This window comes from Ovis aries, chromosome 14 (assembly GCF_016772045.2).
Source record: "Ovis aries strain OAR_USU_Benz2616 breed Rambouillet chromosome 14, ARS-UI_Ramb_v3.0, whole genome shotgun sequence".
NCBI lineage: Eukaryota > Metazoa > Chordata > Mammalia > Artiodactyla > Bovidae > Ovis > Ovis aries.
In genome coordinates this window covers 65,248,809-65,391,480 of record NC_056067.1, presented here as the reverse complement: position 1 = coordinate 65,391,480, position 142,672 = coordinate 65,248,809, and the positions used below count along the sequence as shown (strand labels likewise).

Below are 142,672 nucleotides of genomic sequence, written 5' to 3'. Positions count from 1 at the left end.
GGATTAGTGTGTTTAAAAGTTCACATATTTGTGCAACTAATCTCCAGAATTAGTTTCAACTTGCATAAATGGAACTCTATATGCATTAAACAGCCTCTAAGACATCAGTGTAGCTGTATTTGAAAAGTAACAAGATAGCTGATAGCTAAGAGCGTAGGCAGACTGTCATGCTATGTTGTAACCATTGGGGTGTGTAGTGCTGGGACCTTGCTGTGTTCCACAGAGGCTGAAATAACAGGAATGGAATGTGTGTGTGCTCAGCTGTGTTCAAATCTGTGCTACCCCATGGATTATAGCCCACAATGCTCTTCTGGCCAAAGGATTCTCCAGGCAAGAATACTGAAGTGGGTTGCCATTTTCTCCTCCAAGGGATCTTCCCAGCCCAGCGATCAAACTTGTGTCTCCTCTGTCTCCTGCATTGGCAGGTGGATCCTTTACCACTGCGCCACCTGGGAGTGACAGAAATAACAGAGCCCTAAGCAGAAGATGCTAGTAGTGAAGAACCTGCCTGTCAGTGCAGGAGACATAAAAGACATGGGTCTGATCCCTGGGTCAGCAGGATCCCCTGGAGAAGAGAATGGAAACCAATCCCAGTATTCTTGCCTGGAGAATCCCATGGACGGAGGAGTGTGGTGCACTACAGTTCATAGCGTCACAAAGAGTTGGACATGACTGAGGTGACTTAGCATGCAACCTTTTGCAGCTTTTCCAAGTGTGTGCGTATATGCTAAGTTGCTTAAGTCATGTCCAACTCTTTGCGACCCTACGGATTGGGGGCCACCAGGCTCCTCTAGACTACCAGGCTCCTCTGTCCATGGGATTCTCCAGGCGAGAATAATTTTCCCGACCCAGGGATCAAACCCAGATCTCTTCTGTCTCTCTTACATTGACAGACTGGTTCTTTACCACTTGTGCCACCTGGGAGTTCAGTTCAGTCACTCAGTCATGTCAGACTCTTTGCGGCCCCATGGACTGCAGCACGCCAGCCCTCCATGTCCATCACCAACTCGCGGAGTTGCTCAAACTCATGTCCATCAAATCGGTGATACCATCCAACCGTCTCATTGTCTGTCCCATTCTCCTCCTGCCTTCAATCTTCCCCCAGCATCAGGGTCTTTCCCAATGAGTCCATTCTTCGCATCAGGTGGCCTAAGTATTGTAGCTTCAGCTTCAGCATCAGTTCTTCCAATGAATATTCAGGACTGATTTCCTTTAGGATGGACTGGTTGGATCTCCTTGCTCTCCAAGGGACTCTCAAGAGTCTTCTCCAACACCACAGTTCAAAAGCATTGATTCTTCAGTGCTCAACTGTCTTTATGTTCCAACTCTCACATCCATACATGACCACTGGAAAAACCATAGCCTTGACTAGATGGACCTTTGTTGGCAAAGTAATGTCTCTGCTTTTTAATATGCTGTCTAGATTGGTCATTACTTTTCTTCCAAGGAGCAAGCGTCTTAATTTTATGGCTGCAGTCACCATCTGCAGTGATTTTGGAGCCCAAGAAAATACTCTGTCACTGTTCCCACAGTTTCCCCATCTCTTTGCCATGAAGTGATGGGACCAGAGGCCATGATCCTTGTTTTTTGAATGTTGAGTTTTAAGCCAGCTTTTTCAATCTCCTATTTCAGCTTCATGTAGAGGCTGTTTAGTTCCTCTTTGCTTTCTGCCATAAGGGTGGTGTCATTTGCATATCTGAGGTTATTGATATTTCTTCTGGCAATCTTGATTTCAGTTTGTGCTTCATCCAGCCTGGCATTTCTCATGATGGACTCTGTATATAAGCTAAATAAACAGGGTGATAATATACAGCCTTGATGTTCTCCTTTTCACATTTTGAAACAGTCTGTTGGTCCATGTCTGGTTCTAACTGTTGCTTCTTGACCTGTATACAGATTTCTCAGGAGGCAGGTAAGGTGGTCTGGTATTCCCATCTTTTAAGAATTTTCCATAGTCTGTTGTGATCCACACCAAGGCTTTAGTGCAGTCAATGAATCAGAAGTAAATGTTTTCCCATAATTATCTTGCTTTTTCTATGATCCAACAGATGTTGGCCATTTGATCTCTGGCTCCTCTGCTTTTTCTAAATCCAGCTTGAACATCTGGAAGTTTACAGTTCATGTACTGCTGAAGCCTAGCATGGAGAATTTTGAGCATTACTTTGCTAGCATGTGAAATGAGTGCAGTTGGGATAGTTGAGCATTCTTTGGTGCTGCCCTTCTTTGTGATTGGAATGAAAACTGACCTTTTCCAGTCCTGTGGCCACTGTTGAGTTTTCCATATTTGCTGACACATTGAGTACAGCACTTTAACAGTATCCTCTTAGGATTATAAATAGTTCAGCTGGAATTCCATCACTTCCACCAGCTTTCTTCTAGTGATGCTTCCTAAGCCCCACTTGACTTCACCCTCCAAGATGTCTGGCTCTAGGTGAAAGATCACACCACTATGGTTATCTAGGTCATTAAGATCCTATCATCTGAGGTCAGGGATGGCAGCCGAGAGGAGCTACCCCACGTCTGAGGTCAGGGGCGGTGGCCGAGAGTGCCAGGCTGAGACAGTGCAGGACCAGCTGAGAGGAGCTACTCCACATCCGAAGTCAGGGGCGGCGGCTGGGAGGAGCTACACCACGTCCAAGGAGCAGTGGCTGCATGGGCGCAGGAGGGCCTAGAGGAGTTCAAGGTCAGGAGGGGCGGAAGTGAGGAGATACCCCTCATCCAAGGTAAGGAACAGCTTCTGCTCTTTGCTGGAGCAGCTGTGAAGAGATACCCCACATCCAAGGTAAGAGAAATCCAAGTTAAAGGATAAAAGTTGCAAGAGGGCATCAGAGGGCAGACACACTGAAACCATAATCACAGAAAACTAGTCAATCTAATCACACTAGGACCTCAGCCTTGTCTAACTCAATGAAACTAAGCCATGGCCTGTGGGGCCACCCAAGACAGGCGGGTCATGGTGGAGAGGCCTGACAGATGTGGTCCACTGGAGAAGGGAATGGCAAACCACTTCAGTATTCTTGCCTTGAGAAACCTATGAACAGTATGAAAAGGCAAAATGATAGGATACTGAAAGAGGAACTCCCCAGGTCATTAGGTGCCCAATATGCTACTGGAGATCAGTGGAGAAATAACTCCAGAAAGAATGAAGGGATGGAGCCAAAGCAAAAACAATACCCAGTTGTGGTTGTGACCAGTGAGAGAAATAAGGTACGATGCTGTTAAGAGCAATATTGCATAGGAACCTGGAATGTTAGGTCCAGGAATCAAGGCAAATTGGAAGTGGTCAAACAGGAGATGGCGAGAGTGAACGTCGACATTCTAGGAATCAGTGAACTAAAATGGACTGGAATGGGTGAATTTAACTCAGATGACCATTATATCTACTACTGTGGGCAGGAATCCCTTAGAAGAAATGGAGTAGCCATCATAGTCAACAAAAGAGTCCGAAATGCAGTACTTGGATGCAATCTCAAAAAAGACAGAATGATCTCTGTTCATCTCCAAGGCAAATCATTCAATATCACAGTAATCCAAGTCTATGCCCCAACCAGTAATGCTGAAGAAGCTGAAGTTGAACGGTTCTATGAAGACCTACAAGACATTTTAGAACTAACACCCAAAAAGATGTCCTTTTCATTCTAGGGGACTGGAATGCAAAAGTAGGAAGTCAAGAAACACCTGGAGTAACAGGCAAATTTGGTCTTGGAATGCGGAATGAAGCAGGGCAAAGGCTAATAGACTTTTGCCAAGAGAACACACTGGTCATAGCAAACACCCTCTTCCAACAACCCAAGAGAAGACTCTACACATGGACATCATCAGATGGTCAACACTGAAATTAGATTGATTATATTCTTTGCAGCCAAACATGGAGAAGCTCTATACAGTCAACAAAAACAAGACCAGGAGCGGACTGTGGCTCAGATCAAGAACTCCTTATTGCCAAATTCAGACTTAAATTGAAGAAAATGGGGAAAACCACTATACGGTAATTCAGGTATGACCTAAAACAAATCCTTTATGATTATACAGTGGAAGTGAGAAATAGATTTAAGGGACTAAATCTGATAGATAGAGTGCCTGATGAACTATGAACGGAGGTTCGTGACATTGTACAGAAGACAGGGATCAAGACTATCCCCATGGAAAAGACATGCAAAAAAGCAAAATGGCTGTCTGCGGAGGTCTTACAAATAGCTGTGAAAAGAAGAGAGGAGAAAAGGAAAGATATAAGCATCTGAATGCAGAGTTCCAAAGAATAGCAAGAAGAGATAAGAAAGCTTTCCTCAGCAATCAATGCAAAGAAATAGAGGAAAACAACAGAATGGGAAAGACTAGAGATCTCTTCAAGAAAATTAGAGATACCAAGGGAATATTTCATGCAAAGATGGGCTTGATACAGGATAGAAATGGTATGGACCCAACAGAAGTAGAAGATATTAAGAAGAGGTGGCATGAATACACAGAAGAACTGTACAAAAAGATCTTCAAGACCAAGGTAATCACGATGGTGTGATCACTCACCTAGAGCCAGACATCCTGGAATGTGAAGTGAAGTGGGCCTTAGAAAGCATCACTACAAACAAAGCTAGTGGAGGTGATGGAATTCCAGTTGAGCTATTTCAAATCCTGAAAGATGATGCTGTGTAAGTGCTGCACTCAATATGCCAGCAAATTTGGAAAACTCAGCAGTGGCCACAGGACTGGAAACATCAGTTTTCATTCCAGTCCCAAAGAAAGGCAATGCCAAAGAATGCTTATGCTACCGCACAATTGCACTCATCTCACACGCTAGTAAAGTAATGCTCAAAATTCTCCAAGCCAGGATTCAGCAGTACGTGAACCATGAAGTTCCAGATGTTCAAGCTGGTTTTAGAAAAGGCAGAGGAACCAGAGATCAAATTGCCAACATCTGCTGGATCATGGAAAAAGCAAGAGAGTCCAGAAAAACATCTATTTCTGCTTTATGGACTATGCCAACGCCTTTGACTGTGTGGATCACAATAAACTGTGAAAATTTCTGAAAGAGATGGGAATACCAGACCACCTGACCTGCCTCTTGAGAAATCTGTATGCAGGTCAGGAAGCAACAGTCAGAACTGGCCATGGAACAACAGGCTGGTTCCAAATAGGAAAAGGAGTACGTCAAGGCTGTATATTGTCACCCTGCTTATTTAACTTCTATGCAGAGTACATCATGAGAAACGCTGGGCTGGAAGAAGCACAAGCTGGAATCAAGATTGCTGGGAGAAATATCAATCACCTCAGATATGCAGATGATACCACCCTTATGGCAGAAAGTAAAGAGGAACTAAAAACCTCTTGATGAAAGTGAAAGAGGAGAGTGAAAAAGTTGGCTTAAAGCTCAACATTCAGAAAACGAAGATCATGGCATCCGGTCCCATCGCTTCATGGGAAATAGATGGGGAAACAGTGTCAGACTATTTTTTTGGGCTCCAAAATCACCGCAGATGGTGACTGCAGCTATGAAATTAAAAGACGCTTACTCCTTGGAAGAAAGGTTATGACCACCCTAGATAACATATTCAAAAGTAGAGACATTACTTTGCCAACAAAGGTCCATCTAGTCAAGGCTATGGTTTTCCAGTGGTCATGTATGGATGTGAGAGTTGGACTGTGAAGAAAGCTGAGCGCCAAAGAATTGATGCTTTTGAACTGTGGTGTTGGAGAAGACTCTTGAGAGTCCCTTGGACTGCAAGGAGATCCAACCAGTCCATTCTAAAGGAGATCAGCCCTGGGATTTCTTTGGAAGGAATGATGCTAAAGCTGAAGCTCCAGTACTTTGGCCACCTCATGCGAAGAGTTGACTCATTGGGAAAGACTCTGATGCTGGAAGGGATTGGGGGCAGGAGGAGAAGGGGACAACTGAGGATGAGATGGCTGGATGGCATCACGGACTCGATGGATGTGAGTCTGAGTGAACTCCGGAAGATGGTGATGGACAGGGAGGCCTGGCATGCTGCGATTCACGGGGTCACAAAGAGTTGGACACGACTGAGCGACTGAACTGAACTGAACTGAAGATCTCCTTTCTACAGTTCCTCTGTGTATTCGTGCCACCTCCTCTTTACATCTTAAGAGACTGGCAACTCCGTTTCCCAGCGCGCCAGAGGGACTCTAGGCAACTCTTGAGAGTTGATAGGCGTTGCGCCAGCGGAAACTACATTACCCAGAAATCTCTACAATGCTAGGCGGTGTAGGCTGAGCCAGAAAAAGCTGAAGAGAGCATCGCCTGGGGGGGCGGGACTTCCGGCGTTTGCCTTTCGTCTTTGAGCTGCTGTCCAGCTGCTCACTTGTTCAGGGGTTTTCAGTCGCATGGTGGGCACCGAAGAGACGGAGCGGAAAGCGACAGGAGGTGCGTTGGCCCCGCTGCCCAGTGGCGGCTGTGAGTCCCCCTGAGCCCGTAGTTGACGGCAGTGCCCTCGGTCCGTCCTCGCTCTTCCCACGACCGGCGACAGAGGCCGCGGCGATGACGCCGGCTCAGGTGGGTTCTGCGTCTCCCGGCCCCCACCCGGCCTGACTCCAGCTTCCGAGTCCCAGATCCGGACGGAGTGGCCCTGTCAGCCATGGAGTCCAGAACTGAGGGCAGCCTTGTGAGGGGTCGCCCTTCAGCCAGTGGAGAGGGGTAGGGAGAGAGTTCCCTCGGGGGCGACGGTGCACGGCTTGCAGATGCTCACGAGTCCGGAGCACTGGGAAAACTTGGGGTCACTTTTTTTCCGGGGACAGAGGGGAACGAGCTGTCTCACCTGAAACGACATCCTAAGCGGATGGGAATCGTGGAAGGTTGGAAAGGGAATGAGGAAGACAGGACCTGTGATATTGTGATTTAGAAGCAATATAGATGTGTTCATTCGGATGATCATAATGTATTTCCCTTGTGTATTTGGTCTTGACCCACAGTTGTAGACTCACAACTGCCAGGACACTTGGAATTTCCTAAGTGTTGAGAGTGATTGTGTCTTGTAATGTGAGTGAGCTGACTTGTGGAAGCACCTCAAGATGGTAGCTGATTACCAGGAGAACCAATTTTAGAATTTGAGGGCTGCCTGTTTCAGTCCCACCTCACGCCCGTTCAAGGAGAGGAGAGGGTCTGGACGTTGAATCTGGCTCCCATAGCCACTTATTATTATTATTTAAAAAATAGTTTTATATATTTTTGGCAGTTTGGGGTCTTCCTTGCTGCCCACTGGGCTTTCTCTAGTTGCGGCGGGGGCAGGGGTGGGAACTACTGTTACGTGCACAGGTTTCTCAACTGCAGTAGCTTCTCATATTGGGGAGCATGGGCTCTAGGTCTGTGCAGTACTTGCCACACGTGGGCTCAGTAGTTGTGGTTCCCAGGCTCTAGAGTGCAGGCTCAGTACTTGTACCACACGGCCTTAGTTCCTCTGAGGCCTGTGGGATCTTCCCGGATCAGGGATGGAACCCGCGTTTCCCGGCATTGGCAGGCAGATTTATTACCATTGACCCACCAGGGAAGCCCCCAAAGACAATTATTGAATCAGTCTTGCCTGTATAATGGAGCCATTAAAAAACCCCAAAAGACCAGGGTTCGGAGAGCTTCCGGTTTGGGAAGATAAGGAGGTGCTGTTGAGGTGAAGTTCCAGAGAATGTGGAAGCTCTCTTCCGCCTGTCTGTTCTTGAGCTGTGCGCTTTTATAATCAACCAGTAGTCTAGTAAGTAAAGTGTTCTTTTCATTTCTGGGACCTGTACTAGCAGTTTATTCAAACCCAAGAAAGGGGTCTTGGGAATGTGTGATTTATACCCTGTGAGTCAGAAGCTCAAGTGAGGGCCTGAGACTAGAGGTGAGGGCACAGATGGGTGTAGGAGGGAGCAGCCCTGCTATAGGATGGATTCTGGTCTGTGTGTAGAAGGATCCATTCAGGTGGACTCAGGAGCTGACCTGGGAAGGAGGTTGAGTGGTGAGTTGGTATAGATTCTCCCCACTGCACGGTTTCGCAGGCCCTCAAAACCACTCCCTATAGAACACGGCAGAGGTCACCTGAGCTACTGGAGCAGCCGGTCCCAGACCAGGGCATTGCCTCATCTCCTCAAGCCCTCAGAGCAAGAGGGGTGGTGCGCTGTCCAGCCCAGGGCTCCCTGCAGCTCCCTCCAGGCTACTGTGTAACAGGCAGGCTCAAAAGGCCTAGTAGCTGATTCGCTTGCTCAGTGCCTTCCTGCACCTCATTAACTTAAGAGTACATGACACAGTTACTGATTTAAACACTAATGAACCGATATCCCTCTAAATATACACATGTAGGTAGGCCATTAGAAATGAACATATTGAATTAGTTAAATTTATCCAGACACTTAATCATTGGTTTGCATGATAATATACATTTACGTATTTGCTTACAATGTGAAATTTTACTTCTCACATCTTAAAACCTTAAAAAGTAGGAAAAATACACACCCAACTTTTGAAACTGTACCAATTCATTTCCACTGAAAGTGCACACAAAACCCTTGGTTGTGTGGATGGTACCACTGACACATAGTGTGTACTTCTTATGTTTGATATCAGTCTCAGCCCTCTGAATTGAAACCATCCTTATTCCCATTTTACAGATGGAGACACCGAGTCCCTTGTGCCTTCTAAAATACTGACTTGGTTTGTGAGAGTTCGATAAGGAGGTGGTTCAGACCACAGAGGGGTTCCCAGGTGGCTCAGTGTAAAAGAATCCACCTGCCAATGCAGGAGACGCAAGAGACACGGGTTCAATACCAGGGGTGGGAAAATCCCCTGGAGGTGGGCAGGGCAACCACTCTAGTATTCCTGCCTTGAGAATTCCAAGGGCAGAGGAGCCTGGCAGACTGCAGTCCATGGGGTCGCAAAGAGTAGGACACAACTACTGAGTGACTGAGTGCTCATACATGTCAGACCACAGACTCCAAATGGCAGGGGAGATATAAACACATTTGGTGGTTAGTTTGGCCCTGGAATTGGTGGATGAAGAGTAGACCAATACAAAATTGAAGGAAATACTGCACGTGCAGCTGCTTACGGGGTGAACTATCTTAATTTTATTACAGGGCCTTGTGGTCTTTGAGGACGTGGCCATATATTTCTCCCAGGAGGAGTGGGGACTTCTTGATGAGGCTCAGAGACTCCTGTACTATCAAGTGATGGTGCAGAACGTTGCACTTCTGTCCTCCGTAGGTAAGGCCCCCCTGCCCACCACAGCATCCTGGGCTGGGCTTTGCTCTTCGTCACTTTCTAGGGGTGCCTCTGACCTTCCCACAGTTGGTTCTCATTCTGTAGGTTGTTTTCTCGTTTCATTTATGGTTTCCTCTGTTGTGCAAAAGCTTGTAAATTTGAATAGGTCCCATTTCTTGATTTTTGTTTTTATTTCTGTCACATTGGGAGACTGACCTAAGAAAATACTGGTCTGATTTATGTCAGAGAATGTTTTGCCTATGTTTTCTTCTAGGAGTTTTATGGTGTCATGACTTATGTTTAAGTCTATAACCCATTTTGAGTTCATTTCGTGTCTGGTGAGAGGGAGTGTTCTACTTCATTGATCTACCACTGGAATGTTTAGACCCTCCTTTGTCCTCGTATTGATCATTTCAGAGTATGGGATTTTATACAGTGGGCCCCATCCCTCTCCCAGTCTTTCCTCTTTGAGTGGTCTCTTCAGGCCCAGGTGGTTGCTTACCCTGAGCAATAGGAGGGCCCTGAGTGCCTGACAGGGTGGACATTATTTCCGTAAGGTCAGGAGAGGCTCAAGAGCGCATAGCCCTGGTACGTGGGGGTGAGGAAATGGTGAGACATCAGAGCTGGGGTCCTGTCACACGGGGCATGTGTCCTATATCCAGTAGTGTGTGGTGCCAGAGTCCACACCTCACTTCCTCCTTTTCTTCCCAATTGATCTTTTGACTCTTCACTTTTGGCCCTGGCTCTCATCCATTCCTTTCCACTGCTCCTTTTGCAGTGTTCTCAACATAAGCTCCATTTGAAGTGGTGGAACATATGCATGCATCCTTAAATACTCCTTGTAGTCCAACTGCCATGTTGCATTTAGACATTTGGGGTCTGGACAGAGCCTTCTACACATTGCTCTCCAGTTACCAGTAGTCAGGCCTTGTTGAAGTGAGCTGTAGACCTTCCTCCCCTCCATGCACCATACCCCTTCCTCCTGCCCTGGCCGGTCAGTTGTCTGGGCTCTGCCCTCAGATGAGCCTCCCAATCTCCACTCTGCACCCCAGGCCTTCCTCACATGGGTTCTAGCCCCAGGCCTCTGCAATCCCACAGACTTATCACTGGGCCGGTCTGAGACACACTGATGGGACTGCCTTTGTTGGCATCTCTCCTTCCAGGTTGTCAGCATACCACCCAGGATGAGGTGGCCCTTTCAGAGCAGCATGATGTGGCTGCATGGTCACAGGTCAAGACTCCACAGCCAGGCCTATGCATCCAGAAGCCTCACCCCTGTAAGATGTGTGGCCCACTCTTGAAAGACACTTTGTTCCTGGCTGGGCACGGTGGGACACAGCCTGAGCAGGAGGTGTCTGCATGTGGGGAGAGTCCTTCCCAGCATCCAAAGGAGCCATGTCAAAGGAGACCCCTTGGATGGGGTGAGGGGAAGACTTTCTGTGTGAAGAACGACAGTGTTCACGTGACAGATCAGACCTGTCCATGTCGGGTGAGAGGGCAGGAGTTCCTAGCCCAATCCAGCATTCTCCAGCACCAGGCCCTTCACATGGAAGGGAAACCACACAGTGACATGGAGGGCAGGGCAGCCTCTGAAAGTGGACAGAATGATGACAAGTGCAGTGAATGTGGGAAGACCTTTAGCCAAGAACACACAATTGTTGAGCACCAGAAAAACCTTTGCTGTGAAAGCCGGAAGACCTTCATCAGAAAGTTCCACCTGGTTCAGCAGCAGAAAACCAATACTGAGACAAGACTCTCTGAGCAACTTGGATGTGGAAGGTTCTCTGCACAAAAGTCTGGCTTTGCTGCACACCATAGAGTTCACACTAGGTCAGTGCCTTATGAGTGCAGCCAGTGTGGGAAGTGCGTTAAGGACAGCTTCACACTCACTGTTCATCAGAGAGTTCACACAGGAGAAAAGCCATATAAATGCAGCGAATGTGGGAAATTCTTTAGGTACAGCTTCACGCTCAAAAGACATCAGGGAGTTCACATTGGAGAAAAACCATATGAGTGCAGTGTGTGCAAGAAATTTTTTGTAGACAGCTCCAGGCTCATTATTCATCAGAGAGTTCACACTCGGGGAAGGCGTTTTGAATGCAGCAAATGTGGGAAATTCTTTAGGTACCGCTTCACACTTGAGAGGCATCAGAAAGTGCACATTGGAGAAAGGCCTTATGAGTGCAGCTTATGTGGGAAACTCTTTAGGCATAACTCAAATCACATCAGGCATCGGAGAAATCACACTGGAGAAAGACCTTATGAGTGCAGTGTATGTGGTAGACTCTTCAGTCAAAACTCCCACCTCATTCGGCACCAAAACGTCCACACCAGAGAAAAATCTTATGAATGTAGCAAATGCGGGAAATTCTTTATGGACAGCTCCACCCTCATTATTCATCAGAGAGTCCACACTGGAGAAAAGCCTTATGAGTGCAGAGAATGTGGGAAAGTCTTTAGGTACAACTCCAGCCTCATTAAACATCGGAGAGTTCATACTGGGGAAAGGCCTTATGAATGTGCCAGCTGTGGGAGAGGCTTTAGCCAAAACTCCCACCTCCTTCGACACCAAGAAGTTCACACTAAAGAGTATTGCAAACAGGGGAAGACTTCAAAGCAAAGTCTGGTCTGATTTAGCGCTGGGATGGACTGCTATATAGGTGTTTAAAATTTTTCTAATTGTGAAGTACATGTAACATAGATTTACAGTCAACCATATTTAAGTGTAAGTTCAGTAGTAATAAAACATTCACATTGTGCACAAATATTCAAAAGTCTTTTCATCTGATAAAACTAAACCCATCAGACAGCAATTCTTCGTCCCCCCTCTTATTGACTGACAACAACTATTCTGCTTTCCGTGTATGAATTGTTCTCCCTGGGTAACTTATATAAGAGTCATCAGGTTATTCTTCTTTTGTGGCTGGCATATTTAACTGAGCATAATGTTCTTAGGGTTCCTCCATGTTCTAGCATGTGTCAGAATTTCATTCCTATTTTGAGTAATGCTCCATCTTCTGTACATCGTACTTTTTCTGTTTCCTTTCATCATTGGGCACTTGAGTTGCTTTCCCTATTTGGCTGTTGTATGTAATGCTGTTATAAATATGATGGCATAAATATTTCTTTGAGGCCCTGCTTTCAATCCTTTTAAGGTATATTCCCAGACAGAGATTTTGGATCATATAGTAATTCAATATTTATTTCTTTTGAGGAACTGAGGGGCTGTTTTCCGTGGTAGTTGGACTGTTTTACATTGACACAGCTCGAGGTTTCCAATTTCTCTACACTCTCAGCAATATTTTTATTTTCTCCTTGTTTTATTTTTTGTAACACTATCCTATGATGCTGTGAAAGTGCTGCACTCAATATGCCAGCAACTTTCGAAAACTCAACAGTGGCCACAGGACTGGAAAGGGTCAGTTTTCATTCCAATTCCAAAGAAAGGCAATGCCAAAGAATGTTCAAACTACTGCACAATTGCACTCATCTCACATGCTAGTAAAGTAATGCTCAAAATTCTCCAAGCCAGGATTCAGCAATATGTGAACTCCCTGACGTTCAAGCTGGTTTTAGAAAAGGCAGAGGAACCAGAGATCAAATTGCCAACATCCGCTGGATCATGGAAAAAGCAAGAGAGTTCCAGAAAAATATCTATTTCTGCTTTATTGACTATGCCAAAGCCTTTGACTGTGTGGATCACAATAAACTGTGGAAAATTCTGAGAGAGATGGGAATACCAGACCACCTGACCTGCCTCTGGAGAAATCTGTATGCAGGTCAGGAAGCAACAGTTAGAACTGGACATGGAACAACAGACTGGTTCCAAATAGGAAAAGGAGTATGTCAAGGCTGTATATTGTCACCCTGCTTATTTAACTTCTATGCAGAGTACATCATGAGAAACGCTGGGCTGGAAGAAACACAAGCTGGAATCAAGATTGCTGGGAGAAATATCAGTAACCTCAGATATGCAGATGACACCACGCTTATGGCAGAAAGTGAAGAGGAACTAAAAAGCCTCTTGATGAAAGTGAAAGAGGAGAGCGAAAAAGTTGGCCTAAAGCTCAACATTCAGAAAACGAAGCTCATGGCATCTGGTCCCATCACTTCATGGGAAGTAGATGTGGAAACAGTGTCAGACTTTATTTTTTTGGGCTCCAGAATCACTGCAGATGGTGACTGCAGCCATGAAATTAAGACACTTACTCCTTGGAAGGAAAGTTATGACCAACCTAGATAGTATATTCAAAAGCAGAGACATTACTTTGCCGACTAAGGTCCGTCTAGTCAAGGCTATGGGTTTTCCTGTGATCATGTATGGATGTGAGAGTTGGACTGTGAAGAAAGCTGAGCGCCGAAGAATTGATGCTTTTGAACTGTGGTGTTAGAGAAGACTCTTGAGAGTCCCTTGGACTTCAAGGAGATCCAACCAGTCCATTCTGAAAGAGATCAGCCCTGGGATTTCTTTGGAAGGAATGATGCTAAAGCTGAAACTCCAGTACTTTGGCCACCTCATGGGAAGAGTTGACTCATTGGAAAAGACTCTGATGCTGGGAGGGATTGGAGGCGGGAGGAGAGGGGGTCGACCGAGGATGAGATGTCTGGATGGCATCACCGACTCGATGGACATGAGTTTGAGTGAACTCCGGGAGATGGTGATGGACAGGGAGGCCTGGCGTGCTGCGATTCATGGGATCACAAAGAGTCGGACACGACTGAGCGACTCAACTGAACTGAAGGGACATGAGGTGATATTTCATTGTGATTTTGATTTGCATTTAATGATGTTGAGCAGTTTTTCATCTCCTTGTTGGCTGTTTGTATTAGTCCTTTGAGAAAATGTCTCTTCTGATCCATTGCCCATTTTTTAATGTTATTATGGTCATTGTTATTGTTATTTAGATATTTGAGTTCTTATATATTCTGTGTATTAACTTATTAAATAGTTTGCAAATATTTTCTTCCACTCTGAGGGTTGTCTTTTCACTGTGTCTACTTAGTAATTTTTTTTTTTTTTTTTTTTACACAAAAATACTCCAGTATTCTGGCCTGGAGTCCATGGGGTCACAGAGAGTTGGACACAACTGAGTGACTTTCACTTTCACTTGCTTTATCTGGAGTATCGCCAGCCATTTGAGCCCTTTGGTAAGAATTCATGCCCCACCCCCTTAGTTGGTTATGGTGTGGACATCACCTAGCTTTGCCAGAGGACTGGATCTGGTTTTGCTGGCAGTTTTCAGAGGTTTCCCTTGTTCAGGGTCATTAGTGATTGTCTCCTGATAGTCTTGACAGATTTTTCCAGCCTCCATTTTATCCGCTCCTCAAACTCCAGGCTAACCTTCCTGGTTCTTGCAATAAAGTTCTTTTTTTTTTTAATTGAAGTATAGTTCATTTACAATGTTGGATTAATTACTGCTACCCAGCAAAGTGACCAATTATACATATATATTCTTTTTAAAAAATATCCTTTTCAAGTATGGTTTATAATAGGGTATTAAATAGAGTTCCCTGTGCTTTACAGTAGGATCTTGTTGTTTATCCATTCCATGTATAAGAGTTTACATCTGCTAATCCTAACTTCCTATTCCATTCCTCCCCTCAGTCGTATTGTTTAAGCTATCTTTACTATTTAACTTTTTATGCCCTAAAGGAAATAGCAGGAGGACAACGAACGGCTCTCAATGTAAATCTGGCCTACTTGTATTGCTTCCTGAGACTTCCTAGGAAAATCTGAAGGGCCCCTGCACCAGGATCTCATGCCCTAGATGTGAAAATTATTTGTGGATCCACAGTCACTTGGGGCAGATGGTTTGCAAACAGCGGTATTTGGCAGTAGCCTGAGTTGGGGCCCTTAAATTTAGTGAATGTCCCATGGCAAAATTGAGAAAGAGCTGTCTTCTGAGATCCACCGTAGGAGCTGTGTGTCCCTGAAGAAAAAAAACTCATGTAGGTATATGTCCATGGACTTAAGATCTCAGAAGGCCTAGGGGTGGGAACCATATTGTGTACAGAAACAGTGACTGGGTTAATAGGGACTGGGGGAGATTGCAGCAATGTAGAATTGATAAAGTGAAGTCGCTCAGTCGTGTCCAACTCTTTGAGACCCCATGGAGTGCAGTCTACCAGGCTCCTCCGTCCATGGAATTTTCCAGGCAAGAGTACTGGTGTGGGTTGCCACTTCCTTCTTCAGGGGCTCTTTCCGACCCAGGGATCGAACCCGGGTCTCCTGCATTGCAGGCAGATGCTTTACCATCTGAACCACCAGGGAAGCCCTTTAGAATGGATAAGCCCCTTCCAAACGGGCATGTGTTCCAGTAACTGGCTAAGTGGGAAGAGAGTGGACAGAATGAAGGACCTACAGTCCAGTCCATGGAAATCTAAGTGCATCCCCTTTAAGAAATCTGAAACCCACAAGGCTTCCCGTGTAGCTCAGACAGTAAAGACTCTGCCTGCAATGGAGGAGATCTGGGTTTGATTACTGGGTTGGGAAGATCCCCCAGAGAAGGAAATGGCAACCCACTCCAGTATTCTTGCCTGGAGAATCTCCATGGACAGAGGAGCCTGGCGGGCTACAGTCCACAAGGTCACAAGAGTCAGACACGACTTAGAGACTAAACCACTACCACCACCACAGTCCAGTCCATGGAAATCTAGGTGCATCACATCCCCTTTAAGAAACCTGAAACCCCGCCTGCGCCTCAGAGCCTAAGGATCCTCCTCTCCAGCAACACTTCCGTGGTGTGGGGGAACCTTTTCCGGATCTGGGGAGCACCTCCCCTTATCTGGACCTGGGACCCAGTGAACTACTTTACCCAGAAGGCACTGCACCACACCTGTCACACGATCACTGAAGATTCAGGCACTTCGTTCTGGAGGATGATGTCTGGGCGGGTCTGTTGGTGTGCACCGTGGGTGACATTTTGTAAATACGGATGTGTTTACTTGGTGGGGAGCTTGGAAACGCTGGACCAGCCCGAGATCTGGGAGGTGGGAAGTCTGCCCTTTCTGCTTCTCTTGAGGCAGGCAGGAGGCAATCTCACTCCACATGCCCATTCAGCAGCAGTAAAGATTCAACTGCAGAATGGTATTATTAATATAGAGACTTGTTTGGAGGCCGTTTTTCTCCATTCCCCAACTGATCAAAAGGCCAGGCACTGTTACAATAGAATTTAAGTCTCTTCTTTTTTAACCCTTCGATTTTGAAGAATTTCCAATTCTTAGGGATACACTCCAATGTCTCTGCTTTTGAATATACTATCTAGGTTGGTCATAACTTTTCTTCCAAGGAGTAAGCGTCTTTTAATTTTATGGCTTCAATCCCCATCTGCAGTGATTTTGGAGCCCCAAAAAATAAAGTCTGACACTGTTCCCACTGTTTCCCCATCTATTTCCCATGAAGTGATGGGACCCAGATGCCCTGATCTTCGCTTTCTGAATGTTGAGCTTTAAGCCAACTTTTTCGCTCTCCTCTTTCACTTTCATCAAGAGGCTTTTAGCTCCTCTTCACTTTCTGCCATAAGGGTTCTGTCATCTGCATATCTGAGGTTGTTGGAAGCAGAGACATTACTTTGCCAACAAAGGTCTGTCTAGTCAAGGCTATGGTTTTCCCAGTGGTCTGTATGGATGTGAGAGTTGCACTGTGAAGAAAGCTGAGCGCCAAAGAATTGATGCTTTTGAACTGTGGTATTGGAGAAGACTCTTGAGAGTCCCTTGGACTACAAGGTGATCCAACCAGTCCATTCTAAAGGAGATCAGCCCTGGGATTTCTTTGGAAGGAATGATGCTAAAGCTGAAACTCCAGTACTTTGGCCACCTCATGCCAAGAGTTGACTCATTGGAAAACACTCTGATGCTGGGAGGGAGTCGGGGCAGGAGGAGAAGGGGACGACCGAGGATGAGATGGCTGGATGGCATCACCGACTTGATGGACGTGAGTCTGAGTGAACTCCGGGAGATGGTGATGGACAGGGAGGCCTGGCGTGCTGCGATTCATGGGGTCGCAAAGAGTCGGACACGACTGAGCGACTGAACTGAACTGAAGGATACACTCCAAAGGCGCTTCTTCTGGCTTAGAAGGGGATCCGCCCATGTTGAATAACCTACGGCTGAGAACTGAGGGTCACAGTGTTGTCACAGGTCACCATGGAAATAGGGGCGCGTTGCCTTTACCAGGAGGTCTGGCGCTTCAGAACATAGTTTCTCCCTGACCTTTCCGCCTCCATCCGCCTCTGCAACTATCAGGGAGAACCCGAAACCTGCCCTTTGCCTGGGTGGACTGGGTGCACAAACTCCTTTACCCAGAGGTCTCTGCCCAGCGCATGCGCGCTGTGCCAGTGGCCGCCCAGAAGATGGGCGCTTCCAGAGGCCCTTGCAAGCAGAGGTGGGATTTCTGGCCTCACGGTTGTGATGTCTTTTGCTGGTGCCCGGGATTTTGGAGTGCCTGTGTAGGCTGGGAGTCCTCACTGGGGTCCGCTTTTGGGGAGGCCCTGGAGAGGCCAACAGAGGACAGAAAAAAAGGTGGGACTTCTATCCGCTTGGTTATTACGAAACATGGTTGCTGGCGTGGGACGGGCCGCCTATCGTGAAGCTGTCGCCTGAGGCTGCGCTCCTTCGGAGGCCTTCGCAACCACCCTCTGTCCTCGTCCGCTTCCGGAGGCAGCATCCTAAGCTTCTGCGCCTTTTGACCAGAAGGAGATTGGGGCTCAGAACTCGACCGTCCTCTCGGGCTCACCGCACCCAGGGGAGGGCGCGGGTTCCACCGCCTTTTCAGCCCGGTTCTGCTCATAGGACCCCATGGCGGCTGCCGCGCTTATGGACCCGGCTCAGGTGAGTGGAAAGTCCTCAAGCCTTCCCGACTGAGGTGTGGGGAATGTTGTGTTCTCAGGCTTTCCGAACTTGGTCTTGGTCGCTGCCTTCTCTTGAGTATGAAGGCGGTGAAGGGCGGTGAGTGACGGTGAACATGTGGCAAGGAACCCCTTCCCAGTGTTGATGGGATGAGGTGCGAAATGGTTTGCAGGGCTTAGGAGCCCCAGGTACAAACACTTGGAGGTGAGGATGAATTAGGCACTTTCTGGAAACGGCAGGTCTCTGCGGTTATGTGTGCTGAGAACAGAGAGCAGGCAGTCAGCAGTCTGAACTGGTATGGCAGGCTGGGGAGCTGGACCTCTGTTCTGACGGTGATGGGAACCACAGAAGGTTTATAACAGAGAAGGGAGGTGATCTGACGTCTGTGTTGACAGGCTGCCTCTAAGTTGAGTGGAAAGATTGGGGAAGCCTGAGGGTGGCAGGGAGACCAGGCGGAATTGACTGCAGTTGCCCAGGTGTGTTGATGGTGGGTCCGAAAGTGGACGTTACAGAGTGTATGGATTTTGTATGTTTTTAAACTAGGGCCGGTGGAGATTTTGTGATGAGAAGTAGTGATGCTCTGGGACTCTTCACCTGTCCCTCCCCCTGTGCTTGAGCCTGGGGGCCTTAGAGTAGGAGTCCTGTTCTAGCCCAGCACCCTGAATATAAGCCAAGAGTTATATGAAGAGGTTCCTGCTTTGAGCAGCCTGTAGGAGGAGGAGTGGAAGGGTGTATTACACTCAGGAACCACTTGCACAAGTGCTTAAGGGGTTAAGATTGAGTTGGGCATCATCAAGAAACCACAGGCCTTAATTCTGTCTGTTGAGAAAAAGGCCAGAAGTTGGGCAAAAACAGCAGGCTGAGGAGCTGGGCTTCTGTTTTGAAGGTGATGAAAGACATGAGCTTCCGGGATGCCTCAGTGGTAAAGATTCCGTCTGCAGTGTAGAAGATGCAAGAGACATAGGTTTGATCCCTGGGTGAGGAAGGTCCCCTGGAGGAGGGAATGGCACCCCATTCCCGTAGTCTTGCCTGGGAAATACCATAGAGAAACGAGGTGGGCTGCAGTCCTTGGGGTCCCAAACAGGCAGACATGACTAAGTGAATATGTGGCATGCACAAAAGACATGGTCAATTTGGAAGAGAAGAGAGATGCTCTGAATCAAAACAGGCTCCCTCTGGCTGCTGTCTGGTTAAGAATGGAGTGTGGGCATGAGGGAGGAGGCTACTACAGTGGTCCACAGAAGTGTTGATGGTGGCAAATAAAGTCCCAACTGGGCACTGAGGACTGGGTGTCTTGCTCAGGCACCGGAGTGGCAGTAGAGCCTGTCATAAACACAAAAGAGTTCTTCCTGGCCACTGTGCAGAGTGGTTTCAGGGGTGGGGTGTGCCTTGGAAGTGTGGACTGGAAAGTTTTTAGTCTTAATGGAGGGGGACCCCAGATATGAGGAAGGTGTGGTTCAGAGTGATGTACATGGTGGGAGGAGCCTGGACTGATGGCCTTAAAGTTGTTTCTGAGAGGCATGGTCAGGAGGATGCCAGCGGGAGAGTGTTTGGTGCCCTTCTTGCTGGACCCATGGCTTACATAGTCTCTGTCTGCCCGCCTGCCTGATTTTGCTCTGGGCTTCACACAGTGATCAGAGGGACAGGAGAGGGTGGCCAGGAGCGGTGTCACGGCCGAGTATCACCTCCAAGTTGGGAGGCTGGGGAGCAGAGGAGACAGGGTGGGAGGTGAGTGCGGGGCCTGGAGAGTCCTGTTGTCTGTGGGCTCAGCTGTCTGCATTGTGGCAGGGTGGTGTGACCTTCAAGGATGTGTTTGTGTACTTCTCCCGGGAGGAGTGGGAGCTGCTGGAAGAAGCTAGAGACTCCTGTACTGTGATGTGATGATGGAGAACTTCAGACATGTGGCTGCCTTGGGTAAGTCCCTGTTTCAGTTACCTATTGGTACATGTCAAACTACTCCAAAAGTGAGTGACATAAAACAATTAGAAGGCCTTATGTAAGTTTCAGTGTGTCAGGAACTCGTCACACCTCACCTGGTGCTTTTGGCTCAGGGTCTGTCATGAGGCTTCTATCAAGCTCCCAGCCGAACTGTTCTCATCTGAAGGCCATTCTCGGGAGGATCTCACTCACAAACTGACTCATGTTTTATGTTTCCAAGAGGTCATTTCTTGTGGCTTGTTGGACTGTAAGGCTGTTGGTCAGAGGCCTCCTGGCTTCCTTGTCACCGTAGCCTTTCTGTAGTGCATCTCACAGCAGTGAAGGAACCTTCTCTCTGAGCAGAGAGAATGTCCAGGATGATAGCTTGTCTTTTTCTAATCCAACCTGGAAACAGTGATCCCATCATTTTTCCCTGTTGGAAAAATGTTCTGTTCTGTGTTCTGTTCTTAGAAATGGGTTAGTCAATGCAGCCTCTGTTCAAGGGAAGTGGCTCATGCAAGGGCAAGAACACTGGGCAACAGGTCTTCCTGGTGCCATTGGAAAGGCTGCCTGCCACAGGCCCACACAACTGCTGCAGTGTCCTTGGGTTCGGTTTTTCCCTGGTGCCCTGTGGGCAGCTCTTCCTGTCCTGCCAAATCAGGGGCTCTTCCTCCTCCCATCTTGGTTCCAAGGGTAGGGGCTGTGGATGCCCAAGGCTGTGTGTAGTGTCCCCTCGCTGAGCAGTCCTGACATCTGCTGCCCAAAGCCTTTCTGGATAAGGTTAAGAGTTCAGGGCTCTTGAGTTGGCTTCACAGATTCTCCCTGGCTTGGGCACTTCCAGATCCATGATGCATCTATGTCTATGTTCTGCCCCCATCCTCTGGCTGACAGTTCTCAGGGACTGACTTTGCCAGAAATTGTAGCTATTGACATGTGATTGCTTGTGGAGGGCATAGGGGTGTTCTGCCAAATCTTCCTATGTGGTTTTTTGTCTTTTTAATTTTAACCTTTTCTTCTCTCTGAGATGGGTCTATCTGGGCCACTCATGTAGTTGCCCAGTGGCAAAAAGGCAGAAAGTCCCGAGTGCCTGTGAGTGGACCTGTCTCCAGCCACACTGACAGCCCAGAGCAGGGAGCTGAGAGAGCCATCTGAGGGCTCACATTGTACCGTCAGCCTACTTTGTGTTCACCAGTGTTTTCTTGCCGAGGCCCATAAAGTACCTCGCTTCTCCCTTTCCTCGCCCTTCTTGGCACGTGACACTTCTCTTCGTCTTCCTTGCCTTGGCTGTTTGCCCACTGCTCTGGCCTCCGTGTCTGTCGCTCATTCTCCTCTGCTCACCCCGTGATGCTCTGCACCATTGGCTGCGTTAATGTGTCATGAGTTGTGTGCATATCCGTATGTAGTCCTGAAGAGCCAGCTACTCACTTGCAATCAGATTTTCCTGGGCCTGGAGAGAGCCTTCTGACAGATGAGCCAAGCTCACCTGACACCAATAGCTGAGCCCCTGTTTAAACCCTTCTTAGAGGAGTGAGTGGGAGACCTCGCCTCTGCTTCCAGTATTGTCCACCATCATCGTGTCTTTACCCATCATTGGAAGTCCTCCATGCCTTCCAAGGCCCAGGACTGACAGTGGGCTCTTCCTCACTGATGCTGGCCCCTCATGCTGCCAAAGGCCCATGGACTCACTGGTATGTCGCACTTGCTGCTTCTTACTGAAGTCAGCATGCCCTTCACTAGCAGCTCTTTGTTTTCAGGTTATTGGTGTGAAGAAGTCAGTGAGGAGGCCCCTTCTGAGCAGAGTGTTTTTATAGAATTAGTGTCAGAGTTCAGGACTCTTGGGTCCTGTCCACTTATCCAGAAGGCTCACCCATGTGAGACAGATGACCTGCTCTTGAAAGGCATTTTAACACCTGGATGAACTCCAGGGGTCATGCCCTGCACTGAATCTGGATACATGTGACCCCTATGGATGAGGATTCCTGTTGAGTGAAAACTTTCATCAGCACCAGAAACCACATAGTGGTAAGAATCCTGTCAGTAAAGATGATAATGTGGCCTCACATATGAAGAGCTGTCCATGAGTTATGGAGACCTTTTACTTGCCGGGGGCAGTGATGGATGTGCCGGATAACTCTGGCCTCTTCCAACACCAAAGCACTCACAGAGAAAGCTGAGTTCATGGAATCTTTTCACAGAAGTCTAGTCTTGGGCAACACCAGGGAAAGAGTAATGAACTGATACTTTTCAATTGCACTGACAATGAGGAAGCCTTCCTGAACGCTTTCACTCTCCTCGACAACCTGATAAATCAGGCTGAAGTGTGAACCTTTAGGTGCCTACTGTGTGGAAATTTGTCCAAGGAGAAATCCACTCTTATTCATCACAAAAAACTTCGTGGTGGGGAAACATCACATGTGTGTAAGGAGTGTGGAGAGGCCTTCATTCACTTGTCTCACCTAAAAACCCACCAGAAATTTCACACTGGCAAAAGACAGTATATGTTCAGTGAATGTGGAGAAGCTTACAACAGAAGCGTGCACCTTGTTCAGAACCAGAGAACTCACACCGGAGAAAGACCTTAGGAGTGCAGTGAATGCAGAAAAGCCTTTAGTCGTCAAAGCACACTTGTTCAGCACCAGAGTGTTCACACTGGTGAAAGGTCTTATGACTGCACTGAATGTGGAAAAGCCTACAGCAGAAGCTCCCACCGTGTGCAGCACCAGAGAATTCACACTGGGGCGAGGCCTTATGGTGCATTGAATGTGGAAATTTCTTCAGCCGTAACTCCAGCCCCATTAAACGTAGGAGAGTCCACACAGGAGCAAAGTCTTATATGTGGGGCAAATGTGGGAAGGCTTTTGGCTACCAAGACACACTTGAGGAGCACCAGATAATGCACACTGGAGCACGGCCTTAGGAGTGCAGTGAGTGTGCGAGGGCCTGCAGCAGTAAACACATGCTTGTGCAGCACTGGAAAATCCACACTGGAGAAAGGCCTTATGAGTGCAATGACTGTGGAAAACTCTTTGGCCATAGCTCCAACCTCATTGTGCACCAGAGAATTCACACTGGAGCAAAGCCTTATGAATGCAGTGAATGTGGGAAATGCTTTAGCCACAACTCCATCCTCATTCTACAAAAGACACGTCACAGTAGAACAAGGCCTTATGTGCGTAGTGAATGAAGAAAAGCTTACATTAGTAGCCCCCACCTTGTTCAACACAAGAAAGTTCACACTGGAGCAAGACCTCATGAGTGCAATGAATGCAGGAAATTCTTTAGCCGCAACTCTAGCCTCATTCTACACCAGAGAGTTCACACTGGAGAAAAAGCCTTACATGTGCAGTGAATGTGGGAAGGCCTATAGCGGAAGCTCCCATCTTGAACAGCACCAGAAAGCTCACCCTAGAGAAGGACCTCATGAATGCAACAGTTTTGGTGACCCTTTAGCTGCGTCTCTTAAACTTGTTTAATGCCCAGAAACTTCACCTGGAGAAGGGCCTTATGAATGGAGTCAATGCACTGTGTCCCTTTTGAAGATTATAGAACTCACACCAGCAAAGGTGGGAATCATCATTGGTACAGAGACACTGAGATAATGGAGTGGGGATGACTGAGGCTCATGAGAGGATGGGTATCTGTTCTTAAGGCAGCATCTCTATATGTCCCTGCGATTTTGGCTCTGTGGCATGAAAGTATACAGAAATTCTCAGGACCTTCACACTTCTGAGTCTCCTGTGGCCACCACACTGTCTCAGTAAATAAAGGTCTGTGGATTCCTGTACCTCCCTAGGCTGTTTACATTCTGGCCATCACTGCACAGGCAGGAGCCCCAGCAGTGACAGAAGAGAGATCAGGGCTCGGGCTTCTCTGACCAGCCAGTGTTCCTCGTGACTGAGGTGGACATGGCCTTCATTACTCTGCAGTTTTTGCTGACCCTGAGGCAGAGCTTATGCTCCTAAGTCATGTGGAGAGGGATATGGTAGAACCAGAACAGTTGGCAGATGGGGCTTCCCAAGAAGAATGGTAAATATGGATATTTATGGGGAATATTTAGCTCTTAACATCTTTATTGAGGTATGGTAACATGAAATACATATATGTAAAATATAAAATGTGCTATGTTTCAGCATGTGTATATACTGATGAGACCAGACATTGAGATAATGGAGATATCCAGCACAGCCAAGAGATTCCTTGTGTCTCTTTATAATGTTTCTTGCCCAGTCCTTTCTAAGCCCCTTTCCCACAATTCACAAGTAGTAGCAAGCATTTTATAGTATTTTATAGAAACAAAATCATTTGACATATATTTTCTGGGGAGTGGGAACTCTGACTTTTTTCACCAGCCATAACTATTTTGAGATTGATCCATTTGCCTCATGTATCAATTATTCATTTGTATTGCTGAGTATTCATCCACTGTATGGATATACCACAATTGTCTTTTATCCATTTGCCTGTTAGTGGATATTTGGGTTGTTTCCAGTTTTGTGCTGTCACAGATAAAACTGCTGTGACGATTTGTGTATAAATTATTACTGAATCACCTTCCATTGTATGGTTGTACCACAGTTTATCCATTCACTGAGGGGTATCTTGGTTGCTTCCGAGTTTTGGCACTATGACTAAACCTGCACTATGCAGTGTTTTGTGTGGGTGTACTGCCGGAGTCCAGCTCCAGCAGCCGGGAATCAGCCTGAAGGGATGAGCGGCGTCAGCGGAAAATGATGTAGCCTCTGACTCGAGGTACGGGACTACATGTGTATTTCAAGCATCCGGTCTTCTTTTATACTTTTTCAAAAGCTTTAGGTCAGAGGTTTTACATTTTCACCTCCCCCTCACCTAGATTTATTATCTCCTTGTTGTCCTTCAAACAGAGTTCCTGCTTCAGCGATTCTCTTAGAATCGTGTTTACTTATGATTACATTGTAAATCATGCTTATGTCTGGGCCGCATATCACATTCCTCAGTCTATTTCTTATCTTTTTAAATCCCGCTTGCCCCTAGTATCCTAAGCTCACTATCTCCTAAAAAGGCTTCTAACTATTCTTAATTATTCCTAAACTCAGCAAACTTCTTTTGCCATAAACATTTCCCTCACAAACAGGTCTCAGATAACAATCTTTCCCATGGCCTCAAGCTGTGACCTACGTGCTCATCCTGGGACATTCTTTGCAAAAATCCTTGAAAAAATGCCAATGGTTACTTTATAGATTATTTTCTGGGCACAACTGCAGAAGGCTTTGTGCTTTCTCATGCTTCTCTCAAGAACAATAATCACTTTAACATTCCTTCCAGCCAACTCAACCGAAGAAAGGAAAGAACAAGTCAGGATCACAAAACTTAACTTCTTCATCCCGGCACCGTGCCTGCGGAATGAGGAGAGGGGGCTGGTGCCGTGCCTCCATTTTGTCAGTAATGCCTAACGTGGCTCCCGACAGTATACATTTTCACTTCATTTGAGCTCAAGCCTCAGAGCATGATTTGCTGGGTCACATAGTAAGAGAATATTTAGTTTTATAAAAAAAAAAAAAACTGCCTTAAAAAAAAAAAACTGCCTTCTAAAGTGGCTGTATCATATTGCATTCCCACCAACAGTAGGTGAGAGTTCCTGTTGCTCCATGTTCTTGTCAGTATTTGATGTTGTCAATGTTTTGGTTTTTGCCATTCAAGTAGGTATGTAGTAACTGTATATTGTTTCTCTCATTTGCAGTTCTCTAGTGACATGTGATGAATAACTTCATATTCTTTTAATAGTGTCTTTTGCTGAACAGAAATTTTACACTTTAGTCAAGTCCAAATTACTCAGTGTTTCTTTCATGGATTGTATTTTTGGTGTTGTGTCTAACACATCATTGCCTAACCCAAGGTCTGTGCCCCCTGTATTATCGTCTATGTGTTTTACTGTTTTGTATTTAGGCTCATTATCCATTTTGAGAAAATATTTGTGAAAAGTGTCAGGTCTGTGTCTGGATCACTTTTTTTTTTTTTTTCCGTGCTCTGCAGCTTGTAGGATGTTAGTTCCCAAACCAGAGATTTTAACCCACATCCCTGCAGTGGAAACAGAGAGTCCTAACCACTGGATCATGTTTTTAAGCCCCATTTGTTGAAAAGACTATCCTTTCTCCATTCCTTTGCCTTTGCTCCCTTTTCAAAGATCAGTTTACTGTATTAGTGTGGATCTATTTCTGTGGTTTCTGTTCCAGTTTTTTCCACTTAGTGAGATAATCATCACATGGCTGTGGTTTTTTAAAATATTTTCCTTGTTGTCTTTTTAAATGGTGCATGCGTGCTAAGTCGCTTCAGTCATGTCTGACTCTGTGCAACCTGTGGACTGTAGCCTGCCAGACTCCTCTGTCCATGGGAGCTAATCTTGCATTACCTGCAAGAAATCCCACATGATCATCTTGTATAATCCATTGTATATATTTTGCTGAGTCAGTTTTCTGATACTTTGTTAATGTATTGTATAGATAGATGAGTAGTAGTGGGTTTATAGATCTGTTTTTCTCCGACTTTGGTATCAGAGTAATTCTGATGCCAAAGAATAATTGTTTCCTCCTCTATTTTCTGGAGGAGTTTTGAAGAATGAGTGAAACTTCTTTTTTAAATGCTTGCTGGAATTCCTTAGTGAAGGCACCTAAGCCTGGAATTTTCTTGGGGGAAGACTTTCAATAAAAATACAGTCAAGTAATTTTTTCTATTTTGTTCTCTTGAACGGCTTTCAGTTCAGTTCAATTCAGTCGCTCAGTCGTGTCCGACTCTTTGTGACCCCGTGAATCGCAGCATGCCAGGCCTGCCTGTCCATCACCATCTCCCGGAGTTCACTCAGACTCACGTCCATTGAGTCGGTGATGCCATCCAGCCATCTCATCCTCTGTCGTCCCCTTCTCCTCCTGCCCGCAATCCCTCCCAGCATCAGAGTCTTTTCCAATGAGTCAACTCTTCACATGAGGTAGCCAAAGTACTGGAGTTTCAGCTTTAGCATCATTCCTTCCAAAGAAATCCCAGGGTTGATCTCCTTCAGAATGGACTGGTTGGATCTCCTTGCAGTCCAAGGGACTCTCAAGAGTCTTCTCCAACACCACAGTTCAAAAGCATCAATTCTTTGGTGCTCAGCCTTCTTCACAGTCCAACTCTCACATCCATACATGACTACTGGAAAACCATAGCCTTGACTAGACGGACCTTAGTTGGCAAAGTAATGTCTCTGCTTTTGAATATGGTGTCTAGGTTGGTCATAACTTCTTCCAAGGAGTAAGCGTCTTTTAATTTCATGGCTGCAATCACCATCTGCAGTGATTTTTGGAGCCCCCCAAAATAAAGTCTGACACTGTTTCCACTGTTTCCCCATCTATTTCCCATGAAGGGATGGGACCGGATACCATGAGCTTCGTTTTCTGAATGTTGAGCTTTAAGCCAACTTTTTCGCTCTCCTCTTTCACTTTCATTAAGACGCTTTTTAGCTCCTCTTCACCTTCTGCCATTAGGGTGGTGTCATCTGCATATCTGAGGTTACTGATATTTCTCCCAGCAATCTTGATTCCAGCTTGTTTCTTCCAGTCCAGCGTTTCTCATGATGTACTCTACATATAAGTTAAATAAGCAGGGTGACAATATACAGCCTTGACGTACTCCTTTTCCTATTTGGAACCAGTCTGTTGTTCCTTGGAGTATAGTTATGTTTCAGGTGGACAGCAGAGTGATTTAGTTATACATATACATGTATGTATTCTTTTTCAAATTCTTTTTCCATCTAGGTTATTTCAGTGTTTTGAACAGAGTTCCCTGTGCTATATATAGTAGGTCCTTGTAGGTTGTCTATTTTAAATACAGCACTGTTTACATGTCAATCAACTCAATAATCTCTCGAATCCCCCCACCACCCCCCCAAGTTTGTTAAGTTTGTGCATCTGTTTCTGTTTTGTAAATGTTTGTGTGTGTGTTTTTTTTAATCATTCCCTTATGATACCTTCAGTTTCTTTAGTCAGTAGTGTCTTCATTCTTGGTTTTGTTGTCTTTTCAGTCAACCTAGTTTTGTCAATTTTGAAAGAACCAACATTTTTCTTGATTGATTTTTTAAAAGTTTCAATATTTTGTTCTAATTTTATCATCTCCTTTTCTTTGCTTTAGGGTTTGGTCTTATTTTCCTGGTTTCTCAACAAGGAAGGTTAGGTTATTGACATTATTCTTCTGTAATAAACTGTAAATAATGCTATACATTTCCTTTAAATTTTTCCCTTGTAATTAGGATATTGGGCAATGTATAGTTTAATAAGTCTCTTCCTATTAAATTTGCAGGGATGGTACCAGAGTGGGAAGAATGCTTATGATTTTTCAGTGCAAGTATTTACAGCTGAAATGGGGGGAATCAGGGTTATCTGAAATACCTTCCACTGTCAGGAAGAGATTGAGCTAAGCTGTTGGTGATTAATGTAGCATTAGCCTCCATGTCTACCAGAATTTGATGAGGATGACCATGTACAGTCAACTCATCTTGAGTACTAAAGGGTATGGCAGGCTATTGGGCACTTTTCCCTTCCTCAGGGCACCCTGTTTTGATTTGAGGCATATTCTTTGTGTCAGTTTTTCTTCATAAGATAGGAAAATCTTTTTCCAGTGTTCATTCTATTTATTTGCAAGTGTCAATAGGCAGTTGGTTGGTATGTGGGCCCCTTAGCCTCTGCTCATCATCTGCAGGGACATGTTTCTTTGGATCCTATCTTATAAATATGGTAGTCTGTCCTGAAAATCTACAGCTTAAACATATTTTTGTTTCGCTGATTAAATTGCAATCAGTTTTTCTTTTTAATACTTCAGGTCTGGATTTTTGTAGCCTTAGACTTCCTTTCCTGACCTTTCTATGATCCTCAGGGTTTTTGTGGAAAGAGAACTCCCTGTTGATCCCTTCCTGATCAGTTTCCAACCAGCCTTTGTCGCCTTATCACATAAGCTTAGCATCTTACGTTCCAACCAACATGTATACAAGTTGTATTAAGTTAGATGACCTTAGTTAGATGTACCCTAAAGAATTCTAAATTTTTAAATAACTACTTGCTGGTCTTACTTGGGTTGAAGAGAATCTTTAGTTACGTGTTTTAATTCAGCTCAGGTCCAAGGTTTAAATTCTACAATTTTCTGCATGTGACTCACAGCTGCGGTTGATCTTCAGAGGTAACTAGCATTTGGAGTTTTAAGAAAATTGTTGGGAAAAGGTAGTGAAACTGTGTGTGCATGCTAAGTTGCTTCAGTAGTGTCTGACCTTATGGACTGTAGCCCACTAGGCTCCTCTGTCCATGGGAATTCCCCAGGGAAGAATACTGGAGCGGGTTGCCATGCCCGCCTCTAGGGAATCTTCCCAACCCAGCGATCAAACCCATGTCTCTCATATAAGTCTCCTGCATTGGCAGGCGGGTTCTTTACCACTAGCGCCACCTCAGAAACTCAGTTCCCCTTTTGAGTTTATGATTAACCTCCCTATCCAAAAACCTATTCCTTTTCTTTTCTCCTCTTACCTAAATCCTGTGCTAAACTCAACATTAATAATACTTGAATATTACACAAAGTCATTAACAATGATTATGTAGTTACTCAATGAAATTGGGGAAAATATATAGTTCTAGAGAAACTTATTTGTTACAGGGGAAATAAAAAGTTAAAGTTAAGATCTCAGTGGCTACAGTTTATTACAGTGAAAAGGATACAAATGAAGAGTAGCAAAGGAAGATGGCATAATGTGACAGACTCCAAGAGGAGCCATGTTGGCAAGTTCCAGCTACCCCCTCGCTTAAGTCTTGGTGTCTCAGTTTCTGGCTTGTGCACCTCTGGAAATGTTACCTGGTTTGGTAACAACCTCATATTCACAGCTTGAAATTGCCACAGTTTGGAGTATTTGTACCAGGGAAATTGGCAAACACTACAATCAGGGGTCGATTCGCTGTTCTATAAATTTTTGAGACTTTAGAAAGTGGTGCAGAGTGAGTTAATAATGAGGACTATACATGGGGAATACCACAAACATTCATTCCACCCAGCCAAGTTGAACTGAAGAAAAGTCAAGTTCTAACACATTTCTTTTATTGTCTTCTTAGTTATTCATAAAAAAGGAAATAGCCAAAATTCACTGCTGCTAAGTTGCTTCAGTCGTGTCCAACTCTGTGCGACCCCATAGACGGCAGCCCACCAGGCTTCTCTGTCCCTGGAATTCTCCAGGCAAGAACACTGGAGTGGGGTTGCCATTTCCTTCTCCAATGCATGAAAGTGGAAAGTGAAAGTGAAGTTGCTCAGTCATGTCCGGCTCTTTGTGACCCCATGGACTGCAGCCTATAAGGTTCCTCCATCCATGGGATTTTTCCAGGCAAGAGTACTGGAGTGGGGTGCCATCACCACCTCCAAAATTCACTACCAGATGGTAAATAACTATTATAAATATTTTATCAAAGACATGCACTTGGCAAGTGAACACATTAAAAATGTTCAACCAGATAGACCATCAGGCAATAGTGAGGTAACTACACACTTTGAAAACAGGTTAATATTTAATATGCTGACCATACCAAACAAGTACAGGTGAGGAATATAGGGGAGTTGGAATGCTCCCAGTACTGTTGATGGGAATCCAAAAGGGTAGTCATTCACTTTAGAATATGAAACCGTATATTCATTTAAGAAAATTTATGTACATGTTCACAGTAAACTTTCTGTGATAGCCAAGCTGGAAACAAAACGCAAAATCCCATTCATCCATTAACAGATAAATGGATAAACAGTCAACGGGTTAATATATCCAAACAGTGTATTTTTCAGGAATTAAAAAAATTAACTATCAGGGAATTCCCCAGTGGTTTCTGTGCTTTCATCACTGAGGGCCTGGGTTCAATCCCTGCTTGGGGAACTAAGATCCCAAAACCTTGTGGCATGGCAAAAACAAACAAAAACACAACCATTCATATCTGCAATATGGATAATTCTCAAGGTAATTATGTACCATGAATGAAAAAGGCAAATACAAAAGTAAACACATTAACATTCCAATGACATTAAAATTCTAGAAAACTAATAGAATGTGAAATAAAGTAAATTGAATTCCAGTTGCCTGGGAGCCCAGGGAGATTTCGGAAGGGAGATGTGGGAATGATGGATGTTTGTTATTACGGTGGTTCTGTGATTTTACACATAGTAAAAGTTACCAAGCTATACATTTTAAGTATATTCAGTCTACTGCATACCAACTATACAGCTCAATTAAGTTTAAATAAAAATTGGCTTTACATAAAAATCTGAATCTCCTTTTTAGAAAAGTAGAACTCTGGAAACCAACACAATAATTACATCACCTCTCCATGTCTCATGCAAGGGCTTGGGTCCCAGTAGCAATGAAGACAGAGGAGCAATGGAAGGTGTTTCCACTTGAGTTCTCCAGGAACTCTGCCTGGGTCCTAAAAAAATCACATGCCTGGACTACAGGATTTCCACTCTCCCTCTTTTTTTCCTCCACAACTGTGTAGCAATGGCCTTGAGAGAAACAACCTGCAGATACTATGAGGATCCTAAAACCTTTACATTATTCAGTCTGACTCTGACTGGAGGCTCAGGAGGAAGTAGCTCTGTAGATCTGGAGAATTTCTTTAAAAAACCTCCTAAACCACCAGTCACATTTGTGGATGAAACTTTAGAGAAGGCCCATTCCTTCTTCTTTGCTAGTCTCTCAGGACCTATTAATTCCCTGAGTGTCTTCTGTACCAAGTATGGTTCCTGCTCGATGTCTGTAATCTAACATTCGGCAACATCAGCCTGCCATGTTGTGGACATTATGGTACGTGGCTCTGTCCCAGCTGGACCTAGAGCATTTCTTCCCTTGAACAGCACTGGGGGGGATGATGTGACATCCCCTGTGAAAACAGAACATTCATGCTGTTCCAAAAATCACTGGTGGTTCTCATGGCTGCCCTCATCTCAGGGTGACCTCTGAAACCAAAAATTATGACATTCAGGTCACAACAAAGCCCTGTAGTCTACCCCAGGAGGCCTTGAAAAAACAAATTAGACCAAAACTGCAATGAAAACTACTCTCTGCCATGATACTATCCTCACTGAGGAATACAGTGTTCCCAAACAGGTGACATACAGCTGGAAAAACCCATTCTGAGCATGACATGAAATGATGCCACTGAAGAGAGTAAACAAGCCACCAGCATAACACAGACTGGGTCACCTTGGTCAAAGCTAGTTAAGCCAATGTTCTAGTCAGTTAGACGTAACAGAATAACATCCAAGTGCTCAGGTTACTCAAGCTTTCCTCCACAGAATGCATGAGCACAAAAGTCTACCAAACTTTGTTCACACTGAGATGACCACCAGTTGGTAGAAATAAGATGATTTTTACCACAGAAACTCACAGTGACATGAAGTCTGGGAAGGGCCATGGGCAGATCAGAAAGTACAGCATAGCTCCTTAAAAGCTTCCAACGAATCGGGTACCCACAGGTAATCTCCACACTAGGACTGTGCAGATGGGTGGCATTCAACTTCCAGTTGATGAGTCCCTCACAGAGCCTGTTCAGTAAGATATATTAGCTAAGGAGACAGTTCATTATTTGCTTCTCTGCTCATCTCATTTGAAGGTCTTTGTCCCGTATGAACTTTCTGGTGACGAAGAAGGTTAGATCTTCGGCTGAAAGCTTTCTTACACTCACTGCACTCATAGGGTCTATCTGGGCTGTGATGTTCCTGGTGCTCAATCAGAGTAGACCTTTGACTAAAGACTTTTCCATATCTGCTGCACTCGAGAGGCCCTGCTCTGGTGTGAGTTTTTCGGTGTTGAGTAAGCTGGGTGCTTTGGCTAAAGAATTCTCCACATTCAGTGCACTTGTATGGTCTTTCTCCAGTATGAATTCTCTGGTGTTGAGTGAGGCCAAAGCTTTGGCTAAAAAGTTTTCCACATTCAGTGCATTTATAAGGCCTTGCTCCAGTGTGAACTCTCTGGTGCTTGATGAGAGTAGAGCTTTGGCTAAAAACTTTTCCACACTCACTACATTCATATGGCCTTTCCCAGTGTGGATCCTCTGATGTTTAATGAGGCTGGGACTTTGGTTAAAAATTTCCCACATTCACTGCACTCATAAGGCCTTGTGCCTGTATGAACCCGCCTGTGTTTAATTAGATTGGAGTTGGATGTAAAGAATTTTCCACATTCATTGCATTCATAAGGCCGTGCTCCAGTGTGAATTCTCTGATGTTCACTAAGGCTGGAGCTTTGGCTAAAGAATTTCCCACATTCACTACACTCATAAGGCTTTTCTCCAGTGTGAATTCGCAGGTGCCTAACAAGTGTGGGTTTGTTGCTAAAAGCCTTCCCACATTCCCTGCACTCATAAGGCCTTTCTCCAGTGTGGACTCTCCGGTGCTGAACAAGTATGTGTTTATAGCTGAAGGTTTTTCCACATTCACTACATTCATACGGCCTCTCTCCAGTGTGGACTCTCTGGTGCTGAGCAAGCCTGTACTTGCGGCAGAAGGTTTTCCCACATTCACTGCACTTATAGTGCCTCAGTCCATTGTGAGAGGCCTCCACACACTTGGTGTCCTCTTGTGGAGTGACCTGGTACTGGAGAAGATCAAAGCTAACAGGGAAATCCTTCCCAGGTTCCTGGCATGGGAAAAACTTCTTGGTTGTATGAACAGTACGAGTCTTCATAAAGGCCTTACCCATGTCTCTTCTAAACAGTTTCTCTCCACTGTGCTGCTGAAATTTCATACCTGCCCTACACAGTGTCTGGACAGGGTTTACTCCCAGGTCCTCAGCGAGACGCAGACCACCTTCTACATCCAGGTTACCCATCTCCCAGGGATAGGCCTTCTGGATGGACGGGTCTGTCTTTGAAGTAATTATCTGTGGCACTTCTACGGAAGCATTCTGCTCAGAACTTTTCTCCTTCACCTCTGCTCTCTGCCAACAACCTGAAAGCAAAGAAACGGGGGTGAATTTCATGTAGATCTTGGTAGAAGTAGGGAGCCCCATCACAATACATGTCTGACATAGAATAAATCCATGGGACTATTTTCAGGACAAGGGAGGTGGGAGCAGGTTAGGAAAGGGCTGCTGTGTGGACAGGGCCTTTACACATCACAAAACATGGACGACTCACCAGGCAAAAGACACAAGGATGGGGTGCAGAACACGGGGAACCAGGGGTCCACAACTCACTCCTCCAGGAACAGTTTTCACCAGGGCCTTGGCTGCTGGGGACACGTGTGTGCTGTGTGCAAAGCTGTATTCAGACCCAGGAAAATCCAACTGTCACCGAATAGCTAGTGTTCAAGGACCGTTTAGAGGATAAGTGCAGGCCTCATGACATGTTAGGTGTAGGCCAATACTGAAAAGCAGAGAAGTGAGGATGGAGAGGACCACCGAGGAGTGGAAGGCAGAGAGGTGAGGGACAATCCTGGGCGCAAAGTCAGAGCAGGTATGACAGAAAGAGCAAAGTGTCAGCAATGGGGAGGAGAGAGAGTAATGAGGTTCACAGTCACTGGCCTTGGCACCAAAATAGTGTTGGGCACAGGACACGTTCCTGATACGGTCTGAATCCAGCCATGACATCACTTCCTCCCCCTGATGCCAATCACCAAGGCCAGGCCCACTCTGAGCCCCTCTTGCTGTGCCTGGAGTCATGTCCACTCTGTCCTGTACCCAGGGTTCTCCTCCCAGCTCCAGCGGGACAACAACATGGGACCTAGAAGATGCAAGTCCTAAGGGAAAGATAGGACAGGTGAGTGGTCAGTACTGGCCCATGGGGGCAATCAATTCCAAAATAATCTCAGGAAACAGACACTATCACATAAAAAAATCTTTGTGGGGGGAATCATAGAAATAGCCAGGTGAACCCCAGAAATAGTGACTATGTTGGGTCCCAACAATTGCTGGTACAGTGAGGGCCAAGGAAATGTCAGCTGGAAGGGGGGAAGAGCCTGGAGCACAAATGTGCAGGGGTCTACAGAGTCATCTCAGCAGGGAGATGACAGAACTCATTCCAAGTCTTTTGGCTCAGAAAACTTTCACTAAGAAAACTTCAGAGCCGCTGGCACTGGGGCTACCTGTGAAAGGAGTTGGTCCACACACTCACTCAGCCTTGGCACCCACAGCACAGAGGACAGGGAAGCAGTAATAGAGAGGTGCCTACTGTCCAGCTGTGAGAACAATCAACTTGCCTTGGAGAAAAGTGGAAAGTCAGAGACCTGCCCAGGATGCTGGGACAGGGGTGAGGGCCTTACCCAAGGACGCAACCAGTGCAAAGGTCTCCAGCATGACATAGCAGTATAGGTGTCTCTGGGTCTCATCAAGGATCCTCCATTCCTCCTGGGAAAAGTACACAGCCACATCCTCAAAGGTCACAGGCCCCTGTGATGATGGGAACAGAGTGTGCGTAAGCAGCCCATCTCCCCAGGACCCCATAAGTACCCCCAACCTAGTCCAAACTCACTCTGGGGTTATCATCCTCCCCAGCAACCCAACTCAAGAGGGCAGTGGTACCCAAAACTCTTCATGTTTTCTTGAGCACTAGCTCCAACCCCGGTAACAACAAGCACATCTGCAGACAGATGCCTTCTACGCTGTGGGCCTGGGATGTAGGGCCTACTCCCTCTCATGCAAGACAACAGCCTGACAGTTCCCAGGGTGATGCACCCCAGATGCCAGCAACTTGGGCTCATACTCCTCTCTCAGCCTTCTGGAATGAGGGCACTGGGACTATCTCTTCGCACACCTTCCCCACATCTGTGTCACCCACTGGACCACCTCATACATCTGACCCCCAACACTAGCACCTGGACCACAAAACTGTCATGTCTCCTATCTCCTCATATATCTTTCTGCACATGACACCTGAAAATCTGTTCAACGCCAACAGAATCCCACCAAACCCCAACTCTCCACTGGCAGCTCACCAGCCCTGTTCTGAAGGCTTCCCCACCAGGCCTTGGTCCTAGTTCAAACCTCAGTCAAAACATGCAGACCTAAAAACCCCTGGTCAGGGTCCACTTCTAGACTGCACATTATGTCTCCTTACCAATTCCAATCTTTGTCCGTGTAACAGCCATTCAAAATCCACACCTATTTGACACACCTACAAAAATTCACATGACATTCTGTCACAAACTCCCCAAGTTCCACCACAAAAGCCTGGTAACTGCACAGAAAGAGAAGCAAACACCAGCCTGACTTTGCTATCACTTCATCTCCATTTCTGCTTTCCCTCTGCATCAATTTCATGGCCACTCTTCCATGAAAACCTGGGCCACCTGCTGAGCCCCCACATACACACCTTCCCGCTGATGACCTTTGTAACAGCTCCCCTGTTCCCTTGTCCCATAATTGCACCCTGAAGCCTCCCTGGCCCTCTAGAGCTGCATGTTCAGCCACTCATTTGTCTCCTATACTTGAATCATTAAAACCCAATTCCTAATATTCTCAGTGAAAACGACTGCTATCACTGACTTCCCTGTATCAATTAATGCAACTTCCAGCCTTCCAGATGCAAAGGGAATAAACTCTGGTGTTATGTATGACCCCTCCATTTTAGAAAATCTGGTCAGCCCTTCTTGTAAAAATCCTGAAGCCTGGTATTTCTCCTACCTCCATATCCACCCCTCTGTCTAGTCACAACCAGTGCTCATCTGGATGACTGCAATAGCCTCCTTGATTATCTCATCTTTCCTTCCCCCAGTCTGTTCTGCAATCTCCACTTAAGAGGGAGCCTCTTAAAGCCTAAGTCAGATCACTCTTCTCCTCTATTTCAAATACTCCATGGCTGCCGTCACTCTTAACAGACTTCTGAGAGCACAGCTTCTCAGCAGAGTATTATACTAGGCCTGACTCTGGCCCTCTTGCTCTCTGTCCTCACCAGACATTAACAGAGACTTACAAGTCCTAAAACACACCCATCTCAGTTGCATCCTCAAGCATTTGTGTGGATTTCCCCCAGTACCTAAGACAAGCTTGTACGTTTAGGCCACTGGCTGCCAAAAATGTGAATCTCCTCATGGAACCTCTGGCTTGGACTTGGAAACCTGGGTTGAGGGTTGCTCTAGGGTCTCCAGACATCAAGTCCAGGAAGAGTAGCAGCAAAAGACGTCCAGGACACCAGACACTCACCAGTGAAGAGTCCATACATGGTTCTTCTGAATGTGGAACCTGTGGGAAGAGAAGGGCCATGTAACTTTAATTCCCATCAGCAGCAGACAAAAGATTAATGAGTGAATCATTTAATATTTCAGGCAGACACATAAGGGTAAACTAAAGCCATGTAAAAGAGGACAGAAAATGTTATGCAGTTGTGCCATAAAGTCACGAGGATAACTTGAGAAAAGGTTTTTCAACAGTGGTATAAACAAGTGCAAAGCCTCCCTGTCAGAGTCATGTCTGGTGTGTCTGAATAGCACCCTCGAGGCTAGTGTGATTGCAACCCAATGAGCCAGAAGAATATGGGATTGTATTGGTGAGGAAACGCTTGTGGCAGGTCACATAGCACTATTATAACACTGAGCTACAAATATCAAAATTTACTCCATTTTATGTTAGATCTGTTTCTGACACTCCCATTTGAGTCCCCTGCCAATAATACATTTTTCTCTTCCTATCGCTTACGTTTGGCTCTAACAGGTGACCAGGAGTTCTTACATGTCCTTTTCAAATTTTTCTCTGGTTATATTAAAAGTTATTGTTGTATATAAAATTCCAGTTTATATAATCCAGATTAAATTCTGGTTTGAAATTACTATAACATTATATAGTATAATTCAAGAACATGTACTTTTCCTATTTATCCATATTCTTTGATGTTAAAACTTTTCCATAAATATTCAGACAGAGTATCTGTAATTTCTTATGTAGGGAACTAGGTTTAAAGAAGGTTGAGAAGTGCTTGCAAACGAGACTCTCAACCAGGGCTGGACATTCTTGCAAACGAGATGTTCTGCCCAGTGTAGGGAACTAGATTTAAGGAAGGTTGAGAAGTGCTTGCAAACGAGACTCTCAACCAGGGCTGGACATTCTTGCAAACGAGATGTTCTGCCCAGTGTAGGGAACTAGATTTAAGGAAGGTTGAGAAGTGCTTGCAAACGAGACTCTCAACCAGGGCTGGACATTCTTGCAAACGAGATGTTCTGCCCAGTGTAGGGAACTAGGTTTAAGGAAGATTGAGAAGTGCTTGCTAACGAGATGCTCAGCTAAAAATCCTGTTTGTTCCCGTGGGAAAAGAACATTGCATTGCACACAAGGATGTTTCTCTGATTCCTCAATAGGAACAGACCTTGGGACAAAACGGATTCTAAGTTGATAAGGAAGTTCCCCAAAACAAAGTCTTAGCTGCAGTAAATAAGCCAAGGTAAAGGTTATCTCGCCCTGCGCCTGCGCACTGTATAGTCTCTGAATCATAGTGCTTGGCAGCTTGCCCTGTAGGGGGTTGTACAAAAGATATAAAAATTAAGCAGCTGGAAGTAGCAAGTGTTAAAATATAAAGATTTAAACCATTCTGCAGTGTTGGTGTGTCATTCCGTCGCCGACATTCTTATACGCTCTTCTCTCGTGTAGTAGAGAACGGAACCACCATGTACTGACTGCATGCAGAATGAATCTCTGATAAAGGGGATGTTCCTTGAATCAGAGTAAAAGTGCTTTGCCTCCAGCATCTGGGGATAACTGGACCTCATTTTGGACTCTTTTAAACTTAAGAGAAAGGATATAACTGATAGGACCTGACCTCTTGTCATCCTCATTATAGAAACATGGAAATATCTTCTTGAGTTCTTAACATCTTGTTATGGTTTTGAAGCATTATAACGTTTTATCCTTATAATGATAAGGATAATGATAATATAATGATATTATATATATTATATACATAATGATATATCCTTATAATGATAAGGCCAAAGCCCACTTAAGACAGGTATTTAATAAAATATCTCAATAATTTTCCCTTACAAGATCACCAGAAGAAAATTATTTAACAGTGAAATAAATATTACTGGAAAAGCACAATCTTTTAAAATATTAAAACAGTCTATGCGTGTGTGTAGACTGTAAAACAAAAGTTTATATAAGGCATAAGTGTATATCAAAATATAACTGTGAAACAGATTAATAATTTCATTCAAAGAACTAAGTTAAAATTAGTAGTATGGAGGAAAACAAATTCAGTAAGTGGAAATGTTAATTTAAATACAATAAAAATGTTAACATAGAAACTAAACAGACGTGTGCTTAATGTATCTTTCCAGAACACATGTCAAGTGTGGCTACAATACCACTGTTTATAGACATATCGGACTAAAACACCACCACCATCAACAACAAAAACAGAGAAAAGCCTTCAACAGAAGAATTTATAAAGACATTTACTCATATACTCATATCTATAGAAAACTACACAAAAAGGAAAATGACTGGCTACTCTGCGTGAGGGAGGGTATCCAACTCAATGGACATGAATTTGGGCAAACTCCAGGAGACAATGAAGGACAGGGAAGCCTGGCATGCTGCAGTCCACAGGGTCACAAAGAGTCAGAACCGACTTAGCAACTGAACAACAACATAGCATGAGAAACATGGGTAAAGCCACATCATATTGTGCAAATGAAGAAAAAGACATCGCAGTACTTACATTATTCCATTCACTAAGTTTTAAAACGAAGGAGCGAACATGGGTAGTCACATCATATTGTGCAAATGAAGAAAAAGACATCGCAGTACTTACATTATTCCATTCACTAAGTTTTAAAACGAAGGAGCGAAACTAAACTACAGCCGTCGCATATTTCCCACGTACTTGGCAAAACTGTCGAGAAACTATCAGTCGTGTCCGTCTCTTTGCGACCCCATGGACTGTAGCCTACCACATTCCTCCGTCCATGGGATTTTCCACGCAAGGGCACTAGAGTGGGTTGCCATTTCCTTCTCCAGAGGATCTTCCCGATCCAGGGGATCGAACCTGGGTCTGCCTCATTATAGGCAGACGCTTTACGAGGGAAGCCTTATGTGATTCCATTCACTAAGTTTTAAAAGGAAGAAGCGAAACTAAACTACAGCCGTCGCATAGTTCCCACATACTTGGCAAACTATCGAGAAAAGCAAGGAAACCCTTACTTTAAATAACAGACAATACCTTAACTTTGGGGGGATGGGTACGTTTTGGGCTTCCTGGTGGCCAATGGCACCCCACTCCAGTACTCTTGCCTGGAAAATCCCATGGACGGTGGAGCCTGGTGGGCTGCAGTCCATGAGGTCACTAAAAGTCGACAGGACTGAATGACTTCCCTTTCACTTTTCACTTTCATGCCTTGGAGAAGGAAATGGCAACCCACTCCAGTGTTCTTACCTGGAGAATCCCAGGGACGGGGGAGCCTAGTGGGCTGCCGTCTATGGGGTCGCACAGAGTCGGACACGACTGAAGCGACTTAGCAGCAGCAAATGGTAAAGAATCCGCCTGCAATGTGGGAGACCGGGGTTTGATCCCTGGGTTGAGAAGATCCCCTGCGGGAGGGCGGAGCAACCCACTCCAGTATTCTTGCCTGGAGAATCCCATGGACAAAGGAGCCTGGCGGCCTACAGTCCGTGGGGTCGCAAGGGCACGACTGAAGCGACTAAGCACATAGGCGGCTTCCTGGGGTCCTGTTGATAACGCATATTTTTTATCTCAGGCGGTTAACGGATACTAATTTTAGATCTGCTTAATATACATATAAGACGTTAGTAAGAATATACTAATAAGAACAAAGATAACTCAGGATAAAAAGAACCGGGCGAGGACCCGGAGGACGCAGGATTCACCTGAATCGGAACCATCAACGTGGCCGCAGCCAAAGACGTCCGTTGGCGAAGGCGGGGTCGGGCTGTGCAGACCCCGTCCCCACCCGAGACAGAGTCAGGTCGGATGGCGCCCACGCCGAGCCTGAGACTCGCCTCGGAACACCAGGCACAGCGGCCTTCCAGCTCCCAGGTCTCAGGTCTGCTCAGCGTCAGGCCGTACCTCAACCGCGAACGGACCCCAGTTTACAATATGTCGCCGGGGACCCACACAGGAAGGTCCACTCAGAGACCGCTCTCTAGAACGGAAGTGTCTCTGTCCTGAGACTTCATTGGTCCATTGTCCCTGGCGCCTCGCGCGGTGCCTTTAGGGTAATGTAGTTCATAGCGCTCCAAGAGGTAATGCTCCCCAATTCGGGAGAATGGTCCCGCCTCACCAGTAGGGTTGCTGTGAAGTCCCCAGGCTGCGAAGACTGGGCCAGTTACACGCTTTTTAAAGGGGTTGCACCCAGATTTCCATGAAACATAGTCTGTGCTGATCACATAGAAGTATAGTGACAGTAATATTTCAAATGTTTGGCCTCTCTTGCCTTCTGAGATGGCCCACTCTGTCTATGGAGTGTGTGTCTCTCTGAATTAGCCTTCTTTCACTTAAAAAAAAAAAAGAAAAGAAAAAAAGAAAGAAACTTTGAGATGGTCCCCAAAGCTTACCAGGTGGTGCTAGTGGTAAAAAAAAAAAAAATCCACCTGCCAATATGGCAACCCAGGGTTCTATCCCTGATCCCATCCAGGAGGGAAATGGCAACCCACTCCAGTATTCTTGCCTGGAAAAACCCCATGGACAGAGGAGCCTGCCGGGCTACAGGCCATGGGGTTGCAAAGTCGGAGGTATCTTAGCGACTAAACTACAACAATAAAATTGGCCCAACTAAGTGGTCACAGGTTGTCATTCAGACAGAGTGACTCCATCCATAGCTGGAGTCCAATAAACATTGTCTTATTGCTTTTCATATAAATGTAGCCTAACTTGTTGGCTACAGTTTATGAGTGTCTCTGTGTTAGGTCATAGTCGAAAAACCTAAGACTCCAGACAGAGCCATGGCGAATAAGACAGAGGAGGGATGTGGGGCAACTAGAAGCAGATGGACCATGTACCGTGTCTTTGGTTCCCTCAGAAAAAAAGTACACTTAGTGATGGTATGTCCTATTCAAGAACTGATACGTATTTCAGACTCCACATTTTAATATATATCCAGTTCTTGTCTCGGAGAAGGCAATGGCCACCCACTCCAGTACTCTTGCCTGGAAACTCCCATGGATGGAGGAGCCTGGTAGGCTGCAGTCTATGGGGTCGTGAAGAGTCAGACACGACTGAGCGACTTCCCTTTCACTTTTCACTTTCATGTGTTGGAGAAGGAAATGACAACCCACTCCAGTGTTCTTGCCTGGAGAATCCCAGGGAAAGAGGAGCCTGGTAGGCTGCCGTCTATGGGGTCACACAGAGTCGGACACGACTGAAATGACAGCGGCAGCAGCAGTTCTTGTCTAGAAGCTAAAATCTACCTATCTGAAAAGAAGAGTGACTTACAACTATTGTCACTTCCTGCCTGGAGAGTGACTCCACGGTTATGGCCATAGCTTATTTGGGACAGGGGCAATTGAACCCTGAGATAAAGCCTTGCAATTTCAGGATCCTCTTTCCTTTCTGGGGAGTCAATATAATTTCACCTGCAAGCGTAGAGACAATGTATACAGTTGAGATTACCTCAGGAAAATATCTGTGAAATGTTGAAGTTGTTGAAACCAATCATCAGCTATTCAAAGTGCTGGCCAAAATACCTCTTGGCCATGTCCATAAAGTTAAGATCTTAGTAAAGCTTAAAGAGACACTGGAGACTGAGAGTGAGAAAATGAAACTGAGCATGTAGTTACACAGGAACTTGGCTAGTCTGTGAATCTGGCTCTCTGAATTGTGATTTATTGTTTATTTATTTAATAAACAATTAATAATAATCTTTTTTTTGTATACAAAACAATACCAGCTTGAAGGGAGATGTGGAGAGAGCAGATTGGTTTGCCAGAATGCTGAAAGCAAACAGGGCATCCACAGCATCATATTTGTACCCTTGTTGACAAACACTCATTAAACTGCATATTCCATTCCAAGCACTACTTTGGCTGTATAAGCTCATCAAGATCCAAAGAGACCAAGAACCCCTTTCCTCTTGAGTCTGACCTTTTGGTCAAAGCGATGGACAGTACAGACTTAATGATAAGATATTCAATTGCATAAGACTTATGTGTAATGAATGCTAACTGAAATTTCAGAAAAAAAAAATACCTGATTGGTAGAAAGAGACATTTATTGGAGGCTTGTTAGGACTGCAGCCTGAAAGACACAGTTTTGAGAAACAGTAGAATAATGTTTCCCTAGACCCATGGATGGAGGAGCCTGGTAGGCTGCGGTCCATGGGGTCGCTAAGAGTCGGACTCGACTAAGTGACTTCACTTTCACTTTTCACTTTCATCTATTGGAGAAGGAAATGGCAACCCACTCCAGTGTTCTTGCCTGGAGAAACCCAGGGACAGAGAAGCCTGATGGGCTGATGTCTGTGGGGTTGCACAGAGTCAGACACGACTGAAGTGACTTAACAACAGACTACGAAATGGAGGAATTTTAGGATGCCAAAAAAAAAAAAAGGAAGGCCATGATTTTTTTCAATAAATTGTGAAAAATTGTAATTGGAGCTGTCACGAAGTAAGGGTGCTTGTAAAGCAAGGATTGATTGGAACTGGAAATGTCTGCATACTTACAAGGGAGAATCTTGAGACCGCCAGGCTATAGGTAGAAGATTTGTTTAAATAACTTTATTTTTTACTTTTGGTTGCACTTGGTCTTCGTCGCTGTACTTGGGCCTTGCCTAGCTGCAGTGAGTGGGGACCACTCTTCGTTTCCGTGCTTGGGCTTCTTGTTGCGGTGGCTTCTCTTGATGCTGAGCACAGGCTCTAGGTGGCACGGGCTTCCATCCTTGCAGGATGTGGGTTCAATAGTTGAGGCGCACCGGCTTAGTTGCTCCCCATAATGTGGGATCTTCCTGGACCAAAGATCAAAGCCCTCTCCCCTGCATTGGCAGGCAGATTCTTATCCCCTGAGCCACCAGGCAAGTCCAGTAGGAGAATTTTTAAACCATCTAGTGTCTGCTGTCCAACTGAACTTGCATTTACTCATTCACTTTACAGCAAAGCCAATCTACTAAGCGGGTTGTGGTGAATGAGAGTACATTGTTAACTGTGGGGCATCAAGTGAGGAGAACAGGCAGCTCTAGCTCAAAAGACCCAGACTTCCTGGTGGATTTTAGGCAATGGTGTTTGGAGGCAACATTTGGGTTGAGGGGTGCAGCTTGTGGACTTTCTTCCAATTGGTTGGTGTTGAGGTACCTGGGTGATGTTTTGGGAATATTATTGTAGGCATCAAGTAATCGGCATCCTCCGCCTGGGTGGGGGACTTGTTTTTTGTGTCAGTCGCTCACTCCTGTCTGACTCTGTGACCCCACGGACTGTAGCCTGCCAGGCTCCTCTAGTCCATGGGATGCTTCAGGCAAGAATACTGGAGTGGGTAGCCATTTTCGTCTCCAGGGCATCTGCCTGACCCAGGGATTGAATCCAGGTCTCGACCAGGTGGCGAAAGTATTGGAGCTTCAGCATTAGTCCTTCCAATGAATATTCAGGGTTGATTTCCTTTAGGATAGATTGGTTTGGTCTCCTTGCTGTCCAAGGGACTCTCAAGAGTCTTCTCCAGCACCACAATTGGACAGTATTCTGGAGAAGGGAATGACAAACAACTTCAATATTCTTACCTCGAGAACCCCACGAACAGTAGCCTTTGCCATAAGTAAGTAAAAAATGCAGCATATTCAAAACAGGAATACAGGACAATTTAACCACCATTGTAGACCAGTGTAGGGCAAGGTACTCTCTTTTGGATATGGTTCTAAAGGAAAGGCAGTGATAAAGACTTTTAATTTTACCATTTATTCAAGAAGAGGGAGAAAAGAAAACTTTGTTTAAGATTTATCTTATTTATTTAAATTTTTGGCCGTGGTATGTCGTCATTGCCGCACCCTGGCTTTCTCTAGTTGTGGTGAGCAGGGGCTGCTCTCTAGTTGCGGTATGCCAGCCTCTCACTGCAGTGGCTTCTCTCTTGCTTCAGAGCATGGGCTTTAGAGTGCTCGGGCTTCAGCAGTTGTGGCCCAGGGGCTCAGGTGCTCCATGGCACATGGAATCTTCTGGGACTAGGAATCGAACTGGTATCCCTTTGGTTGCAAGGTGGATTCTTAACCTCTGGGCCACCAGGGAAGTCCCAAGAAAACATTTTTTTTTTCTTTAAAAAATATCCAGGGAATTTCTTAGTGGAATTCTAGTGGTTAGGACTCCACACTAGCACTGCAGGGGCCACAGGTTCGATCCCTAGTTGAGGATCTAAAATCCTGCAAGCTGTGCCAACGGGTCGGTAAATTAAATAAATAAAATAACTGTGATGGGAGAGTTCTGAACTCTACTAACTGAATGGTGCACATCAACTACCCTCAAGCGCCAGTCATGGAGAAGCTTCAAGTTCATGTGGGAGAGCCTCTATTTCCACTGCTCTGGTTGTCAGCACTGGGACTTGTCCCGATATTTGGTCCTCAAGATTATTGGGAGAGGCCCTTGCTGGCTTTTCTGGATTGGCCCCTGTGCCCTGTCTGCTTGATCCAGCAGCCCTGCTGTAGAGGGGCTAGGCTACTCTTGGCCAAGGATAGAAGGGGGTCAGCAGTGCACTTAAAACACTTCAGAATCAAGAAGGCAACAGTGGAGCTGCATGCAGGGATGGGAGAAAAGCCCCTCCCAACTCCACTTTATTTCAGGTTCCTGTTAGACTGGGTCCGTTTTATATGTTCTTTTCCTAAGGAATTTATCTTATTTTTACTTTTCCTTCATGGAGATTGCTTCCTTGATGGCTCAAATGGTAAAGAATCTGCCTGCATTGCAGGACACCTGGGTTTGATTCCTGGGTGGGGAAGATCCCCTGGAGAAAGAAATGCCTACCCACTCCAGTATTCTTGCCTAGGAAATAGCATGGACAGAGGAACCTGGCAGGCTGTGGCCCATGGGGTTGCAAAGAGCTGGACATGACTGAGCAACTAACACTTTCACTAACTGAGGTTACTTAATTTTTACAGTGCCTTTGAGACTGAAGAAGCATGGATTACCTAAGTGAAAGTGAAAATGTTAGTCTTTCAGTCATGTCCGACTCTTTGCGACACCATGGACTGTAGTTTGCCAGGCTCCTCTGTCCACGGAATTCTCCAGGAATACTGTAATTCTCCATGGTGTCGCAAAGGGTCGGACATGACTGAATGACTAACATTTTCACTTTCACTTAGGTAATCCATGCTTCTTCAGTCTCAAAGGCACTGTAAAAATTAAGTAACCTCAGTTAGTGAAAGTGTTAGTTGCTCAGTCATGTCCAAGTCTTTGCAACCCCATGGGCCACAGCCTGCCAGGTTCCTCTGTCCATGCTATTTCCTAGGCAAGAACACTGGAGTAGGTTGCCATTTCCTTCTCCAGGTGATCTTCCCAACCTAAGGATCAAACCCGGGTCTCCTGCATTGCAGGTAGATTCTTTATCATCTGACCCCTAGGTGGAGACATCCCTAATTCAGCAGGGATTAAAAAAAAAAAAAAAAGTCAGTGTTTGTATGAGAAATGTTTAGAATATGTAATACTAATATTAAACATGTAATATGTTTGTGAGCCTATGAAAGCTGACTTGCAAGAGAGAGAAATTATTAGTTTGGCTTTGCTATAAATGAACGCTAAACAGACATATACAGATTCTTAGGAAACAGGAACATTCCTGCATACACAGAGAAGGTGGCAGAGTATGAAATAGAAGCACATTTTGGAGATAAAGCCACAGCTTCAGTTTCATTTTCTGGCTTTTCAGACTTCACTACCTCTAGCTTAAACTTGGCTAAGATTTTAATATTTTTTTTACATGTCACAGTTACGCTCACCTAGAGTTATTTCTGCTGCTATATATATATATAATATTGTATATACACATAATTTTATTTATTTGTTTATGGCTGTGCTGGGTCTTTGTTGCTGCACAGCCTTTTCTCTAGCTGCAGTGAGCCAGGACTACTCCTTAGTTGCGGTGCATGGCTTCTCACCGTGGTGGAAATCAAGTAGGTGGCTTTGCCTTCTGCCTATTCATGAGGAGACTCTCCTTGGGCCTGTCGCTATCTTCCCTGACTCAGGGAGGACTAGGGGGCTACAATTCTTTTCTTACAGACAAGAGGCAGGCAAAGGACAAGGAGTTGGGCAGAGTCTGTTTCAGGAAAGACCAGAGGGTCCAGTTCCATTTCAAGTCTACCGGTATCTGAAGAGCGACAACATAGCTGATTATAGAAGTGCACACAGAGTGTCATTATAATATGCGGTTGTCTCTTTGCATTTGTAGATTTGACACCCTCCTGTTTTTCAGGAGGACCAAGAGGAGCTACTCCACGTTCAAGGTCAGGAAGGGCAGCGATGAGGAGATACCGCTCATCCCAGGTAAGGAGCAGTGGCTGTGCTTTGCTGGAGCAGCCGGGAAGAGATACCCCACCTGCAAGGTAATAGAAACCCAAGTAAGATGGTAGGTGTTGCAAGAGGGCATCAGAGGGCAGACACACTGAAAACATAATCACAAAAAACTAGTCAATCTAATCACACTAGGACCACAGCCTTGTCTAACTCAATAAAACTAAGCCATGCCCTGTGGGGCCACCCAAGACAGGTGGGTCATCGTGGAGAGGTCTGACAGAATGTGGTCCACTGGAGAAGGGAATGGCAAACCACTTCAGTATTCTTGCCTTGAGAACCCCATGAACAGTATGAAAAGGCAAAATGATAGGATACTGAAAGAGGAACTCCCCAGGTCATTAGGTGCCCAATATGCTACTGGAGATCGTTGGAGAAATAACTCCAGAAAGAATGAAGGGATGGAGCCAAAGCAAAAACAATACCCAGCTGTGGATGTGACTGGTGATAGAAGCAAGTTCTGATGCTGTAAAGAACAATATTGCATAGGAAACTGGAATGTCAGGTCCATGAATCAAGGCAAATTGGAAGTGGTCAAACAGGAGATGGCAAGAGTGAACATCGACATTCTAGGAATCAGCAAACTAAAATGGACTGGAATGGGTGAATTTAACTCACATGACCATTATATCTACTACTGCGGGCAGGAATCCCTCCGAAGAAATGGAGTAGCCATCATGGTCAACAAGAGAGTCCGAAATGCAGTACTTGGATGCAATCTCAAAAACGACAGAATCATCTCTGTTCGTCTCCAAGGCAAATCATTCAATATCAGAGTAATCCAAGTCTATGCCCCAACCAGTAACGCTGAAGAAGCTGAAGTTGAACGGTTCTATGAAGACCTACAAGACCTTTTAGAACTAACACCCAAAAAAGATGTCCTTTTCATTCTAGGGGACTGGAATGCAAAAGTAGGAAGTCAAGAAACACCTGGAGTAACAGGCAAATTTGGCCTTGGAATACGGAATGAAGCAGGGCAAAGACTAATAGAGTTTTGCCAAGAGAACACACTGGTCATAGCAAACACCCTCTTCCAACAACCCAAGAGAAGACTCTACACATGGACATCATCAGATGGTCAACACTGCAATCAGATTGATTATATTCTCTGCAGCAAAAGATGGAGAAGCTATATGCAGTCAACAAAAACAAGACCAGGAGCTGACTGTGGCTCAGATCATGAACTCCTTATTGCCAAATTCAGACTTAAATTGAAGAAAGTAGGGAAAAATCACTAGACCATTCAGGTATGACCTAAATCAAATCTCTTATGATTATACAGTGGAAGTGAGAAATAGATTTAAGGGCCTAGTTCTGATAGATAGAGTGCCTGATGAACTATGGACAGAGGTTCGTGACATTGTACAGCAGACAGGGAGCAAGACCATCCCCATGGAAAAGAAATGCAAAAAAGCAAAATGGCTGTCTGAGGAGGTCTTACAAATAGCTGTGAAAAGAAAAGAAGTGAAAAGCAAAAAAGAAAAGGAAAGATATAAGCATCTGAATGCAGAGTTCCAAAGAGTAGCAAGAAGAGATAAGAAAGACTTCCTCCAGCGATCAATGCAAAGAAATAGAGGGAAACAACAGAATGGGAAAGGCTAGAGATCTCTTCAAGAAAATTAGAGATACCAAGGGAACATTTCATGCAAAGATGGGCTCGATAAAGGACAGAAATGGTCTGGACCTAACAGAACCAGATGATGTTAAGAAGAGGTGGCAAGAATACACGGAAGAACTGTACAAAAAAGATCTTCACGACCCGGATAGTCACGATGGTGTGATCACTCACCTAGAGCCAGACATCTTGGAATGTGAAGTCAAGTGGGCCTTAGAAAGCATCACTACAAAGAAAGCTAGTGGAGGTGATGGAATTCCAGTTGAGCTATTTCAAATCCTGAAAGATGATGCTGTCAAAGTGCTGCACTCAATATGCCAGCAAGTTTGGAAAACTCAGCAGTGGCCACAGGACTGGAAAACATCAGTTTTCATTCCAGTCCCAAAGAAAGGCAATGCCAAAGAATGCTCAAACTACCGCACAATTGCACTCATCTCACACGCTAGTAATGCTCAAAATTCTCCAAGCCAGGCTTCAGCAATACGTGAACCGTGAACTTCCTGATGTTCAAGCTGATTTTAGAAAAGGCAGAGGAACCAGAGATCAAATTGCCAACATCCACTGGATCATGGAAAAAGCAAGAGAGTTCCAGAAAAACCTCTGTTTCTGCTTTATTGACTATGCCAAAGCCTTTGACTGTGTGGATCACAATAAACTGTGGAAAATTCTTAAAGAGATGGGAATACAGACCACCTGACCTGCCTCTTGAGAAACCTATATGCAGGTCAGGAAGCAACAGTTAGAACTGGGCATGGAACAACAGACTGGTTCCAAATAGGAAAAGGAGTGCGTCAAGGCTGTATATTGTCACCCTCCTTATTTAACTCATATGCAGAGTACATCATGAGAAACGCTGGACTGGAAGAAGCACAAGCTGGAATCAAGATTGCTGGGAGAAATATCAATCACCTCAAATATGCAGATGACACCACCCTTATGGCAGAAAGTGAAGAGGAACTAAAAAGCCTCTTGATGAAAGTGAAAGAGGAGAGCGAAAAAGTTGGCTTAAAGCTCAACATTCAGAAAACTAAGATCATGGCATCTGGTCCCATCACTTCATGGGAAATAGATGTGGAAACAGTTTCAGACTTTATTTTTTGGGGCTCCAAAATCACTGCAGATGGTGATTGCAGCCATGAAATTAAAAGACGCTTACTCCTTGGAAGGAAGTTATGACCACCCTAGATAGCATATTGAAAAGCAGAGACATTATTTTGCCAACAAAGGTCCGTCTAATCAAGGCTATGGTTTTCCCTGTGGTCATGTATGGATGTGAGAGTTGGACTATGAAGAAAGCTGAGCGCCGAAGAATTGATGCTTTTGAACTATGGTGTTGGAGAAGACTCTTGAGAGTCCTTGGGTGTGCAAGGAGATCCAACCAGTCCATTCTAAAAGAGATCAGTCCTGGGATTTCTTTGGAAGGAATGATGCTAAAGCTGAAGCTCCAGTACTTTGGCCACCTCATGCGAAGAGTTGACTCATTGGAAAAGACTCTGATGCTGGGAGGGATTGGGGGCAGGAGGAGAAGGGGACGACGGAGGATGAGATGGCTGGACGGCATCACCGACTCGATGGACGTGAGTCTGAGTGAACTCCGGGATTTGGTGATGGACAGGAAGGCCTGGCGTGCTGCGATTCATGGGGTCGCAAAGAGTCGGACACGACTGAGAAACTGAACTGAACTTCTGTTTCACATTCTGAAATAAGAGGTCCCTAAACTTTCTGGCGATGGCACCCCACTCCAGTACTCTTGCCTAGAAAATCCCATGGACGGAGGAACCTGGTGGGCTGCAGTCCATGGGGTCGCGAAGAGTCAGACACGACTGAGCGACTTCCCTTTCACTTTTCAGTTTCATGCATTGGAGAAGGAAATGGCAACCCACTCCAGTGCTCTTGCCTGGAGAATCCCAGGGACAGGGGAGCCTGGTGGGCTGCCATCTATGGGGTCATACAGAATTGGACACGACTGAAGTGACTTAGCAGCAGCAAACTTTCTGCATCACCGACTCGATGGACTTGAGTCTGAGTGAACTCCGAGAATTGGTGATGGACAGGGAGGCCTGGGGCGCTGCAATTCATGGGGTCGCAAAGAGTCGATACGACTGAGCGACTGAAGTGAATTGAAACTTTCTGTGAATTTCCTAGACTGCTCTCCAGAAATCGGAGTGCATCCCTTGTAAAAGCAAGCGAAACTCCGCCCCATCGTTGGAGCCTGAGAACTTGGTTTCCCTCAGCCCGTGGAAAAAAAGTGAAGTGAGTTCTGCTCTGACCAGAGGCAAGTGTGGTGGCAGCGGAAACTACATCACCCAGAAGTCTGTACGGTGCGAGGCGGCTGTGACTGAGCCAGTGAAAGGTTAGGAGAGGCACGCGTGTGTGCGTGCGCACTGCCTTGGGGCGGGACTTCCGGCGTTTTCTCCCGTAGTCTTTGGGAGGCTGTTCGGCGGTTCAGCTATGGGCCTTGCCTTAGCCCGCTGAGCGGTGAGGCGACCTAGCGGAAAAGCGAGAGGAGACAGGTTGTCTCCGCTATCCAGAATCGGCTCTGAGGCCCTTTGAGCCCGTAGTTGTCGGCGGTGTCCTCCTTCCCGCCCCACTCGCCGCATCTGCTGGCCCAGCTCTTCCCACCGGTCAGTGACCGAGGTCGGCGCAGGTGGGTGCTGCGTCTCCCGGGCCCCCACCTGGCCCGACTCCGAGTCCCAGATCCGGACGGAACGGAAGGGTGCCCGTTCAGGTCCCTGCCGGTCAGCCCCAGAGTCCAGAATTCAGGGCTGCCTTGTGAGGGGTCGCCCTTCAGCTAGTGGCTGGGGTGAGGGAGAGAGTTCCCTCTTGGCGACGGTGCCGGGCTTGCAGATCCTTCCCTAGCCGGCAGCCTTGGGGAAACTTGGGGTCACTTTTTTCTGTGACAGAAGGGAACGGAGTGCCTCACCTGAAATGGCAACCTGAGCAGGTGCCAGCCATGGAAGGTTGTTGTGAAGGAGTTGGGACTGGGAGAGCCGTGTCTAGAGTTAGAAGTTGGGAGAAAATAATGCGAATGGAGGCAGGAAGAGTGGGAGGTGCTATAGACCCCAGGGGAATTTGGGGAGAGGCTGGGCCAGGGAGGTAGCGGGACATTGGAGATGGGATAAGACTGGGTAGGTTTCTTCAGTAGAGTCTACAGGACTTTCTGATGCTCCATGTGTTGCCAGGAGAATGTGGACTGGCCCAGCATGGCGTGGGAATCAGATTGAGGAGGAGGGGGTGGTCATAAGCTTGTTGCCTGAAATGGGCTCTGTGGTGAGGGAGGGGAGGGCTTAGAGTAGGAGGGCAGGACGTGAAGGCTGGGTGCCGGCATCCTTGATGCTCCTTCCGGGAAAGAGCATACCTGTCTGAGGAGGGATTCCGGCCTGTGTCTTCAAGGTAAAGAGCTTCGCTTCTGTGGAGCCTGCTGTGGGTGCTGGAGTGGATTGATTCTCCACTGGCAGATTCCCGACCCTCACTGCCTCCCCGATGGAAGGAGGGAAAGATCAACTAGACTGGTGGGGCCAGTGAGTCCTAGACCCACCTCACCCCTCACCTCATCGCTCAGGGCAGGAGGGATGAGAGTGCTTCAGTCAAGGGCTCCCAGCAAGCTCCCTTTTGAGGATTATTTACTGGGTAGGCCTGCTTGCTGAATGGACTAGTAGCTGACCTGCCTGCTCAGCCCCTCCCAATGACTCATTAACTTAAGAATGTATGAAAATTAACCAAGAATTAATCAATATTCCTCAAAATACACACACAGGCAATTAGAAATGAGCCTGTTCACTCGGCTAAATCTTTGTGAACACTTTGTAATTGGCTTGTCATTACTTTACCTCTATATATTTGCTTACAAGGTAAAGTTTTATGTATGACATCTGAGATACTAAAAAAATGTAAAGACCCCAAATTTCAAAACTATACCACATCAATTGCCTAAAAATACATATAAAACTATTGTTCTTATGGACAGTCATAGCTGATACATGGTATGTCCTCCTTACATTAGATACCAGTATGAGTCTTCTGAGGTTGGAATAATTCTTATCTTCAGTAGAATTTTCTTTTGTCTGAAGTTCAGGGAGGCTCAGTCCTTCTCCAGGGCCACCTGGTAAGAGGCAGTACTGGTTTCTGACATGCTCTGTCGTGTCCGACTCTTCGCAACTCCATGGACTATACAGTCTGTGGAATTCTCCAGGCCAGGATACTGGAGTGGGTAGCCTTTCCCTTCTCCAGGGGATCTTCCCAACCCAGGAATCAAACTAGGGTCTTCTGTGTTATAGGCAGATTCTTTACCAACTGAGCTATCAGGGAAGTCTGAGCTTAGACTGACAGGCAGAGATCCTGTTAAACCAAGGCCAGGAAGGGGTGGAGGTCCAACTCTGTTGTAGGATTCTAGCACTGTTGTCCATGTCTCATGACTTCTTTCTTCCCCCAGAGCCCCATGGCAGTGGTAGAGATGCTCATGAGTCCTGTACAGGTGAGTCATAATTATCAACCTGATAGTTTTATCATCCTGATATATATGCCCTTGAGGAATGGCAGTGTCGCAAGACTGCTGTCCCTGTTTTCTGTCTTGCATCTGTAGACCATGTGCTCTCACCATGCCCAGGATCCTATATTTAGTCCTGTGTTATAGATTTGTCAGCAGTTTCATTGCTGACAGCTGATGGGGGAAGGTGTGGCAGGGAGCCCTGGCCACAGGATTTAAAATGTCCAGACAGTTGCACATGATACTGAGGTGGAATATGCAGGGAACTGTTGGTTCTGTCATAACTGGTGGGAATGGGGTGCTGAGACAGGGATGCACAGGTATCAGGCCTTGACTGATAGCCTGAGGTCCTAATTCTCTAACCCTCAGGTTGAGCGCAGGTAGGGAATGTTTGAAGCAGAGCAGGAAGGTGCCATGTCTCAGATTTTAATAGGCTCCCTGTGACTGCAGAGTAGAAGACAGACTAGGTGTGCATGAAGCCTGGGAGATATGAGGGGAATTTCTGCAATCATTCATGTGCATGTTTGTGGGGGCTACACCTGAGTGGTGGCTGTGAAGGTAGGGATAGAGCTGCCCATTTTTTTAAATCATGTATTTAAATTGAATATATTTTGTCATATTTTATGTATTAAATTTTATATTTCATCATATGTTTTAAATATCATATATTTAGGTGGTCCACAATGATGTGTTGTCCATATTTTATGTAATGGAGAATGAGGTACTCAAGGAGGTAGGCTGATAGGAAGAATCAGGGAAGACCCCAGGTTTCTGGCTTTGTTAGGAAGGATGAGTACCTCATCAGCTACAATGAGGAAGCAGCTCTAGTTGTAGGGAGAATTTCCAAATGGAACAAGAAGAGTCAGTTTTTGTCCATGTTACAGATGTTCCAGAGATTCCCAAGGGGAGGTATCCCAGAGTCGTCAGGAAGGTGCAGTCCCGCAAGTGAGAGGCAGTGAGGAGGAGAGTGAACAGTTGGCCCTGAGACCTGGCCCTGAGCTTATAAAGACAAGGACAAATCTGAGTTTGTCTGAGGGTCAGCAACTGGGGGAGGGACCCCAGGGAATCACTTTCACACAGAGTCTGGGTTTCAGGGGAGGGATCCAAGGTGGAGACAGCCATGGCATAGGAGCCCTGGGTTAGACCAGGATAAAGTTGCAGATAATATTTAGGCAGTATCATTTCTAGCTGGTGGTGGGGATGCCATTAGAGGACAAGGAGTGAGGATGAAGGGCCTGAGTAGTAGGTCTCTGGGTTGGATACCGGGGTGGTTGTGATGAGCATCACCAAGACAGATGAGGAAGCAAAGTGTCTGTGTGACAGCAGGGTGTAGGTGTGAGAAAGTCTTCAGGCCAGGGCAGACAGGAGATGGATGTTTAGGATGGAAAAGTGATTCGCTGGGAGAGTCTCTAGACCTAGGGTGCAGTGGGAATGTGACTGGGGAGGCCTGGGCTTCATGTGAAGAGAGAGGAAGGTGTTGACTGCTTGTGGGACAATCCTTGCAGTGCAGAAGAGGGAGAGAGCTAAGGGGACATGAGGTCTCATGTAGGCGGGATGGCTAGAGAGGAAGCAAAAAACAGGGCCCTGTGGGGAGACCTTCAGGGGTGTGCCTCCAGGGCTTGGGGTGGGCCCTGGTCTTAGAGGACTTAGGTGTTCAGGGGCAGGATTGGCTGCATTAAATGTTGGATGCATTTGCCATTCACTGCCTGGACTCCATGTGCAGAGCACCCTGTAAGGAGGTGAGGGAAGTGCCTGTGGTGTCTGTGGTGGGGTGGGTGTGGTGCTGTCACCATGGAGGGGTCAGAGTTGTCAGGAAGGTGCAGTCCTACAAGTGAGAGGCAGTGAGGAGGAGAGTGAACGATTGGCCCTGAGCCCTGGCCCTGGGCTTATAAAGACAAGGACAAATCTGAGTTTGTTTGAGGGTCAGCATCTGGGGCAGGGATCCAGCAGGAGAGGGGTAGGGCCATGCATGGCAGTCCACAGCCTACATGATGGTTTGTTTCCTGCTGTGTACTGGACACAGGGATCCATGGTCATGAGAAGAGAGCATGCACTGATGCCCCTAGGACGTATCTTGAGGGTGGGACATGTGGGAGGAGGCTGAGTGGGGACAGATGCGTAGGGGGAGGGTGAAGGTCCTGGAGAGCGACGTGCATCAGTGGTTGTTCCCAGAGGATATTAACTTGTGGAAGTGAGTGGGTGGTGATGAGTGGTGACACAGAGAGGCCAATGACATTTCAAGAAAGTTTCATTGCTTACATTTCCCGAGAGGAGGCACACTGTATAACCCAGGGTCATGTGGGAAATCAACCATACTTGCTTAGCAGGTGCAAGCATCAGTTTGGGGAAACCAGTGGTCAGAGCCTTTTTTGGATTTTCAGGGGAAATGTGGGGAGGGTTGGACAGAAGGCTTAGGGATGACTAGTTTGGATAATTCTGTGTACCTGGAGTGCGGGAGCTGTCTCTAGCTGTCTGGTACCTGGCTCTGGGCTGATTTAGGGCAGGAGAAATACTGACCTGGTGAGTGAGATGAGCTCTGGAAACAAGGGAGATGTGAACAAATTTGGCCTTATGTTTAGCCCTGTAATTAATGGATGGCAAATAGATAAATACAGAATCCACAAAACTGAGTTAAAACAAGAAGCTATTCATGAACCAGACTCTTTTGATTTTGGCAGGACTGTGTGGTCTTTGAGGATGTGGCTGTATATTTCTCCCAGGAGGAGTGGGGCCTCCTTGATGAAGCTCAGAAACACTTGTACCATGCTGTGATGACAGAGAACTTGGCACTCGTGACCTCCCTGGGTAAGCTCTGCACACTCACCCAGTGTTCTGGGCTGCACTCTGTTCTACCCCTTTTCCCGGGGGCAGCTCTGTGCTCCCCACACTGAGACCTTCCTTTCCTGGTTTCCTGGTATGTGTGCTATTGGTGCTGGGGCTGGACCATGTGTACAGTGTCACTGTTCTCCCCACAGAGCCCTATCTCTTCCACTCTGAGAACTTGCGTGACAGGGCTCAGGAGTCAGAAATCTAAATTTTATGTGAGACCCCCTCTGACCTGGCTTGTCCCTGGTAGGTGATCAGACTAGATGCTTGGACCCTTGTTGCCCCAGGCCTTCCCCTCCTCTTGCTGACATTTCTTTCAGGCACCAACCAAGATAACGAATTTTGGGACCATTATTGCTTCTGCAGTCTCCTCTGTGAAGCTGTTAGAATTTTAGCATGTCAGATGCCCTGTCTTGAATTTCTGGACATATGCTGGCCCCTTCTTTTTCTGTCTTTCACGTAGGACTGGCATCTTTGTGATGCCACATCAGTGCTCACCTGGTACAGGAGGGAGGACCCTGGGTGCTTGACAGTGTGGTCATTACTGCATATATGGCAGGAGACACTCAGAATTACCCGAGCTCAGTGTGAGGTCCTGGGAAATGGTGCCATGTCAGAACTGGGAGCTTCTTCTGCATTCACCATTGACTGATGCTATGACCACTGGCCACACCTCGTTTCTTCCTTTTCTTCCCAATTTTTATTTCTTCTGTCACCCTCCAGCCACACCTATGTGACCCTCGCTTGTCACATGTTCCATATCACTGCTCTATATGTAAGATGTGCTGAGGTCTGCAGGTATGTATCCTTAAATAGTGCTAGAACTTTAGCATCTCCTTTCTATCAGATGTTTCAAGGTCTGGGCACCAAATTTGTCATAGAGCTCACCTGTCACCCATAGCCATGGGTGTGGTGGAGGCCCTTTGCAGAGGATGATTCGGAGGCCTGCTATGGTCTGAATGTTTGTGTCTCCACAGATTCCATATGTTGAAAACTTCATGCCCAAGCTGGCAGTATTAGGAGATGGGGTCTTTGGGGTGATTAGGTCATGAGGGCAGAGGCTTTAAGAATGAGGTTAATGCCCTTTTAAAAGGGGACCCCACTGAGACTTCCCTGGTGGTCCAGTGGTTAAGACTTTACATTTCCAATGCAGAGTGCCTGAGTTAGATTCTTGTTGAAGGAACTAAGCTCTCACATGATACGCAGCTCAGCCCAATAGATTAAAAGAAAAAAAGGGAGGGGACCGCACAGAGCTTCCAGGCTCCTTCCACCATGTGTGATGACACAATGAGAAGTCCATGACCTAGAAAAATGCATACACGTCTCTGGGTTCCATCCTCTGGAAATGTGAGAAGTAAACTTCTGTTCATTATAAGCCAGTCAGCTTTTTATCATAGCATCCCGAATGGACTGAAAGAGTAACTCTTCCTTAAGTCTTTACCTGTTGACAGGACTGTCTCATCGTGGGAGCTCCCCAGGTCCATCTCTGCATAGCAGATCTCTCTGGCTCTGGTCTTGGGTGTATGTGACACACACATTTTTGATGGGGCTGTCCTTTCCAGCAAAGTCAACATGCGCTTTACCAGCATCTATCTGGTTACAGGTTGTTGGCATGGAGCCCCGGGTGAGGAGGCCTCTTCTGAGCAAGGTGTTTCTATAGGGATGTCAGAGGTCAGGACTGCAAAGCCAGATCCAGCCTCCAGGAAGGCCCAGCCCAGTGACATGTGTGGCTCACTCTCCAGAGACCTTTTACCCCTGCCTGAGCATGACAGAATGTACCGTGATGAAGGACTGTACATTTGTGGAGCGGACCTTTCCCAGCACCAGAAGGAGATTAGAGACAAACTTTGCAGAAGGGCTGAGGGGCAGCCTTCAATTGTGACCAACAGCAGTGTTCACACAGGAGAGAGGACCTTGACCTGCAGCAGAGATGGGAAGCCCTTCCCAGGCAGCACAGGCCTTCTGCAGCAGCTGGCCCCTCGTGGTGTGGGTCAGCCACATGGGGACACTGAGTGCCAGGAGGCCTTTGGTCATGAACAGAGTGGTTACAGGTGTACTCAGTGTGGGAAAGCCTTCAGCCGAAAACAGATACTTGTTGAACATCAGAAAATCCACACTGGAGTAAGGCCTCATGAGTGCAGCATATGCGGGATGGCCTTCATTAGAAAATTTCACCTTATTCAGCACCAGAGAATCCACACTGGAGAAAGGCCTTTTCGGTGCGGTGAATGTGGGAAATGTTTTAGGTACAATTCCACGCTCATTAGTCATCAGCGAGTTCACACTGGATTAAGGCCTTATGAGTGCAGCAAATGTGGGGAATTCTTCAAGTACAATGCCAACTTCATGAAACATCAGAGAAAGCACAATGGAGAAAGGCCTTTTGAGTGCAGAGAATGTGGAAAGTTCTTTAGGTATAACTACAGACTGATAAGACATGGGAGAGTTCACACTGGAGAAACTCCTTATCAGTGCATTGAATGTGGGAAGTTTTTCAGGTACAGCTCCACATTCATTAGACATCAGAGAGTTCATACTGCAGAAAAGCCTTATAAGTGTAATGAATGTGGGAAATTCTTTAGGTACAATTCCACACTCATTAAACACCAGAGAGTTCACACCGGAGAAAGGCCTTATGAGTGCAGTGAATGTGGAAAATTTTTTAGGTACACATCCACCCTCATTAGACATCAGAGAGTTCATACTGTAGAAAGGCCTTATGAGTGCAGCTTGTGTGGGGAATACTTTAAGTACAAATCCAAACTTATTAAACATTGGCAAAATCACACTGGAGAAAGGCCTTATGAGTGCAGTGAATGTGGGAAGGCCTTTAGGTACCACTGCAGACTCATTAGACATAAGAGAGTTCACAGTGGAGAGAGGCCTTATGAGTGCAGTGAATGTGGGAAATTCTTTCGGTATAACTCGAACCTCATTAAACATTGGAGAAATCACACTGGAGAGAGGCCTTATGAGTGCAGAGAATGTGGGAAAGCCTTTAGCCACAAGCATATACTGGTAGAGCATCAGAAAATCCATACTGGAGAAAGGCCTTATGAGTGCAGCAGATGTCACAAAGCCTTCATTAGGAAGTCCCACCTTGTTCATCACCAGAAGATTCACACTGAAGACACTATGAGTGCTGTGAATGTGGGGAACTCTTTAGATACAACCCCAACCTCATGAAGCAGAGAGTTCAGTGGTAGAGACCTTATGAAGGGGCCTGCTGTATAGCACAGGAAACTATTCAATATCGTGAAATAAGTTATAATGGAAAAGAATCTGGGAAAGAATTTTATTTATAAACTGAATCATTTTTATATATACCTGAAACACTGTAAATCAACTATGCTTCAATTAAAAAACAAAAGACCATATAAGTACAGTTCAGTTCAGTCACTCAGTCGTGTCCGACTGTTTGCGATCCTGTGAATCGCAGCACGCCAGGCCTCCCTGTCCATCACCAACTTCCAGAGTTCACTCAGACTCACGTCCACCGAGTCAGTGGTGCCATCCAGCCATCTCATCCTCGGTCGTCCCCTTCTCCTCCTGCCCCCAATCCCTCCCAGCATCAGAGTCTTTTCCAATGAGTCAACTCTTCGCATGAGGTGGCCAAAGTACTGGAGCTTCAGCTTTAGCATCATTCCTTCCAAAGAAATCCCAGGGCTGATCTTCAGAATGGACAGGTTGGATACAACAGCTATGGTAAAAGAGTTACTACTCCAAACTCCTAACTCATAGGTGCTGGAGAAGCCCCTATGAGTTATGCTGGGCTATGTTCACTTCTAAGTACAGCAAACATGGCGAGTTGTTTTGGTATAGCACCCCACTTTAGACATCAGGAGTTCATACCAGAGGCAAACCTTTTCCGTGAATGTAAGTTTTTAGTTTAAACTCCAACCCAATTACACGTCAGTGATTTCGCAACGGAGCAAGGCCTTAGGGCAGCAGTTAATGGACATGTGTTTTGCCAAAACTTCGACCTCATTCAGCACCAAAAAGTTCACACTAGAGGCAGTATTGCAAATGGGGAAAGATTAGCAAATTGCTCTATTCTGTCCCTCAGAACGTCTTTTTTTTTTTTTTTTCTTTTTGATGGTAGTAAAATATATCTAACTGCTGGGCTTCTCTGGTAGCTCAGCTGGTAAAGAATCCACCTGTAATGCAGAAGACCCCGATTGGATTCCTGGGTTGGGAAGCTCTGCTAGGGAAAGGACAGGCTACCCACTCCAGTATTCTTGGGCTTCCCTGGTGGATCAACTGGTAAAGAATCTGCCTGCAATGCAGGAGACCTGGGTTCAATCCCTGGGTTGAGAAAATCCACTGGAGAAGGGAAAGGCTAATCACTCCAGTATTCTGGCCTGGAGAATTCTATGGACTATATAGTCCATGGGGTCGCAAAAGAGTTGGTCATGACTGAGCGACCTTAGGGGTTCCCTGATAGCTCAGTTGGTAAAGAATCTACCTGCAATGCAGGAGACCCTGGTTTGATTCCTGGGTCAGAAAGATCTGCTGGAGAAGGGATAAGCTACCCACTCCAGTATTCTGGCCTGGATAATTCCATGGACTGTATAGTCCATGAGGCTGCAAAGAGTCAGACACAGCTGAGCAACTTTTACTTTCATATATAACGAACTTTACCCTCTACCTTTTAATGTTCGGTTAGTGTGTTTAAAAATTAATATCTAGTCTCCAGAATTCTTTTTCATCTTGCAAAAATGAAACTTTGTACCCCTTAAACAACAGCTCTCTCTTCTCCCTCCCTACCCTACCTGTCTAACTCTTGTTTTACACTCTTGTCTATGAATTTGATTATTCTGGATACTTTGCATAAGTGTAATCATACATTTTTTCATCTCTGCAGCTGGCTTATTTACCTTAGAATAATGTCCCCATGTTGAAGCGTTTGTCAGCATTTTCTTCTGTCTTGAGAAGGAATCAGAATTGACCTGCCTAAAACATGGGGAAAGGTGCTGATTGTCGATACAAGTTTGTCTGATATGATGACATTTAGAGAAACAAGAGATCCTGAATTTATATGGAACATATATGATAATAGCTTTACTGAGGTATTGGCATACTCAATTTCATTTATTAAAATTGTAAACTGTATTTTCACATAGGTGTACACAGTGGGACTATCACCAAAGTTGTGATAATGAACATGTCCATTACTTTCAGAGTTTCCATTAGCACCAGCCCTACCCAAGTTGCCATCTCCAGGTAGGCATGGTAGTTTACATTTTCTAGAATTTTATATAAAAGAAATCCTACAGGTATTCTTATATGAATTTTCACTAAGTTCATAAATATATTTTTTATTATATTTGTGCAAAGGAATGACATCAAATAAAAATAAGCAAGGCTTTCTTATGTATTAGAGGTGCATTGTTTGTAAGCAAATGTGGGTGGTTTTTGTTGTTGTCACTATCACTGAGAAAATGTTATTTAAAGTGGGAACTGAAGTTGAAACTAAACTGAAATTCAGTTTTGTATGAATTTTTTATGAATAAAAAATTTTGAACCTTTTGCATCATACACAGCTTCCACTGACATTTTTCTAGGTTTTTCTCTTGACTTTTCTAGTGTCCTTATCCTACATCTTTGTGTCATAAAAGTTCTTAGGGAATTTTTGCGGTGAAATACACAACATACACTTTATCATCTCACTATTTTAAGTGTTCAGTTTCATGATATATTGGGATCTCCAGCAAAACAACCCATCAGTGTTTGTGTGTGTGTGCATACTCACAACACGTGCATTTGTGTAGAGACAGAAGAAATATATATTTTTTTAATTTATTAATTTTATTTGGCTATGCTGGGTTTTCCTTGCTGTGTGTGCTAGTTTTCTCTAATGCAGGATGGTGGCAGGGGGAGGGGGGCTACTCATTGCAGTACGCGGGCTTCTCATTGCAGTGACTTCTGACCATGGAGCATGAGCTTTAGGCCAACGGGGTCAGTAGTTGTGGAGAATGGGCTTAGTTGCCCTGTGATGCGTGGAATATACCCAGACCAGGGATCAAGTCCATATTCCCTGCATTGGCAGGTGAATTCTTAACCAGTGGACGAGCACAGAAGTCCACCTTCCTGTCTGGCCCATCATGGTCCTGTCTTTAATCTTTGCTTGCTTTATCCTGACCTACCACAGTGAAAGTTACAAATTGAATCTAATGCTTAGGCTACATGTGTTTGCAGAGCAGTAGACCACCTGACCTGCCTCTTGAGAAACCTATATGCAGGTCAGGAAGCAACAGTTAGAACTGGACATGGAACAACAGACTAGTTCCAAATAGGAAAAGGAGTACGTCAAGGCTGTATATTGTCACCCTGCTTATTTAACTTCTATGCAGAGTACATCATGAGAAATGCTGGGCTGGAAGAAGCACAAGCTGGAATCAAGATTGCCCAGAGAAGTATCAATAACCTCTGATATGCAGATGACACCACCCTTATGGCAGAAAGTGAAGAGGAACTAACAAGCCTCTTGATGAAAGTGAAAGAGGAGAGTGGAAAAGTTGGCTTAAAGCTCAACATTCAGAAAACGAAGATCATGGTATCTGGTCCCATCACTTCATGGGAAATAGATGGGGAAACAGCGGAAACGGTGTCAGACTTTATTTTGGAGGGCTCCAAAATCACTGCAGATGGTGATTGCAGCCATGAAATTAAAAGACGCTTACTCCTTGGAAGGAAAGTTATGATCACCCTAGATAGCATATTGAAAAGCAGAGACATTACTTTGCCAACAAAGGTCCGTGTAGTCAAGGCTATGGTTTTTCCAGTAGTCATGTATGGATGTGGGAGTTGGATTGTGAGGAAAGCTGAGCACCAAAGAATTGATGCTTTTAAACTATGGTGTTGGAGAAGACTCTTGAGAATCCTTTGGACTGCAAGGAGATCCAACCAGTCCATTCTAAAGGAGATCGGCCCTCTGTGTTCTTTGGAAGGACTGATGCTAAAGCTGAAACTCCAGTACTTTGGCCACCTCATGCGAAGAGTTGACTCAAGGGGACAACAGAAGATGAGATGGCTGGATGGCATCACCGACTCGATGGATGTGAGTTTGAGTGAACTCCGGGTGTTGGTAATGGACAGGGAGGCCTGCCGTGCTGCATTTCATGGGGTCACAAAGAGTCGGACACGACCGAGCGACTGAACTGAACTGAGGACACCATTTGTTAGATCCGAACTCTGGATGGATGCACTGTGTGTGTGTGAGCGACAGCCCAGTTGTTGTTCAATCAGTCGTGTCCAACTCTTTGTGACTTCATGGACTGCAGCACCCCAGGCTTCCCTGTCCTTGAACATCTGCCAGAGCTTACTCAAACTCATCCATTGAGTTGGTGATGCCATCCAACCATCTGATCCTCTGTCGTCCCCACGACACAGCCTGGTATCTTGTGCCTACTTGGTTTTGTAGGTTTGGGGGCCGTCTGAAATACTGTCTCTGTACCTGTCGTGATCAGCGCAGAGTATATTACACACAAGTATGGATGCATCGCCTTTCAGACGCGTGAAACCCCGCCCCAGGACTCAGAGCCTAGGGACACCCCTTCTGGCAACCCTCTGAGGTTAAACTTTGCCAGAGTTGGGCAGCACCGCCCCTTGCCAGGGCCTGGAACTCCGTAAACTACATTACCCGGAAGGCAGTGCGCCCATTGGTTCTGCAGCACAGAACCAACGAAGGATCAGAAGAGACGCAGTTTGGTTCTAGAGGACCGCATCTGGGCGGTCCTTCCGACGTCAACCGCAAGCGACTTTCTGTGAACTCGGTTCACATTTGGTGAAATCGGTTCCCTGGTGAGGATCTTGGGAACCCTGGGCCGCCTTGAGGTATAGCGAGCTGGGTGGGCGCTGGTACAGCTGTCCTGAGGCGGATCTAAGGCTCGGCGTGGGTTCCATTCGGCCAGAATCTGTCTCCGGGCTGGAACAGGAGCCGCCGTGCCCGGGCCCCTCCTTCGCCTACCGACTCGGCTGGAACGGCTGCGTTGATGGGTACGATTGAGGTTCATTTGCTTTGACCTCTGGGCCCCTCGGCCAGCGTGTTTTGTTTTGTTTTTTAATACTTTTATTTTGCTATTGCTGCGCTGGCCTTTCTCTAAAGGCGGAGAGTGGGGTCTACTCTCTATTGTGGTGCTCTGGCTTCTCATTGCGGAGCCGGGACTCTAGGGCTTGGGCTCAGTGGGTGTGGCTCCCCGGCTCTACTTCAGTTCAGTTCAGTCGCTCGGTCGTGTCTGACTCTGCGACCCCATGAATCGCAGCACGCCAGGCCTCCCTGCCCATCACCAGCTCCCGGAGTTCACTCAGACTCGCGTTCATCGAGTCGGTGATGCCATCCAGCCATCTCATCCTCTGTCGTCCCCTTCTCCTCCTGCCCCCAATCCCTCCCAGCATCAGAGTCTTTTCCAATGAGTCAACTCTTCGCATGAGGTGGCCAAAGTACTGGAGTTTCACCTTTAGCATCATTCCTTCCAAAGAAATCCCAGGGTTGATCTCCTTTAGAATGGACTGGTTGGATCTCGTTGCAGTCGAAGAGACTCTCAAGAATCTTCTCCAACACCACAGTTCAAAAGCATCAATTCTTCGGTGCTCAGCCTTCTTCACAGTCCAATTCTCACATCCATACATGACTACAGGAAAAACCATAGCCTTGACTAGAGGGACCTTAGTCGGCAATCTCTCTGCTTTTGAATATACTATCTAGGTTGGTCATAACTTTTCTTCCAAGGGTAAGCGTCTTTTAAGTTCATGGCTGCAATTACCATCTGCAGTGATTTTGGAGCCCCCCAAAATAAAGTCTGACACCGTTTCCGCTGTTTCCCCATCTATTTCCCATGAAGTGATGGGACCAGATGCCATGATCTTAGTTCTCCGAATGTTGAGCTTTAAGCCAACTTTTTCGCTCTCCTCTTTCACTTTCATCAAGAGGCTTGTTAGTTCCTCTTCACTTTCTGCCATAAGGGTGGTGTCATCTGCATATCTGAGGTGATTGATACTTCTCTGGGCAATCTTGAGTCCAGTTTCTGTTTCTTCCAGTCCAGCGTTTCTCATGATGTACTCTGCATAGAAGTTAAATAAGCAGGGTGACAATACACAGCCTTGACGTACTCCTTTTCCTATTTGGAACCAGTCTGTTGTTCCATGTCCAGTTCTAACTGTTGCTTCCTGGCCTGCATACAGATTTCTCAAGAGGCAGGTTAGGTGGTCTGGTATTCCCGTCTCTTTAAGAATTTTCCACAGTTTATTGTGACCCACACAGCCAAAGGCTTTGGCATAGTCAATAAAGCAGAAATAGATGTTTTTCTGGAACTCTGTTGCTTTTTCCATGATCCAGCGGATGTTGGCAATTTGATCTCTGGTTCCTCTGCCTTTTCTAAAACCAGCTTGAACATCAGGAAGTTCACGGTTCACGTATTGCTGAAGCCTGGCTTGGAGAATTTTGAGCATTATTAGTGTGTGAGATGAGTGCAGTTGTGTGGTAGTTTGAGCATTCTTTTGCATTGCCTTTCTTTGGGACTGGAATGAAAACTGATGTTTTCCAGTCCTGGGGCCACTGCTGAGTTTTCCAAATTTTCTGGCATATTGAGTGCAGCACTTTGACAGCATCATCTTTCAGGATTTGAAACAGCTCAACTGGAATTCCATCACCTCCACTAGCTTTGTTCGTAGTGATGCTTTCTAAGGCCCACTTGACTTCACTTTCCAAGATGTCTGGCTCTAGATGTGTGATCACACCATCGTGATTATCCGGGTCATGAAGATCCATTCTGTACAGTTCTTCTGTGTATTCTTTCCACCTCTTCCTAATATCTTCTGCTTCTGTTAGGTCCATACCATTTCTGTCCTTTATCGAGCCCATCTTTGCATGAGATGTTCCCTTGGTATCTCTAATTTTCTTGAAGAGATCTCTAGTCTTTGCCATTCTGTTGTTTTCCTCTATTTCTTTGCATTGATCGCTGAAGAAGGCTTTCTTATCTCTTCTTGCTGTTCTTTGGAACTGTGCATTCAGATGCTTATATCTTTCCTTTTCTCCTTTGCTTTTCACTTCTCTTCTTTTCACAGCTATTTGTAAGACCTCCCCAGACAGCCATTTTGGTTTTTTGCATTTCTTTTCCATGGGGATGGTCTTGATCCCTGTCTCCTGTACAATGTCACGAACCTCTGTCCATAGTTCATCAGGCACTCTATCTATCAGATCTAGGCCCTTAAATCTATTTCTCACTTCCACTGTATAATCATAAGGGATTTGATTTAGGTCATACCTGAATGGTCTAGCAGTTTTCCCTACTTTCTTCACTTTGAGTCTGAATTTGGTAATAAGTAGTTCATGGTCTGAGCCACAGTCAGCTCCTGGTCTTGTTTTTGTTGACTGTATAGAGCTTCTCCATCTTTTGCTGCAGAGAATATAATCAATCTGATTTCGCTGTTGACCATCTGGTGATGTCCATGTGTAGAGTCTTCTCTTGGGTTGTTGGAAGAAGGTGTTTGCTATGACCAGTGCATTATCTTGGCAAAACTCTATTAGTCTTTGCCCTGCTTCATTCTGTATTCCAAGGCCAAATTTGCCTGTTACTCCAGGTGTTTCTTGACTTCCTACTTTTGCATTCCAGTCCCCTAGAATGAAAAGGACATCTTTTTTTGGGTGTTAGTTCTAAAAGGTCTTGTAGGTCTTCATAGAACCGTTCAACTTCAGCTTCTTCAGCGTTACTGGTTGGGGCATAGCCCAGCTCTAGAGCACAGGCTAATTATTTGTGACACAGAGGCTTAATTGCTCTGTAGTATGTGGGATCTTCCCGGATCAGGGATGGAACCCATGCCTCCTTCATTGGCAGGTGGACTCCGATTCTACCAATGAACCATTGAGGAAGCCCCCTGGTGGCTCAGACGGTACAGTTGGCTTGCAGTGCCAGAGACCCAGTTCAATTGCTGGGTCTGGAAGATCCCCGGGAGAAGGAAATGCCTGGAAAATCCCATGGACGGAGGAGCCTGGCAGTCTACAGTCCATGGGGTGGCAAAGAGTCGGACACAACTGAGTGACTTCACTTTCAACTCTTCACTTTTTAAAAATATTTTCTTTTTATTCATATATTTGGATGTGCCAGGTCTTCTTTGCAGCATGGAGGTTGAGGCATGTAGCTGGGATCCTGACCTGGGGTCCAACCAGGGACCCCTACATTGGGAGCACAGGGTCCTAGTTCCAGGACCACCAGGGAAGTCCCTCAGCCAAGTCTTGCCATTCTGTGGTACCTTCGTCCTTAACAGTGTTTTCTTACAAGTGTCATATATTTCTATTTATTGTTTCCCCAAACAGCTGGTTTTCCACATACAGAAATATGAGGTGTGTAGAAAAAAATTTGCAGAGAACCTCCTAGTAAAGTTGAACAAGCAGCTCTAAAATTAATATTCATTCTCTTCTCAAGCCAAGAAATTCAATATAGGGACTTTCCTGGTGGTCCAGTGGTAAATTGTCTGCCTTGCAATGCAGGGGAGAAGGGTTTGATTCCTTGTCAGGAAATTAGGAGGCTTCCCTGATGGCTCAGATGGTAAAGAATCTGTAATGTGGAAGGCCCAGGTTTGATCCCTGAGTCTGGAAGATCCCCTGGAGAAGGGCATGGCAACCCACTCCAGTCTTCTTACCTTGAGAATCCCATGGACAGAGGAGCCTGGAAGGCTACTGTCTGTGAGGTTACAAAAAGCCCACACGGCTGAAGCAACTTAGCACACATACACACAGGAAACTAAGATCCCACATGCCTCAGAGCAACTAAGCCCATGACCCACAGCCACTGAGCCCACATGAGGTAACTCAAGAGTTCCTGAACCATATGGAAAAGATCCTGCATGATGATGTAGTGAAGATCCCTAGTGTGGCAGTTAAGACCTGATGCAGCCAAATTTAAAAAACAGAAAAAGAAATGCAGTATAAATAGGATCCCGGAAGCTGCATAAATGTGGGTGTTCTAAAACAATTATCCCATCCCCCAAAAGTTAAGGTTTTCTTTCATGGAAACATTTCCTTGCTTTTCTTGGTAGTTTTGCCAGCTATGTGAAAATTACTCAAGGACTATGGCTCACCGTCATTCCGTTGTTTTAAAACTCTTTTCTGAGTGGAATCACATAAATATGATGTGTTTTCTTCATCTGCACAACTTGGAATGACTTTATCCATGTTTTCATAGCTATTCATTTATTTTCCTTTTTTGTGCAGTATTCTGTAGTATGAACATATGAGGACAGTGTCCATATAAATTCAGCTGTTGAAGCTTTTTTTGTTTTTATTTTGTTTGGGTATAATAAACATTGCGACTATAAATATACCTGCCATGTCTTCTGGGATATACCCAGCACACATTTGTGTAGCGTATATGTTAAAATTATTATTTTATTTAAATGAATGTTTCCACTTTTTAGTCTTGTTTTATTTCTTGTTACTAATTTTTTTTTATTTCCTTGTCACTAATTTTAACTTATTTCTTTGAATGGCTTGATTATACTTAATCTCCCTGTAGTTAATTTTGCTGCACGCTTATTATGCACTTGATACATTTACAGTTTTACATTATACACCCACTTAGAGAGTTTTTGCTTTTTCAGTCATTATACTCTTCTAATATTTATTATTTATAAGTTATTTAAATCCACTCCAGTACTATTGCCTGGAAAATCCCATGGAGAGGAGCCCGGTAGGCGACAGTCCATGGGGTCACAAAGAGTCGGACACGACTGAGTGACTTCACTTTGTCTTTACTCGGGTGGTATTGGAAGAGAAAATGATGAAGATATCTTGTTAAAATATTTGTTATAAGGGGGACAAAGTGAATCATTTTAAGGGTAATAAGTTATAAGGCTTTGAATCCATATCAAGATGTTTTAGAGTCCAAGATTTACAAATGATCTCTCTGATCATTGGTGGAAAAAAACCCATATGGATTTATCAAAGAATATAAATAAAAGGTACATGTTCTTCAATTCTGTTGTATAATGTAATAATAACTTCAAATCAGAGTTTAATATATGAATTATGTGAGCTGAAATTTTATATCCAACAATTTTTAACATAACTGTTGGGGGAATGTCAAATTTCCTCAGTTCTGTCTTGCCACAGCAAAAATTTGAAGCAATGGACAGATCAGTATTACAGCTTGGTGTCACAGATCAGTTTTATTTGGCAAGCAAAGAAAAATACATCCTCAAGGCGTGAGAGCAGGCCGACCCAAAAAACATGAAGAGAAGAGAAGCCAGCTGTTCAATTTTGGCTCCTCTTTTCATCTGTTTTTCCTCCTCCCCCTGAGCCTGGCCTGTGTAAGTTGGGCTAGCCAGGAGGGCTGTTTCCTTTGCCTGAGGTTCTCACTCCCGTCCTCAGACCTTCCTTTGTTCTATTTGTACAGGCTTTTCCTTCTTTGTCTTTTAGCCACTACCATTCTGGACTCCTTTTTCCTATTCTAACTACCTAACATAACCGAAGTAAACTTTGAAAGGGAAGTATAAGAACTCCTGGTCACTTGTAGCTAACTACAAGCGGGAAGAAGAAAAAAATGTATTATTGACAAGGGAGAAACAAGGAAATCAAATGGAGGTGTCAGACCTGTACATACAGTGAGACTTAATTTTTATATTTGTAGCCTAGGGTATAATAATGTTATATGACCTGCCATAACCATTTCCTCACCAACATGATTGCTTTCATTTTTTCTCATTGAACTTCAGTCACACTATCTTCATACATGGTACTCAAACACACTGCACATGACTCTGATAGACTTTTCACTTGTATTTTCCACTCCTAGAAAGCCTTTTCTCGAGACATACATATTACTTTATGGCAAAACTCCATAATATTTTCTGTCATCTTTTACATGCTTTATTTTATCCTCAAGTATTGCTCTTTGCCTTAAATATAAAATCTTTCATTCATTGATATTCTTTTTTGACTATGTTGCTTATGGAAATTAAACTTACATGGCTCTGCTCTTCTCACAGGTTTCACATTCAGCAGAACCTTTTATGGACTCTTCACTGATGAGTGTCAGGTGTTCTGGAAGTGTTTTGCTGCTACTCTTCCTGGCCCTGGTGTCTGGAGATCCTAGAGAAACCTTAAGTCCAGATTTCCAAGTCTAGGCCAGAGGTTAAACGGAGGGATTCCCATTTTTGGCAGCCAGTGGACTGAGATGTGAAAAGTTGTCTTAGGTACAGGGGTAATCAATACAAATGTTTGAGCTTGTGATAGAGGTGGGAATGCTTTAGGACTTGTAGGTCTTTGTTAATGTCTGGTAAGAACAGAGAGCAAGAGGGCCAGAGTCGGGCCTAAAGTGGTAGCCTAAGAAGTTGAGTTTCTGTTCTGAGAATGATGGCAGATGTGGAATTTTTGGTACAGAGGGGAAAAGTGATGTGACTTAGGTTTAAAGAGGCTGCCCCTGGCTGAAGAATACACAATAGACTGGGGAAGAGGAAGACAGGCAGATAGCAAGGAGGCTATTGTAATCATCCAGAGGAGCAGTAGTTGTGCGTAGACCAGAGTGATAGATATGGAGGTAGGAGAAATATTTGGCTCCTGAATTTGTTTTTAAAGTTGTAACAGTGGACTAGATATTATAATGTGGAATGTGTCACAGATGACTCCAAAAGTTTTTTTCCCTTTACATCAGCAGGGCTATCAGCAGATAGCAGTGCTATCTGAGATGGGGAAGTCAGCAAGCAAAGTCCTTTTCTATGAGACTGTTAGGAATTGGGACTTGTGTTGAGTCTCAGATGTTCCAGTGACTCCCAAGTATAGGAGGCCAGTGAATGGCTGAACTTGCAGATCTAGAGTGCTGGGGAGTCTTCAGGATGCCATTAGGGGACAAGGGAAGGTGGGGGGCTTTTACAAAGGTCATCAGCAGGAAGATAGGGGGAGGGAAAGTCCAGCATGTGGTCCAGGTATTTATGGGATAGTGGTTATGAAATTGATGCAGAGGAAAAGCAAAAAAGGAGATGAAGTGATACCAAAGTCAGGGTGGTGCTTATTGACCCTCCTGTATACTCACTAGATTTTTGTGGTGGAATTTGAGGAATTTATGATAGAATGTCAGAGAAGGCAATGGCAACCCACTCCAGTACTCTTGCCTGGAAAATCCCATGGGCAGAGGAACCTGGTAGGCTGCAGTCCATGCGGTTGCTAAGAGTCAGACACGACTGAGTGACTTCACTTTCACTTTTCACTTTCACTTTTCACTTTCATGCATTGGAGAAGGCAATGGCAACCCACTCCAGTACTCTTGCCTGGAGAATTCCAGGGACGGAGGAGCCTAGTGGGCTGCCATCTATGGGGTCACACACAGTCGGACACGACTGAAGTGACTTAGCAGCAGCAGCAGCATGATAGAATGTCAGATGAATTTACCCAAGATCTGTCAGCTGGGTGTGGATTTTGAATGATTATTATGTGAACAAAGATTGTAACTGTTGAAGAGACATAATGTGCAGTATGGAAGTGGAAACTGACCAGAGGTATTTAGATCTGAATGTTGTGACTGAGTATAAAGTCAAGAACAAGGTTTAGTGGGGAATCCTTCAGAACAGGGCTAGGGAGCTGCCAGTGGAAAGTGGGTGTACAGTGGGGTTGTGTTGTATTTGTCAGGCACTTTCTGAGTGTTCAGAAGGGGATGAGAGGAAGCAGGAGACATGCCAATTTTGTGAACCGGGTGGCAGTGATCAGGGTCAGATGTACAGTCCACTGAGTGATACGCTTGTGGGGAAGGTGTGTGAACTAACTTCCTGAGGTACTAGGAGTCTGAGAGAAAGGTGGGCCTAAGCTTCTGTATGTCTGGGAAACATGATCCTGGGAACTGTGGCTGTTGTTTTACAAGAAAGGGAAGGGGCCCTGCATGCCAAGCCCACCACACAGATAGCCTCTGTCTATCCACCTGCCTGTAGCCACTGAGAATCGTACCTAGCGTGCAAGGGAGGATGAAGTGTTTTGGGTACCACTGCCCTCTGTGTTAGGAAATGGGAAGATGATGATGCCAGAGTTAGGTGGGCTGGGGTGGGCTGATTGTGGAGTCCTGGGGAGAGAGGCTGCTTATGCACACGTCTCTTCCCATCATCACAGGGCCCTGTGACCTTAGAGGACATGGCTGTGTACTTTTCCCAGGAGGAATGGAGGCTGCTTGATGAGGCCTAGAGATGCCTGTACCATGATGTCATGCTGGAGACCTTGGTACTAGTTGCATCCTTGGGTAGGGCCCTCACTCCTGTCCCAGCATCCTGGGCAGGTCTCTGACTTTCCCCTTTTTTCCAAGGTCAAATCTGTTCTGTTCACAGCTGGACGGTGGTTGCATGTCTGATACTGCTTCCCTGTCCTCTGTTTTGTGGGTGCTAAGGCTGAGTGAATGTGTGTACCACCTCCTTTCACAGGTAGCCCCAATACCAGCGGCTCTGAAGTTTTCTCAATGAAGATTTTCTAAGTCAAAAGACTTGGAATGAATTCACTGGATTCTCAGCTACTCACTGCCAGTTTGACTCAGTTGACCCCTGCATCTCTGCCTCAATCCAATTGACATTTCCTGGAGCCTGACTGACCAGGAATTATTGGGAACCAATGTGGTCACTATTTGTGGGGTCCACTTAGCTGTTGCTGTCAGACTGTCCTGTGGAGAGGCCCATTATTGCACAGCACTGCTTTTCTAACCTGTCTGAGCTCCTTTGTCCTCAAAATAGTCCCATGGTTTTATTTCTTCTGTGTCAGACACATGTGTAATGGGGCTGCCCATTCTAGCAAAATCTATGTGAAATTCCTTCTCTGGTTTCACGTTGTTGGCATGGAATAAAGGTCAAGCAGAGAACTTCCGAGCAGAATGTTTCTGTAGAAGTGCCACAGGGAAATACCTTGAAGATAGACCTCTCCACCGAGCCTCTCCCTGGGACATGTGTGGCCTGAATGTAGAAGGTGGTGTGTGTGTAGCTGAGGACCTGGGAATAAACCCTGGCCAGACCCTGTGTGGGGCAGGTGTGAAATTTCAGCAGAACAGTGGAATAAACTCCACTGTTTTCACATAAACTCTAAAGAGTTTGTCTCTTTAGAAGAGATGTGGGTAAGGCCTTTATGAAGAGATGCACAGTCCATGCACTGGGGAAGGCTTTTATGTGCTGTGAGGCTAGGAAGGATTTCCCTGGTATCTCTCACTATTTCCAGCACTAGATTAAACTGCAAAAGGACACTGAGTTTTTGGAAGTTTCTCATAATGGACAAAGGCAGCGTAAATGCCACGAATGTGGGAAAACCTCCCAGAAGTCCAAGCTTACTCAGCACCAGAGAGTTCACACTGGAGAGAGGCCTTATGAATATGCTGAATGTGGGAAAGCCTTCAGATATAAATATATATTTGTTTAGCACTGGAATGTCCACACTAGAGAAAGGCCTTATGGGTGCAGTGAATGTGAGAAAGCTTTTAGTGACAAACATGTACTTGCATGGCACCAGTGAATTCACAGTGGAGAAAGGGCCTACAAGTGCAATGAATGTGGGAAATCCTTCTGTCGCAAATACAGACTTACTCAGCATCAGAGAGTCCATACTGATGAGAGGCCTTACAAGTGCTGTGAATGTGGGAAAACCTTTACCTGTAAACCCATACTTTTTAAGCACCAGAGAATCCACACTGGAGAAAGGCCTTACAAGTGCAGTGAATGTGGGAAATTCTTTAGATGTAATTCCAGCTTTGTTATACATAGAAGAATTCATACAGGAGAAAAGCCTTATGAAGGTAGAGAGTGTGGAAAGCTGTTTTGCCAAAGCTCCCAACTTGTTGTACACCAGAGAACTCACACTGGAGCCAAGCCATATGAGTGTAGTGAATGTAGGAAAAGCTTCACCACTAAAAGCAAACTTGTTCAGCACCAGAGAGTTCACACTGGAGAGAGGCCTTATGAATGCAGTGGATGTGGAAAAGTCTTTAGGTTCATATCCAGCCTCAGTAAACATAGAAGAGTTCACACTGGAGAAAGGCCTTACAAGTGTAGTGAATGTGGAAAGGCCTTAAAGTCCACTACGAAATTCATACTTGAGCAAAGACGTATTATGAGTGCAGTGAATGTAGGAAATGTTTTAGCCAAAGCTCTACTCTCATTATGCATCTGAGTTCACACCAGAGAAAAACCACACAAATGCACTAAATGTGGAGAAGTCTTTAGCCAAAGCACCCAACTTAATTAACACCAAAAAGTTCACACCACAGAGGTGCAGCGCCAGCACAGCAAGTGGGGGAATCTTTTCTGTCAAATGTGTGCTCTAACTGAACACCAGAACCCAACAGCCCGTAGAGCAGTGTAGTGAGTGTAAAAAAGCTTTGAGCCAAAGGTCTAACCTCATTTGTCACCAGTATGCTCATACTAGAGAAAGGCCTTCAAATGAGATGGGGAGAGAAGCGAATGAGCTGTTGCCTTAGTTAACACATCTTACTGAACTGGCTCTGTGAGGGACTTCTCAACAGTAAGTTGAGTGCCATCTGTGTGCACAGCCCTAATGTGGCAATAGTCTGTGGGTACCCAGTTCCTAGGAAACTCTGAGGAGCTAGGCTGTAGTTTGTGACCTCCCAGGGCCCTTGACAGACCTCATGTCATTGTGAGTTTCTTAGCTCTACCAAGCGGCAGATCCACATACAGTGATATCAGTGTAGGTAGACTTTGTGCTCTCCTGTCCCCTAGACGGAAGCATAAGTGGCCTGAGGACTTGGGTGGTGTCATGCTCTTAAGTCCTGTCAACTGCGTAGGACACAACCTAAGCAGCTTTGCCAGTCTGGGTGCTGCTGGAAGCTCATAGAGGTTTACATTATTTGGTGGTATTGGATCCTTTTATGCTCAGGATGGATTTTCTAGCTCCAAGTCACCCTTTGGGGAACTGCCTCATTTTGCACTACTTTGTGTAAAAATAAAGACTATTGTTTAACACAACATGCGTCTTTGGTTTTGTTCACTTTGAGACTGCTGTTAAGAACCACATTGGACTATCAGGATGAAGAGGAACAAGTTTTGTGGGTGTTCCAAACTTTGTGTACTTCAGTGGGAATGATAATGGCAGAGAACAGTATTCAGTCTAGTTTGATCTAATTTACATTGTTACCCAAGGCCTCCTGGGGTAGCCTGCAGGGTTCTGTGGGACTAATGTGACCAGATGTCAGATTTTTTGGTAGGGCTTCAGGTCACCCTGAGATGAGGATAGTTGTGAGCAGCACCAGTGGGTTGTGTGTGTGTGTGTTTTGTTTTTTTTTTTGTTTTGTTTTTTTGGAGCTGCATAAGTTGTCTTTTCACATGGGATGTCACATCATGCCCCCAGTATTGTTCAAGGGGAGAAGTTCCCTAGGTCCGGCCATAACAGAGCCACATACCATAATATCCATAGCTTGGGGCTGGTGTTGCTGAGTGTTAAGTTACAGACATTGGGTGGGAATCATACTTGTTACGGAAACAGGCATGTAGTTAATAGGAACTGAGAGACTAGCAAACAAGAAGGGACACACCTTTTCTAAAACTGCATCCACAAATGTTCCCGTGGCTGTTTACGATAAAGTTTTTGCAAAAATTCTCAGGTGTTACAGAACTGGTTTTGGCATCGTATAGCATCTGCAAATTGTTTATCTAAGGCCATTACTTCACAGTGAAGACAGTGGGGAATAACAGCAGAAATCCTGTAGTCCGGGCATGTGATTTTTAGGACCCAGACAGATCCTGGGTAACTTTGATTGCTCACCAGTCTTCATTGCTACTGCGACAGAATCCCTCCCACGAGACCAAGAGAGAATGGATTTGAGGTGTGATTGCCAGAGTTCTCCTTTTCCAAAAAGATTCGGATTTTTATGTGAAGTCAATTTTTATGCAGATTTAATTGAGCTTATGTATAGTTGGTCTGCACTGAATAGAACATCCCTAAATTGTCCAACTTGATAAATTTCAACCATGCATGGAACCATCATCATAACAAACATCCATCACTACCCGTAGAGCCCCTATGTGTGCAGTGAGTGTGGCAAAGCTTTGAGCCAAAGGTCTAACCTCATTTGTCACCAGTATGCTCATTCTAGAGAAAGGCCTTCAAATGAGATGAGAAGAGAAGCAAATGAGCTGTCTCCTTACTTAATGCATCTTACTGAACTGGTTCTGTAAAGCACTCCTCAACTGTAACTTGAATGCCATCTGTGTGCACACCCCTAGTGTGGAGATGGCCTGTGGGTACCTCTCCAATTCAGTAACGCAGTGTTTTCCAGAACTTTAATATCATTGGAGTGTTTGACGTTTACTTTTATATTTGTCATTTTCTTTCTACATGCATAGTTACTTTAAGAATCAATTCAAGTTGCCAACGTGAATAATTTTTTTCTGATAAATATATTATTTGGATAGTCCATCGTTTAACTGTTTATCCATTAATCTGTTAAAGGATAGGGTTTTGTGGTTTCTTTCCAGTTTGCCTGCCACAAGTAAGAAAACAAGTAAATAAACTCCTTTATATGAACACTTGGTTTCATATTCTAAAATGAATGACTACCCATTTGCATTCCCATTGACAGTATTCAGTTCCCCTATATTTCTCACCAGTAGTTGGTTAGTATGGTTAGTATTTTAAATATTACCCGTTTTAAAAAGTGTGGAGACTATTATCTGATTGCATTTCCCTACTAATTCATGATGTTGGACATTTTGTTTTCATTTGCCAGATATCTGAGAAGACAATAAGTGTGATGGAACTTCAGTTTTCTTCACTGAATGACTTGGCTAGGTTCCCATAACATTATTCACCACTTTATACTCCTAATAATTAACATACTTGACATACATAAAAATATTTACTCATTTTTACAAAGGACACTTAGCCCTACCCTGCCTCATTTAACTTTTAAATAATTCAAGGTATATTTCCAGACATTGATACTTTTACATAATTTCCACAATTTGATCAAATACAGGAATCGCCTGCTTTCCAAAGTTCAGATTACATCACTTGGGTTTTATAAAAGACACATTAGTACATGTTTCTTTATGAAATCCAAAGAACTTCTATTTCCGCTTTATTCACTATGCCAAAGCCTTTGACTCTGTGGATCACAATAAACTGTGGAACATTCTGAAAGAGATGGGAATACCAGACCACCTGACCTGTCTCTTGAGAAACCTATGTGCAGGTCAGGAAGCAACAGTTAGAACTGGACATGGAAAAACAGACTGGTTCCAAATAGGAAAAGGAGTATGTCAAGGCTGTATATTGTCACCCTCCTTATTTAACTCATATGCAGAGTATATCATGAGAAACTTTGGGCTGGAAGAAGCACAAGCTGGAATCAAGATTGCCGGGAGAAATATCAATAACCTCAGATATGCAGATGATACCACCCTTATGGCAGAAAGTGAAGAGGAACTAACAAGCCTCTTGATGAAAGTGAAAGAGGAGAATGAAAAAGTTGGCTTAAAGCTCAATATTCAGAAAACGAAGATCATGGCATCTGGTCCCATCACTTCATGGCAAAGAGATGGGGAACCAGTGGGAACGGTGTCAGACTTTATTTTTTTGGGCTCCAAAATCACTGCAGATGGTGACTGCAGCCATGACATTAAAAGACATTTACTCCTCAGAAGAAAAGTTATGACCAACCTAGATAGCATATTGAAAAGCAGAGACATTACTTTGCCAACAAAGGTCCGTCTAGTTAAGGCTATGGTTTTTCCAGTGGTCATGTATGGATGTGAGAGTTGGACTGTGAAGAAAGCTGAGCATCGAAGAATTGATGCTTTTGAACTGTGGTGTTGGAGAAGACTCTTGAGAGTCCCTTGGACCGCAAGGAGATCCAACCAATCCATTCTGAAGGAGATCAGTCCTGGGTGTTCTTTGGAAGGAATGATGCTAAAGCTGAAACTCCAGTACCTTGGCCACCTCATGCGAAGAGTTGACTCATTGGAAAAGACTCTGATGCTGGGAGGGATTGGGGGCAGGAGGAGAAGGGGACGACCGAGGATGAGATGGCTGGATGGCATCACTGACTCTATGGACGTGAGTCTGAGTGAACTCCGGGAGTAGGTGATGGACAGGGAGACCTGGCGTGCTGCGACTCATGGGGTCACAAAGAGTCAGACACGACTGAGTGACTGGACTGAACTGAAAGAAACTTCCAAAGTATTTAAATCACTTTTATGAAAAACGCCATCAGTTCAGTTCAAACATACTTTTGGGGTAATCTCATCTCCAAATCCCTAATCGAGTTGGCAAAGTCTCTGACTATATAAGGTAACATTCATGAGTTCCGAAGATGAGGACTGAGGTGTCTTCGGGGAATATTCATCAGCCTGCCACTTTGAGTCTAAGCCCTTCAAAATGTGTTTGTCTTCAGGTATATTCATTGCAATCATAATGCGAAATATTACTTGTAGGTGTGTATCATAAATGTCTTTGACCTCTAAGTATGTATGCCCTCATAATTTTGCAAAATATTGACGTCACTAAGTCCTCTACCTGTACCACATTCTCAATTTCAAGTTCTTAAAATTTTAGAATGTTTGATGCCCTGTGTGACTCTACGCGTGCTGACATCCCCTTTTTCTGTCTTTGAGAAAGTGGTTCCACGGATATCTGGGTGCATCCCCTTTAAGAAGCGTGAACCCCGCCAGTAACTCGCAGCCTTGGAAAACTGCTTCCCAGCCACCCACCGGGGTCGGGCGGAATTTTCCTGGAAGTCTGGAGCACCTAGCCTAGCCATGGCCGACAGCGGTGTTAACTACATTTCCCTGAAAACAAAGCGCAGCCCGTATGGGTCACTGGGCCAATGCAAACCCAAGACTGAGCCACTTCCGTTCTGTAAGACGGCGTCTGGGTGGGTCTTCCGGCCGGCACGGCGGGCGACATTTTTAAACTCCAGCTGATTCCGTGTGTGGAACTGCAGAACTCGGCCGGCCGGAGGTGAAGGAAGGCAGGAAGGCGCTGTGCCCGCTGCTCTCGGGAGGGTCTGAGGCTCTGCGCCATCCGGCCTGACTCTGCCTTGGGGCCGAGCCAGGCGCCGCGGTGCCCAGGCCCCACCTTCGCCCTCAGACTCCGCGGTGGCGGCCGTGCTGACAGAGCCGCTTCAGGTGGACGCTGCGCCCTGCGAGCTCTCAGCCAGCTCTTCTCATTCTGCGGTAGTTTTGTTCTTATCTGTGTTCTCTTTCAAGTGTCCTGTGCATGTTTTTCTTTCTTTCTCCAAACCTCGGGTTTTCTAATTTTGAAATATGACCTGCTTGGGGGAAAATAAATGCTTCTGACCTACGTGCCGTTGAAAAAACAGCTGTTATTAATAGCCGTTCAATGCTCAAATCAAGAAATGAGGTACAAAATAGGACCCAAAAGCCGCCTGTGGAGGTCCTTCTAAAACTGTTGTCCCGTCTCCCAAATGTTAAGATGTTGTCTTTTGTTTCAGGTGAGCGTTTTTGTTTTTGTGTTTTGCTCCTTAGATGTCGCTGGTGGTAGAACCTGCCTGCCAGTGCCGCAGACGTAAATGACGTGGGTTCCATCTCTGGGCTTCCCTGGTGGCTCAGAGGTTAAAGCGTCTGTCTCCACTGCGGGAGACCTGGGTTCTCTCCCTGGGTGGGGAAGATCCCCTGGAGAAGGAAATGGCAATCCACTCCAGTATTCTTGCCTGGAGAATCCCATGGATGGAGAAGCCTAGTAGGTTACCGTCCACGAGGTCGCAAAGAGTCGGACACGACTGAGCGACTTCACCTTCCATCTCTGGTCAGGAAGATCCCCTGGAGGAGGAAGTGGCAACCCACTCCAGTACTCTTGCCTGGAGAATCCCATGGACAGAGGAGCCTGGCGGGCTACAGTCCGTAAGGTCGCAAAGAGTCGGACACGACGGAAGCGACTTAGTGCACACACATAGTTTTGCCAACTGTGTGGAAAATATTCGACGACTGTAGTTTCCCTTGCTCAGTTGTTGTAAAACTTTTACAACTGAAATCATATAAGTATTAAGTGTTTTTGTTTTCTTTTGGAGAAGGTGGTGTGACTTCACCCATTTTTTCATGTCTATCCGCTAATTTTCTTTACTTTTGCAGTATTATATAGTGAGTGTACAGTCTATGGGGCTTCTGAGGTGGCGGTAGTTGTAAAGAATCCACCTGCCAGTTCAGAAGACACAAGAGAAGCAGGTTCGATCCCTGGATGTGGAAGGTCCTCTGGCACCCTATTCCAGTATTCTTGCCTGGAGAATCCCATGGACAGAGGAGCCTGGCGGGTTACAGTCCATGGTGTCACAAAGAATCAGACAGGACTGAGTGACTGAGCACATACATTATATGAGTAAAATGTCTTTATAAAAGCAGCTGTTGAAGGCTTTTTTGGTCAGCTTTCTGTATTTATAACCATTGCTATTCTAGCCATAACTTCTTTGCCTTCTGTTGTGTGTTAAGGACATATCTGTCTAACATATATGTTAAAATTATTATTGTATTTAAATGAATATTTCCACCTTTTGATCCTATTTTGCTCCATCTTACTAATTTTAACTTAGTCCTTTGAATGAGATGATTATACTTACTTTTAATGGATCCCGTAGTTGTATTTTCACACTCTCTTTTTGCATTATGCCTACTTAACAATTCTACAGTATACAGCCATTTAAGAGTTTTTCTTCTATTTCAGTGATTGTACTCTGCTAATATTTATTTCACCGTTATGTGATGCTCCTCTGGTAGTATTGGAAGAAAATGATTCAGTTATTTTGTTAAAACACTTGTTTTAAAAGGGGGATTAAATGAATCATTGTAAAAATAAAAACTTAAAATGCTGGAAAGATACTTAGAACCCAAGAAGGTATTTTCATGTTTATTTAAAGAGGATTGAACAGAGATCAGGTCATATAGGTTCTTTCCTTTGTCTTAAGTTTAAAGACTCATCAGTGATGTCCACTTATCTCAAACTGTTGGAAGTCACACACTTTTACTCTGATTCTAGCAATAACCCCTTTCTCATGGATTAATTTTCTGGAGCCATTTTCTTCTTATAATTCTCTCTCTCTCTCTCTTTTTTTTTTTTTCATTTTGTGGTTGCACTGCTTGGCTTGTGGAATCTAGGTTCCCCAACCAGGTATAGAACCCGGGTCCACTGCAGTGAAAGTATCACATTCTAACCACTGGGCAACCAGAGAATTCTGAGATTCATTTTCAAAGTGAAGTTAGTCAGTGGTGTTTCCATTCTCTACAACAGGAGAAAAAGCTTGTAGGAAGTTAATCTGTTTGAACATTTATGGGAGAAAAAAAAAACCTGGATATATTAAAGAATATGGTTCAAGTATAAGTTTTTAAAAACACAATTTTTAAGATAACCAAAGTAAAATTAGAAAAGGAGTATAGAAACTCCTGTCCAAATGTTGGGTCCAGCTACAAGCTATGAGAGGAAAAAGTTATTATTGGTAAGGGAGAAATGGAAGAATGGAATCAAACGGCAATGTCAGAAAGAGCTCTGCTTAATTTTTATATACATGGCTTGGGGCTATAATAGCCCTATATGACCTGCCACAAGCATCTCCTATCTAACCAGATACCTGATTCTTTGGATCATTGGGCCCTAGTCATACTAGCCTCATGGAGCTACTCAGACACATCAGACATGAATCTAATACAGAGGCTTTGCACTTATTAGTCCCACTTCTAGAAAACCTTTTCTGAAGTCAGACATATGACCTTATGGCACAACTCCATAATATTTTCTGCCCTCTTTATGCCTTAGTTTTCTGTTGAGTAATTTGTCTTCACCTGAAATATTGAATAGTTACCTCATTAATCTTTCTTGTCTATGTTGCTGATGGGAATTAAAGTTACATGGCCCTACTCTTCCCACAGGTTCCATGTTCAACAGAACCGCTTATGGACTCTTCACTGGTGAGTGTTGGGGTTCTGAAAGATTTTGCTGCTGCTCTTTGTGAACTTGGTGTCTGGACACCCTAGAGAAACCCTGAGTGCAGAATTCCAAGTCCAGGCCAGAGGGTATATGGAAAGATTCCAAATTTGACAACCAGGGGACTGAAATGTGAAAGATTGTATGTATAGGGGTTACTATGTCCAAATGCTTGAGGATGCAATTGAGATGAGTGTATTTTAGGACTGCTGGGTCTCTGTTTATGCAGTAGGAACAGAGAACAAGAGGACCAGGATCAGGGCTAGACTGGTAGCCTGATAAGATGGGTTTCTGTTCTGAGACTGCTGGCAGAAATGGGATTTTTTTAATAGAAAGGAAAAGTGATGTGACTTAAGTTTTAACAGGCTGCCTCTGGGTACAGAGTGCACAATAGCCTGGTGGAGAGGAAGACAAAGAAACATAGACGCTGTCTTAATTTTCCAGATGTGCATGGCTCTAGCTGTACCAAAGTGGTGGATGTGGAGATATAAGAACTACTTGGTTTCTACATTTTTTTTTTTAAGTAAAGGCTGATCAGATTTTCCAATGTGGAGGAATCACATGCTTCCAAAGTTTTTCCCATTTGCATCTGGAAGAGTGGAAGTGCCATCAACTGATTTGGGGAAGTCTGGTAAGAGGACTTTTCCGTGAGAATATTAGGAATTGAGATTTGGCCATGTTAAGCCTCAGATGTTGCAGTGGCTCCCAAGTGTAGGCGACAAGTAGATGGCTGAACATGTAGACCTAGAGTAATGGGGAGGCTTTCGGACGCCATTAGGGGACAGAGGAGACACAGACAGACAAGGAAGAGGAGTGGTCATCAGCAAGAAGGTAGGGGGAAGGGGAAGGCCAGTTGGTAGGTCAGGTTTCTGTGGGGAAAAGCTCTGATACTGATGTGGAAGAAAAGCAGAAATGAGATAAATTGATAGCAAAGTCATGCTGCTGCTAATTTATTCTCCTCTGACTCAATAGGCTTTTCTGGTGGAACTTGGGAAGATTGTGACAGAATGTCACAGTTTCTGTAGGCTGTGTCACGTGGGTGTGGATTTTGAATGGGTGTTAAATGAACAAAGATGGGAACTGTTAAAGAGACATAATGTGCAGTATGGAAGTGGAATCTGACCAGAGGTATTTAGATTATGTGTGTTGTGACTGAGATAAAGTCAGGATCAAGGCCTGGTGAGAAAGCCAACTTTGTGGTCCAGGTGGTGATGATGGGGGTCAGATGTCTGAGAATGTCTGTGGAGTGATATGATATGCATGTGGGGAAGATGTGTGAACTAATTGACTGAGGGCTCTGTAGTAGGACTTTGAGAAGGGTGGGTTCAAGTTGTTGGTGTCTGGGTGGATCACCTGGGGACTGTCAGGCTGTTGCAGGAGAGGAAAGGGGTCCTGCATGCCAGGCCCACAGCCTAGAAGGCATCTGTCTGTAGACCTGCATGTTATTGGTGGTGTTCGGAGCTAGTGCTCAAGCACAAAGAGTTTTGGGTACCACTGCCCTCTAAATTAGGGAGCCAGGGAGGATGATGACACCAGAGTGAATGTGGATTAGGGTTGGGGGTGTTCATGGGGTCCTGGGGAAAGAGGCTGCTCATGCACACATCTGTTCCCATCATCATAGAGCCCTGTGACCTTTGAGGATGTGGCTGTGTACTTTTCCCAAGAGGAATGGAGGCTCCTTGGTGAGGCCCAGAAATTCCTGTACCGCGATGTCATGCTGGAGACCTTTGCACTGGTTGTGTCCTTGGGTAAGGCCCTCACCCCTATGCCAGCATCTTGGACAAGTCTCTGCTTTTCCCCTTTTCTCTAAGAACAAGTTTGTTCTGTTCACAGCTAGACAGTGGGCACCTCTGTATTATTACTGCTTCCCTGTCCTCTGTGCTGTGGGTGCCAAGCCTGAGTGAGTGTGTGTTCCACCTCCTTTCACAGGTGGCCCCAATGCCAGCAGCTGAAGTTTTCTCAGCAAAAATTTTCTGGATCATAAGCCTTGGAGTTAGCTTAGTGATTCCCATTCATTTCAGCTTCTCCCTGCCAAGTTGACTCTGTAGACCTCTGTACCTTTTTGCAGCTTCTGCCTCCTTCCTGCTGACATTTCTTTGGGCCTCACTGTTTCAGGAATTGTTGGGACCCAGCATGGTCACCATTTATGGGGTGCATTTGGCTATAGCTATGAGAATCAAAGATTATTTTTATCATTATTTTTTTCTTGAATTCTTTTGAGATTGGCTGTTTCCCCATGGGCAGTACTTAATGCTAACCTGTCTTGTTCTTTGCTTAGAAGAACATGTGGATCTTCTAAGTCCCATGTTGTTGTCCAGTTGAAGCTGGGAGGAGAACCTTGGGTATAGGAGAAAGTGGACATGATTCCAGGCACAGGAAGCAGGGCTCAAAATGGGTCTGATCCTGGTGATTGGCATCACAGGGAGCAGTGACATTGTGGCTGAATTCCGTCAGATTTTGAATATGTCCTGGCCCCAACACTGTTTGTGGTCTAAGACCAGTGATTTGTTATCTCATTTCTGTTTTTCCTCCATTCTTCACACATTCCGCCTGTGATTTCTACCCTGGCTTCCAACCCAGGATTATCCCTCACCTCTCTGGCTTCCACTCCTCATTGTTCCTCAGCATCCTCACTCTAATGCTTTCCTCTGTTTGCCTATGCTTACTGTGTCATAAAACCCGCACCTCTCCTTAAAATAGTTCTGAACACCAGCTACTCAGTGACACAATATCCTGGGCCTTGACATAGCTTTCTACACAGCATGCATGTGTCAGCAGCAGCCAAGCCCCTGGTGAAAACCATTCCTGTAGGAGTGCGTTGTGGACCCCTGGCTCCTCCATTTAATATCCACCCTCTTGTGTCTTTTGCCTGGTGAGTCCTTCCTGTTCTGTGATGTGTAGAAGCCCAGTTCTACAGATTGGGGCTTTTCCTTACTTGCCCACAGCTCCTTTGTCCTGAACTAGTCCCATGGATTTATTCTTTCTATGTCAGACACATATGGTGCAACACGCCTGACTTTTTTAAAAACCTTTTCCTACATTAAGTTCACCTGCATTTTTCTGATTTCAGGGTGTTGTCATACAGCAGAGGATGAACAGACACCTTCTGAGCAGAATGTTTCTGTAGAAGTGCCACAGAGAAATACCAAAAAGACAGACCTGTCCAGCCAGAAGGTCTGTCCCTGGGAGTTGGGTAACCTGGCCTTAGAAGGTGGTTTGTGTGGACCCAAGGTCCTGCGAACAAACCCTGGCCAGACACTGTGTGGGACAGATGTGAAATCCCGCCAGCATGATGGAGAGACGCTCATGAGAAGAGATTTGGGTAAGGCCTTAATGAAGAACTGCACGGTCCACGCATTGAAGAAGGCTTTTATGTGCCAAGAGGCGAGGAAGGATTTCCCTGGTAGCTCTGGCCATGTCCGGCACCAGGTTAAACCACAAATGATGGAGTTTGTAGCAGAGTTTCACAATGGAGAAAAGCGTTTCAAGTGCAATGAATGTGGGAAACTCTTCTACCGGAAGTCCAGGCTTGCTCAGCACCATAGAGTCCACACCGGAGAGAAGCCTTATGAATGCAGTGAATGTGGGAAAGTCTTTAGATGCAGCTCCAGCCTTGCTATACATAGAAGAATTCACACAGGGGAAAGGCCTTATGAGTGTAGAGAATGTGGAAAGTTCTTTAGGCAACACTCCCAGCTTGTTGTGCACCAGAGAATTCACACTGGAGCCAGACCATATGAGTGCAGTGAATGTGGGAAAACATTCAGTACTAAAACCAAACTTGATCAGCACCGGCGAGTCCACACTGGAGAGAGGCCTTATGAATGTAGAGAATGTGGAAGAACCTACACCTGTAAACGCATGCTTATTCAGCACCAGCTGGTCCACACTGGAGAGTGGCCTCATGAGTGCAATGAATGTGGGAAAGCCTTTAGATACATGGCCAGCCTTGTTATGCATAGAAGAATTCACAGTGGGGAAAGGCCTTATGAGTGTAATGAATGTGGGAAGTCCTTTAGGCAAAGAGCCCACCTTCAAGTCCACAATAGAATTCATACTGGAGCGAAGACTTTTGAGTGCAGTGAATGTGGAAAATGTTTTAGCCAAAATTCTATTCTTACTACACACCAGAGAGTTCACACTGGAGAAAGGCCTTATAAGTGCTGTGAGTGTGGGAAATGTTTTAGCCAGAAATCTACTCTCATTAAGCACCTGAATTTACACTGGAGAAAAGTCACCTGAGTGCACCGAATGTGGAGAATTTCTTTAGCTATAGCACCTGAAGGAGATAGGAAAAAAAAAAAAAAAAAAAGCTGAAAAGTTCACACCACAGAAAGACCTCACAAGTGCAACAAATATGGAAATATTTTCTGTCACAGATCAGCTCTGATTGAGCACTAGACCTTCACAGCCCAGATAAACCTAAGAGTGCAGAGAATGTAGGAAATCTTCCAGCTAAAGGTATAACCACATTGGTCACCAGAAAATTCATACTGGAGAAAGACCTTCAAACCAGATGAAGAGAGAAGCCAATGAGCTGTCTCCTTAATGAATACATCTTACTGAACAGGCTCTATGCGGAAAGCTGAATGCCATCCATGTGCACAGCCCTGGCGTGGAGAGGGCCTGTGGATACTTGGTTCTCTGTAAGCTTTAAGGAGCTAAGATCTACTTCCTAACCTGTGCAGCAGCCTTGCCAGACTTCATGTCACTGTGAGTTTCTTCCCTCTACCAAATGGCAGATTCCCGTTGTGGTCGTCAGTCCGCCAGTGTGATCAGGGTAGGTAGACCTTTGTGCTCTCCTGTCCCTTAGAGTGAAGCATGTGTAGCCTGAGCCCTTGGGTGACGTGATGCTCTTAGATCCTGTCAGCTGCCTAGGATATGGCCTGAGCAGCTTTGATTTTGGGCATCCAGTCTGGGTTCTCCTGGCAGCTCATAGAGGTTTACTTTGACTGGTGGTGTTGGGTCGTGTCATGTTCAAGATGGATTTTCTAGCTCCAAGTCACCCTTTGGGGAACTGCCTCATTTTGCACTGCTTTGTGTAAAAATAAAGACTATTGTTTAAGACAACATGCATCTTGGGGTTTGTTCACCTTCAGACTGCTGTTAAGAACCAAACTGGACTGTCAAGATGAAGAGTAAAAAAGTTTTATGGGTGTTTCAGACTTTGTATAATACCTCAGTTGGAATGATATGACAGAGAATAATGTTCAGTCGAGTTTTGGTCTAATTTGCATTGTCCAAGGGCTCCTGGTATGGACTCCAGGGCTCTGTGGAACTAATGCCGTGACCTGGATATTAGGATCTTTGATGGGTCCTGAAAGGATTTTTGATGGGTCCCGAGGCCACCTTGAGATGAGGACTGTGAGCAGCACCAGTGATTTTTGGAGCTGTGTGAATTGTTCTCTTTTCACGTGGGATATCACATCATCCCCCTAGTACTGTTCAATGGAAGCAGTTCTCTAGGTCCAGCTGGAACAGAGCCATGTGCCATAATGTGCATAATGTGGCAGGCTGGTGTTGCTGCGTATTAGGCTACAGACATTGGGGGGAACCATACTTGGTTCAGAAACGGGGGATTAGTAGAACTGAGAATCTAGCAACAGGAAGGGATACACCTTTTTTTAAAAGGGCATTCATAAATGTTCCCATAACTGTGGCTGTTCATGATAAGGTTTTTGCAGAAATTTTCAGAAGTTACGGTCGTGTTTCTTTTCCTCTTGAGCCTGCAATCAGTGACTGAAGAATGTAAAGGTTTTGGCATCGCATAGCGTCTGCAAGGTGTTTATCTTAAGGCCATTGCTGCACAGTGAAAGCAGTGGGTAAATGAGAGTGAGAGTCCTGTAGTCCAGGCATGTGATTTTTAGCACCCAGGCAGAGTTCCTAAATAACTCAAGTGTAAGCACCTTTTTATTGTTCAGCAATCTTCATTTCTACTGTGACCGAATTCCTCCCATGAGATCAGGAGAGGTGGTATATTTGAGGTGTGGTTGCCAGAGTTCTTTTCCAAAGTGGAGATTCAGACTTTTATGTGAAGCCAATTTCTATCCCATTTGGTTGCGATGTACAGTTGCCATGCGCTGAGCATAACTGCAGCTGAATTACCAGACTTCAGCTCGGTAAGTTTTAACACTTGCAAAGTCACAGAACCGTCATCATAGCAAACATCCGTCACTACCATATGTCTTCCCAGGATCCCAGGCAACTACTATTGACTGATTTTTCTCTCATTAAATTAGTGTTTTCCAGACTTCTAATATCATTGGTTTCTCTGGTGGCTCAGATGGTAAAGAATCCACCTGCAGTTAGGAAGACCTGGGTTTGATCCCTGGATTGGGAAGATCCCCTGGAGGAGGACAGGGCAATCCACTCCAGTATTCTTGCCTGGAGAATTCCCATTGAGAGAGGAGCCTGGCGGGCTGTAGTCCATGGGGTTGCATAGAGTTGGGCAAGACTAAACACAGCAATATCATTGAAGTCTGAATGGTTACTTTTGTAGTGGTCATTTGCTTTCTCCATGCACAGTTATTTTGAGAATCATCTAAGTTGCCAGTGTCAATAACTCATTTTTTCCTGATAAATATACTATTTGTATATTTTCATTTTATTTTTTAATCCACTCATCTCTTTTAAAAATGGGGTTTTGTGGTTTGTTTCTACTTTGCTTGTCACAGATTAGCTTACTGTAATCATACATAAAATCCTTTATATGAACATCCAGCTTCATATTCTAAAATTAATGACTGTACCTATTTGCATTCCCTTCAATAGTATTCAGTTCCCCTGTATTCCCCACCAGTACTTGGTTGGTGTGGTCAGTATTTTAAATATACCTGTTTGAAAAGTGTGGAGATGTATCTCCCTATGATCTGATTTCATTTCCTTACTGATTAATGATGTTGACCATTTTTGTATTTATTGGCAGGTGTGTGTCTTCTTTGAGATAATGTCTGTTTTCTTATTAGTGACTGAGAATATGATAAATATATGGGAACTTGACTTTCTTTCAGTGACTGACTTTGCTGCGTGGCAAAAATATTTGTACTGACACCATTATTCACCAGGTATACTCCTCATTATTAACATACTTCTATTACTTTAGGCCTAGACAATAAAAAAGGCAACTGACCTTTCCTTGTTGTGTTTGCCAATTTCCTGGCGTGAGTCCTCCAACTGTGGGCAATTTCATGCTGTGTGTGTGTGGTTGCTACTGAGCCAGAGGTGCAGCAAGCTAAACGCTGAGATGCCGAGGTTTGCTGGGGGGAATTTTCTTTCACAAGACAGCCACATGAGGACACAGACGGACAAGTTTCAGAACCACCACCTTCTTGGAGGTGAGGTGCTTGTGATACGTAGGGGATCAAGAGGCAGCCTGCTCTTAGGTGTGGGGACAAGCAGTCAGAGAAGAGGTGAGTTAACTGGCGTGTGCATCACACGCTCCTTCACAGATGCATGTTTATAAATGGAGGCACTTTGCATGATCTGAGCATGGAATTTTAGCCGTCTGATGTCAAAGTTTTAGCCATCAGACACCTGGGCAGGCCCAGTTTTAGGGGTTGGTAGTTTTAATCATTTGTAGCCTGCTCAAGAAAAGAGTTGATTCCAGGTGCCTAAGAACTTGAGACTCCTTTACTGTAGTGACCCATATGTCAGAGGTGTCACCTCTAGGGCTTATTAAGGTGTCACCTCTAGGGCTTGTTAAGGTGTCACCTCTTGTGATAGCACCTTGGCCATGGGAAACTTGTATACAACTCAAGGAAGGGATGGGAGGTCCCTAGAGCAAGCATAATCAGTGAAGGCAGTTTACAAGCAGGAGGGTTTTACCATGCTGTTTTCTTTTCTGTAGTTCTGTACTACAAGCCCAAGAATTTGTCGTTTGTCAGCTTCTGTTCACCCTTGGGGCATGTTTCAAGGTCACCCGACGTGGACGTGGGAAGACAGGTGCAGTAGCACGCCTTTGTACTCTATTTCCATTATCAGATGACTTTAGCCTTGAGAAGCCAGATAATATTAAAATGCAGTAAAATAGGAATGGTATGAGTTTTGAGTATTTTCACTTGGCCTGTGTAAAGGAAGACGTACAGGCCTGAGTTGTGCAACCTCTTCATTCCAAAGAAATGTCTGGCACTGACTTGCCCCACTCCTGGGAGATAACGTCTAAGCACTTGCCATATTTGGCTCAATAACTGGGGCCTTGTGCTGGGCTGAGCAGTTTCTGTTAATACTGTACTGGGATACTTGGAGGCTTATGCTCTCAATACCAGTTTGACATTTGGAGAAGCTAGGGAGTAACAGGTTAGTCACATGGGTGCCCCTTATCTGTGTGACAGACACTCAGAAAACCTGGACAACACCTAGGCTTGCATGGGGTTCCCTGTTAGCAATACTAGACGCGCATTGCCACATGTCGATGTCAGGCTGAAGGGGAGTGGCAGGGGGCAACTGGAAGCTGGCAGCGTGATCTCTCTTGGACTCTGTCCTGTTGTGCCATCTTTCTTGGCTGGTTTCTATCTGTATCCTTCACTGTAATAAGCCATAGGCCTTAATTAAAGAGCTTCCGTGAGTTCCGTGAGTCCTATGGAATCTGAGGGTGGTCTTGGTCATTCCGGAACATAATTCTGTTTTAAAAGGGCTTTCTTAAGGATAATTGATGTAAAACATTTTAGCAGTGCAGGCTTTGATAAAGTTTTTCCTATGCTTATACTTCTCAAGCCAAGAGTTTTCTCATGCCATTTGAGAGTTGTCCCCCTTTTAACTATAAAATACAAACCTGAGAATCCTTTCTGGAATAGATAGTTTTCAAACATAACAAAAATGGGAAGGGCCCTGTTTGATGCCCAGTGAGCCAATTTGCAATTTTCCAGCATTACTGATAATTTCTTGGGTATTGTTCATTCATCTCACATTATGGGTCATTTTCACATAGAACGCCTAGCCTTGTCCTGTCTCAAAAGACTTATGTTAGTACTTATTTTCACAAAATCGAAAGAAACCTGGTAAGGATTTTTGTCACTTTTATGAAAAAGCCATTACACTGTATGAGTGGAGGTTCTTCCATAAAACTGAAGTGGTGAATCAGAACTTTGAGAAAGAAGGGTATACTGCTTTATGGCATCTCAGTTTATGAAACGTTTTCTAGGAAAGCTGTGCTTCAGGATGGCAGGAGCAACCAGTAATTTATGTTGCTAACTCGTATTCCTTTCCTACAGCTCTTGTAATGAATAAGCTCAAAGATGATGGTTTCAGACAGCATCTGTTTAATTATTTCATTGTTCCGGAGTCCGAAGTCTTAAGTCACTTTCACAGGGGTGGAGTCAGAATCCCTGTCCTTGCCTTTTCCAGATTCTAGAGCTGCATCCCTTGTGTGTGTTGATGCAAGGCCGCTTCCTTCATCTTGAAAGAGCAGCAGCGCAGCACTCCAGTCATCAGATCGCTTTCCTCTGCAGAGTGCGCCTCCCTCTGCTTGTCTTTTACGAGGAGACCTGTGAGTACACACCCCGGGCAAACATGAGCTTCAGGCCAATCTCATCTCAAAACCCCTAATGGCACTGGCAAAGTCTCTGACCGTGTAAGGTAACAGTTAACGAGGTTCAGGGATGAGGACCCACTTGTCTCTGGGGATATTAATCAGCCTGCCACTTTGAGTCTGAGTCTTTTTCAAATGTGTTTGTTTTAAGGTATATTAATTGCAGTCATGATGCAAAACATTTAGTTCAGTTGCTCAGTCGTGTCCGACTCTTTGTGACCCTGTGAACCACAGCACACCAGGCCTCCCTGTCCATCACCAACTCCCAGAGTCCACCCAAACCCTTGTCCATCTCATCCTCTGTCGCCCCCTTCTCCTGCCCTCAATCTTTCCCAGCATCAGGGTCTTTCCCAGTGAGTCAGCTCTTCGCATCAGGTGGCCAAAGTATTGGAGTTTCAGCTTCAACATCAGTCCTTCCAATAAACATCCAGGACTGATCTCCTTTAGGATGGACTGGTTGGATCTCCTTGCAGTCCAAGGGACTCTCAAGAGTCTTCTCCAACACCACAGTTCAAAAGCATCAATTCTTGAGCACTCAGATTTCTTCACAGTCCAGCTCTCACATCCATACATGACCACTGGAAAAACCATAGCCTTGACTAGACAGACCTTTGTTGGCAAAGTAATGTCTGTGCTTTTTAATATGCTGTCTAGGTTGGTCATATCTTTCCTTCCAAGGAGTAAGCATCTTTTAATTTCATTGCTGCAATAAACATTACTTCTTGTTGATTAATTGCCTTTAATCTCTAAGTATGACCTTTGAAAAATTTTTCCAAAATGTTGACATTATTGAGTCCTGTACCCAATTGGGATCTGCCGCATTGTCAATTTCATGTTCTTAAGTTCTCAGAATTTTAGAATGCTAGATGCCCTGAGTTTGATCTCTTGCTATGCGTGGTGGCCCCTCCTTTTTCTGTCTTTCACATAGGACTGCCCTCCTTCAAGTGCCATATCAGTGGAGCCGTAAGGACCCTGGGTGCGTGATGGTGTGGACATTATAGATGGCAGGAGATGCTTCGAAGTATATGATGTTGAGAGGTTGCTAGGAAAGTTGTGATGACAGAGCTGAGTGCCTGTCCTGTGTTCATCATTGACTGACGCTTTGACCACTGGACACAAATCATTTTTTCCCCATTTTTCTTTCTGTTGCTTCACTCTAGTGACACCTACGCAGCCTTCACTGGTCACACGTGTGCTGTTTCTTTGCTCCCTTTACAGTGTTTCGCATTTGACCTACATGTTAGATGTTATGAAGTCTGTACATATTCTTACAGTCCTTGAAGTGAGGCATTGCTTTTGAGAATCAGGTACATCTATGTCCGTCAGCAGTGTTCAAAACAGTGCCAACTAGTCACCAGTAGCCATATGCGTATTGAAAGCCATTTGGTGAGAACCGACTTGGTAACCAGCCCAAGTCCATCTTTGTCCTTCATTTGTCTTTTTTTTTTTTTCTCCTGACATCACATAATGTATAGGCTCTTAGTTCCCTGACTAGAGATTGAACCTACGCCCGCAACAGTGAAAGCTTGGAGTCCTAATCACCTAATCACTGGACCAGCAGGGACACTGCTCCCACCCAGCCTCATTTGTTGTTTGTAGAGAAAGGCACCAGTTTCCTAGACATTCCCTGGTTGCAAAGAGCAGTGTTAAGCAGTTCCTAAGCAGAGATTCTAAGAGTCCAGAAAAAAGGAAAAGCAGTCAAGTAAGAAAAGTTATAACATCTTGAACAATAAGTCAGTGATAAAGCAATCAGAGGAAGTCTACTGCTTCCCAAAGGGATGTAAACAATAATCTAAGGCGTGTCCTTGTGGTGTTTTGCAGAAAGAAACCTGTACCTAGGTTGAGGATGATGACTACGTGCTGATCACAAGCACATTGGCCTGAGCCTTCCTGGAACCAGAAGGTTGCTGATGAAGATTCGTGAAGCATTGCCTTGTTAACTTACTACCAACCAATCAGAGGAAAGTAGGTGAGTGCAAACAGGTTCAGTTCAGTAACACACTAGACTGTTTAAAATATCTGCTAGCTGCAACTTTGCAGTTTCACCATTCTCCCTTGTAACTGTACAGCCATTTCAGACCCAAACCAATCTTTGCTTTCTAGGGCCCTTGACTTCCTTGGTGGTCTAGTGGTTAAGAATCTGGCTACCAATGAAGGGGACACAGGTTTGATCCCGGCTCCAGGAAGATTGCACATGCTTCAGGGCAACTAAACACATGAGCCACAACTGCTGAGCCCATGCCCTAGAACTCATGCTCTGCGAGAGAAGCCGCTGCAGTGAGAAGCCTGCATACCACACCTGGAATAGCCCCCACTTTCCACAAGTGGAGGAAGCCCGCACATAGCAATGAAGACTCGGTGAAGCCATCAGTAAATAGAAGCACTGTTGATTGTTGCCAGCTTCAATTTTAATTCTTGGCAAACAACTTATGGAACCAACTCGGGCCTTTATCTTTTGCCATTATAAGCTTTCTCCATTTTTCAGTTCAAGGTCAAACAATTTAAGTGCTTCTCACATCTCTGTCTCCTGGGCTGCTGTCCTAACAAGCCCTCAATAAATGCTTGTTTAGTTCAATTAGGTCTTCATTTCTGAAATTTCGGTTAATGCTCAGTACATAAAAGTATTATGTAATTGACTATGTTGTCATTAATTTTTACTGTCCATTGCCTTTAATTTGAATGATAGCCTCATGAAGGCTTTAGTCTTTGACTCTGTGGCCCTTGATGTGTGCCATGCAGCCAAAATAGTACCTGTAATGGGACAGCTAATTAATATCTTTTTTTTTAAAGAGGGAGTAAGTATGATGCTATGGATACTTTGTTTTTAAGTATTCTAGCAAAGCTATTTGCTCTGTTTTCATAGCCCTTCAAGGTGTACTTAGAAATTTTTTAAATAATAATAGATCACATGTTACAAAACTATAATCACAGGTTAGCAGAGTTTCCTAGGTGAGCTCTGCTTCATTCCCTCACTTCTCAAAAATCATTGTGTCTAGGGACCTCACTGAGATCTAAACATTCACATGGTGAAAAGTGATTTTGACCACTAACTGAATAATTAAATGATGATTGGTTTCAGCAGTTATAACACTTCACGAATATTTTCAACTCTTCTTGCATTTTTACTGCACTTGCTGGTGAAATTATATTGTCCCCAGCCAGGAAAGAGGATCTTGGAATCCAATCCTTTATCTCAGGCTTCAGTTGCCCCCTTTGGAAATAAACTAGGACTGAGACTATACAGTCACTGTCTGGGGAGAAAATAGCATGCAGGAAGTCACTTTCAAATAGGTAGATCTTAGCTGCTAGAAAAATACAAAATGTGAAGTAAGAAATCTGTGTCGACTGGACATTGTCACTTGGTTTACATTTCTTCTGAGGCTACCAGAGACACAGCACGTGGCCTGCTTGCTTCTGGTTACCCCTCACCCCTCCTCTGTCTTGCTTACTATGGCTGTCTTTACTCTCTGCTTCCTTGACCATGACCAAACACAGTGACACTCATAAATCTGAAGCATGAATCTGAAGCTTCAGCTTACAGGTATTGGTACAGCAATAAGATACAGTTTATTAGATGCACTTTATGTCTGAGTGACAACCTGGTATCATGTGCCCATTTGCTTTTTAGGTTTGGGAGACATCTGAAATATTGCATCTGGGGTCCTCTCTCTCTCTCTCTCTCTCTTTTTTTTTTTTTTTTTTTTTGACTGCCTCAGGTCTTAGTAGTGGCATGTGGACTTCGTTGACCATGGACTTAGTTGCCCCTCCACGTGTGGAATCTTCTGGAACCAAGGATCCAACCCCAGCTTCCCCTGCACTGCAAGGCAGATTCTTTACCACTGGGCCACCAGGAAAGTCCCAATGTCTAGGTTCCTCCCTCTGATCAGCACAGTCTACATTCCACGGCAATCTGTGTGTGTCCCCTTTAAGTATTGTGGTCCAAGGAAATCTGGGTGCGTCCCCTTTAAGAAGGGTGAACCCCGCCAGTATTCTGAGCCTTAGGGAACAGCTTACCGTTACCCAGAGGGTGAGGCTGAATTTTCCCTGACTTAGGTAGCACCGCCCCTTGCAGCGCCCGAGAGCGATGTTAACTACATTACCCGGAATGCAAGGCGCGGTGTGTATGGGTCACTGGGTCAACTGAAAGTTCAGGACAGAGGCACTTCCGTTGTGAGGACGGCGTCCGGGCGGGTCTTCCGGAGGGATCTGGTAGCCGCTGGGGAAGTTTGGGTCTTAAAGGTCCCCCGATAAAGACGCGGTGCCGGCTGTTCTGAGGAGGGTCTGAGGCTCCGCGTGGCGCCATCCGGCCTGACGGGTCCGGGACAGGCGCCGCCGTGGCCGCGCCCCGCCGCTCTCAGGCTCTGCTGGGACGGCCGTGCGGACAGATCCGCCTCAGGTAAACGCTGCCCTCTCCGCGCCCTCAGCCAACTCATCATTCTGCGGCATTTTTTTCTTATCTGTGTTCTCTTACTAGTGTCGTGTGTCTGTGTGTCTGTGTCTGTGTGTCTGTGTGTGTGTCTGTGTTTTCCCCAAAACCTCTGTTTTTCTAATTTTGAAAAACCTGCGTGGGGAAAAAAAAAAGTGCTGAGCTCTTCCACCTGCAGTTGAAAAAGCAGCTGTTGTTAATAGCCGTTAACTGGTCAAGTCGAGAAAGCAGATACAAGTAGGACCCAAAAACCGTCTGTGGAGGTCCTTCCAAAACAATTATCCTGTCTCCCAAATGTTACGGTGTTGTCTGATGTTTCAGGTGAGCATTTCTTCACTTTCATGATAGTTTTGCCAGCTGTGTGGAAAATATTCAACGACTGTTGTTTCCCTTTGCTCAGTTTTAAAACTTTCTTGTGGCTGAAATCATATGTGTATTATATGTTTTTCTTCACTTGCACAAGATGATGTGACTTTTCCCATTTTTTTCATGGCTATCTGCTAATTTTTCATTTTTTGTAATTTTACATAGTGAGTGAGTAAAATGTCTCTAAATCCTGGTATTTAAGGCTTTTTCTCTCTCTCGCTTTCTGTGTTTATAATTATTGCTATTTTAGCCATACCTTCCATGTGTTCTGTTGTGTATAAAGGACATGTTAGTGTGTATTTAAATGAAGTTTTGACTTTTTGATCTTTTGCTCCACGTTATTAATTTTAGCTTAATTCTTTGAATGAGATGATTGTACTTATTGATGGATCCCGTAGTTGTATTTTCATACACTCTCATGCATTATATAAAGTTAACAGTTTTACAGTATACAGCCACTTGAAGGTTTTCTGCTTTTTTAGTGATTATTTTACTATTCAGTCATCATCTTCTGATGATATTGAAAGAGAAAATGATTAATGTATCTTGTTAAAATATTTGTTTTCACGGAGACTAAATTAATCATTGTGATGATAGAATATTATAATGCTTGGAATTCCTATCAAGATGTTTAGAACCGAAGAGGATATTTCCATGTTTATATAATGAGGGTGGAATAAAGGTCAGGTTCCATAGGTTTTTTCTCTGTTTTGGGTTTGAAGAGTCATCAGTGATGTCCAGTTATCTCAAGCTGTTGGAGGCCAAGCACTTTTAGATTCTAGCAACAACCCCTTTATCACAGATTAATTTTCTGGTATCATTTTTTCCTTGTAACTCTGTTTTAGTCTGTTTGAACGTCTTGAATTCTGTTATATAATGTTCTAATAATTTTAGATCAGAACTTAGTGTATAGCAGTTTTTTTCAAAAACAGTTTTTAAGATTACCAAAGTAAAATTGGAAAAGGAATCATAAACTGTTCAGAAGTTAGGTCAAACTGCAGTAATCTGTGAAAAATGTTTTATTGGCAAAGGAGAAAATAGAAGGCAGTCAAACAGAAGTGTCAGAAACAGATATACTTTATTTTGATATATTAATACCTGGCTTACAGCTATAATAGGGGCTTCCCTGGTGGCTCAGCAATGAAGAATCTGCCTGCAATCTAGGAGATGCAGGCTCGATCTCTGAGTAGGGAAGGTCCCTAAGGAGGGCATGGCAGCTGACTCCAGGCAAGGTATTCTTGCCTGGAGAATCCCATGGACAGAGGAGCCTGGAGGGCTACAGTCCAGTGGGTCACAAAGAGTCAGAGTGTAGTGACTGAGCATGCACACGCAGAGCTGTAATAGTTGTATATGGCCTGCCACCAGCATTTCATCTGCAACCCGCTACCGCATTCTTCTGGATTATTGAGCTCCAGTCATGCTAGACTTGTGGATACACTCAGGCACATCAGACACGACTGATAGGCTTTGCACTTGTTTGTCCCACTCTTGGAAAACCTTTTCTCAAGATATCCACATGACTTTATTGCATAACTCCATAACTCATCTTTTACATGCTTTTGTTTTCCCTTTAGTATTTGTCTTTGCCTTAAATGTTAAATGGTTCACTCGTTAATCATCTATTTTGTCTGTGTAGCTGGTGGAAATTAAAGTTACATTGCCCTGCTTTTTCCACGTTCAGCGGAACCACTTATGGACTGTTCGCTGGTGAGTGTCAGGGGTCCTGGAAGTGTTTTGCTGCTATTCTTCCTGGACTTGGTGCCTGGAAACCGTTCAGAAACCTCCAGCCCAGGTTTACAAGTCCAGGTCAGAGATAACCTGAAGAGATTCCCATTTTGGGCAGCCACTGGACTGAGATGTGAAAAGTTGTCTCAAGTTCATGGGAAAGTCCACACAGATGCTTGAGCATGCAGTTGAGATGGATGTGTTTTAGAATTTGTATGTCTCTGTTAATGTCTGATAAGAACAGAGCTCAAGAAGACCAGAGTTAGGATAGACTGGTAGTATGCGAAGACGGGTTTCTGTTCTGAGAATGATAGTGGAAATGGAATTTTTGGAATAAAGAGGAAAAGTGATGTGACTTAGGTTTTAAGAGGCTCCCTCTGGCTTCAGAGTACACAACCACTTGGGGGAGAGGAAGACAAGGAGATAATCAAAGGACTCTCTTGATTTTCCAGATTTGCATTGGTTATAGCTGGATCAAAGTGGTAGGTGTGAAGGTAGGAAGAATATTTGGCTTTTAAGTAGAAGCTGACCAGGTTTTCCAATGTGGAGGGGTCACACGCCTCCAAAGTCTTTTTATTTGCATCTGGAAGAGTGGAAGTGTCATCAATTGATTTGGGAAAGTCAGTGGTTTTCAGTAAGAATATTAGGAATTGAGTTTCAGCCCTCTTGAGCCTCAGATGTTCCAGTGACTTCCAACTGTGGGAGACAAGTGGATGGCTGAACATGCAGATCTAGAGTGCTGGGGAGGCTTCGGGATGCCATCTGGGGACAGAGGAGGAGAGAGGGTACTGTCACAAGACAGACAAGAGGAGTGGTCCTCAGCAAGAAGGGCAGGGAAGTCCGGATAGTAGGTCAGGTTTCCTTGGGGGAGTGGCTTTGAAATCGATGCAGAAGGAAAGCAGCAATGGAGATGAAGTGATAGCAAAGGCAGGCTGGCGCATATCCCCTTCCTGTGGTTCCCCAGGCTTTCGTGGTGGAGCTTGGAAAGTTTGTGACAGGATGTCAGATGAGTGTAACATCATTTTAAATGGATGTTACATGAACAAAGATTGTAACTGTTGAAAAGACATAATGTGCAGGATGGAAGTGTAACTGGACCAGGGGTATCTAGATACGCGTGTTGTGACTGAGGATAAAGCCAGGACCAAGGGCTGGTGGGGAAACCTTCAGAACAGGGCTGGGGAGCTCCCAGTGAAGAGTTGGGATATGGTGGGAACCTGTTACATTGACAAGGATTTTCTGTTGCCATGTGCAGAAGGGTATATGAGGAGATAGGAGATATGCCAACTTTGTGGTCCAGGTAGTGATGATGGGGGTCAGATGTCTGAGAAAGTCCACTGAGTGATATGCATGTGGGGAAGGTGTCTGAACTAGTTGATCCAGGGCCCTGTTAGTAGGACCTTGAGAAGGGTGGGTTCAAGTTGCTGGTGTCTGGATTGGATCACCCTGGGGACTGTCGGGCTGTTGTCTTGCTGGAGAGGGAAGGGGTCCTGCATGCCAGGCCCACAGCCTAGAAGTCATCTGTCTTTAGACCTGTGTGTTGTTGCTGGGGGTTGGAGTTGGTGTTCAAGGAAGCACTGCTCTCTGAATCAGGGACCTGTGGAGGAGGATGACCCCAGAGTATGGACTGGGGTTAGGGTGCTTACAGGGTCCTGGGGAGAGAGACTGCTTATGCACACCTTGTCCTCATCATCCCAGGGTCCTGTGACCTTTGAGGACGTGGCTGTGTACTTTTCACAAGAGGAATGGAGGCTCATTGGTGAGGCCCAGAGACTCCTGTACCACGACGTTATGCTAGAGAACTTCACGCTGGTTGCATCTCTGGGTAAGGCCCTCACCCCTGTCCTGGCATTCTGACCAGATGTCTGCCTTTCCCCTTTCTCCAAAGGCAAGTCTGTTTGTCTTAACAGCTGGACAGCGGGCACCTCTCTCTCAATTCTTACAACTAGCCCCCATGCCAGCTATTCTGAAATTTTCTCAGTGAAGCTGTTATAGGTCAAATGATTTGAATCAGCTCAGTGAGTTCCATTCCTCTCAACCACTGCCTTCTAAGTTGATTCTGTAGACCTCTGCACCTCTGTGCTCCAGAGTCTTTTCCCTTCCAGCTAACATTTCCTGGGGCTCACTATTCCAGGAATTGTTAGGATCCAGTGTGGTCCCTGTTTAGGAAGTACTCTTGGCTGTTCCTGTGAAACCATCATAGAAGATTCTTTGTACTATTATTTTGGACTCCTGGGCCAGTACTGACCACTCACCTGTCCTTTCTTTCTCTTAGCACTTGCATCTTCTAGGTCTCCTGTTATTGTCCAGTTGGAGTTGAGTGGAGAATCTTTGTTATATAGGATCAAAGTGGACATGATTCTAGCGACAGGAAGAAGGGCTCAAAGTGGGTCTCGCCCTGGTGATTGGCAGCACGGGGAGGAAATAATATGGCTAGGTTCAAACCAGATTTGAAGCCTCCCCTGGCCCGAACACTGTTTGCAGTCCGTGACCAGTGGCTGATTATCTCATCTCTGTTTCTCCTCAGTCCCTGACAGATTCCTTCTGTGATTTCTACTCTAGCTTCCAACCCAGGATTATCTCTAACACCTTTGTCTTCCACTCCTCATTATTTCTCAGCATCCTCACGCTCATGCTTTCCATTTTTCACCTACGTTAATGTGTCACGAGGCCTGCATCTATCATTGAAATAGTCCTGCCCTGAACACTAGCTGTTCAGTGACAGTCAGAATATCCTGGGCCTGGACATAGCTTTCCACACAGCACACATGTGTCACCAGCAGCCAAGGCCCTGGCGAAAACTGTTCCTGTAGGAGTGTATTGTCTGATTGTTGCTCTTCTGTGCACTACCTCCCATCTTTGTATGTTTGCCTGGTGAATCTTCACTGTTCCGTGACCTACAGAGGCCCAGTATGGCATATTGGGGCTTTCCTGTCCTGCCCACAGTTCGTTTTTCCTGTTGGATTTATTCTTTCTATGTCAGATATAAGTTTGTGATGGGGTTGCCTGTTTATGTTTTCCTCCATGAAGTTCACTACCAGTTTTTGTGTGTGTGTGTGTTTTTTTAAATTTCAGGGTGTTCTCATACAGCAGAAGATGAACAGACACCTTCTGAGCAGAATGTTTCTGTAGAAGTGCCACAGAGAAATACCAAAAAGACAGACCTGTCCAGCCAGAAGGTCTGTCCCTGGGAGATGGGTAACCTGGCCTTAGAAGGTGGTTTGTGTGGACCCGAGGTCCTGCGAACAAACCCTGGCCAGACACCGTGTGGGACAGATGTGAAATCCCACCAGCATGGTGGAGAGACGCTCATGAGAAGAGATTTGGGTAAGGCCTTAATGAAGAACTGCACGATCCATGCATTGGAGAACGCTTTTATGTGCCAAGAGGCGAGGAAGGATTTCCCTGGTAGCTCTGGCCATGTCCAGCACCAGGTTAAACCACAAATGATGGAGTTTGTAGCAGAGTTTCACAATGGAGAAAAGCGTTTCAAGTGCAATGAATGTGGGAAACTCTTCTACCGGAAGTCCAGGCTTGCTCAGCACCATAGAGTCCACACCGGAGAGAAGCCTTATGAATGCAGTGAATGTGGGAAAGTCTTTAGATGCAGCTCCAGCCTTGCTATACATAGAAGAATTCACACAGGGGAAAGGCCTTATGAGTGTAGAGAATGTGGAAAGTTCTTTAGGCAACACTCCCAGCTTGTTGTGCACCAGAGAATTCACACTGGAGCCAGACCATATAAGTGCAGTGAATGTGGGAAAACATTCAGTACTAAAACCAAGCTTGATCAGCACGGGAGAGTGCACACCAGAGAGAGGCCTTATGAATGTGGAGAATGTGGGAGAACCTACACCTGTAAACGCATGCTTGATCAACACCAGAGAGTCCACACTGGAGAGTGGCCTTATGAGTGCAGTGAATGTGGGAAAGCCTTTAGGTACTTCTCCAGCCTTTTTATGCATAGAAGAATTCACAGTGGGGAAAGGCCTTATGAGTGTAGTGAATGTGGGAAGTCTTTTAGGCAAAAGGCCCACCTTCAAGGCCACCAGAAAATTCACAGTGGAGCAAAGACTTTTCAGTGCAGTGAATGTGGGAGATATTTTAGTCAAAAGTCTGTTCTTACTAAACACCAGAGAGTCCACACTGAAGAAAGACCTTATATGTGTAGTGAATGTGGAAAATGCTTTAGGGATAGAACTAGTCTCATTAAGCACTTGAATTTACACTGGAGAAAAGCTACTTAAATGCACTGAATGTGCAGAAGTCTTAAGCCAAAGCACCTGAAAAGAAAATTTCACACCACAGAAAGACCTCACAAGTGCAGTACTGTGGAAACTTTTTTTTTTTTTTTTTTGAGTCAAAAGTCTACTCCAAGCACCAGAACCATCATGGCCCAGGTAGACCCAAGAGTACAGAGCATGTAGGAAAGTTTCTGCTGAAGGTCTAACCTCATCTGTCACCACGAAGTTCATTGTTGAGAAAGGCCTTCAAACTAGAGGAAGAGACCAGCAAATGAGCTGTGTTCTTAATACATCTTACTGAACAGGCTCTGTAAGGGAATCATCACCTGGAAGTTGAATGCCATCCATCTGCACAGCCCTGGTACAGAGAAGGCCTATGGGTCCTGGTTTATTGGAAGCTTCTAAGAAGCTCAGATCTGCTTCCTGACCGGTGCAGCGGCCTTGCCAGACTTCTGGTCATTGTGAGTTTCTTCTGCCAAGTGAAAGATCCTCTTATGGGCGTCAGTCCCCTCAGTGTGATCAGGGTAGGTAGACCTTTCTGCTCTCCTGTCCCCTGAAGGAAAGCACATGTAACCAGAGCACTTGAGTGGTGTCATGCTCTTAGATCCTATCACCTGCCTAGGAAAGGAACTAAGCAGCTTTGACCTTGCACATGCACTCTGGGTTCTGATAGCTGTTGACAGAGGTTTACTTTCTTTGGCATTGAGTCATGTCATGCTTATGACAGATGTTTCTATCTTCAAGTCACCCTGCTTGACAACTGCTTTCTTCTAAGCAATTCTCTCTTTTTTCATGATGCATAATTTCTTGGAAAATGATTTGCTGTTACAAGTAATTCTTTTTTTCTGAAAAATACACTATTTTGATATACCACCCATTGATTGTTTACCTGTCTTTTTTTTTTTTTTTTTTTTGTATTTTGTTGTACCTGGTGTTAAATGAGGCACACAGTATATTTAATTGCGCCACGGGACCTCTTAGATGTATCACGGGGAGTCTAGTTCCCTGACCAGGGATTGATCTTGGGTTCCCTACACTGGAAGTGTGGAGTCTTAGCTACTGGACACCAGGGACTCCTCCATTAATCTTTAAAAGGGTGGGATTTTGGTTATTACAGAAAAACTTAATATGAAGATACACATAGAATTATATCACCATGTGGTTTCATACTCAAAAGTCAATGATTATACCCTATTGCCATCCCATCGATATTGGAACATTCCAGTTTTCTTGTATTCTTCACTAGTAGTTGGATGACATGGCCAGTATTTTGAGTATTACCTCATCAAAAAGGGCTTCCCTGGTGGCTCAGATGGTAAAGTGTCTGCCCACAATGCGGGAGACCCAGGTTCGATCCCTGGGTTGGGAAGATCCCCTGGAGAAGGAAACGGCAACCCATTCCAGTATTCGTGCCTGGAAAATCCCATGGACAGAGAAGCCTGGTGGGCTACAGTCCATGAGGTTGCAAAGAGTCGGACACGACTGAGGGACCTCACTTTCACTTTCATTAGAGTGTAGAGGCAGACTCCCTGGTGGTCTGGTGGCTGAGTCGGCTCTCCAGTGTAGGGAGCATGAGTTTGATCCCTCACCTGGGAAGATTGTTCATGTGGGGCAACTAAATCCAGTGCACCACTGCTACTGAGGCTCGCATGCTCTAGGGCCCACGTGATGCAACTACTGAGCATGTTTGCTGCAATTATTGAAGCCCACGCACCTGGAGCGCGTCCTCTGCAACGTGAGAAGCTCTTACAGCTCAAGAGTGGCCCTTCCTCTCTCAAACTAGAGAAAGACTGTGCAGCAGTGAAGACCCAGTGAAGCCGAAAATAAAATGTAGCTGTATCTCACTATGCTGATTGCAGTTCCCGAATGATTCATTCTTATATTCATTTGCCAGGTGTGTGTCTATGATGAAATGTGAGTCTTTTATTAGTAATTGGGAGAAACATGTTGGAACTTTTCTTCGTGACTTTGTTGGATGGAATAAATATTTGTGCTCACAATATTGTTCACCAAGTATAGTCCTCATTGTTAACAGTTTCCATTACTTTATATCTAGACATGTATTAAAAAATATACCCACCCCACTTTTGATGGTCATATCAATTTCCCTGATATGAGCACTCCAATTGTGGGCAATTCCATGTTATGAATGTTAAGTTTTTACCGAAACAGAGGTGCAAGAAACCAAATGCTGACATACTAAGGGTTGCAGGGGAGGAAGTTCATTCACAATGCAGCCAAGCCAGGAGACGGTCTCATAACTACCTTCCTAGAGGCCAGGTGCTTGTGATATTTAGGGGACAAAGAGAGCGTGGTTTTAGGTGTGGGGACAGGCAATCAGCAAAAAGGTGAGATGACTGGTGTGTGCATTACATGCTTCTTCACAGATACAAAAATGGTTTCCCCAAATGGGACACCATCACTGGCTCTGCTGTTTTTTGAGGGAACCAGAAAAACAATGCATGGTCCACTGGTTTCTTGTCGCCCCATATCCTTCCTCTGTCTTGTTCACCATGACCATGTCTAGAGTCTTTTCTCTTAACTCTGACCTAACAGAATGCAACTCATAGAGTAAAACTTTAGCCTACATCCACTGGAAGAGCAAAAACACAATGTCTATCAGATCCCAGCTATGCACGGATGAGCTAGATAGCATCACCCGCTCCGTGGACATGAATGTGGGCAACTCCGGGAGCTAGTGGAGAACAGAGGAGCCTGGCATGCTGCAGTCCATGCGGTCACAAAAAGTTGGAGGCGACTTAGCGACTGAACCAGACATAAGTGGATGCACTTTATATCTGAGTGACAAGCTGGTATCATGTACCCACTTGGTTTTGTTGGTTTGGAAGCACCTGAAATATGTCTGGCCACCTTTCTGTGATCGGCTAAGACCACGTTCCATGGAAATTTCGGTTCATCCTCTTTAGGAAGCGTGAAACCTCACCCCCGTCCTCGGAGCCTCAGGACTGTCTTACTCAGCCAGCCTGGTGCTGAGGCTGGACATTCACCGCAGCTGGGGAGCTTCGCCCCTTGCCAAGTCCACAGGACACGAAAATAAGGAAGTCTTTCCTCGGCGCCTCTGGACCAATGACGGCTCGGGACAGAGGCACTTCCGTTCTAGCGGGCGGTGTGTGGGCGGGCCTTCCGGTATCTACAGGCGAGTTGTTCTCGCGCCGCTGCGCGCTGGCGGGGAGCCGCTGGTCGCTGGCCGGCTGAGGTCGGGGAGTTGGGAAGCGCTGGGCCCGCTGCTTAGTTTGATTTGAGGATTGGCGTGGGCTGACTCTGTCTCGGGCCGGGAGGTGCCTTTTTGCTCGGCCGCGTCTTCGTCAACACACTTCGCTGGCCCCCGGCTCGGCGTAGGTGTATCCCATTCGGGTAAATGCCGCGTCTTCCTCCCTCAACTCTCCTCACTCAGCAGCGCCTTTGTTCTTTATCTGTGGGCTCCTGTTGCTGCTGTTGTTTAGTCGTTCAGTCGTGGCCAACTCTTCCTGACCGCGTGGACCGTGCGCCCATCAGTCTCTTCTGTCCACGGAATTCTCCGGGAAAAATACTCGAGTGAGTTGCCTTTTCCTTCTCCAGAACCGGCGTCTCCTGCATTGACAGGCGGATTCTTTACCACTGAGCCGCCTGGGAAGCCCGGAGAAAATGATACTGAAATGTTAATTAGTGAATATTGGCTTTCCTTGACAGAGAGAGACAAGAGGTGTTTTATTTAGGAAACTAAAGGTGCTCAGTGCAACCCTGAGATAGTTTCCATAAGAAAGTACATGTTTTTAGAGTTGTGTACGAGCACAACTTCTTAGATTGGATTAAATCTAGTTGGGTAAATGGATTTTGTTGGGAAGAGACTAGAACAAGACCGGAGTCTGTTTCTCCCTTCAGAGTTTTCTTGGAATACTGCTTTTGATAACAGCTTCTGCGTTCCTTTGCCTTTAAGTGATCTATGTTTGCTGTTGAAGTCTTTTTACTTTGGTTAAGTATTTGATAGATTCTAAAATTTCTTTCAACCTCCAGCTAACTTTAAGATGCTTTAGAAGGCCAAGGAGTCTCAGACAGAAATATTTTTTATTAGTTTGTTAAATTACATGGGGGCGTCCCAGGTGGCTCAGCGATAAAGAATTTGCCTGCCAATGCAGGAGACGCAGGAGGTGTGGGTTCGATGCCTCGGTCAGGAAGATCCCCTGGAAGAGGGCAAGGAGTTGGACATGACTGAACAAGCTCAAGCAGGTACATGCACAAGTTATGTGGTTTCTAAAAGTCTGAGGCCTGTGTGCTGTAGCCCACAGGCTCCTCTGTCCTTGGGATTTTCCTGGCCAGAAACCCGAGTGAGTTGCCATTGCCTTCTCCAGGGAATATCTTCCCAACCCAGGGATCAAACTGATGTCTCCTGCATTGGCAGGCCCCTTCTTTACCACTGAGCTACCAGGGAAACTATAGTTATTTTTCTTTGTCCCCAAAAACCTTGGCTCTCTTAATTTTGAAACATGACCTGTGTGGTGTGTGTGTGTGTGTGGGGGGGGGGGTGCCAAGAACGTCAATGTGCAGTTGAATAAGCTGTAAAATTAATATCTATTCACTGCTCAGGTCAAAAGTGTTATATACATCAGACCTCAGAAGCTGCCTGTGGGGTACTTTCAAAACAGCTCTGCCTGTCTTCAGAAAGTTAATGTATTGGTTAATGTTTTAAGTAAACATTTCCTTTATTTTATATTTTTAAATTGATTTGCTTTTACTGCACTGGGTCTTCTGTACTGCCCAAGGGCTTTGTCTAGTTGCAGTGTGCAGGGGCTGCTCTTCGTTGCTCTAGGCAAACTTCTGTTGTTGCAGAGCAGGGACTGTAGGTCAAGCAGGCTTCAGTAGTTGCAGCATGTGGAATCTTCTCGGATCAGGGATTGAACCCGTGTCCCCTGCACTGGCAGACGGAGTCTTAACCACTGGATCAACAAGGACGTCCCTCCTTTCCTTTCTTGCTTTTTTGCCAATTATGTGGAAAACATCTGACGGCTTTTGTTTAGTTTCGCTCATTTGTTTTAAAACTATGAATGTTTTATGACTTTTTTCTTTTGCACAATATGGTGTGACTTTACCCATGTTTTTCATGGCTAGGCATTTGTTGCAGGAAGGGGTGAATCAGGAGGTAAGGGGACAGGTCACAGCCTGTAAAAGAGTGACATACCCGTAGGAGGTGACTAGAACTGGTTAGAACTGGGTAGGTCCAAGATGGCGTAGGGTCTGAGTTCCCGTGGACCTTTTGAACCTCATTATATTCTCGGTGGAATACATTAGCATCTAAATAGTGTCACCACCAGTGCCATGACAGTTCTAAGGCTAATCATGAAAGGCCAAAATGGGAGTGGTGGCCCAATTCCTGAAATTCCGTGCCATTTCCCCCATAATGGTTGGAATAATTCTCCTACACGTTAGCCTGTGAAATTACCCAGGGCATAAGAAGAAACCTCATCATATTTTGAGGCCTCTCGCTTTTGAGATGGCCCACACTCTGTGGAGTGTTTCTCTCTCAGTAAATCCACTTCTCACCTATCTCACCGAATTCTTTTTGTGAGGAGACATCAAAAACCTGCAGTTCATTAAGATCTGATACCAGGTGTGTGGTCTCAAAAGTTCCCATCTGGGTTCTGGCCAGTTTAAGTCCTGGTATGTGGGTTGCAGGGTCTCAGAGGCATCCCTTCCTGGGCCCGAGAGTGGGCTCTTGTCTAACACTCGGAAATGAATTGTTACAAAGGACACAGGTGCTGACAGAGAAGAGGCTTTATTGAAAAGGGGTGCCTGGGTGGGGAGCAGCAGGGTCAGGGAACCCAGGAGAACAGCCCTACCACGTGGCTCCGGTTTTATGGTAATGGGGTCAGTTTGCAGGTTGTCTCAGGCCCACCTTTCTGACTCAGGATTCTTCTGGAGGCACACACACCTCCCTGCCAAGATGGATTCCAGTGTGAGGGATTCTGGGAGGTAGGCAGGACATACCTCTTCCCTCCTCTCAGACCCTCGTGAAATCTCCCAGTTAGTTTTCAGAGACTGCACCTCCATCTTTATCAGGACCTCCTGTTGGTAGGCAACTCAGGCGAGTGGTTGTCATTGTGCTTGGCCAAGGCAGGCAGTTTCAGTCAACAGTTCCCTAACACGTGGTTTTTCCTTTCTTGTCCTTTATTCTGTAGGTGTGAATATCTGAGTAAAATGTCTTTATAAGTACTCCTGTGGAAAGCTCGTCTTTGTTTATGGATTTCTTTTTTCTTTATTTTTCTTTTTCCCTTGCTTTCTGTATTTATAAACATTACTGCTGTAGCCATACCTGGCATGTGTTCTGGGGTATATACAGCCTGCATTTTCTAATGTCTGTGTTTAAATTATTTTATTTAAATGTACATTTCCACTTTTTAATTTTGTTCTGCTCTCTCTTACTAGTGTTCACTTAGTTCTATGAATGAAATTATTATATGTTATTATACCTGTTTTATCTATTCCATTTGTCGATTTTGATACACACTTATTATACAGTACATAAACTTACAGCTTTAAACATACACACATTTAGAGGGTTTTTTAAACAATTTTTATTAGAGTATAGTTGATTTACAATGTTGTGTTAGTTTCAGGTGTACTGGAAGTAAATCACATATACAAAGACATATATCCACTCTTTTGTGGATTCTTTTCCCATGTGATTCATCAGTATTGAGTAGAATTCCTTTGCTAGATACAGTAAGTTCTTATCAGTTAGCTATTTTATATATAGTTGTTGTTCAGTCAGTAAGTTGTGTCCAACTGTTTGCAGCCCCATGGACTGCAGCACACCAGGCTTCCCTGTCCTTCATTGTCTCCTAGAGTTTGCTCAGATTCATATCCATTGGGTCGGTGATGCTATCTAGCCCTCTCATCCTCTGCTGCCCTCTTCTCTTGCCTTCCATTTTCCCAGCATCAGGGTCTTTCCCATTAAGTCAATTCTTCACGTCAAGTGGCCAAAGTATTGGAGCTTCAGCTTTAGCATCAGTCCTTCCAATGAATATTCAGGACTGATTTCCTTTAGGATTGACTGGTTGGGTCTCCTTGCAGTCCAGGGGGTTCACAACAGTCCTCTCAACACCACAGTTCAAAAGCACCAATTCTTTAGGTCTAATCCTTCTTTATGGTCCAACTCTGCATTCTCCATACATGACTACTGGAAAAACTATAGCTTTGACTAGACGGACCTTTGTCGGCAAAATAATTTCTGCATTTTAATATGCTGTCTAGGTTGGTCACAGCTTTTTTCCAAGGAGCAAGTGTCTTTTAATTTCATGGCTGCAGTCACCATCTGCAGTGATTTTGCAGGCCCCCCCCCCAAATAGTCTGCCACTGTTTGCATTGTTTCCCCATCTATTTGCCATGAAGTGATAGGACTGGATGCCATGATCTTAGTTTTTTGAATGTTGAGTTTTTAAGCCAGCTTTTTCACTCTCCTCTTTCACCCTCATCAAGAGGCTTTTTAGTTCCTATCAAGAGGCTTTTTAGTTCCTGTCTACTTTCTTTCATTAGAGGGGTATCATCTGCATATTTGAAGTTGTTGATATTTCTCCTGGAAATCTTGATTCCAGCTTGAGCTTCATCTAGTCTGGCATTTTGCATGATGTACTCTGCATATAAGTTAAAAAAACAGGGTGACCTAAATAGACAGCTTCCCAGGTGGCTCAGATGATTAAGAATCTTCCTTTAATGCAGGAGACCCAGGTTCTATCCCTGGGTCGGGAACACCCCCTAGAGAAGGGAATGGCAATCCACTCCAGTATTCTTGCCTGGAGAATTCCATGGACAGAGGAGCCTGACTGGCTAAAGTCCATTGGGTCACAAAATTGGGCACGACTGAATGACTAATACTTTGACTTTCAAACAGGGTGACAATATACAACCTTGTAATCCTTTCCCAGTTTTAAGCCAGTCCATTGTTCCATGTCCAGTTTTAACTGTTGCTTCTTGACCTGCATATAGGTTTTCTCAGGAGGCAGGTAAATTCCATAGTTTGTTGTAATCCACCCAGTTAAAGGCTTTATGGTGGTCTAGGAAGTAAAAGTAGATGTTTTTCTGGAATTCTCCTGCTTTCTTTATGATCCAGGTGATGTTAGCAATTTGATCTCTGGTTCCTCTGCCTTTTCAAAACCCAGCTTATGCATATGGAAGTTCTCGGTTCATGTACTGCTGAAGCCTTGCTTGAAGCATTTCGAGCATGACCCTACTAGCATGTGAAATGAGTGCAATCATGGTAGCTTGTACATTCTTTGGCACTGCCCTGTCTTTGGGATTGGAATGAAAATTGATCTTTTCCAGTCCCGTGGCCATTTCTTACTTTTCCAGATTTGCTGACATGAATGCAGCACTTTAGCAGATTCATCTTTTGGGGTTTTAAGTAGCTCAGCTGGAATTCCTTCACTTCCACTAGCTTTGTAGGAATGCTTTCGAAGGCCCATTTGACTTCATACTCCAAGATGTCTGGCTCTAGGTGAGTGGTCACACTGTCGTGGTTATCTGGGTCATTAAGATCTTTTTATATAGTTCTTCTGTGTATTCTTGTCACCCACCTGTTCTTAATCTCTTCTGCTTCTTTTAGGTCCATACATTTCTGTCCTTTATTGAGCCCATCTTTGCATGAACTGTTCCCTTGGTATCTCTAATTTCCTTGAAGAGATCTCTAGTCTTTCCTATTCTATTGTTTTCTTCTATTTCTTTGCATTGGTCACTGAGGAAGGCTTTCTTATCTCCCCTTGCTATTCTTTGGAACTCTGCATTCAGTTGGGTATATCTTTCTCTTGCTGCATTGCTTTTTGCTTGCTTCTCTTCTTTCCTCAGCTCTGTGTAAAGTCTCCTTGGACAACCACTTTGCATTCTTGAACTTCTTTTTCTTTGAAGTGGATTTGGTCACTGACTTGTACAGTGTTGCGAACCTCTGTCCATTGTTCTTCAGGCACTGTGTCTGTTAGATCTAATCCCTTGAATCTGTTTGTCACTTCCACTGTATAATCGTAAGGGATTTGATTTAGGTCATACTTGAATGGCCTATGGTTTTCCCTATGTTCTTCAATTTACATGTGAATTTTGCGATAAGGAGTTCATGATCTGAGCCACAGTCAGCTCCAGGTCTTGTTTTTGCTGACTGTATAAATCTTCTCCATCTTTGGCTACAAAGAATATAATCAGTCTGATTTCAGTATTGACCATTTGGTGATGTTCATGTGTAGAGTCTTCTGTTGTGTTGTTGGAAGAGGGTTTACAATGACCAGTGCATTCCCTTGGCAAAACTCTTAGCCTTTCCCTGGCATCATTTTGTACTCTAAGGCCATGCTTTCCTGTTACTCCAGGTATCTCTTGACTTCCTACTTTTACATTCCAATCTCTTAGAGGAACGGGACCTGTTTTTGGTGTTAGTTCTAGAAAATCTTTAAGTCTTCATAGAACTGGTCATCTTCAGCTTCTTCAGCAGTAGTTAGGGCATAAACTTGGATTACTGTGATGTTGAATGGTTTGTCTTGGAAAAGAAATGAGATCATTCTGTCGGTTTGGCGATTGTCCCCAAGTACTGCATTTCAAACCCTTATTGTTGACTCTGAGGGCTATTCCATTTCTTTTAAGGGATTCTTGCCCAAAGTAGTGGATATAATGGTCATCTGAATTAAATAAATTCCTGTCCATTTTAGTTCACTGATTCCTAAGATGTTGATGTTCACTCTTGCTGTCTCATGCTTGACCACATCCAGTTTACCTTGATTCACAGACCTAACATTCCAGGTTCCTATGCAATAGTGTTCTTAACAGCATTGGACTTTACTTTCACCACCAGACACAGCCACAACTGGGCATTGTTTCCGCTTTGGCCCAGCCACTCCATTCTTTCTGAGCTGTTGGTCATTGCTCTCTCCTCTTCCCCAGTAGCACATTGGACACCTGATCTGGGGGTCCCATCTTCCAGTGTCATACCTTTTTTGGCCTTTTCATACTGTTCATGGGGTTCTTGTGGCAAGAATACTGTAGTGGTTTGCTGTTCTGTCATCCAGTGGACAGTGTTCTGTTGGAACTTTCCCTGTGACCCATCTGTCTTGGGTGGCCCTGCATTGCGTGACTCATAGCTTCGTTGAGTTATACAAACCCCTTCACCATGAATATATATATTGGAGAAGGAAATGGCAACCCACTCCAGAATTCTTGCCTGGAGAATCCTATAGACAGAGGAGCCTGGTGGGCTACAGTCCACGGGGTCACAAAGAGTTGGACATGACTGAGCGACTTCTCTCTCTCTCTCTCTCTCTCTCTCTCTCTCTCTCTCTATATATATATATATATATATATATATATATACACACACCCTGGTATTTAGCTGGTAAAGAATCTACCTGCAATGCAGGAGACCCTGGTTCGATTCCTGACTTGGGAAAATGCCTTGGAGAAGGGAACAGCTACCCACTCCAGTATTCTGGCCTGGAGAATTCCATGGACTGTTTTTCCCAGGGGATGCAAAGACTCGGACATGAATGAATGGCTTTCACTTCACTTCACCGTGACAAGGCTGTGATCTCTGATTTCTATCTCAATCCCAATTTTTATACTTATCTGTCTCTTCCATCCTTGCTTTCCCCACTGGTAACAAGTTTGTTTTTCACATATGTGGGTCTATTTCTCCTTTGTAAACAAGTTTGTTTGTTTGTTTGTTTGTTCCTTTTTTCACATTTGACATGTAAGGGACATCATGTGGTATTTGTCTTGCACTGTTTGACTTACTTCACTCTGCATGACAATCTCTAGGTCCATCCTTGTTGCTACAAATGGTATTACTTTGTTCCTTTTTTATAGCTAATAGTCCACTGGGTCAGTTCAGTCACTCAGTCGTGTCCAACTCTTTGTGATCCCATGGACTGCAGCATGCCAGGCCTCCCTGTCCATCACTAACGCCTGGAGATTGCTCTGTCTCGTCCGTCAGGTCGGTGATGCCATCCAACCATCTCATTCTCTGTCATCCCCTTCTCCTCCTGCCTTCAGTCTTTCCCAGAATTAGGGTCTTTTCCAGTAAGTCAATTCTTCACATCAGGTGGCCAAAGTATTGGAGTTTCAGCTTCAACATCAGTCCTTCCAATGAATATTCAGGACTGAATTCCTTTAGGATGGACTGCTTGGATCTCCTTGCAGTCCAGGAGACTCTCAAGAGTCTTCTCCAACAGCACAGTTCAAAAGCATCAATTCTTCAGTGCTCAGCTTTCTTTATAGTCCAATTGTCACATCCATACATGACTGTGGGAAACACCATAGCTTTGACTAGACTGGACCTTTGTTGGCAAAGTAATGTCTTTGCTTTTTAACATGCTGTCTAGGTTGGTCATAGCTTTTCTTCTAAGAAGAAAGTGTCTTTTAATTGCATGGTTGCAGTCACCATCTGCAGTGATTTTGCAGCCCCTCAAAATAAAGTCTGTCACTGTTTGCATTGTTTCCCCATCTATTTGCCATGAAGTGATGGGACTGGATGTCATGATCTTTTTTGAATGTTGAGTTTTAAGCCAGCTTTTTCATTCTCTTTCACTTTCATCAAGAGGCTCTTTAGATCCCCTTTCTTTCTGCCATAAGAGTGGTATTATCTGCATATCTGAGGTTATTGATATTTGTCCCAGCAATCTTGATTCCAGCTTGTGGTGCATCCAGCCTGCCATTTCTCATGATGTACTCTGCGTGTAAGTTAAATAAGCAGGGTGATGATATACAGCCTTGACATAGTCCTTTCCTGATTTGGAACCAGTCTGTTATTCCATGTCCAGTTCTAACTGTTTCTTCTTGACCTGCATACAGATTTCTCAGGAGGCAGGTCAGGTGGTCTGATATTCCCATCTTTTGAAGAATTTTCCACAGTTTGTTGTGATCTACACAGTCAAAGTTTTTGTCATAGTCAATGAAGCAGAAGTAGATGTTTTTCTGGAACCCTCTTGCTTTCTTGATGATCCAACGGATGTTGGCAATTTGATCTCTGGTTCCTCTGCCTTTTCTTAATCCAGCCTGAACATCTGAAAGTTCACGGTTCACATACTGTTGAAGCCTGGCTTGGAAAATTTTGAGCATTACTTTGCTAGTGTGTGAGACGAGTGCAATTCTATGGTAGTTTGAAAATTCTTTAGCATTGCCCTTCTTTGGGATTGAAATGAAAAGTGATCTTTTCCAGTCCTATGGCCACTGCTGCAATCTCCAAATTTGCTGGCATATTGAGTGCAGCACTTCGACAGCATCATCTTTTAGGATTTGAAATAGCTCAACTAGAATTCCATCACCTCCACTAGCTTTGTTTGTGGTGATTCTTCCTAAGGCCTACTTGACTTCGCATTCCACGATGTCTGGCTCTAGGTGAGTGATCACACCACCATGATTATGTGGGTCATTAGGATCTTTTTTGTGCTTCCCTCATGGCTCAGATGGTAAAGAGTCTTCCTGCAATGTGGGAGACCCGGGTTTGATCCCTGGGTCGGGAAGATCCCCTGGAGAAGGAAATGGCAACTCTTTCCAGTATCCTTGCCTGGAAAATTCCATGGATGGTGAAGCCTGGCCAGCTACAGTCCTTGGAGTCGCAAAGAGTCAGTCATGACTGAGCGACTTCACTTTCTTTCTATCTCTTCTTAATATGTTCTGCTTCTGTTATGTCCATACCATTCTGTCCTTTATTGTGCCCATCTTTGCATGTAATATTTTCTTGGTGTCTCTTGATTTTCTTGAAGAGAGCTTTAGCGTTTCCTATTGTATTGTTTTCCTCTATTTTGCACTGATCACTGAGGAAGGCTTTCTTCTCTCTCCTTGCTATTCTTTGGAACTCTGCATTCAAATGGGTATATCTTTCCTTTTTTTACTTTGCCTTTAGCTTCTCCTCTTTTCTCAGCTATTTGTAAGACCTCCTCAGACAATCATTTTGCCTTTTTACATTTCTTTTTCCTGGGGATTTTTTTTTTTTTGAGGGGAGGATCATTTTGATCCCTTTCTCGTGTACAAGGTCTTGAACCTCCATCCATAGTTCCTCAGGCTCTCTGACTATCAGACCTAACGCTTGAATCTATTTCTCACTTCCACTGTATAATTATAAGGGATTTAATTGAGGTCATACCTGAATAGTCTAGTGGTTTTCCCCTAGGCCCATTACCAGTTAAAGGCCCATTACAGGCAGGAACTCAGGCAGAATTCTCATTTGTCTTCAAGGGAGAGGAGGCTTGACAAAAGTCCATTTGTTAGTTTATCCTGAATGTACCTGGAAATTCAGATGATACTGGAGGAGCCACTTGCCTGTATCCAGAGGAGTCCTAGAAGCTCTCATCCTGGAGCATGATGCCGCAGTTACACACCGGGAGCCAGGGGTCTGGAGGCCCCATCTTCCCTGACGGTTCCCCTTGCTAAAGAGGTGGCTCCAAATATTAGAGGGGGGAAAATGACCCTTGGCTGTGAGAACTCTGTGTTCCCATGGCCTGTGGCCCTACATGCCAGAATACTGGAGTGCATTGGCATTTCCTCCTCCAGGGGATCTTCCCAACCAAAGGCTCCAACCCATGTCTACTGCGTTGCAGACAGGTTCTTTACCACTGAGCCACCAGTAGGCCAGGGCACCCCGCTAGTTTCCTGCGAAGAGAAACACTGCACTGAGATCAAGCCGCCCCTGCTTCTGCCGGCATGTCGGAGTCTGGGCCCCCAGGCCCTCCTGCTGTCCCAGACCCTGGGGCCTAAGGGTAGAGGAGGCAGAGCCCAGCCTTGGGGTTTCCTGGTTTGCCCGCAGGCAGGCTGGGTCAGGCCGGTCTCGGGAGACCCTGTCCTGCTCCCCATGGCGGCTGGTCGATGGGCCAGGCGAGAATATTGGAGTGGGTTTGCCATTTCCTTCTTCAAGGGGATCTTCCCCACCCAGGGATCGAACCGACGTCTCTTGTGTATCTGGCATTGGTGTTGGGATCCTTTAATGGACCGGGACCTGGTGGTCCGGAGGCGATGATAAGAAAGTGAAAGAGAGAAAGAGGCTGATACTCCCAGGTTTATGCAGAAAACCAATAAAGTCCTTGACACAGGACTTGCATGTCTCACAAAGGCATCGGCACCCTCTCGAGGGGATGAAAGCACAGAGTGCCTAATTGAGAGAGAGTCTTAGAAGCCCAGGCAGGAGAGTGAGCAAGATGGGTCTCTGCGCTCCAGGGAATCAGCTGAAGAGAGAGAGAGAAAGAAAGACACGGGGACCCAAGCTCTGATGGAGCAAAGGTGCTTTAATGATTTTTCTGTGAGTATATATAGGCTGTAGTACAAGAAGTTTCTTTCATCAATGATAAAGATCAGAAAACCAAACATATAGTACCTGTTACCAAGGGAACAAGGGATGATGATGGTCACAAGGTCAGGAGACAATCCATATCTCAAGAAAGGGGATGGAGACGAAGCAGTTTTGTCATAAAGAGAATGTTTACTAAAGGCGATTCAAGCCTGTCTCACACAGTGACCCCAGTTCCCGGGAGTGGCGTGCTGTTCCGCTTAAAAAGAAACAAAGGACTTGTGAGAAACAGAACATAGGAATCCTCCTGTTAAACATTCCCTGATAGGCATTGGCAGGCGGAATTTTTTGTTTTTTTTTTACCACCGAGCCACGAAGCAAGTACTTCCAAAGCTTTACCGTGTATCTAAAAGGGACAGAGAAAGAATTTACCATCAGGGGCTTGCTAAGGGAAATGCTCTAAGAGACTGCAGGAGATCCACTGCTGGAAGTTCCAAGTACCCAGCCGTTCTGAGAAGGTTACAGTGAATCCCAAGAGAAAAGATTATACACTGTGAGCAAACAGCCTGGGGCCTACTGACTCCCACACAGTGGCAAAGTCGAGTGACCTTTCCTGGGCCCAGCCTCTCATGAATATGCATTTATGCATGCCCCCAGGATTACAACTTCTTCCCCAGCGCAGGGCTTGGCGAGCTGGCTCCCCATCTCCTTGTCACGAGGAATAAGTGCCTCTGAATTACCCAAAAGTCCTTGGCGTGTTCACTGGCTATGCATGGCAAGGGAAGGAACCACTGAACTCAGTAACACGAAGATACACTCAGCACAACTTGGAGGTTGTGCACAGACATCCTGCGGCCACTGTGGTGGGGTCTGAAGGCTGACACCCCTCCGCAAGCCTGCACACACATACACATTCCTCCATGTCCACGACAGAAGAGGTGTATAAGAGTTGTGAGACACGAGAACACGACCAGGGTATGCGACACGTATCAGAGGCTCGTGGGAATGGATGGGAGTGTGAGCACACAAATACACGCAGGCTCCAGGGAGACAGGCACGGGAGAGGCAGGCCCTAGAACCTGGTGTGTGGGTCACACACAGGATCACAATCACACACATGGACTGAGTGTGACCAGGCAGCCTCGGCCTGGCTGGGAGACAACCCTGTCCTTCCCCAACCTACCACCGCCCCTGCAGGTTTGATGGTGTGCTGGTGGTTGGGGCCGTCTGAGCGTGGGTTGGAAAAGAGTTTCCAGACACAGTATTTTAGAAGAGAGAGTTTATTGAGAGCCAAAAAAGAAAAGAGGTAGTGAGGGGCCCTGAGAAGACAGCAGGCTGACTTCCTGACAGGGAGAGGCGATACCTTTGCGGGGTTTTGGCCAGTTTTATAAGCTTGAGATGGACGGGTGGCGTCAAGTCATTGGTCGGGGCTCTTTTGGTGCCCACTTGGCCTAATATGGAGATGGGAGCTGGCTGGTTAGGGACAGGATGGGTCATGACGAGCAAAGATGGCCCATGACAGTGGTTGCCATGGAGATGGGCCAATTCTGCCCAGCGATGTCTGCCTGGGGTTCTACACTGACATGCTCAGAACAGGAGTCAGGTGCTCACCTTGCGTCCCCAGCAGACTCACACGTTTGAAAACCAGTTACACACAGGAGCAATCGGCCCACGCGTGGGGAGACCTTATGGGAAGTGCCTGCTGTGAGGGCCCAGTCTGAAGGGGACGGAGCCGGCGACAGGGCCGGGGGAGGTGACGGTCTCTACTGGAGGGTCAGCGTGTGCCAAGTCAGTTTCAGGGACAGTGGATTAAGGACGGTTTGGGGACGGGAAGAACTGTTTGTCTGGAGTGTTAACCATTGTTTGGATGGTTTGTTTTACCCAGAGGGGCAGAGATGATCACCGAGGTGTGTGGCCGTCCTGGGTGAGTCCTAATTCTTCCTCCTGGTGTTTCTTGAAGTCTTTCCTCTAGTGGACAAGCATTTCTAAGACTACCTGAGAAGTCTGCTATGTATTGACTTTCAGCTACAGCAATCCCAGTAAAATACATAGTTAAATTCCAGGCTTCCAGGTGGCATTAGTGGTAAAAAAAAAAAGGGGGGGGGGGGTGGCCAATGCAGGAGACATGAGAGACACAGGTTCGATCCTTGGGTTGGGAAGATCCCCTGGAGGAGGGCATGGCAATCCCCTCCAGTATTCTTGCCTGGAGAATCTCGTGGACAGAGGAGCCTGGAGGTCTACAGTCCACAGGGTTGCAAAGAGGGTCGCGTGACAAGTGATTAACCACGCATGTAGGGTAAATTCCTGTTAAATTCAGAAAAACAAACACGGAGAAGAAATCTCACAGCTTAATATCATGAAAGCTTCTGGGTGATCCCACGGGTCTGTCTCTAACTTCCACAGTGTTTGGTCGGAACAGACCCAGGATGCCCCTTCCTTCAGCCTCCAGTCACCCTCCAAACCTTGATTCAGTCTTAATCTCCAGGATCACCCACTCAACGTCCTTGGCCTCTGGGACCAGCCAACAACATTCTCTGAGCTGAGCTGTTTATTGCCGGCCAGCTGTGAGCTCCCAGATTCGGTATAATTTCTCCACCCAGATGGAGACTGTGTCACCCACCTGGTCAACGTGCATCTGCGGGCCTCCTACCCTACCTCTGAGGGCTTTTTCCACCCTGACGACGAGGCGGCTCTGGAGGGGATGGGCCACAGTTCCTCAGATTGACAGAGGAGAAGCAGGAGGTCCCGGAGCCTCTTGAAAATGCAGATCCAATGCTGTGGCCCCACCCTCTTCCAGGACGTGAGAAGCGGTCTGGGGACGAGGGAGGGGTCAGACCGCGGACGCCGTGGGGCCACTCTGCTCACGGAGAAGAACCTGAACCAGGCCGTGGGTCCCCAGGCCCCGGGTTTTCCCCTTGCCGACCCCACCTCCCTGACTTCCTGGAGCCACGTCCTGCACAAGCAGGTGAGACTCAAGATGATGCTTGCCCACCTGACCAACCTCCGCAGGCTGGCTGGTCCCCAGGCTGGACTGGGAAACTTTCTCTTCTGAAGGTTCAGCCTCAAGCTGAAACAATCAAAGGGAAACCACAATGCTTTTTGCAGGGGAAAAAAAAAAAAAAGTTTCTGTGAAGTGTTGTAAAGAGCCTAGAACTTTACCAGGCAAACCAAGGTGAGCCTGTAGCATGTGTGAGTCCCACAGTCACGCCTGTAGTCTGCTGCCCCCAGGACGCTGTTATCAGTCAGGATGTTTTTAAATTTCCTCTTACGGCTGGAAAAATCTTTGGGGCCAATTTCAAGACTGGATGAAATAACCAATGTGACCTTTGGTTTTAAAGAAAAGTATTGTCCACAGAGATATAAATATAGCAAGTCCTCACTCTGAGCCCTCCTTGGAGCCTTTTATATAATCAAATGCACACTCTGTGTTGCCAAGGGCACAAACCCTCCTGTGGTATTCCATCCTATGTTGTTAGGACACACACAGCTCTTAGTGAGAAAATAATCATCTTTCCCTGCTAAATGTTCAGTGTCTGAAGAATAGCTTGTGGTTTCTGTATTCTTTGTGAAAGTAGCATTTTGAAGATCTATGCTCTTTTAGCTCCTCACAAAATAATTGGGTTGTAGCTGTACCTGAATCTGAGCCCTGGTATCCATGAGTTGGAGATTGCAGAGCATTCATTCTCAGGAAATGATCCTTGGTTCGAAGCAGAGAGTTGTTTCCATTCCTGGGAGTGCTTTGGGACAAGGGGTCCCGTAAAGAGACCAGGGGCCCCCAGTGCCAGAATTAGGAATGAGCTGCATCACAATGGGCGAAGGGCCCACTAGGGTTCATTCTATCGTCCAGTTTTCTCTACTTCATCTTCATGGCTGTGGTCACTCAGAGGGGGCCTGCCGGTGGCCTGGATTCTCCACACAGCAAGCACCGCGCTCTGAGGGGTGGGTTGAGCACAGAGACATGAACAGGGAAGAAGGGCATCATTAAGAATGGTACAGATACATGAGAGCAGATGCGGGCAATGAAACATCTCTGTTAACAAGACAGAGTTCACGAGCGAGAGAATGGGGGAACCTTGACGTCGCCGGACAGGTGAGTAGGGTGGTGGTCCCTATGTCTAGAGAGCTTTGATGTGGGAGACAGGAATTTTAGACCCTTCTGAGCTCTGCTGATAACCCAGGCCTGGGTGACTTTGAGGGTGGAAAAATCAACCCAACAACTACAAGTCAATCAAATCTACTCATCAAGAAGGGATGTCTCCACAAGCTGCCTGCAGAAACAGCCAGAGTCATCTGGTCCAGGGCTGCATATCACCACACCCAAAACTGTCTGGGGAGTGGGGTGGGGAGGGAGACATCCCAAAGTCAGGAGGCTGCTGAGCCCTCCAGATGAAGAAGATAGTGTCACTTTCTACATGTACACTGACTCACATGCACTGCGTCCATGCTGTGTGGTGGAGGAGGAAAGGCTCTATAGCAGATACTGGCAAGGATTCCAGGATGGTCCCAAAGGGCGAGGTTACTGTGAAAGCCTCCAGTGGACTCGGGACTTAAGAGAAGTTCCTTAGGATGTCTGGATGCTTGCAGTTCAATTCCTGGTTGATTCCTCCTTCACAAAGACTAACTTCCAGAACTTTGCTCTGTGATTATGCAGGACAAGGAAAGAAGTACATTGCCCACACACCTAAGATTTTTCCCTGATTTAAATTTACTAGTGCTGTTTCACACTGTTCATGGGCTTCTCAAGGCAAGAATACTGAAGTGGCTTGCCATTCCCTTCTGCAGTGGACCACGTTTTGTTAGAACTCTCCACCGTGACCTGTTCGTCTTGGGTGGCCCTACGCGGCATGGCTCATAGTTTCACTGAGTTAGACAAGGTTGTGGTCCATGTGATCAGATTGGTTAGTTTTCTGTGATTGTGATTTTTAGTCTGTCTGTCCTCTGATGGTGAAGGATAAGAGGCTGAGGGGGAAACTGGGTCTTGTTCTGATGGGCAGGGCCATGCTCAGTAAATCTTTAATCTGATTTTCTGTTGATGGGTGGGGTGTGTTCCCTCCCTGTTGTTTGACCTGAGACAAAACTATGTTGGAGGTAATGAAGATAATGGCGACCTCCTGCCAAAGGTCCCATGCATGCACTGTTGCACTCAGTCCCCCGACCCTGCAGCAGGCCACCACTGACCCAAGTCAAGGTCAGTCTGGGTCAGTCTCTTGTGGGGTCACTGCTCCTTTCTCCTGGGACCCGGTGCACACAACGTTTTGTTTGTGCCCTCCAAGAGTGTTTTCCCATTCGGTGTAAGCTCTGTAATCAAATCCCACTGGCCTCCAAAGTCAAATTCCCTGGGGGTTCTCACATCTTTCTGACACTGAAAGATGAATTCCCCAGGTAGGTAGGTGCCCAATATGCTACTGGAGAATTAGGGAGAAATAACTCCAGAAAGAATGAAGAGACATCAGCCAAGGTAAAAACAACACCCAGTTGTGGATGTGACTGGTGATGGAAGTAAAGTCTGATGCTACAATGAACGATATTGCATAGAAACCTGGAATATTAGGTCCATGAATCAAGGCAAATTGGAAGTGGTCAAACAGGAGATGGCAAGAGTGAACGCCGACATTTTAGGAATCCGTGAACTAAAATGGACTGAAATAGGCGAATATAATTCAGATGACCATTATATCTACTACTGTGAGCAAGAATCTCTTAGAAGAAATGGAGTAGCCCTCATAGTCAAAAGAGTCTGAAATGCAGTACTTGGGTGCAATCTCAAAACGACAGAATGATCTCTGTTCCTTTCCAGGGCAAACCATTCGACATGACAGTAATCCAAGTCTATACCCCAACCAGTAATACTGAAGAAGCTGAAGTTGAATGGCTCGTGAAACCCTACAAGACCTTCTAGAACTAACACCCCAAAAAAGATGTCCTTTTCATCATAGGGGACTGGAATGCAAAAGTAGGAAGTCAAGAGATACCTGGAGTAACAGGCAAGTTTGGCTTTGGAGTACAGAAAGAAGCAGGCCAAACACTAACAGAGTTTTGCCAAGAGAACGCACTGGTCATAGCAAACACCCTCTTCCAACAACACAAGAGAAGACTCTACACATGGACATCACCAGATGGTCAACACCAAAATCAGATTGATTATATTATTTGTGACCAAAGATGGAGAAGCTCTATACAGTCAACAAAAACAAGACCAGGAGCTGACTGGCTCAGATCATGAACTCCTTATTGCAAAATTCTGGCTTAAATGGAAGAAAGTAGGGAAAGCCACTGAACCATTCATGTATGAACTAAATCAAATCCCTAATGATTATACAGTGGAAATGACAAATAGATTCAAGGGATTAGATCTGACAGACAGCATGCCTGAAGAACTATGGATGGAGGTTCCTGACGTTGTACAGGAGGCAGTGATCAAGACCATCCCCAAAAAACAAATGCAAAAAGGCAAAATGGTTGTCTGAGGAGGCCTTACAAATAGCTGAGAAAAGAAGAGAAGCTAAAGGTAAAGGAGAAAAGGAAAGATAAACCCATCTGAATGCAGAGTTTCAAAGAACACCAAGGAAAGATAAGAAAGCCTTCCTCAGTGATCAATGCAAAGAGATAGAGGAAAACAATACAATGGGAAACACTAGAGATCCCTTCAAAAAATTAAAGATACCAAGGGAACTTTTCATGCAAAGATGGGAACAATAAAGGACAGAAATGGTATGGACCTAGCAGAAGCAAAATATATTAAAAAGAGGTGGCAAGAATACACAGAAGAACTGTACAAAAAAAGATCTTCACGATGCAGATAACTACGATGGTGTGATCACTCACTAGAGCCAGACATCCTGGAATACGAAGTCAAGCGGGCCTCAGGAAGTGTCACTTCAAACAAAGCTAGTGGAGATGATGGAATTCCAGTTGAGCTATTTCAAATCCTAAAAGATGATGCTGTGGAAGTGCTGTACTCAATTTGAGAGCAAATTTTGAAAACTCAGCAGTGGCCACAGGACTGGAAAAGGTCAGTTTTCATTCCAGTCCCAAAGAAAGGCAATGTCAAAGAATGCTCAAACTATGCACAAATGCACAATTGTACTCATATCACATCCTAGCAAAGTAATGCTCAAAATTCTCCAAGCAAGGCTTCAACAGTATATGAACTGTGAACTTCCAGATGTTCAAGCTGGATTTAGAAAAGGCAGAGGAACCAGAGATCAAATTGCCAACATCCACTGGATCTCAAAAGAGAAAGTGAGTTCCAGAAAAACATCTACTTCTGCTTTATTGACTATGCCAAAGCCTTTGGGTGATTCACAGCAAACTGTGGAAAATTCTTAAAAAGGTGGGAATACCATACCACTTGACCTGCCTCTTGAGAAACCTGTATGCAGGTTAAGAAGCAACAGTTAGAAACAGACATGGAACAATGGACTGGTTCCAAATTGGGAAAGGAGTACTTCAAGTTTGTATATTGTCACCCTGCTTACTTAACTTATATGCAGAGTATATCATGCAAAATGCCAGGCTGGATGCAGCAGAAGCTGGAATCAAGATTGCCAGGAGAAATATCAATAATCTTAGATACACAGATGACACCATCCTTGTGGCAGAAAGCAAAGAGGAACTAAACAGCCTCTTGATGAAAGAGGAGAATGAAAAAGCTGGCTTAAAACTCAACATTCAGAAAACGAAGATCATGGCATCCGGTCCCATCACTTCATGGCAAATAGATGGGGAAACAATGGAAACCATGAGAGACTTTATTTATTTATTTATGTATATATGTATGTATGTCTCCAAAATCACTGCAGATGGTGACTGCAGCCATGAAATTAAAAGATGCTTGCTCCTTGGAAGAAAAGCTATGACCACCCTAGACAGCATATTAAAAAGCAGAGACATTACTTTGCTAACAAAGGTCCTTCTAGCCAAAGCTATGGCTTTTCCAGTAGTCATGTATGGATGTGAGAGTTGGACTATAAAGTTGAGCGCTGAAGAATTGATGCTTTGGAACTGTGGTGTTGTGAGAAGACTGTTGAGAGTCCCTTGGACTGCAAGGAGATGAAACCACTGAATCCTAAAGGAAATCCTTCCTGAATATTCACTGGGAGGACCAATGCTGAAGATGAAACCCCAATACTTTGGCCACCTGATGCAAATAACTGACTCATCGAAAAGACCCTGATGTTGGGAAGGATTGAAGGTAGGAAGGAGAAGGTGACGACAGAGGATGAGATGGTTGGGTGGCATCACCAACTTGATGGACATGAGTTTGAGCAAGCTCCGGCAATTGGTGATGGACAGGGAAGCCTGGCATGCTGCAGTCCATTGGGTCACAGAGTGGGACATGACTGAACAATTGAACTGAGTGCTGTTTCAGTTTAGGCTAATAACTGTTTAGGCTAAATAACTTTCAGTGTTCACTGCATTCCTAATACTCTTCTGGGGTGTACAGTCGTTTTGTAAGATTTAAATGTTTTTGATGACACTTGGCTAGATAAAAAGCAGAACTCTGTTCCTTAGGGCTTAGAATGGGATAAGGGCATCAGGTAGGGCACACAACAGGCTGTACAAAGAGATGTGGTAAGCAACCTGCACTGCAGGGAGCACCCTGTATATAGCAAGTGGTGTGCGGCTAGCTAGGATTCCCAGGCTCCCCATGAATGACCTAGTTGGAATAACTTCAAGGAGAAAGGGTACAGAGGCTGTCTCAGCTGCCTGGTATTCTGGCCCTGGGACATAAGGGATGGTGTATAGCAGTCCAGATATGGACAGTGATTGGGTGTGGACTTGATCAGCTGCTTCAAAAGAGGAAATAACTAGCATCAAGCCAGGGACTTAAAAGTGGATCAAGATAGTATTTTCATAAAATTACATTTCAAGATAACTAGTAATCACCTGTTGTGTAGCACAGGGAACTCTACTCAACACTCTGTAAAAAGAATCTTTAAAAGAGTGGATATAGGTACATGTACAGCTGATTCACTTTGCTGTACACCTGAAACTAACACAACATTGTAAATCAACAATATTGTGGTAAAAATTTAAAAATAAAACACCGTGGTACTGTCATAAAAGCAAACGTTTAGACCACAGAAGCGGAACAGAGTGCCCAGAACTGGAAGCCAATATATTTAAAGAAATAATCGACAAGAGTGCCAAGACATTTCAATGGGAGGACAGTCTCTCCAGCAAATTGTAGGAAAGTGGATATCTGCATTTACATGAATGAGGTTGGACTCTTACACCATGGCCAAAAATGAGTTCAAAATGATCGATGACCTAACAGTAAGATGTAAACTCATAAAACACTTAGATGAATACATAGGGGAAAAGCTTCATGATATTGGATTTGAAAATTTTTTTTGGTGTTGACATGAAAAGCATAGGAAACAAAAGGAAAAATAAAGATACAAAATTCTGTGCAAAGACACAACTAACAGTGAAAAGGCAACCCACTTCATGGAAGAAAAACATTTACAAACTGTATATTTGATAAGTGTCTAGATATATAAAGAAATGATACAACTGAAGAATGAGAAAAATAACCTTAAAAAATACTTAAAAATGGTAAACATAGACAATTCTTTAATTTGTAGCTGTACTGAGTCTTTGTTGCTGTGCACAAGGCTTTCCCTAGTTGCAGTGAGTGGGGCTTACTCTCCATGTGGTGTACAGGTTTCTCATTGTAGTGGCTTCTCCTGTTGCAAACCAGAGGCTCTAGGCATGGAGGCTTCAGTGGTTGCAGATCTCAGACTTAGTTGCCCTGTGGCACATGGAATCTTCCTGGACCAGGGATTGAATCAATGTCCCTTGCACTGGCAGGTAAATTCTTAACCACTGAACCATCAGTCAAGTCCAAACACATTTTAAAAATGAATACACACGAATGGCCAAGAAGTATATGATCATAAATAAAACCACAGTCAGACACTACTTCACATCCATTAGCACACCTACTACGAAACATGAAATGGAAAGTAAAATTATGTTGAAGTGGTTGTGGAGATACTGGAACTCTGTGAACCGTTGATGGAAACTTAAAATGGTACATCCAACAGAGGAAACTTCAAAATATCAAAAACAGAATGAACACAGAACAAGAACAGAATGAACAAGTGACTCCAATTCTGGCTGTACACCCGAAAGAACTGAAAGCAGCATCACAAGGAGATGTCTGTGCAGTTATTCTCACAGCGGCACTCTACAAGAGCCAGATAGTGGGGGGAAAACTAGTGTCCATCAATGGACGAATGCATTGACGTGGTGTGCACATGCTACTGAGTAGTATTCAGCCTCAGAAAAAGAAGGGACTTCTGAAATATGAAGTGATGGATGAGATGTGAAGTTATGCTAAGTGAAGTCTTCAGAAAGACACAATCTGTATGATTCTCCTTACATGAGTCAGTTCAGTTCAGTTCAGGCGCTCAGTCATGTCCGACTCTGCGACCCCATGAATCGCAGCATGCCAGGCCTTCCTGTCCATCACCAACTCCTGGAGTTCACTCAAACTCACATCCATCGAGTCGGTGATGCCATCCGGCTATCTCATCCTCAGTCGTCCCCTTCTCCTGCCCTCAATCCCTCCCAGCATCAGGGTCTTTTCCAGTGAGTCAACTCTTCACATGAGTTGGCCACAGTATTGGAGTTTCAGCTTCAGCATCAGTCCTTCCGGTGAACACTTAGGACTGATCTCCTTTAGAATGGACTGGTTGGATCTTCTTGCAGTCCAAGGGACTCTCTAGAGTCTTCTCCAACACCATAGTTCAAAAGCATCAATTCTTCGATGCTGAGCTTTCTTCACAGTCCAACTCTCACATTCATATACAACCACTGGAAAAACCATAGCCTTGACTAGACGGACCTTTGTTGGCAAAGTAATGTCTCTGCTTTTCAGTATGCTATCTAGGTTGGTCATAACTTTCTGTCCAAGGAGTAAGTGTCTTTTAATTTCATGGCTGCAGTCACCATCTGCAGTGATTTTGGAGCCCCCCAAAATAAACACTGTTTCCACTGTTTCCCCATCTATTTCCCATGAAGTGATGGGTCCAGATGCCATGATCTTCGTTTTCTGAATGTTGAGCTTTAAGCCAACTTTTTCACTCTCCTCTTTCACTTTCATCAAGAGGCTTTTTAGCTCCTCTTCACTTTCTGCCATAAGGATGGTGTCATCTGCATATCTGAGGTTATTGATATTTCTCCCAGCAATCTTGATTCCAGCTTGTGCTTCTTCCAGCCCAGCGTTTCTCATGATGTACTCTGCATAGAAGTTAAATAAGCAGGGTGACAATATACAGCCTTGACGTACTCCTTTTCTTATTTGGAACCAGTCAGTTGTTCCATGTCCAGTTCTAACTGTTGCTTCCTGACCTGCATACAGATTTCTCAAGAGGCAGGTCAGGTGCTCTGTATTCCCATCTCTTTCAGAATGTTCCACAGTTTATTGTGATCCACACAGTCAAAGGCTTTGGCATAGTCAATAAAGCAGAAATAGATGTTTTTCTGGAACTCTCTTGCTTTTTTAGTGATCCAGTGGCTGTTGCAGTTAGAGCAGTCAAATTCAAGGACACAGGGATGGACGAGGAGAGGAGTATTTGTTATTTAATGGGTACAGAGTTGCATTTTTGCAAGAGGAAGAGGAGCTCTAGACATTAGTTGCACGAGAGTAAGAATGTACTTGACAATACTTTACTGCACACTAACATTCTTAAGTTGGCAAGTTTTATGTATGTGTGTTTTAACACAAGGACGAAAACAAACCCCAACGTACATAATACGTACTTCACATCGCCAATCAGAGCTGACTTTTGGCTGAAGTTCTTTCCCCATTTGCTTCCTTCCTAAGATCTTTTTCTGGTGTGAATTTGTTGGAGCTAAATGAAGTGTGGCTAGTTTTGGTACAGACTTTCCAACATTCCTTGCACTCAGAAGGCATTTCTCCAGGGTAAATTCAATCATGTTTAAGACCGGAGTCTCATGCAATGATGTTCCCATATCCGCTGTTCTCAAAAGGCCTCACATCAACGTGAATTCCCTAGTTTTTACGGAGTCTGGAGTTTTAACTACAAAACGTTCCCACATTAACGGGACTAAAACGGCCTTTTAGTGGGACTCCTCCAGTGTCTAGTGTGGCGCTGCAACTAAATGATTTTCTGTATCAATGCACTAGCTACCTAGCCGCCTCTCCCAACCGGGCTTTCCCCGTGGCCAGTGACCGAGGCAAGCAGGAGCGGCAACGACAGCAGCGCCGTCGATGGTGGGCTCTGGGGGTTGGGTTGGGGGTTCACAGTCGGCTATGGACAGCGGGCCAACGTCTCTCCTCGCGCGATCCATTCACTTCGGTCCCCACTCAGAAAAAGCCCTAAGAACGGTGAAAACAGCAGGAAAACCAGCCGGCTCATAAAAGCCACAAGTCCGGCTCCTGATCGCATGTGGACGAAAACAGGCCTGCAGAACCGGCATTGCCTCGGTGATAGGCGGCGGCTGGACCAATGAGAGGCTAGAGGTGGGACGCGCGGCTGCGTGTGCACCCTCTGGGGCGGGACTTCCGGTTTCCCTCGCTAGTATCCTGGCCTGTGGAATTCCAGGGACAGAAGAGCCTGGCAGGCCACGGTGAAGGCTTGAAATGTCCCTCGTCAGGCACCTAAGTGATGGGGCAGAAAAGCGGGAGGAGAGGCTCAGGGACGAGGTCGGCTGAGGTGGGTTCTCCGTCTCCCGGGCCCCACCTGGCCCGAGTCCCAGATCCGGACCGAGGAACGCCCGCTCAGACCCCTGCCGGTCAGCCATAGAATCCAGAACTAAGGCCGGCCTTGCGAGCGGCCGCCTTTCAGCCAGTGAGCCGGGGTGAGGGAGAGAGTTCCCTCGGGGCGATGGTGCACGGCGTGCAGATGCTACCGAGTCGGCAGCCTTGGGGAAACCGAGGGTCACTTTTTTTTCTGGGACAGAAGAGAACGAGGTATCTCACCTGAAATGGTGTCCTGAGCAGGTGGGAGCCAAGGAAGATTGTGCAGGGATTGGGGATTGGAAACCCGTGTCCAGAGTTAGAAGATAAAATCCGGGAGAAAAGGATGCGGATGGAGGCAGGGAGACTGCTAACGCGAGGCCACCGCGATAGACCCCAGGAGAATGATGGGAGAGGCTGAACCAGGGAGGTAGCAGGAGATGGAGTGAGACTCTGGGTAGGCTTCGTCTGTAGAGCAGACAGGATTTTCTGTACGCCATGTGTGACTGTGAGCAGAGTGAAGGGAAGCAGGGAGTGAAGGGCCATCTCAAGGATTATTCTGCCTGAAAATAAGTAGATGAGCAGCGAGAGAGCAGGTTCCAGCGGGGAGAGCACTGTTGTATTTGGACATGTTTATCCTGACGCATGTCAAGATGGAGATGTCACCAAATGGAGCTGGCATATGTGGAGGTGAACATGTCCGGAAGCCGAGGAAGGAGGTGGGGCTGGAGATACCAAGGAGTGGAGGGTGTGGACTGGGCCAGGAGGGATCAGGTGGAGGAGGTCTTGAGCTTGCCTGAGATTGGCCTTGTGATAAGGGTGGGGAGGGCAGGATGTGAGGGCTGGGTGCTGGCGTCCCTGATGCTCCCTCTCAGAAAAGTGCAGATCTGACGGAGGAGGGATTCTGGCCTGTGTAGAATGGGAGCCTGCAGCAGGTAAGAGCTTTCCTTCTGTGGAGCCTGCTGTGGGTGCTAGAGTGGATTCTCTGCTTCCTGGCTCTGCTGACCCTCGGGGCCGCCCCAGTGGGAGGAGGGAAGGGTCAGCCAGGCTGCTGCAGCCAGTGGGTCATGGACGAGAGCACCTGCCTCACCTCACGCCTCAAGGCAGGAGGGATGAGACTCTGCTTCAGTCAAGGGCTCCCAAGAAGCTGCTCACGGGTCTGCTCGTTGAATAGACTGACAGTTGACCTGCCTGCCCAGCCCCTCCCCGTGACCCATTAACTTAAGAATGTGTGAAAATTAATTTAAACAAATTAATCAATATTCCTCTAAATACACACGCAGGCAATTAGAAATGAGCCTATTCACTCTTAAATTTATGCAGACACTTTATAATTGGCTTGTTATTGATTTACCTCTAGATATTATTTGCTTGCAATGCAGTTTCATGTATGATATCCTCTGAGATCTTAGAAAGCAGTAAAAGTGAAGACCGCCAAGTTTCAACACTGCCACTTCATTTGCTGCCAGGAGCCAGCGTGAGGAACTCCGCCCATGGCAAAGGTCATGAGGAAGGAGGCTTGGCATACGCAAAGGCGTGATCAAGCCTCAGGAAACCCCCTGTTCCCAAGCATCTACCCCCCAAACCAGAGTCTATCTACTTTACTGTTTCATGCTCTCGCCTACACCTCTTGACTTTATGGGGGGCTGTTCCCCACCGGTTCTCTCGGAGAAGGAGTAAACGTGCAGCTCCAAGTCGATAAAAATTCCTGGGCGTGAGAAGTGTTTCAACTTACGGACTCCTCTGAAGGTTATCTAGCCCACCTGTATATGTTCGTCTGGCCACATGTGATTGTTTACAGCCTCCCAACCTGAGAGGCACGAGATGTTTTAGACTTACTAAATGCAAAGTCTTTTGGGAAGTTAGAAATTATTAGTATAGTGAGTTGGTTAGGAATTATATTGGTGAAGGGTTTTTCATTTGTTATGCCAATAATTGCTGCTAATTCCCTGCCCTGGGTGTGACAAGGGTTGCTGCTAAGTCACTTCAGTCGTGTCCAACTCTGTGTGACCCCAGAGACGGCAGCCCACCAGGCTCCCCCGTCCCTGGGATTCTCCAGGCAAGTGGGTTGCCATTTCCTTCTCCAGTGCATGAAAGTGAAAGTGAAGTTGCTCAGTCGTGCCCAACTCTAGCGACCCCATGGACTGCAGCCCACCAGGCTCCTCCGTCCATGGGATTTTCCAGGCAAAAGCTTTGGAGTGGGGTGTCTCAGGTCAAACCTCTCTGCTGGCAAACTAGCTTGTGTGACAGGATTATCCATACTCCTACCGCTACGCACATGATTGTTCACTATCTCTCAACCATAAACAGCACAGAGAGTTTGGAGTATTTTGAGAATCTTAATTAGCATAGGGCTTTTCTCATTGTTGAGTCAATGATTGCCGCCAGGCCTCCATATCCTTAGGCACCTGGGAATATATTAATCAATGTATTTGGAATATAGGAAAAGAAATATAGTAGTTTTTGATGTTAGCAATGCTAGACTTTTTGAGTTAATGAATTTTCTTTTTTGTAATAGATCATTGTACTTTGTTATAAATCACTGTGTCCTTGCTATGCAAAAATGTAACTTTATCACTATCTTAAGACTAAATAGATCTTAAGGGGAACATTGGTGAAAGGATTTTCATTTGTTGGGCTGATGTTTGCTGCTAAATCTCCATATTCCCTGCCCTTATAATGAATGTAACTAACATATACGAGAAATAAGTATTAACCTTTAAGATTAATCATGTTAACCTTGGGTTAAATAAATTCCTTTCTTGATTGTAACTCACTATACTCTCACCCTATAGGAATGCAACTTTATTTGGAGGGTGGTGCCTGGTTTAAGAAAAAACACCCTTGGAAAAAATAAGTTTTTTGGCTATCGGAAAGAAAGGGTCATAAAATCTCAGCAGGCCTCATGGCCAGAAGATGATGTAAAACCCCTAAGATCTTTTTTTATGTAAAGCACCTGATTTTGATAAAGGTCAGGACTGCTGACTCTGTATTCATCCCTATGTGTAACAAAAGGTATATAAGCAAACCCCAAAATAAAGAAATCAGATCAGTTCCCAGAAAGACTGATTCCCCCATGCCATTCTTTCTTGCTCCCCATTTTTCTGGCTGAATTCCCATCTGGAGCATGGGTGCTCACCATGTCTACTTACTTACCCCGGCTTTCAAGCCCACACGAGAAGGAACCCAAGGAGGGGCACCTTCCGATATTCAAGTGGCGCTGGTGGCCCAACGTAGATGGTCCAAATTCCTTGCCTTGGAATTTTATTGGTATCCCACGTAAACCAAGTTATTCAGCCTCTTTTTCTCTCCTACTATTTTCTGGCCGAATTCCCATCTGGTGCATGGGTATCCACCAAGCCTGCTAATTTTGCCTGGGCTTCTAAGATCGGACTGGGGGAGCCTCAGTGCCTCCTCTCCTTCAGGAGAACTGGAAGATGCCTGCTGCCTATGTAGGTGGTGATTGGTATTCCATGTAAACCAACTTATTCAGCCTCTTTTTCTCTGTAATTTTTAATCCCTCTCTATCTGTAATTAAATAAGTTATTTCCAAGGACGCCGACTCCGTCCCCACCTTTGAATCACCCTGGATCCACCGGGGCTAGACCCCGGCAATTTGCACTGAAAATATGTACAAAACTGTTGATCATGGGACCTCCCCCGGTGGTCCAGTGGTTAAGAGTCTGCCTTCCAGTGCAGGTGACCCAGGTTTGATCTGGGTCAGGGAACTAAAATCCTGCATGGAACGGAGCAACTAAGCCTGAGGCTGCAGTTACTAAGCCTGCGAGCTCTGGAGCTGGCATGCCATTAGAGAAGTCCGAACGCCCCAACAGAAGATTCCGCATGTCACAATGTGACCATAAATAAATACTAAAAACAAAAACTGTTGTTCCTATGGACAGTCATAGCTGATACATGGTGTGTCTTCCTTATGTTAGATACCAATATAAGCCCTGTGAGGTTGGAAGCATTCATATCTTAGTAGCATTTTCTTTTTCCTGAGGTTCAGTCCTTCTCCTGGGTCACCCCCCCCCCCCCCGCCCCAGGTAAAAGACAGTACTGTTTTCTGAGGAACTGAGCTTCACAATAAACTGTGGAAAATTCTGAGAGATGGGAATACCAGACCACCTAACCTGCCTCTTGAGAAATCTGTATGCAGGTCAGGAAGCAACAGTTCGAACTGGACATGGAACAACAGACTGGTTCCAAACAGGAAAAGGAGTACGTCAAGGCTGTATATTGTCACCCTACTTATTTCACTTATATGCAGAGTACATCATGAGAAACGCTGGGCTGGAAGAAGCACAAGCTGGAATCAAGATTGCTGGGAGAAATATCAATAACCTCAGATATGCAGATGACACCACCCTTATGGCAGAAAGTGAAGAGGAGCTAAAAGCCTCTTGATGAAAGTGAAAGAGGAGAGCGAAAAAGTTAGCTTACAGCTCAACATTCAGAAAACGAAGATCATGGCATCCGGTCCCATCACGTCATGGGAAATAGATGGGGAAACAGTGGAAACAGTGTCAGACTTTATTTTTTTGGGGCTCCAAAATCACTTCAGGTGGTGATTGCAGCCAGGAAATTAAAAGACGCTTACTCCTTGGAAGACAAGTTATGACCAACCTAGATAGTATATTCAAAAGCAGAGACATTACTTTGCTGACTAAGGTCCGTCTAGTCAAGGCTATGGTTTTTCCAGTGGTCATGTATGAATGTGAGAGTTGGACTGTGAAGAAGGCTGAGTGCCGAAGAATTGATGCTTTTGAACTGTGGTGTTGGAGAAGACTCTTGAGAGGCCCTTGGACTGCAAGGAGATCCAACCAGTCCATTCTGAAGGAGATCAACCCTGGGATTTCTTTGGAAGGAATGATGCTAAAGCTGAAGCTCCAGTACTTTGGCCACCTCATGCGAAGAGTTGACTCATTGGAAAAGACGCTGATGCTGGGAGGGATTGGGGGCAGGAGGAGAAGGGGACGACCGAGGATGAGATGGCTGGATGGCATCACCGACTCGATGGACGTGAGTCTGAGTGAACTCTGGGAGTTGGTGATGAACAGGGAGGCCTGGCGTGCTGCGATTCATGGGGTCGCAAAGAGTCAGACACGACTGAGTGACTGAACTGAACTGAACTGAGCTTAGACTGTCAGGCTGAGATCCCATTACACCAGGGCTTGGCAGAGGTGGAGGTCCAGCTCTGCAGTAGGATCCTACCACTGTTGTCCACTTCTCATGGCTTCCTTCTCTTCCCAGGGTCCCATGGCAGTAGCAGAGATGCTCATGGACCCTGTACAGGTGAGTGGAGGGGTCCCACCTCTTACCTGTCCTAATTATCACCTGCTGGTTTTATCATCCTGATATATACACCCTCAGGAAATGGCAGTGTCCCAAGACTTCTGTCCCCTTTTTTCTGTCTTGTATATATAGACCATGTGCTCTCACCAGGCCCAGAACCCTATATTTAGTCCTGGGTTATATGGAATGGTTCCATTTCTGACAACTGAGGGGAGAAAGTATGGCAGGGAGTCCTGGTCACAGGATGCAGAGTGTCCAGACAGCTGCAGGTGATACTGAGGTGGGATGTGCAGGGAACTGTTGGTTTTGTCATATCTAGTGGGAATGGGGTGCTGGGACAGGGGTGCACAGGTATCAGGCCTTGACTGATTGCCTGAGGTTGGTGGTTGTTCATGAGCCAAACTCTCCCAATTTTGGCAGGATTTTCCAGGTTTAGGACGTCAGATGCCCTGTGTTGAATCTCTCTGGACATGTGCCGGCCCTTCCTTTTTCTGTCTTTCACTTGGAGCAGCAGAGAGAACCCTGGGTACCTGATAGTGTGGACATTATTGCATCAATGGCAGGAGACACTTAAAAGTACCCGGGCTTGGTGCAACATCCTGGGAAAGGGTGTCAGGTCAGAGCTGGGAACCTGTTCTGTGTTCTCCACTGACTGACGCTACGGCCACTGGCCACACCTTGCTTCTTCCTTTTCTTCTGCATTTGTCTTTGTGTTGCCACACTCTAAGCACACCAAGGGGGGCCTTCATTTGTCACATTGTTCCATTTCACTGGGCCCTTTGTAGTGCTCTACATTTCACCTATGCATGAGATGTCTTGAGGTCTGCACATATCCAGATAGTTCTTGGAATGTAGATCACTTTTGCTGTCAGGTATTTACAGCTCTGGAAACCACCTTTGCCACAATGCTCACTGTCACTAGTAGCCATGCCCGTGTTTAGCTGGAGGCCTCCCTCTCCTCCCTGCTATGGTCTGAGTGTTAGTTTTGCCCCCAAATCCATATGTTGAAAACCTTGTGCCCAAGGTGACAGTAGTGGGAGATAGGGACTTTAGGGTGACCAGGTCATGGAGGCAGAGCCCTTGTGAATGAGATTCATGCTGTCATAAAAGCTCCTCCCACCATGTGAGGACAATGAGAAGTCTGCACCTTAGAAAAATGCAGACTGATCTCCACATTCCATCTTCTACAAGTGTGAGAAATAAATTTTCTTCCTTTTAAGCCAGCCAGCCTGTAGTATTTTATCTTAGCATCTCAAATCAGTGGAAACAGTAACTCTTCCTTCAGTCTTTAGCTGTGGTCAGGGCTCTCTCACGATGGAAGCTCCCACATCCATCTCTGCACAGCAGACCTTCCTCTCTCTGGCTTTGGTCTTGGATGTGTGTGACACACATATTTCTGATGGGGCTGTCCTTTCCATCAAAATCAATATGCACTTTACCAGCATGTATCTGGTTACAGGTTGTTGGCATGGAGCCCCGGGTGAGGAGGCCTCTTCTGAGCAAGGTGTTTCTATAGGGATGTCAGAGGTCAGGACTGCAAAGCCAGATCCAGCCTCCAGGAAGGCCCAGCCCAGTGACATGTGTGGCCCACTCTCCAGAGACTTTTTTCCTCTGCCTGAGCATGACGGAATGTACCCTGGTGAAGGACTGTACATTTGCAGACCAGACCTTTTCCCAGCACCAGAAGGAGATTAGAGACAAACTTTGCAGAAGGGCTGAGGGGCAGCCTTCATTTCTGACTAACAGCAGTGTTCACACAGGAGAGATGGGACCTGCAGTGGAGATGGGAAGCCCTTCCTGGGCAGCACAGGCCTTCTGCAGCAGCTGGCCCCTCGTGGTGTGGGGCAGCCACATGGGGACACTGAGTGCCAGGAGGCCTTTGGTCATGAACAGAGTGGTTACAGGTGCATTCGGGTGTGGGAAAGCCTTCAGCTGAAAACAGATACTTGGTGAGCACCAGAAAATCCAGACTGGAATACAGCTTTATGAGCATAGCAAATGCAGGAAATGCTTCAAGTACAAAGCCTACTTTATAAAATATCAGAATTCACAAGGGAGAAAGCCCTTATGAGTGCAGATAATGTGGGAAATGCTTTAGATACAACTACAGACTGGTGAGACATGAGAGACTTCACAATGGAGAAAGGCCTTATGAGTACAGCAAATGTGGGGAAACTTTCATGTACAGCTCCACATTCATCAGACATAAGTCAACACTCATTAAACATGAGAGGATTCATACTGGAGAAAGGCCAAGTGCAGTGAATGTGGAAAATTATTTAGGTACGCATCCCTCCTCATTAAACATCAGCATTCATGGCACAGAAAGGCTTTATGAGTGCAGGAAATGTGGGACATTCTTTTGGTATACCTCCACACTCACTGGATATCAAAGAACTCATACTGTAGAAAAGCCTTTTTCTGTTCTGTTCTTTATAAGCCAGTCTGTGAATGTGGGGGATCCTGTAAGTACAAGTCCAAGGTTATTAATCATTGGCAAAATCATATTGGAGAAAAACCTTATGAATGTAGCAAATGTGATTAAATTCTTTCAGTACCACTCCAGTTTCATTAAACATTGGAGAACTCACATGGTAGAGTGGCCTTATCAGTGTTGAAAGTGTGGGAAAGTGTTTAGCCACAAGAATGTACTTTTTCAGCATCAGAAAACCCAAACTGGAGAAAGGCCTTATACATGCAGAAAATGTCAAAAGGCCTTCATTAGAAAGCCCCACCTCCTACATCACCAGAAAATCCACAATGAGGAAAATATGAGTGACTTTAACGTGGAGAACTCTTTAGGAACAACGCCAACCTCATTGTGATCCCCAGAGTCAAAGGCTTTGGCATAGTCAGTAAAGCAGAAATAGATGTTTTCCTGGAACTCTCTTGCTTTTTCAGTGATCCAACGGATGTTGGCAATTTGATCTCTGGTTCCTCTGCCATTTTTAAAACCAGCTTGAACACTGGAATTTCATGGTTCACATACTGTTGAAGCCTGGCTTGGAGAATTTTGAGCATTACTTTACTAGAGTGAGATGAATGTAATTGTGTGGTAGTTTGAGAATTCTTTGGCATTGCCTTTCTTTGGGACTGGAATGAAAACTGACCTTTTCCAGTCCTGTGACCACTGCTGAATTTTTCAAATTTGCTCTCAAATTGAGTACAGCACTTTCACAGCATCATCTTTTAGAATTTGAAATAGCTCAACTGGAATTCCATCACCTCCACTAGCTTTGTTCATAGTGACATTTCCTGAGGCCCACTTGACTTTGCATTCCAGGATGTCTGGCTTTAGGTGAGTGATCATACCATCGTGATTATCTAGGTTGTGAAGATCTTTTTTGTATAGTTCTTCTGTGTATTCTTGCCACCTCCTCTTAATATCTTCTGCTTCTATTAGGTCCATACCATTTCTGTCCTTTATTGTGCCCATATTTGCATGAAATGTTCCCTTGGTATCTCTAGTTTAATTAAATTAATATTAATCTCTAATTAATGTCTTTAATTCCCTTGGTATCTCTTGAGAAATCTGTATTCAGGTCAGGAAGCAACAGTTAGAACTGGACATGGAACAACAGACTGGTTCCAAGTTGGGAAAGGAGTACGTCAAGGCTGTATATTGTCACCCTGCTTATTTAACTTATAGGCAGAGTGTCAGGGAACGTTTAACAGGAGGATTCCTGCGTTCTGTTTCTCATAAACCCTCTGTTCCTTATCAGTTCATGGCAACAGGAATGAGTGGAACAGCATGCCACTGCCAGCACTGAGGTCATAGGATGAAACCATGCATGAATCTCCTTCAGTAACTATTCTCCTTATGACAAAACCGCTTAGTCTTGATCCTCTTTCTTGAGATATGGATTGTCTCCTGACCTTATGACCATTGTTAATCCCTTGTTCCCTTGGTAACGGTTGCTGTACATTTGGTTTTCTGATCTTTATCATTGTTGAAAGAAATTCCTTGTACAACAGCCTATGTATACTCACAGAAAGATCATTAAAGCACCCTTGCTCCACCAGAGGCTTGGGTCCCCGTGTCTGTCTTTCTGTCTCTCTCTCTCTCCCTCTGGCTAATTCTCTGGAGCGTGGAAACCCACCAAGCTCACTCTCCTGCCCGGGCTTTCAAGACCTCCTTGAGAGGGTGCCCTGTGCCTTCGTGAGTGGTGTCAGTCCTGTTCTAGGGTTTTATTGGTTCTCTGCATAAACCAGGGAATATTAGCTTCTTTCAATCTTTCACTTTCTTATCATCAACTCCAGACCACCAGGTTCCGGTCCATTAAAGGACCGCAACAGCAGAGTACATGAGAAATGCTGGGCTGGATAAAGCACAAGCTGGAATCAAGATTGCCAGGAGAATCTGCTGTTATGCAGATGACACCACCCTTATGGCAGAAAGTGAAGAAGAACTAAGGAGCCTCTTGATGAAAGTGAAAGAGGAGAGTGAAAATTTGGCTTAAAGCACAACATTCAGAAAACGAAGATCATGGCATCTGGTCCCATCACTTCATGGCAAATAGATGGGGAAACAGTGGAAACAGTGACAGACTTTATCGTTTTTGGCTCCAAAATCACTGCAGATGGTGACTGCAGCCATGAAATTAAAAGACGCTTGCTCCTTGGAAGAAAAGCTATGACCAACCCAGACAGCATATTAAAAACCAGAGAGAGACGTTACTTTGCCAAAAAAGATCTGTCTAGTCAAAGCTTTGGCTTTTCCAGTAGTCATGTATGGATGTTGGACTATAAAGAGAGTTGAACTATAAAGAAAACTGAGCAGTGAAGAATTGATGCTTTTGAACTGTAGTGTTGGAGAAGACTCTTGAGAATCCTTTGGACAGCAAGGAGATCCAACCAGTCCATCCTAAAGGAAATCAGTCCTGAATATTCACTGAAAGGACTGAAGTTGAAGCTGAAACTCCAGTATTTTGGCCACCTGATGCGAAGAACTAACTCATTTGAAAAGACCCTGATGCTGGGGAAGATTGAAGGCAGGAGAAGGGGATGACAGAGGATGAGATGGTTGGATGGCATCAACAACTCAATAGACATCAGTTTGAGTAAACTCAGGGAGTTGGTGATGGACAGGGAGGCCTAGTGTGCTACAGTCCATAGAGTTGCAAAGTGTCGGACATGACTGAACGACTGAACTGAACTGAACTGAACAACTTCATTGAGCAAGAATTCACCTTGGTAAAAACCTAATGAATTCAGAGAATATGGTAAATTCCTAGGTACTACTCCAAACTCCTAGTGGTGATGAACTTGCCTGCCAATGCAGGAGACACAAGAGATGCTGGTTTGACCCCTGGGTGTGGAAAATCCCCTGGGAGAGGGCATGGCAACCCACTCCAGTATTCTTGCCTGGAGAATCCAATGGACAAAAGAGCCTGGAAGGCTACAGTCCATAGGGCTGCACAGAATTGGACACGCCTGAAGCAACTTAGCACGCAAGAACGCCAAACTCCATACACTGGAGAAGTACCCTATGAGTTGATTTTGAGTGGACCTTAAGGGTACAGGAAACATGGGAAATTTTTTGGTACATCTCTCAGACATCAAGAGTTCACAGCGAAGGAAGGCCTTCTGAGAGCAATGAGTGTGGATAAGTCTTTAGGTGAAACTTAGCCCTGTTGCACATCAGAGATTTCACAACGGAGAAAGACTTTGTTTGGGCAGTGATTTAAGTTATGTGTCAGCCAAAACTTCCACCTCATTCAGCACCGAAAAGTTCACAGCAGACTGTTGCAAATGGCAAAAGACTTCAGCAAAATATCTGCTCAATTTGACTGTGGTAAATACATGTAACAAAATTAACCCTCTACCCTTTTAATTGTACAGTTTAGTATGTGTAAAAATTCACATTTTGCACAACTAATCTCCAGAATTCTTGTCATCTGGCAAAAATAAAACTCTACACCCATTAAACAAGATCTCTTCCTATGCCCTCCCTACCAGACCTGTCTCTATCAATTTGATTACTCTGGATACTTTATACAAGTGTAATCATACATTTTTCATCTCTTTGCAACTGGCTTATTTAGTTTAGCATAACGTCCCCATGTTGAAGCATTTGTTAGTACTTCCTTCTGTTTTGAGAAGGAATCAAAATTGACCCACCTAAGACATAGGGAAGGGTGCTGATGGAGTCAATACTACTAATACTTTGCCAGATATTTGTAGAGGAAGAAATCCAAATTTTATTGACATATTTACTGAGGTACTGCCACATATTAAACCATTCTTGAAAGTGTTAAATGTATTTTCACACGAGTGCATAAGGGGACCATCACCAATATCATAATAATGAACATGTCCATTACCTATAGAATATCCACTGACTCCTTTGTATTCTCTCTCTCAGTCCTAGCCAACCTGCCATCTCCAGGGAGCTAGTACAGTGTGAAGTTGGTTTTTTGTCTTTTTGGTGTTTTTTTTTTTTTAACCAAACCATGCAGCTTGCAGGATCTTAATTTCCCTACCAGGGACTGAACCCAGGACCTCAGGAGTTAAACAGCAGAGTCCTGACCATTGGACTGCCAGGGGATTCCCAGTACAGTTTATATTTTTCTATTACTTTGTTGTTATTCATGGATGGCTGCTTTCAGTAAATGCATTTATTTTTTGTAGGTATCTAAAATGTATTTTCGGTATTTAATATTATTTTGTGTGTGCAAAAGCATGGCATCATATAGGAATAAGCAAGGCCCTGTTATATACTAGAGCTGCATTTTATGACAATCACTCTGAGAAAAAGTTGTTTAAAGTGGGTAAGTGAAGTTTAAATTAAGGAAATTTAAATTGTTTCACAGGAGATTAATATCTTAAAAAAATTTAAGCCAAGGTTCCATTGGCATATCTTTCTATATTATTCTTATTTGGCTTTTTTTCTTGTAGTGTCTTTCAGCTATGTGTTTGTGTCATAAAAGTTATCCATTTTTTTATCATTAATCATTTTGGGGTGGTAAAATATACATAAAATTTGTCATCTATCATCTTTCAGTGTTTAGTGATGTATCCTGGCAGGAAATGGTGTACAATAATTTGCTCTCCTGTAGGGCTGGGCTGCAGCTTTTGAAAGAAACTCAGAATAATAAACATTTCAATAAAAGTGTTGTTTGCTAGGTTGGACCACAGTCACTCATTATCAAGGCAGGAAAGATACCCCTTTACCAACTCTCCCTCCCTGTCTGGGGTCTTTTGCATGTTGAAGGGCATGAAACAGTCTCTAAAAATTTAGCCTACATGTATTTTACAGGCAACAAGATAGGTGACAGCTGTGAGTGGACATCGAGTGCCATATGATGTGTCCATCTGGTGTGTAGATTAGAACTAGATGTGGTTCGTGTGTGCATGCCAAGTCACTTCAGTCGTGTCCGACTCCTGGCGACCCTATGGACTGTAGCCTGCCAGACTCTTCTGTCCATGGGATTCTCCAGGCAAGAATATTGGAGTGGGTTGCTGTGCCCTCCTCCAGGGGACCTTCCTGACCTAAGGATAGAACCTGCTTCACTTATGTCTCCTGCATTGACTGGTGGGTTCTTTACCACTATTACAAATATATTGCTATCTCAAATTACAGGTCCCTAAGCTTTGTGGGCTTTTCTAAGACTCCTCTACAAATTTAGGAGCATCCCACTTAAGAGTAACCGAAGGCCCTCCCATGACTGGAGCAGGGAATGCTTTTCCTGGTGTCCCTGAGGGTGCCTCTTGGCTTTTACAGGTCCGGTAGGAAGTGACTTACTCTCCAAGAGTTGGTAGGTAGTGTTGGCAGAGGAAGCCACATTACCCAGAAGTCTCTCTGGTGCATGGTCATAGCTGCACAGCCTTGTGGGTAGAGTAGTTTCCACTACCTTAGTTACCTGTGCTTTCTCAAAGCTGGTAGTTCCAGATTGTGGCTAAAGGCTAAGGGAGGATGGGAAGGGCTCTGGGAAATGAGGTTC

At 45.2% G+C, this 142,672-nt stretch overlaps 5 protein-coding genes, 1 long non-coding RNA gene and 3 pseudogenes across 27 annotated transcripts; 8 read left to right on the top strand and 1 right to left on the bottom strand.

Annotated features, from left to right (window-relative positions):
- Positions 1–6,272: 6,272 nt before the first annotated feature.
- Positions 6,273–14,137, top strand: LOC101114301 (zinc finger protein 548-like). The gene is made up of 3 exons (XM_012094866.4): positions 6,273–6,505; positions 9,055–9,181; positions 10,342–14,137. Exons 1-3 carry the CDS (start codon positions 6,491–6,493, stop codon positions 11,808–11,810), a joined length of 1,611 nt encoding a protein of 536 aa, XP_011950256.2. The 5' UTR covers positions 6,273–6,490; the 3' UTR covers positions 11,811–14,137.
- A 3,837-nt stretch (positions 14,138–17,974) lies between these two features.
- On the top strand, positions 17,975–29,614 carry LOC121816450 (zinc finger protein 304-like; annotated as a pseudogene).
- A 386-nt stretch (positions 29,615–30,000) lies between these two features.
- On the bottom strand, positions 30,001–41,031 carry LOC101113786 (zinc finger protein OZF-like). Its single transcript, XM_012094862.5, is given in 6 exon segments — positions 30,001–32,994; positions 32,997–33,029; positions 33,032–33,904; positions 35,216–35,342; positions 37,095–37,133; positions 40,770–41,031. Coding segments are annotated over 6 exon segments (1,560 nt in total). The 5' UTR covers positions 40,785–41,031; the 3' UTR covers positions 30,001–32,521.
- Positions 41,032–51,405: 10,374 nt separating this feature from the next.
- On the top strand, positions 51,406–61,837 carry LOC114118096 (zinc finger protein 548). The gene is given in 5 exon segments (XM_027978907.3): positions 51,406–51,634; positions 53,420–53,461; positions 56,152–56,278; positions 57,903–59,423; positions 59,426–61,837. Coding segments are annotated over 4 exon segments (1,764 nt in total). The 5' UTR covers positions 51,406–51,634; positions 53,420–53,425; the 3' UTR covers positions 59,506–61,837.
- Positions 61,838–73,365: 11,528 nt separating this feature from the next.
- Positions 73,366–74,520, top strand: LOC121816449 (zinc finger protein 501-like; annotated as a pseudogene).
- Positions 74,521–79,136: 4,616 nt separating this feature from the next.
- On the top strand, positions 79,137–104,477 carry LOC101113523 (zinc finger protein OZF-like). 17 transcript variants are annotated; one of them, XM_042231277.2, is made up of 8 exons: positions 79,137–79,387; positions 82,136–82,174; positions 82,635–82,821; positions 83,812–83,938; positions 85,261–90,131; positions 91,533–91,674; positions 93,538–93,685; positions 95,433–103,354. In XM_042231277.2, the coding sequence occupies exons 4-5, from the start codon at positions 83,905–83,907 to the stop codon at positions 86,430–86,432; spliced, it is 1,206 nt and encodes a 401-aa protein (XP_042087211.1). In that variant the 5' UTR covers positions 79,137–79,387; positions 82,136–82,174; positions 82,635–82,821; positions 83,812–83,904; the 3' UTR covers positions 86,433–90,131; positions 91,533–91,674; positions 93,538–93,685; positions 95,433–103,354. The 17 variants fall into 17 exon arrangements, with proteins under 17 accessions (XP_042087211.1, XP_042087210.1, XP_042087209.1 ...); XM_042231276.2 differs by having other exon boundaries at positions 79,137–79,435; XM_060399172.1 differs by lacking the exons at positions 79,137–79,387; positions 82,635–82,821 and having other exon boundaries at positions 79,448–82,174; positions 85,261–86,970; positions 89,201–89,254; positions 90,037–90,131; positions 95,433–104,477.
- On the top strand, positions 95,906–103,354 carry LOC105602028 (zinc finger protein 501-like). 6 transcript variants are annotated; one of them, XM_042231269.2, is made up of 4 exons: positions 95,906–96,112; positions 98,190–98,215; positions 99,932–100,058; positions 101,309–103,354. In XM_042231269.2, exons 2-4 carry the CDS (start codon positions 98,201–98,203, stop codon positions 102,478–102,480), a joined length of 1,314 nt encoding a protein of 437 aa, XP_042087203.1. In that variant the 5' UTR covers positions 95,906–96,112; positions 98,190–98,200; the 3' UTR covers positions 102,481–103,354. The 6 variants fall into 6 exon arrangements, with proteins under 6 accessions (XP_042087203.1, XP_027834684.2, XP_042087202.1 ...); XM_027978883.3 differs by having other exon boundaries at positions 98,145–98,215; XM_042231268.2 differs by having other exon boundaries at positions 95,906–96,463.
- Positions 104,478–105,614: 1,137 nt separating the features above from the next.
- Positions 105,615–140,657, top strand: LOC114118094 (uncharacterized). The gene is made up of 2 exons (XR_009596463.1): positions 105,615–134,729; positions 138,990–140,657. It is a non-coding gene; the product is annotated as an uncharacterized LOC114118094 (long non-coding RNA).
- On the top strand, positions 134,740–137,678 carry LOC121816394 (zinc finger protein 548-like; annotated as a pseudogene).
- Positions 140,658–142,672: the final 2,015 nt, after the last annotated feature.

What these genes read in the sequence shown, in the direction of transcription:
- LOC101114301 (XM_012094866.4), top strand. An exon ending in TGCACTTCTGTCCTCCGTAG is followed by an intron (nt 9,182 to 10,341) that starts GTAAGGCCCCCC and finishes CTCTCCTTCCAG; the next exon opens with GTTGTCAGCATACCACCCAG.
- LOC101113523 (XM_060399174.1), top strand. Translation starts at nt 82,115, where the DNA reads ATGGCCCTACTCTTCCCACAGGTTCCATGTTCAACAGAACCGCTTATG. An exon ending in CGCTTATGGACTCTTCACTG is followed by an intron (nt 82,175 to 83,811) that starts GTGAGTGTTGGG and finishes CCATCATCATAG; the next exon opens with AGCCCTGTGACCTTTGAGGA. An exon ending in TGCACTGGTTGTGTCCTTGG is followed by an intron (nt 83,939 to 85,260) that starts GTAAGGCCCTCA and finishes TTCTGATTTCAG; the next exon opens with GGTGTTGTCATACAGCAGAG.
- LOC105602028 (XM_027978881.3), top strand. Translation starts at nt 99,728, where the DNA reads ATGCCAGGCCCACAGCCTAGAAGTCATCTGTCTTTAGACCTGTGTGTT. An exon ending in CACGCTGGTTGCATCTCTGG is followed by an intron (nt 100,059 to 101,308) that starts GTAAGGCCCTCA and finishes TTTAAATTTCAG; the next exon opens with GGTGTTCTCATACAGCAGAA.